Source organism: Lycium barbarum, chromosome 9 (assembly GCF_019175385.1).
Source record: "Lycium barbarum isolate Lr01 chromosome 9, ASM1917538v2, whole genome shotgun sequence".
NCBI classification, from domain to species: domain Eukaryota; kingdom Viridiplantae; phylum Streptophyta; class Magnoliopsida; order Solanales; family Solanaceae; genus Lycium; species Lycium barbarum.
Window position 1 is genome coordinate 14015241 of NC_083345.1, and position 144179 is coordinate 14159419.

General features: G+C 34.5%; 13 protein-coding genes and 3 pseudogenes across 16 annotated transcripts in view; 6 read left to right on the forward strand and 10 right to left on the reverse strand.

Moving 5' to 3' along the window:
• Nucleotides 1–7532: 7532 nt before the first annotated feature.
• LOC132609089 (proteasome subunit beta type-2-B) lies at nucleotides 7533–13447 on the forward strand. Its single transcript, XM_060322928.1, has 3 exons — nucleotides 7533–7790; nucleotides 7879–8002; nucleotides 12916–13447. The coding sequence occupies exons 1-3, from the start codon at nucleotides 7633–7635 to the stop codon at nucleotides 13246–13248; spliced, it is 615 nt and encodes a 204-aa protein (XP_060178911.1). The 5' UTR covers nucleotides 7533–7632; the 3' UTR covers nucleotides 13249–13447.
• A 922-nt stretch (nucleotides 13448–14369) lies between these two features.
• LOC132611669 (non-specific lipid transfer protein GPI-anchored 25) lies at nucleotides 14370–19239 on the reverse strand. Its single transcript, XM_060326063.1, has 4 exons — nucleotides 18361–19239; nucleotides 15282–15317; nucleotides 15093–15188; nucleotides 14370–14821 (listed from the first exon to the last, which is right to left on the reverse strand). Exons 1-4 carry the CDS (start codon nucleotides 18734–18736, stop codon nucleotides 14616–14618), a joined length of 714 nt encoding a protein of 237 aa, XP_060182046.1. The 5' UTR covers nucleotides 18737–19239; the 3' UTR covers nucleotides 14370–14615.
• Nucleotides 19240–21814: 2575 nt separating this feature from the next.
• Nucleotides 21815–23629, reverse strand: LOC132610341 (non-specific lipid transfer protein GPI-anchored 21-like). The gene is made up of 4 exons (XM_060324641.1): nucleotides 23208–23629; nucleotides 22649–22675; nucleotides 22470–22544; nucleotides 21815–22348 (listed from the first exon to the last, which is right to left on the reverse strand). Exons 1-4 carry the CDS (start codon nucleotides 23548–23550, stop codon nucleotides 22089–22091), a joined length of 705 nt encoding a protein of 234 aa, XP_060180624.1. The 5' UTR covers nucleotides 23551–23629; the 3' UTR covers nucleotides 21815–22088.
• A 2866-nt stretch (nucleotides 23630–26495) lies between these two features.
• On the reverse strand, nucleotides 26496–28751 carry LOC132610385 (non-specific lipid transfer protein GPI-anchored 20-like). The gene is made up of 4 exons (XM_060324685.1): nucleotides 28288–28751; nucleotides 27315–27344; nucleotides 27143–27217; nucleotides 26496–26899 (listed from the first exon to the last, which is right to left on the reverse strand). Exons 1-4 carry the CDS (start codon nucleotides 28625–28627, stop codon nucleotides 26685–26687), a joined length of 660 nt encoding a protein of 219 aa, XP_060180668.1. The 5' UTR covers nucleotides 28628–28751; the 3' UTR covers nucleotides 26496–26684.
• A 5210-nt stretch (nucleotides 28752–33961) lies between these two features.
• LOC132610741 (non-specific lipid transfer protein GPI-anchored 5-like) lies at nucleotides 33962–36096 on the forward strand. Of its 2 annotated transcripts, none has more exons than XM_060325096.1 (3): nucleotides 33962–34378; nucleotides 35041–35124; nucleotides 35767–36096. In XM_060325096.1, the coding sequence occupies exons 1-3, from the start codon at nucleotides 34054–34056 to the stop codon at nucleotides 35877–35879; spliced, it is 522 nt and encodes a 173-aa protein (XP_060181079.1). In that variant the 5' UTR covers nucleotides 33962–34053; the 3' UTR covers nucleotides 35880–36096. The 2 variants fall into 2 exon arrangements, with proteins under 2 accessions (XP_060181079.1, XP_060181080.1); XM_060325097.1 differs by having other exon boundaries at nucleotides 35068–35124.
• A 14216-nt stretch (nucleotides 36097–50312) lies between these two features.
• LOC132609989 (non-specific lipid transfer protein GPI-anchored 5-like) lies at nucleotides 50313–52046 on the forward strand. Its single transcript, XM_060324222.1, has 3 exons — nucleotides 50313–50726; nucleotides 51499–51558; nucleotides 51679–52046. Exons 1-3 carry the CDS (start codon nucleotides 50402–50404, stop codon nucleotides 51807–51809), a joined length of 516 nt encoding a protein of 171 aa, XP_060180205.1. The 5' UTR covers nucleotides 50313–50401; the 3' UTR covers nucleotides 51810–52046.
• Nucleotides 52047–52123: 77 nt separating this feature from the next.
• On the reverse strand, nucleotides 52124–62667 carry LOC132611670 (uncharacterized). Its single transcript, XM_060326064.1, has 3 exons — nucleotides 62509–62667; nucleotides 52743–53280; nucleotides 52124–52197 (listed from the first exon to the last, which is right to left on the reverse strand). The coding sequence occupies exons 1-3, from the start codon at nucleotides 62665–62667 to the stop codon at nucleotides 52124–52126; spliced, it is 771 nt and encodes a 256-aa protein (XP_060182047.1).
• Nucleotides 62668–65346: 2679 nt separating this feature from the next.
• LOC132611013 (uncharacterized) lies at nucleotides 65347–66520 on the reverse strand (annotated as a pseudogene).
• A 1064-nt stretch (nucleotides 66521–67584) lies between these two features.
• LOC132611012 (non-specific lipid transfer protein GPI-anchored 5-like) lies at nucleotides 67585–69317 on the forward strand. The gene is made up of 3 exons (XM_060325424.1): nucleotides 67585–67999; nucleotides 68772–68831; nucleotides 68950–69317. The coding sequence occupies exons 1-3, from the start codon at nucleotides 67675–67677 to the stop codon at nucleotides 69078–69080; spliced, it is 516 nt and encodes a 171-aa protein (XP_060181407.1). The 5' UTR covers nucleotides 67585–67674; the 3' UTR covers nucleotides 69081–69317.
• Nucleotides 69318–73273: 3956 nt separating this feature from the next.
• LOC132611671 (uncharacterized) lies at nucleotides 73274–76528 on the reverse strand. Its single transcript, XM_060326065.1, has 4 exons — nucleotides 76081–76528; nucleotides 74321–75447; nucleotides 73547–74176; nucleotides 73274–73489 (listed from the first exon to the last, which is right to left on the reverse strand). Exons 1-4 carry the CDS (start codon nucleotides 76526–76528, stop codon nucleotides 73274–73276), a joined length of 2421 nt encoding a protein of 806 aa, XP_060182048.1.
• Nucleotides 76529–85976: 9448 nt separating this feature from the next.
• LOC132611673 (uncharacterized) lies at nucleotides 85977–96548 on the reverse strand (annotated as a pseudogene).
• Nucleotides 96549–99217: 2669 nt separating this feature from the next.
• LOC132610179 (uncharacterized) lies at nucleotides 99218–101169 on the reverse strand. Its single transcript, XM_060324465.1, has 2 exons — nucleotides 101088–101169; nucleotides 99218–99726 (listed from the first exon to the last, which is right to left on the reverse strand). Exons 1-2 carry the CDS (start codon nucleotides 101167–101169, stop codon nucleotides 99218–99220), a joined length of 591 nt encoding a protein of 196 aa, XP_060180448.1.
• A 2687-nt stretch (nucleotides 101170–103856) lies between these two features.
• Nucleotides 103857–104869, reverse strand: LOC132610586 (uncharacterized). The gene has a single exon (XM_060324906.1). It carries the CDS (start codon nucleotides 104414–104416, stop codon nucleotides 104018–104020), a length of 399 nt encoding a protein of 132 aa, XP_060180889.1. The 5' UTR covers nucleotides 104417–104869; the 3' UTR covers nucleotides 103857–104017.
• A 143-nt stretch (nucleotides 104870–105012) lies between these two features.
• Nucleotides 105013–106473, reverse strand: LOC132610584 (uncharacterized). Its single transcript, XM_060324905.1, has one exon. The coding sequence runs from the start codon at nucleotides 106021–106023 to the stop codon at nucleotides 105373–105375; it is 651 nt and encodes a 216-aa protein (XP_060180888.1). The 5' UTR covers nucleotides 106024–106473; the 3' UTR covers nucleotides 105013–105372.
• A 105-nt stretch (nucleotides 106474–106578) lies between these two features.
• Nucleotides 106579–108136, forward strand: LOC132610585 (uncharacterized; annotated as a pseudogene).
• A 33880-nt stretch (nucleotides 108137–142016) lies between these two features.
• The window catches only part of LOC132610114 (FCS-Like Zinc finger 8), a 2865-nt gene continuing 702 nt past the window's right edge, over nucleotides 142017–144179 (forward strand). The window contains exons 1-3 of one of the 3 annotated variants that reach the window (XM_060324382.1): nucleotides 142017–142824; nucleotides 142912–143344; nucleotides 143453–143723. In XM_060324382.1, coding sequence (XP_060180365.1) covers nucleotides 142942–143344; nucleotides 143453–143723 — 674 coding nt within the window. In that variant the 5' untranslated portion in view covers nucleotides 142017–142824; nucleotides 142912–142941. Of the gene's footprint in view, nucleotides 142825–142911; nucleotides 143724–144179 lie in introns of all 3 variants that reach the window. The other 2 variants (XR_009571022.1, XM_060324381.1) reach the window with 2 other exon arrangements.

Genomic DNA, 144179 nt, shown 5'->3' on the forward strand with positions numbered 1-144179 from the left:
CCCCGTAGAGTGGCTTCCAACTTTGCTTTGCCCAAAGACATTTCTTATGACTTGATTGGTTTTCAAAACACTTCCTATAACCCTCATATTGGTTCCATTATATTATCATCTTATGAGTCAAACCTTCGCCCGAAGCTACGAGGTGTTACAATATCTCTCCCTTGGGATCATTCGTCCTCGAATGATGGGTCATGGTTAAGAATATGGCTGGACATGGCTTGACTACATGAACGTCAAGAAAACATGACATGAAACATGGAGACTGAACTAACATGACATGGTTACATGGAAACGTGAATACTGAGACATGATCATGGGCACTGGATAGCTGACAGGAACGTGGAACATGAGACATAACATGACATGAGGCATGGAAACTGACATGGCATAGTTTCATGAAAACATCAGTGCCCAAACATGAGACATGAATAGCGAATACATGAACTTGAACGTGAAACGTGAGGCATGAATACATAAGGGACATTATAACTCTTCTCCAAAATGTCATTAAGCCATCATTAATTCGATACTCGTAATTCTTGCCCGACACACAACATTTACCTTGCTTTCCTTAACAACTTTCGTCTCCTACCTCAAATGTCTTTGAAATCTCATTTAGAATCATTAAATATTACTTCTTACTCGTCAACATGTCGTATACGTCATACCCTTAGTGGGTCTATTCGCGGTACGCTAACGGGGAAATTTCCAAGCTGTAACATTCTCCCCCCCCCCCCCTTTTGGAAAATTCATCCTCGAATGTTAAACACTCGGGATTCTACAAAAATTTCGCCAGAGTTTCCCCTGTAATATGGCACTACCAACCTGTCACAACAACCCATAATATCATTGCCTCACAGGGATACATCACAATAGCACTATAAATTGGTCACACACGACCAAAAGCATGAAAAAAAAAACTTACATACCTCAAAATCTTGGTGCTTCATCATAAATCTCTTCTGCGGCTGAAACAAGTGCGGGTACATGGATTTCATATCCTCCTCGGCTTCCCATGTAGCTTCCTCAACTTTCTGACTCCTCCACAGGACTTTCACTGAGGCTACTTTCTTAGTTCTCAACTTGCGAACTTGACGGTCAAGAATGGCTACGGGGATCTCCTCATAGGTCAAATTATCCTTAACTGTTATAGTCTCAATAGGAACAACCAACGACGGGGTCTCCTACACACTTCCTCAACATGGATACATGAAACACGGGGTGTACAACAGCTAAATCTCGTGGCAACTCAAGTTCATAAGCTACTAGAACGATCCTTCGCAGAATTCTATAAGGTCCAATATATCTGGGGCTGAGTTTGCCTTTCTTGCCAAATCTCATGACACCCTTCATGGGTGAGACTTTAAGGAACACCCAATCATCTACTGAAAATTTTAAGTCCCTTCGCCTCACATCTGTGTAAGACTTCTGGTGACTCTGAGCCGTTTTCAAACGCTCATGTATTAACTTAACTTTATCCATAGCCTGGTAAACCAAATCTGATCTTAACAACTCTGCTTCACCAACTTCGAACCAACCAATTGGTGATCTACACCTTTTCTCAAAAAGGGTTTCAAACAGTGTCATCCCAATACTAGCATGGTAATTTTTTAATTTTTTTTGTAAGTAAACTCAATAAGAGGCAGGTGGTCATCCCAATTACCATTGAAATCAAGGACACATGGTTACTGAACTGAATGAATACATGACTACTAAACTGAATGTCTATTGAACTGATTGAAGACTGGGCTGACTGAATACTGAGCTAACTGAATACTGGATTAGCTGAATACTGAGCTGGCTGAATACTGGATTAACTGAATACTGAGCTGACTGAATACTGGATTAACTGAATACTGAGCTGACTGAATACTGAACTGGCATGAATACGCGAGTACTGGACTGATATCTGAGTACTAAGCTGACATAAATATCTGAGTATTGAACTAACATGAATATTATAACATGAGATCTGAATAGCGTATCTGTCTGACCATTTGTCTGAGGATGAAAAGTTGTGTTAAGGTTCACCTTGGTACCCAATCCTTTCTGAAAGGATTTTCAGAAGTTCGCTGTGAACTGAGCACCATAATCTGAAATAATAGACACTAGGGTCCCATACAATATGGAAATTTCATTAACATATGACTTGGCATAATCTTCTTGTTCAATCTGTGGTCTTAACTGGCAAGAAGTGCGTTGACTTCGTAAATCTATCCACAATCACCCGAATTAAATCATGCCTCCTAGCTGAACGAGGTAGACCTAGAATGGTGAGCTTCTGACATAATTAGCTCTCTGAGTCCATCTACATATGGAACGCATAATCTGCCTCGGTATCTCAAGGTACCATTATCTCCCCCTTGTTCAAAAGCTAAGGCTTTCTATTCGTGAATCCCCTCTTTCATCTACACCAAGTAGGAATCACCAAACTGCTTCTCTCTAACTTCAATGACTAAGGAGGAATAAGCCATGTTCTGGATAACAACTCCACTTACTCCGGAGCCTGAAAGTTGAATTCCTAGCTTGGATAAGCGGTGAACTTCTTTCACCATAGTTCTTTTGTCTGTCTAAATCATGAGCCATACTTCCCATACTTGTTTTTTTTTTTTTCTGAGATACTTCCTAAAATACTCATAGTACTGTTGTGCGCTAAGTCCATGACTAGCACCCTAAAGATTAAATAGTCTCATGCAATGGCACTACCTTTGTGACACATAACTGGGTATGATCTTATGGATTTTCTGTGATCGCCTAATCGATAGTAATTGAACTTGACACGATCCGTTCGACGATCATTCTACTCACTTCGGGTTTCCTCTAAGATGAAGCATATTCCTTATGGAGACTATCTCATTATGCCAACTTAACTGAACTGAGGTTCTTCATATCTCATACTAACCCTTCGGGTCTTCAATTATCTCACTGGACTTACTGGCGATTTATGTATCTCCCCTTTAGACCAAGGCTAACGTCTTATACTTACAAATTCTTCTTTTTTTGATGGGATCCAATTAACATTCCTTACCTTCTGCAATTCCTTTGTACTCTACAACACTGACTTTTTTTTTTACTCACATCTGAGCAATTTCTCATGGGGAAAAACTAAATTTACTTACATGAACGGTTGCTACTGTATTCATAACTGGCATACTCCATCTTAATGACTTTACTCTGCTCACATTGTAAATCTTAGGTCAACCCCTTTTTGACAACTCTTAAAGGCTATTCTTCTGTAGTTTGCTCTCTTACGGCTTAGCTGATTTCTTCTTCCACTAATCACTCTACTCTGAACTTAACTTAAGCCCTTGGTTTCTAACACACATTCGGATGTATCCGAACTGTCACCTACTCAAGGTGTTCATCTGAATAGGAAATCAAATCATATTTCTCAAAGTCAGCCGTACTCGTAACTTAGTCAAATCTTATCATTACTGTTGACAAGGCTTTTCCAGACATATTACGAACTTATATCTCATTCTCTTTCTATTTCTAGGAAAATTTTGGCAGAGTTTCCTCTGTATTTCTTACTATCCCAAAACCTGCATGCAGGAAATACCAACAATGCCTCACAAGGCCAGCATATATACATATATATCATATCATATCATAGCCACACAGGGCTCCCAATTTCAACAACAGTATAAAAATGATGAACTTACCTCATATGTCCAAATCAAACTGTACCTGTTACACTTTCCTGTTTATTTTCCTTTTCAATCTTTAACTGCAGATGGAGTGGGTCCTGATGACCTCCGGTAGAAAACTGTCTGCCACCACTTCCTTGAGATCCTCCATGATTTACCTTTTTCCTGTTGACTTAGCTCCTTTTCTAATTTCTCTGATATCATCTCCCTGTTGTATTCCATTCTCCTTTCTCAAGAACATCATTATCATTCAACATACCATTCATTCCACTACACCCCTTCTCGGGTAACTTACATTGTATTCCACTTTCAATAGCACTTTAAGTCTCATTCGTTACCAGTAAGTACTGCACAATTGTACCCCCTATGGGTAAACATCCTTACTTGGACCTTGAATTACCTGTTCATCTCCTACGCATTCGAAACATACGTAATTCGAGAGGAAGAGAAGTTACTTATTGCTCTAAGCTTCATGGCACGATCTAGAGTAGAAAGAAGTGAGACAAATCCTGAATGTCTTGGTGGTCAACTGTTTATATGTGTGGGGCCCTCACATATATAAAAGTGACCCCACTGGACACGGTTTCATAGACTCCCTAAAGATCCTTGAACCTAGGCTCTGATACCAAGCTTTGTCACGCCCCGAACCATGGCCTGGACGTACACGACACTCGGTGCCTGACTGCATGTGACCGAGCGAACCACATGGCTTGCTAAATCATCATGATACATAACATAAGCGGAATATAACGTGAATGCATGATGAGCCTTTATAAAACATGGTAAGTCATAATACTTAATAGAATACTTGTTTAAACATGAGTGAGCCAAAATGGCTATACGACTCCAAATGTCTGACATGACATAACTAACTTGTCTAGTCTATGAAACCTCTATCATGAGCCTGACTGGAAAGCATACTTACTGGGACAAGGCCCCCAGCATACCTTTAGATGCAAAACTAAATAAGGAAATATAATGTCTAAACCCCGAATGAGATGGGGCTCACCAATAAGCTGGCACGTGCAAATCCTAATGATCAGAAGTGTCGTCCTGTAAATCCGTACCTGCATCGTGAAATGCAGGCCCCCGGGCAATAAAAGGGGACGTCAGCACATTGAATGTACTGGTATGTAAAGCAACCGAAAGAAACAACATGGGACATGGAATAACATGATAAGAACCGAAACTGAAAACCTGGACATGATCATGAGCATGAGTACATATATATATATATATATATATATATATATATATATATATATATATATATATAACATAAGTAAAAACATGATAAGTAGGGAGAGCATTTCATAAACCGACATGTGATATCACCACGTGGGTACGTGGAGTCTGGTACCTCGCCGGACCAGCAGAGCCTCTATACCTTGCCAGGGTATAAGGTGGTAACGTACCTGATGGATCCATTCACTGTAAAATTAAGGTATCGTCCTAACTGGGCGGAGCGATCCTTGTCCTATGGTGGCTACATAGTTTCAGGCTATCTGAGCCTTCTCGGTAATTCGTGCAACTCCCAAAACATGAACATAATATAGTTGGCTAAGAAGCCCATGACTTTCGTGAATTAACTTGTACTTGTCTTGTAATCATGATTTCACGAAATAACTTGTAAACATGGTTTCATGAAATAGCTTGTAAACATGTTCTTGATTTATGAGTAATACAATAGTTCATAATCATATATTTGTAATTGACTTGAAAACATGCTTGTAACTTGCAAAATAAAATCATACAGTTTCATATGAACATAATGAGAACACACGAGGAAGAATTCATGATTCATGGATTAAGCTAGGATTCCTAATATCCGTAATGGAAGATTAGGAATACAATAACGAACATAGATACAAAATTCATGTACATACATACATAATTACGGGCTACCAATATGTTGGGTTTAATGCCCTAGGATTTGAACTCCATAGATTCTACGAAACGGATCATGGGGAAGAACGTAGAGATTCCCACATGTGGATGGAAGTTCTACATACCTTAACTTCCTGCTTTTGAGCGTATCACAATGTCCTTCAATCCCTTCAACTTTAATCTATAGCAATACAGGTCATAGGGACTCTATATTAGCAACAATATCCATGCTTTGTTCATCTAAGCATTTTATCAAACACTTGGTGGGCATGAAGCTCCACAACCTTCATTAATGGTGTTTTCTTCACCCAATCCCCACTCTATTACTTCTAGCTGATTCTACAATCTCAAATAGGTGTAATTAACATCATTCTTCATCACCCACATGAATACAACAATCCCAAGTCAACAATCCAAAACTCTAGCATAGTTCATATAATTCTCTTTATCAAACCCATTTACTATTCTCCCAAGAACTCATCAATTCACAACTATAAATGATTAGAGAGTAGAAACATTACCTTTTTGAAGTCCAATCCTCTTGAATTCGGATTCTAGGGTTTCCACATCCAACAAAAATGTTCCAATCCTAACTCTATGGATTAAAAGAGTTTACTCAAGTTAGAAAGGGATTAGGGACTTAAATTCAATCTAGAATCATGATAAAAACTTACCTTGGAAGATCTTGAGGTTTGGGACTTGTTCTCTATGAGTTTAGAGAGAATTTTCGTGAATAGGGTGTTGGGGAAATAAACCCCAAATCCCAAATATAACAAAAAAACGCGTAAACCCGACATTTGACCCGAAATCGACCTGTTTCGCGATGGGTCCGCGATTCGGGTGCATCGCGCATCAGTCTGCAGCTAAAATCTCAGAGTTGCGCGATCGGTCTGCGAAGCGGGACCATCGCGCGATCTCTCACGCGCCCGCACGCGCCCCGAGAAGCGGCGGGTGTCGGTTCTGCACAGTGTTTGGTAAAATGGGCATAACTTCTTGTACACAGCTCTGTTCAAGACCCATAATATATCGTTGGAAAGATATTTCAAAGGTATACAACTTTCATCAAGGAAATTTTCCCAAATTCCAAATTAATAGAGGGGTTATGGTCGTTGGAAGTAAGACTTTCTATAAACTCACTTGCAAACATGCCCCGTAGAGTGGCTTCCAACTTTGCTTTGCCCAAAGACATTTCTTATGACTTGATTGGTTTTCAAAACACTTCCTATAACCCTCATATTGGTTTCATTATATTATCATCTTATGAGTCAAACCTTCGCCCGAAGCTACGAGGTGTTACACTTAGTTGCTTGATCATCTAAGATATTATCTCAAAAAATATAAGGTCATCTAGTACTAATAATAACAAGATACGTGGACGGAAGTGCAATTAACTTAAAATGTGAATTAAAAAAAAAAGAGAAAAAAAAAAAAGCAGACTCAACTTGTTCTCCAAGACGCCCTCAAAGCTCATAAACTCAGATCAATAAAGATCTCAAAAATTTGACTCTCGAAATTTGATCAAAGAAAGATTTGGTTGACTCTCGAAATTTCAAGTGTACCACATTAATTAAGACACAGGGAATAGGTTAAATTATGCTCCCTCCGAATAAAAAAGAGTGTCCACTTAGTCATTTGCACACTCTTTAAGAAAATACTAACTCCTAAACAAAAAAAAGATAATTTGACTAAACTGCCCCTAATTAAATATTTATTGAGAATTGATCACATAACCCTTAATAGAGACAAATACAAAGTTAATTCTTTTTTTATTTGATAAGCGGACACTCTTTTTAACCGAAGAAAAAAAACACCCAGTGGACACTCTTCTTTTTTAATCCAGAGCGATTAGTAGAAATAAATTAAAGTGGGTGCAGTAGACTTCCAAACAAGAAAAATATAAGTTAGTATTTTGATACTAATAACAAAATACCTGGAGTAAACTGCAATTAAGTTAAAAGAAAACAACGGACTCTAACTTGTTGTCCAAGACGGCCCTTCAAAGCTCTCATATTTCTAAACCAAATCAGTAAACCGAAATCTCTCTCTAAGAAGAAGGAGAAGAAGAAGATCTATTGGAACTTTCTAGAAGAAGAAGAAGATGGAGTGTGTGTTTGGAATGGTGGGCAATGGTTTCGCTTTGGTAGTGGCAGACTCATCAGCGGTACACAGTATACTTGTTCACAAATCCAATGAAGACAAAATCATGCTTCTTGATTCTCACAAACTTATGGGCGCTAGTGGTGAACCTGGTGACAGGTTCGATCTCCCCCAACTTATATTATTTATGTTCAGTTTTTTTTTTTTTAAAAAATTAATTTTTGGGTGAATTGATTGATTTATACAGAGCTCAGTTTACGGAGTATGTGCAGAAAAATGTGGCGTTGTATCAGTTTCGTAATGGTATCCCGTTGACTACTGCTGCCGCCGCTAATTTTACAAGAGGGGAACTTGCTACAGCGTTGCGTAAGGTAATTCTAGGGTTTTCTTATCTATGATTTGGGACTTTTTTTGGGGGTGCTGGTGTAAAATTTTAGGGTTTTGAAGTCAAAATTAGGGTTTGGCATTTCTATCAATTAATAATGAGATAATGGTCAATTACACACCCAAGTATCACTTTTTCATGAGTTTCACACCCCACTAATATACATGTCCTGATTCGTAGAGTATTGAAATCAGTAATTTGAACAGATGCAAAAATAATTAAGCATCTTGATCTAGTTTTCCAGTATTAAGTTTGTATGGATTAAGAATAAGAGTATCTAGTTTGTATGTATTGATCTCGTTGTAGTATTATTCTGGTGGTCTCTTGCTCTTAGATTTATGTTATTATCCACGATTCTTGTACTCCAATTATTGTATGAGTTTGGGGTAGTTATGATATTGTCCCCTTGTACTTCAATTATTGTGTGTCTTGGTTTTTCTTCTGGTTCCGCTTTCTATTCAGAACACATTCATTCAACCCAATCAATAATCGAATTGCAAGTCTTATCCCTTTTTTTCTTAACTTTTCCGGCGATTTACTATTGGTAAGTTAACTTTTGCTATTTGCTTTTTAACTGCTTTGCTTTATTTACTTAACAAAATTAGCCCTTTCTGTTGCTCGTTACACAACTGGCAATAACTTATCTCATTTTGTATTTTGAATAAGCACACCATCATTTCATTAATGCTAAGTTAATTACAGTTTTTTTTTTAATTTATTTTTTATTTCGTCAGTGTTAAGGATCGAAATTTCCTTATAAATATGTCATTTTTGCAATTTTAAATTTCATTTGACATTTTTTTTTTTTTTTAATTTCATTGGTGAGGACTTTTATGTAATTTAGAATTGGCAGTGCACATTGCAGAATTCTGAATTTTTGGATATGTGTTTTATGGCTGTTAAGGAGGGAATATTTTAAGATTCAGTATAAATTACTCCCTCCGTTTCAATTTGTTTGTCTGGTTTTGACTTGGCACAACGTTTAAGAAAGGAGGAGACTTTTGAATCTTTTGGTGTTAGCTAAATATATGTAGAGCCTGTTTGGATGGGCTTAAAAAAAGCAGATTTTTCAGCTTATAAGCCAAAAACCCCAACTTATTTTTTTGGGCTTATTTTAAACACAAAATGGTTTATAAGCTGGCCAGCCAAAGACTCAAAAAAGCTAAAAACAGCTTATAAGCTGTTTTCAGCAACTTATAAGCTAAGCCAAACGGGCTCATAGAATAAACCAAAATGCCCTTTAATTTTGTTGTCTTAAACATAACATGTGGAAAGTAGAGACATTCTTTTCGAAACAGACTAAAAGGGAAAGTAAGACAAACAAATTAAATGGAGGGAGTAACTTGTTTTGAGCTGTCCATCACAAGACTGCATTTTATTGGGCCTTGATATTAGCAATGTGACACGTAGGCGGAGTTCTTTTAGGAGGGAATGAGTAAGGATATGTTAAAAATGATGTAATAGCTTGATTCTTTGCTTAATAGGTAGAGGACACGAGTCGGAGGAGTGGATTAATTACCTGATTAGTCATTTGTTCTGTGTCTCCTTGTGAATGAAGTAACATGTAGTTCATTGCTCAGAGTGGTGATTTAATTTGAGACTTTTAGCTTTTGGATGACATAACTTTTCTGAAGTATGTGCATTTATCTCAAGCTCAGGCCCTCAGCGCCGCACACATTCTCCTGAACTCCTGAAAAAGGGAAAAGAACAGAGGAAAAAATTATTCTTTTTTCATCTTTGTAGGAAAAATTATGGCTCAAGTAGGGGAAATAGAAAATAAGAGTTTCTGCTTTGAGGATTGTTATCTACATGGGAAGTTATCTGACATTAAATACATGCAAATTAAAAGTGGTTAAAAGCAGTGTACCTTAAATTCTTAAATATTGACTAGACTATGCCACAACATGTTCTCTTTATAAAAAAACGCAAGCTGGATATGTTGAATGACACGATAACCTAGGGTAAAAACGGGACTCCTGGATGTTTACATGTTTAGCTTAGGTCTACTGGTTACTACTAACTACTAAGCATTTATTGTGGCCTGAATTTTCTTTCATGCTTTGTGTTCTCCACATTGCAACCTGTGGTAATGTGTTGATTGCAATGCATTTTGAGCATTATCAGTTAAACTAGTAGTCTTAGCTTGCTAAGCCATAATGGTTTTGGAAGAACTTTGATAATTTCTGTTCCAGTTGAAGTTGAGATCTGATTGTTACTGGCTTGGTTGCACATAATTTCTAATCCTAATGTTATATAATCTGTATCTTTGTGCTCTTACTTATTTTTAATTAATTTGTGTTCTTCTTTTGGATGTCAGCAGCACCTTCTTAGTGCTGTTCTGACAACAATAATTATTACCATTTCAAAAAAAAAAAAAAAATTGTGTACTTGGGGAGCTTCTCCTTGTTAAGCTCTGTAATCTAAATTAAGAGAAAAACTGGGCTGCAAAGCTTTTTGGTGGAGTTTTCCTTTATGGTATTGCAGTAATTTGTTGTCATTCTGGTGTTCACGAGCTATAAATGACTTAGGTACCTCAAATTTTGCCAAAGATGATGTTTTCTCTTAGTTATAGATGTATCTTACTAAAGGGAGAAAATGATAAAATGAACCTTTAAATGAAGAGAAGTCGTATGCACTGTATGTATTCTTATCCCGTTCAACAAACAGGGTATCTGAGTGCCCGAGGTGTGAAGGTATCATTGAATCAGGATTGTAGCAGCTCTTCTGATAGGGACATGAGCAAGACCCCCAGACATGCTTTTCTTTTCTTAACCATTATAAAAATACACAGAATCCCTTGCCTGAAAACATGAATACAACCTTGGGACAATGATTTGTGATGAAGTGGTTTGGAGAAATTCTCTTTTCTTGTATAAATTTTGCAGTTCTACAGAAAATTGTTAGTAGAACATTGTGGATGCCTTTTATACTGCTTTAAATTGCTTGTTCTTGTCGCTAGTACTATTTGATTGCTTCTTTTACTAGTTAAATCCATAGGGACTTAGATAGATTGTAGCGAAATTGCAGGTCTTCTCAGAGAACTTCCGTATATATGGTTTTAGGTTTAGGTCGTTCTCTTTTTGCACCTTCATCATTGTAACTCAACCTACATACTGGTGCTGTAGGTTCACATAAAACATGATCAAACTATTTCATGACCATTATCATTTTATCCTCTGTATGTGTCACTTCAACCCTTTGCTGGATGTGGATCATTTTTAATCTTGTCTAAATTTTCCTAATCTTGTAATTCTCAATTTTTTTGTCTAATCTTGTATGAAGCACATCCATCTTAGATTATTTCTTTGGGGATTTGTTAAGGGCCCGCATTCACTTTCATTTAACGTTGCTACTCTACATTCTATATAAGTTGCCTTTTTGCTTTGGTATGTATCAATGATGCTAATGGATAGTGAGATGATGGAGTGAGATGAATGCTAACGAATTACCTTTCTGGCCTCGATATATTCTTGGTAATCTCATAGTTATGAAGTATGAAGAAAAGAACAGTGACGTGCTTCAATACCATGTTACTCCAAAACCACCTTGCTCCTGTTATGACAAGTATAAATAGGCCTAGGATCACCTGTATTCAGGAGGACATCTGTGAACCTACATTTCTCAGCAAATTATGCACCACTATCATGTAGATATCCATATGAACATCTTAAACTTTATCCTGCTTAAAGCCTGGGGGAGAACAAAATAAAGATTCACGCACCCCTAAATGCTTCAGCATGATGCCATTATGTAGAGTTCCATTTACGGAATGAACGGAACACTTCAAGAGAAGAAAAGAGAAGAACTGTTTAAGTGCATTAGCACCCCGTATTTGTTTAACTTCTAGTTAAAAATGCTAGAATGCTTAAGCTAAGATATACATGTTGTTTGAAAATAAAAAATATATAATTACTTAATGGGTAACATAAAGACTTTGAGATTAGGTTGACTTGAGAAGAGGATTAGAGAAGAGAGCTTGCTTGAACATACATGTTAGTCCAAAAAAGAGAAAGGAAATAATGTTGTATTTGGAAATATTTTTTTGTATATCTCCTTCCATCTCACTTATGAGACACCGTGTTGATTAGGTATAGAGATCTTATATACAGAATAGCGAAGTCTGATAGGGGAAAAATCAAACAATACTTTAAGGGAGAATAGTGGTAGCAAAGACAGTTTGAGCAACTCTACCACCGAGGAACCTGGTTCCCCAGGACGTCGAAAGAACTAATCATATTTGAATAGGCAGAGAAACTTTGCATATTCTGAAACAGCAAGAAGAGTACATTTACTAGAAGGAACTTTTGGCACAAATAGAGATTGCTTTCTGATTTGATTTTACACGGTAAGAGTATTGAATTTAGAGTGTCATACAAATGATATAACTTAGTCTTTTGGTTACAAAGTATAGAAGCAAAATAAAGCCGGACCTGGGCAGCAGTTTTGCTGTAGATAAAGAAAATGTGCAAGATTCTCATAATTTGTTTTTACAGAATGATACTCAACAAACTATAATGAACGGGCAAAACATTAAAGCCAATATATCCATTTATTGCTACATTCTTTAGTTGCTATTGTCTGGTAATAATTTGATTTATATAGCTGTAGGGTCTACTTGAGTTGGTGCATTATTGATCTTTCCTAATTCCTATGATTTCTTTATAAGCACGATGAGTTTTATGACAATGGGAACCAAGGTGTCACTCTTCTGTTTAACCATAACATGTGAAGCTCTTTTAAACAAAATATTATGGAGAGGAGGATGTTGGGGAAAGAAAACTTCCCGTCTGTTTTTATCTTTGAAAAGTTATAATCTTTCAAGGGTTAGTTTTCAAATTTTTGATGTGCCACTTTGGTTTTCGCATACACATTGGTTAACTGCAATGTTTGTTTTTGTAGAATCCATACATGGTGAACATTATCCTGGCTGGATATGACAAGGAGATAGGCCCATCTCTATATTACATTGATTATATCGCTACTCTTCACAAGGTGGATAAGGCAGCATTCGGTTATGGCTCCTATTTCTCTCTCGCCATGATGGATAGGCACTACCGGAAGGACATGACAGTTGAAGAAGCCATTGATCTGGCAGATAAGTGCATCATGGAGATCCGATCTAGGCTGGTTGTTGCCCCACCAAACTTCGTGATTAAAATTGTCGACAAGGATGGAGCAAGGGAGTATGCTTGGCGCGAGTCTGTCAAAGATGCCCCTGTTTCCAACTCCTGAAGCTGCTTTTGCGTGTTATGTTTACTCTTTAAGCATATGAATCTTATGTGATGGGAAAAAAACTTCAGTCGTTATAACTGCCGAAAAATCTGATGCTAAGTGTTCGTTGTTTGATTGATACTCCAGTTGTAGTGTTAAGGAATCTAGTTTTAATTATTTTCAAGTTTCAGGTAAATGGAGAGCTGGTGGTGTTAGACTTTTTTATGCTTCAACAATCACTTATTTTATGCTGGCAAGTGTTTCTTCAGTCATTTGTAAGACGTAGGGGTATTACAGGGATCACTAATAAGCTTCAGACTAAAATAGAGTTGGTTTGATGAGACTGTTGGTTAAAACGACTCGATTAAGCATGTGGATTTTGTTGGAGCACAAGTTTCAAGTGAATTAATATTGGGGTGGGGGTGAAAGAGAGAGTTGGGAGGTGGGGATGCTGGAAGCTGTTTTGCATGGATTGAGTAACAAAACAGTAATAATTTAGATTAGGAATAAAAAGCTATCTGTGAATGAATGTTTTGGCTAACTAATTGATTAGTAACACGAGATTATAAATAGTCCCAGAGAAATGACCTTATCATCTTACTTTATTTTGTGAAAAAGAAAACGTTTTTGCTCCACAAGAAAAGTATGTTGGATGTGTTGAATGCGTACAGCAAAATTGAAGCTTCTTATGGATCATTTGGAGCTAATCAGATCTTTTTTTTTTACCCCCCACGATGTCCTTACTAGATTAGCATTCTAAATGTGTTGATGGGTGACTTCACTTGACCCTCTCAAACTTTGGAGCGCGCATGGTATATTTTCTACAACTCTAAAAGACACATTCTTGATTGGGAAAAGAAGAACGTTCTAGACCCAACACCAAGTTGAGTGAAGGACCAAAAAGTTCCGGGAGAATTAATGGAATAAAACCTTCATTGAAAGGGCTAAGTGATAAAAATGTTTGTCATTTATTGAAAATATCTGCCATGTTGAACCTCAGATCCAACATATAAGATTATTACCAGCATTACACACCAGAATGATGCTTTGCATTTTGAATTTCCTAATCTCCAGAATGACTTGTTAAAATTGAAATGTAATGCTGACTGATTTTCTGGAAAGGGTAATAATAGAAGTGGGCTTGGTCTACTTGCTGCTATAAATGACTCCCCAATTACTCAAATTGCACCTGGCATCGCTTTTCAATCATAGGCTAAGAAGATTATGTGTACATCAGATACTGAAGCAGTGCATGTCAAACCAGTACAGGAATTTAACAAAGAATTCTTTTGCCAGTAGTTTTACATCTATCCACAGAACTCTGATTTTGACTTAATAGCTTCCAGTGGAACTGTCTGTTTGTGAAGCCATGAAAGATACAGTATTACCTAAGTTGCGTGCTTGCAAGAGAGAAGTAGGAAAATAGACATTGCAGAAAAAACCCATAGACGATAATTGCACATCATTCCTATGGCTGATGAACAGGTACAGGGTGGTGAGGCCTGAGCAGCAGGGAAAGGATTATCAACATCAACATCGGAGGGTGGTGAAGGGTGATCACGATGACCTGCAATAAAGTGATAATTCAATTTTTCTGGTACAAAATCAATCTCCCCCCTTCAAAATTTGTTCCCCTGTTTTATTCCTGCCCTTCCTTTTTCGTCCATAGAAGCTAGTAGTACCTAAGCTTCTAAGAACTGCAGTTTGTGAATTTTGCTTATCAACTTATAAATGTTATTCAGAGGTGCAGTAGTGCTCCTAAATGGGTAGCAATGTATTCATGAAAATGGAAGGGAATAGTTGGAATGTCAAAGTTATAAGCTTGAAGAAACAGAGAAGAGATAAGATCAATTGTAGTAACTTGCCTGGGGGTGGATTGCGTGGTGGGGTAGGTCTACGTTTACGACTTGGGCTAGGGCCAGGGCTAGGACTCCTCGGACCTGAACTTGAATCCCTGTGATCTGCTAGAAAATTTTACACAATGAAGCGATCAGGAGATTGTGAATGAGTAGTATCACCAGTTTGATTATGGCAAAAGATCAAAGGAGAATTACCTGTTACCGTTCGAAAAGGAGGCAGCATAGTTGGTCCTGAGTCACGGAAAAGAAAATAATTAACATCGACAAATATTTTGTATTCTGAATGAAATGGCTAATCTTTGAATGTTCTTCAAAAATCTTCTGTGAAGTGAACTATAGGACATATTTACATCGAACAGGTGTAAAATGTGTGTGTGTGTGTTACAGACCTCTTGCAAGTATATCAATTCATATATGTATCCCTAAAGGATTCCAGATAACATGAATGGTGAATCAAACTCAAGTATCAAATTAGCAAATCAAATGGGCAAAAGAGAAAAAGGTTATGGTATATATTGGTGCTTGGGGTAGTGCTCAGTTTGGAACTGTCATGTATTACTGCTACTGCATGGACTTAAGTCACAAATGGCTAAGTTGCAATTGATTTAAGTTAATGCAACTTTGGGATCATGATCTACTAAGTGGATTTGACATACTTACAACTGATGCATGCATTACAAGAAGTTTATAAGATGTGCTTTTTACATAAAGTTTATTGTTTAACCCTTAGTAAATTAATGTGGATTATTACATGTAAGATCTGTCTTCAAAATTAGGGGATTCAATAAGAATTCATCTTACTTCCTACTTTCACATCCGTAATAATGTAACTACTAGAAATATCTTTCACATCCATAAGAACTTTAAGCAAGTAATAGTACTATATGTTCTAGATATAGTGTTATTTATAAATACAGGATAATTGATAGTAGCAACAACATTTACGCATATACATGTAGAACAGTAGAAGTTCTTCCTTTGTGTTCACTAGATGACAAGCTATATGTGGCGGATTACTCAGAACCACAAATGGATGCATTAGCTAAATGAGATTTTCAACGTACAGTGAAATAACAAGTACTATAAATTTGTAGGGATCTAGTAGCTCAGTTGGTTGGCTCTCTGAACTTTCACCTCGTTGGTGAGGGTTTGAATCCCCACATTGAAATCCCCTTCCCCATTTCCCCTTCCCCTACCCCCTATGTAATATTTTTTTTTTTAAAAAAGTACTATAAATTTGTACAGTATTAACAAAACGTGGGTAGAAATTCATATTTGGAAAGATTCAACTAAATGCTTATAGAGGTAAACGGCACATTCAGAAACTCTACCGAGAACCAATTTATACCAAAAGCACAATTTGTTTTGCCATTTTTGTCTATCGAGATTTGACTAACTTTTAGAGCTAAATTGAATCATTTTTATTTAGAATTCAGATATTTAGAAACTAGAAGATCACCTAGGATAGAATTCTCCTCATCAAATTGATTTAACATTTATTTTTCGGTCAAACAAAATGATTTAACATAAAATATACATTTTTAACGTATCGATTAAATCACAATTAACTCGAGTAACATTATGAAACAGAGCAACTAATCAAACTATAGACTCGAGTAACAACATTTACTTTCAAGTTTGATGCTAATATCAGTCCATAACGATAAAATTTCAATTCATCTAGTAGTAGATTCATTCAGTTAGAGATACGATTATAGCATGTGTATACACCTGAAAATGAACTAAAAATCAAATGAAGCACGAAATCAATCAGATCGAAGCCACACCTTTCAGAGCTAATTATAACGTAAGCTGGAATTCTCTTCATATCAAAATGATTAATCAAATATACATTTTTAAAATATCGATTAAATCACAATTCCCCTGAATATGTGAAACGGAAGTATCAAACTGCATTTTGAAACAGAGCAACTATTTCAAATTATAGATTCGATTAAGAACATTTACTTTCAAGTATAACGTTACTATCAGTACATAAACGAGAGTTTCTAATGCAATTAGAAGGTTCGTGCAGTAACAGAAAGATTAGATAGTATGTATACACCTGAAAATGAAACAAAAAAAAAAAAAATGAAGGGGTAAACAAGCTCCAATTGGATCCAAATCTGAACAGATAGATTCAAATTATAGACTCGAGTAACAACATTTACTTTAAGTATATATAAATATAATGTTACTATCAGTTCAGAACAATAAACTTGTAATACATATAGTAGACTCATTCATTCAGAGATATGAATATAGCACGCATATACACCTGAAAATGAACTAGTAAATGATTAATCATTTATACATTTTTAAAATATCGATCAAATCACAATTAGCCTGAATATGTGAAACGAAAGTACATACATCGAACACTTTGAAACAGAGCAACTAAATCAAATTATACACTTGAGTAACAACATTTACTTTCAAGTATATAACGATAAAATTTCAATTAATATAGTAGACTCATAACTCATTCAGTCAGATATACTAATATAGCATACACCTGATTCCTGAAAATGAACTAGATATCAAAGGTACGTAGGTAAACAAGAGTGAAATCGGATCGAAAAGTGCCAGAGCTAAACTGAAATTATTTTTTTGTAGAAACTACATGATTAAGTAAGATAGAATTCTCCTCATATCAAAATGATTAAACATTACATAATCATTCTTAAGATATCGATTAAATCACAATTAGCCTGCATATCTGAAACCGAGTTATCACACACTTATTAAATCAGAGCAACTAATTCAAATCATAGACTCGATTAACAACATTTACTTTCAAGTACTAGTATAATGTTACTATCAGTCCATAACGATAAACTTTCAATTCATATATAGTAGATTCATTCAGTCAGAGATACAAAATATAGCATGTGTATACACCTGAAAATGAACTCAAAATCAAATATAGGTAAATTAAACAAGCTCGAAATCGGATCGAAGCCACACCTGAACAGAGAGATTCTCCTCTCTGTCGAGATTTGAGCTAAATTGAATCAGTTTTATTTAGGATTCAGATATTTAGAAATGGCAGTATCAAAATGACTAAACATTAAATAAGTATACATGTTTTAACGTATCGATTAAATCACAATTGGCCTGAGTATCACACACTTTTCAAAGCAGAGCAACTAATTCAAATCATAGACTCGAGTAACAACATTTACTTTCAAGTATAGCATAATGTTACTATCAGTCCATAACTAAAAAAATTCAATACATTTTGACACAGAATATGAGTAATGGGAATCCAAACCTGAACAGAGAGAGTCGAGAGAAAATTTCTCCTGGCCTTGTTTCTCCTTAACAGGACAAACAGAAGTTAGCGACAACAGCTTGGGGATATTAATAGGAAATCCAAGAATCTGAGGGTTATGAACAAGGTAACAAAGACAAATCGCAGTATTATCATCAAAAGCCTTCGCGAAGTTATCGCAACACTGAATGGGAGGCGTATCGGAGATATTGTTAGGCGACTCAGAAATGTAAGGAAGACATGGAGAAAACGCTACAAGTTCGTCTGCACAGCCGGTTGATGAAGACGACGGTAGTTGTTCTGGTTGTGCTTGAAGTGTGCCGGCGGTGAGTAGGAGAAGAAGGGACATAAAGAGGAGTACGTGTAGGTCAGCCATTGGTCTAGAGAGAGACGGTTATGTTTTGTTTGTTGATTGAGAGAGATTGTTGTTGCAACAGCTTAGTGGGAACTGAGACTGGGAGTTGTTTTGTGCATGGAACAAAGTAGCGATTGGCGGCAAAGGGAGATTTTTTCATTTCCAGATATGCCCTCTAAAGTGTTGCCAATTTACAGGAATGGTGTAGCTCCTTTTTTTTCTCCCGATTTATGGTCAGGCCAGTTTTTTTTTTTTTTTTTTTTTCTATTTATTTCCCTACATTCCAAATGTTTTCGCTCAGATTTGATTTTGAAAAGTTGAATTGTACCGTGTTGAATTCTCCCACAATACAATATATGGACTTGATCATCCTCCCCTCGTGAGCTAGCTTTTGGAGTTGAGATAGATCCAAGAATCATTTATTAACTAACAAAAAAACAAAACAAAAAACATTTTTAGACTTCTTTTTCTCCCATTTTTGGGCTCAACTTTTCACAATTCATTCTCTAGTGATAATGGCCCGGTTCAACTGGTTATGCAATTTGTTCCATCAATTTTTTTTGACGTATTTCTATTTATTTTATTTTGTAATATAACCAACTTTACAAACAATATATTTGAGAAAGATCCATGTAACATATGTAAACAGTCCTTTGAACAGATGATTCCTGACAATTGAAGGCCGTTGTGTTACAAAATATCAATATTCAGAAGAAACGAAGCTAGTTTTCAATTTTGAATATCTGGATCAAAGAGAAGAATCCAATTGGATTCTGTTCTAGTTACTGATATAAGAGCGTCAGAGCAATAATTGCAACTTATAAGATATTAATATTGACTTTGATTCAATGGGTTTGAGGTGGATTAGGATTCTATAGACCATGTGTATGGGATACCAACGATTAAGAGTTCTTGCTTTAAAAAAAAAAAAGTACGTAGTAACTGAGAGTGGAATTTATCCAGGTAGTGCTACATTGAGGGATGAACGGTAGAGTTCGGAGCCAAAATGACTTATTTTTGCAGTCATTAGACCAAAATAGACTGTCTTTTTTTTTTTTATACCACAATGGGTATATCGTTGGTTATCCAACGAAATACCCACACAATGCACTGTTCATAGTCGGAATTTTTTGTTGCATTTCGCTACACTTGTAGCGAAATGCAACAAATATTTTTTTTTTGTTTTGCATTTCGTGAGTTAATCAACGAAATGCAACAAAACTTTTTTTTTTTTTTTGTATTTCGTGAATTAATCAACGAAATATGTTTTTTTTTTTTTGCATTTCGTGTATTTTTTTTAATCTGGTTCATATAAAAACGAAATTGGAATATATATATATATATATATATATATATATATATATATATATATATATATATATATATATATATATATTTGTTTTGCATTTCGTTGGTATATCTACGAAATAGTAATTTTTTTTTGTATTTCGTTTATTAAAAAACGAAATATGAAAATATTTTTTTTTGTATTTTTGTATTTCGTTTATATAAAAAAAATAGGAAAATAATTTATTTTCATTTCGTTTATATAAAAACGAAATAGGAATACATATATATATATATTTCATATACCAATGAAATAGGATAAATATATATATTTTTGTTTTGTATTTCATTTATATAAAAACGAAATAGGAAAATAATTATTTTTTTTCGTTTATATACCAACGAAATAGGAATATATATATATATATATATATATATATATATATATATATATATATATATTATTTCTTTTATTTTATTTGAAATATGATTTTTTTTTTAGTTCATTCATATCAAAACGAAATTGGAATATATATATATATATATATATATATATATATATATATATATATATATATATATATATATATATATATATATATATATATATATATATATATATATTTTGTTTTTCTATAACGCAGTAAAACAGTACCAAAATATTTTTTTTCTATAACGCAGTAAAATACCGCGTTATAGAAATAGTACCAAAAAAAAAATTGGCCAACTTTATTTTTTGCAACACTTAGTGTTTTTCTCCATACTTTGACCAATCATTAGTCGCGTGTCAAGACTCCGAAACGTCAATATTTTATATAGAACCTAATATTTTTTTTTCTGCGTACAATAATGTAGGCGCAATACATCAAGGATACGTAGACGTTCGGATCGTCATTTTAGGTGTTGAAAAGGTGGCCGAAGTAAGTTTTGTTTGAAAAAACTTAGTGTTTGACTGTAAGGTTATTTTAGTCAACTTTATATGTCGAGAAAATTAGTCAGCTTTATTTTCAAAAATTGAAACCGCATAAGTGAAATTGACATTCACAGCTACATTACCCCGAGATTTTTACGTTGAAATCTATTGCGTATCATCATCTTATAAGTACACAAAACTGAAAATTTCAGGCCAATTTGGGGGAAAATTGAAATTGAATGGGATAAAAGGTGTTTTTTCAAAAATCGGCTCGGCCAAACCGCCTCATGGCGTTTTGTTTGCGTAGATCTCGAAAAAATACGCAGGTTCAAAAAAAAAAAACGCGTAAAACGGACGTCCGAGCGCAAAGTTATGACCATCTAAAGTTTGACGACTTTACAACTAGTTTTTCTCCCTATATTTTTTAGAATTATATTTATATTCAAAATAAAGTTATGTCTTGACTTTACAACTATTTTTTTTTCGTTTATTAAACAACGAAATAAGATTTTTTTTTTTATTTCGTTCATCTAAAAACGAAATATGAAAATAATTTTTTTTGTATTTTTGTATTTCGTTTATATAAAAAAATAGGAAAATAATTTTATTTTCATTTCGTTTATATAAAAACGAAATAGGAATACACACACACACACACATATATATATATATATATATATATATATATATATATATATATATATATATATATATATATATATATATATATATATATATATACCAATGAAATAGGATAAATATATTTTTTTTTGTATTTCATTTATATAAAAACGAAATTGGAAAATATTATTTTTTAAACGAAATACAAAAAAAAAATATAAACGAAAATAATATATATATAAAAACGTATTTATATAAATGAAAAAAAATGAAAACGAAATTTGTAGGAAACACCAATTGATCAGTAATCAAATTCTATTGGTAACAGGGGAGGGAAGTTTTACAGCTTCTTTCTCAAAAAAAGAAGGAAGAATTGAAAAATATAAATATCAAAACCCCAAAAAAAAATCATTATATTGCAGTACAACTTGATTACAAGACACAACAAATAATATTTCCAACCTGTCCTCCAATGTATACACACACCAAAAAAAATGTTCATAAACTACTAGTACATCTCAAAATGCCAAAAGGGAGTGAGGGGGAATCAACTCAGTACAACTTCAAGGCAATTGCTCCACAGGCTGCTAGAACAACAAATACTGAAAGTCTCCTTGAATCCGTGGCAGAGGAAGGAGTCAAATCAGGCCTGAATCCTGAACTTGTATCAGGATTTCCAGAGCCGCCATCTGATAAAGATGGCGGTGAAAATCCATTGTATGGATTTCCTAAGCCGCCGCCATTTGGTGGAGATGGTGTTGTATCACCCACTGGTCCCGAAGGAGGATCAAATGGTTCAGGAACATCATCACCTGCCATTAATTTACATGAACCAAATTAACAACTCCTATCATACTTAAGCCAAATTAGACATTTAGACCTTATAGAATTCATCAAGTTTAATAAAATTCGCGAGAAATGTTGAAATTTTACCTTCAGGGCTAGGAGCTGCAGGTGATCTAGGATTCGGAAATCTTGGAGATCCTGATGGTACTAAGGCAGCTGGACCTGTCACATGTAACATTTTTTTTTAAGGAAATGATTTTATTTTTTTCCCGTCTACCATCTGGAAAAATATGTGTAAGATTGGATAAATTGAGTTGTTTTGGTACCTGGAGCTGGAAGAGGGGTAGAAGAAGCTGCCATTTTGAAAATGGAAAACAGAATTAGTCACCAAATCAATAGCTCAACATTCAATTACTAGCTGGGGCAAAGATAAAGATCAGACATATGCCAGAAATTCAACTCTGCCAACTAACAATAAAACCACAACTTTAAGCTTTAATATACATCTTAGTTCAACAACAAGCAAATTTGGCTACCAAATGACACTTATACCCTCGTAAGTCGTAACACCTAAAGAAATGTACGCTCCACATAAAATTCTCGTGTAGTGGTAAAGGGGGTGCAAAAGTTGTTTTTATTCACAAGTTTGAATGCCAACAATGACATTCTACGGATTATTATTTTTGAATCCCCTTATATAAATAACTGACTTAGCCACTAGCGCTGGAGCTAAAACTCAAGGTAAAGGGTGTTATTGTCATTTTAATTGCTAAATCAGCCATAGAGTAAGCTAAGATGGTAAGACTGAAACAAAAAGTATAGAACTTTGGATGAGAAAAGAATGAAGAGAACCAAAAAAAAGATGTTGGGAAAATGCTTGATTACCTTTGCATTCAACGGGAACACCACCATTGTTACAAGCTTTGGGTAGGGAAATTACGACATTTCTGTTTGGTACTTTAAAAGGAACATTTCCAGTAACAATAAGGCATAGGCAATCTTTGCCACTCGCCGTAAGTTCCTTGAGAGATTGACAACAAGCTGATGTTGGTGAACCTGAACCCCCACTGCTAATGAAGTTTATACAAGGGTTAAAGCTACGTAACACTGCGGCGCTACATGCTGTATTAATTTGCCCCCTAACTTGGATGCTGAAAAACATCAAAACAATGGCCAAAGATGGTACAACAAATCGTCGAAAATCCTTCAAGAATTTGTACCCTTCCATTTGAGGTTTACTTTTTCCTTTTTTTTTTTAATGAGATTTTAAAGAATGGTAAAACAATGTGAAAGGGAATTGTGTAAGAACTTGATGTTGGTTGTGAGAGAATGATACAAGAAGTGTATTTTATAGATGTAAAATTTAGGTTTCAGAAGAAAATGGAGGGAAGAAAATACGAAAGTCCAAAGTGTTTTTGAAGCTCAACTACCTTAACTAACTACAAATCAAACAGAGTATTTAGGTGACCTTGCAAGTTCTTTTTTCTTTGTATGGGTTCTGACTTTGGAAATCCTTAGAAGGTAACTAGTGTTTTAAATAAGACAAAATATATTCATTGACTTCCTTATTATAACTAAAGAAATGCATGATTTCGTTTGTGATTACATGATGAATATGTACAGATGTACTCATTTAAGAAAGGGAGAGACCGAGATGGAAAGAATGTTCTTATTTTTTTTATTGGGCATAATATATTTTGGAGACATGGGATAGATTTGTTCAAACAATTAAACTTGAAATGCATACAATTAGTAAGCATTCAAGTTGTATTCTTATTTAAAATACTTTACTTATTAAACATAACTAAGTTCAAGATTCTATCTTATAGAGCAGCACGTTTGGTCAAACTTCTAAAATCAACTTATTTTGAAAAGTACTTTTTTCAAAAATGTTTATAAAAAAAAAATATTTTTGGTGAAAAGCTGATTGTGTTTGGCAAATTAATTTAAAAAACACTTTTGAATAGCAATTCGTGTTTGGTCAAACTTTTTAAAAGTGCTTCTAAGTGTATTTTTCTCAAAAATGTTTTTCAAAAAAGTGTTTTTGGGCATAAGCTAGTTTTTTAGTTTCTGTAAAACTGGTTCTGCTACTCCCCAGAAACACTTATTTTCTCCCAAAATCTTGGACAAACACCTCAATTTTTAAAAATAAGCACTTATTGAAAAAAAAAAAAAAAATTGTAGAAAAATAAGCTTGGCCAAACAGGCTATTAGAGTTATTAGGTGATCGTTATTTAGAATCCAATAAAAAAAGTTCATCAATTTCGCCCGAAAAAGGAAGAGATTTTATGTTATATATATATTAATATAAAATAATATAAAATACTTCATACTATCATAGACTTTTAACTTGAAATAATAAATTAATTACATATATAACTTTTATCAAGTTAACTATAGATGCTTATCGAGTTATTAGAGATAAGTGATATGATTGTGTAAACAACCTTTTACGCGTTGAGTGCATACTAAACTTGAACTCAAAAGGAAACAGGAAGAGTAATTGGTAATAACCAATAAATCATTAAATAATGCTAGGAATGTCTTGACCATATTGGTGGTATCAAAATAGACCAATATTGCGAGATATAGTTAGGTGTCGTTTACCCGATACCCAATTCTTGACCTAGAAGAACTTTGATTACTTGTAACCTTTTTTTCTTCTTTTATTTTTGAACTTGTTTATCTATCTCTGGGTTCTAAAACGTGTTACGTATATCTATTTTGTTTACGTTTAATAATTACCTTCTCACAATAAAGGGATAAAATTGAAGAAGAAGAAGAATTACAGAATTAATAGAAGACCGTTTTGAAGAACAATTAGATTGAAGTATTACAAGAGTAACGTGTTACAAAGGATGTCACACAATTCAGTCTTGGATCTATCTTAATCTAGACCAGTGTTGTTGATGTATTTCTAATTCTTCAAAGTTCTGAATGGCCCTTCACATTTTGATATTTTCACTTTTCTGAACATTTTTAGTATCAAATAATTCATTCGGGCAGACATTATGATGTAAAATTAGTGAAAACAATTCAATGACCGAAAGCTCAATGTAATTTACGGTTATTTAAATTTCTCTTTTAGCCAAGGATTCAAGGATCAAAACATTATGAGTTATACAATTAAGAGACGGGTGGTGAGAGAGATGGAAAAAAAAAATTGAATCGAGTCAGCCGGAAGTTCTTAAGAAGCTAATATAGTCAACAAAATACTCAATATAGTCAAGTTTTTAAGATTAAGTTAAAACTTTTCTTTTTTCGCCTCTTTTTATCATTTGCTTTATGTATATCAATTTTTTGATTATTACAAATGTTCTTTTTAGTTATAGGACTATTTTCACATGAGATTGGAAAATTTAACATAAGAAATTGATGAATATATGTTGTGAACCATGCAGACTCCATAAGGGCCTATGGGCTAGAAGTGGTAACTAAGACTAATCCAGCTGAGAATATTGGGCCGAGTATAATATTGGAGAGTTTTATTTGGAATTCAGGTTCAATTAGCAAGCAACAACTGTTAAAAATGACGACGGGTTAGAAAGAACGGTTATGTGAATTGTGATTATGCTTAGGCAAAGACTGTGCTTCTCATCCCCAATTCTCTGAGTCTATGTTCCTCATCCCCTCCTCGTTATCCTTCATTGTTTCCTTAATTCCCAGTAATTGTTGTTCTTTCAGTGTAATTTCATTCTAGTAATTATAATATACATCAGTGTTTGTGTTGAAAATTGGTTTGTTACAATATAACTCAGAAAATCTTTGTAGGATCATTTTCTTCTTTTAAATTTAACAAGAGATCATTTCCTCTTTGTTTCCTTGTATTTAACCACCAAATTCTTCAAATAAATTTTGCAAAGTTTTGAATGACTTGTAATTGTTTATTTAATGCAAAATTATGATTGTGTGCTAGCCCTTTTGAATTTTCCTCTTTTCCTAAATATTTTAGCAAATACAAGATCCAAATGCACATGAATATTGGGTACCACTGTATTTGCAAAGAAGCCTATTAATGGTAGTACTTAACAAGCTCCTTCTCAGCTGAATGAATTTAACTTTCAGCGTCATTTCCCAATTGAGAACTTAATAAGCACCGAATTAAATTTACAGAAGATTCATAAAGAAAAATTTAATGAATACATAACATAGATTCGTTAAATCAAATAGAAGTACTGATATAATACTAATATAATAAGTACACTATGTTCTTATGTTTCTAGACAACATCTACGTCGTCACTAATGAATAATTCTGGTAATTTCGTTACAAAATATGAAAATAAATGCTATAACCTCATCCCCCACATAAATAAAGGAATATATTTTAATTAATAGATTTGTAGTCATATATCAAATTCTACTAATACAAGCTCAAAACAATTGCTCCAAAAGCAGCCAATAATGATGAAATTCCATAACCAAGAGTAGGTGCAGCTGATGGTGTAACCGGAGTTCGACTGCCAGAATTTGTCGCCGGAGTTGAAGAATCCACCGGCGGAGATGGTGGAGTTAGACTTGGAATTTCATCACCCGGTGGCGATGAATTCAATGGCGATGGCGGGGAAACAATGGAATCTGAGAAAAATTTGTACTTGAGTTAAATCATATTGTATTAAACTTAGAAGTTAGTGATACCTTCGGATTTCAAGAATCAAACAAAAAAAAATTACTTCAATTTATTTGTATGTCCTTTAAATATTTTAAATTGTTAATTATTGTGATTTATATGTATCAAATAAATTGAGAGAGAATAATAAAAATAATTATATAGTCTAAATTTTGTATATGCTGTAAATATGTACAAAATTGTGTAAGCACCTTTAGGATTACGAGGAGGGCTAGTAGGAGCAGCTGTTGGTGAAGCACTTGGAGATCCAGCATCACTACGTGGACCTAATTATATAGGAAAAAAATAAGTACAGTATTAATTAACAAGCATTTATATTTCAATAATATATAAAGTGTGCAATTGGAAAACATAAAAAAGTACCTGGCGCAACAACCGTAGGTGGACTGGGGGCTGCAAGTAAAAGAAAATAACCAAGCGTGATGTAACCAATTTCTTTATAGGAAAAAAAATTAAAATGGCAAGAAGCTAATACTATCAAAAGCAAATAAATGCACCAAAAATAAATAAAAACAACGAATTCGTGGCGTAATCCATTTTGCCTAATGGATAAACGACGAATACCGAAAGGGAGCTAGGAAGTAGACCACCTACTTCTTGCCAAGATGCAAATATTTCAAAATATACTTTTTTATAAATTAGAAGTCATAACTCATAACCCAGAATAAAGTTAATTAATCGACTTGAGTTTAACTTCTATAAACAGATCAGTATAAATGAATTTTTGCATTTAATTTTTTTTTCTGTTCCAAATAGAATGAGATGTATATTTCAAAATAATTTAACTTTAAATTTATTACTCTTAGATAATTTATATCCACACAATCGATAATCCTTTTTAGATCACAAATTTCAAAAACCTTTCTTTCTATCTTTGTTTCTTTTTTAAGTTTAGTCAAAATTCATCACATAAAATTAAGGTTGAAGGAACATTAATTTGTACTTACAAATTTCAATTGTTTTAGATTATGAGTGTATATAGTTAAATGATACTTCCTCCGGTCCATAATAAGTGTTCTTTTGGCTTTTTCATTTTGGACCAAATAAGTGTCATTTTTACAAAATCAAGAAGGAATTAATTGTATTTTTTCAAATTTGTCCCTTATTTACGTATCCCTAAGCTAGAAGTCTTTTAATTAACTCCAAATTTGTAACTAAGTCAAAATACTTATTTTTTTTTAGGAATTACTAGCATTTTTCTTAAGGAGTATGCCAAAGGCTAAAATGACACTTATTATGGATCGGCTAAAATGACACTTATTATGGATCGGCTAAAATGACACTTATTATGAATCATAGGGATACAAATTTTAGTCTCCAAGAAGTAGAATTGTACCTTTGCATTTAAGGGGAACACCAGGCATGTTACAAGCACTAGGAAGAGACATAGCTATGTTGGGATTCATCGGCATTTGGAAGGGAATGCCTCCCGTTACAATAAGGCAGAGGCAATTGGTGCTGTTGGTCATCATAGTTCTCAGTGCATTGCAGCAATCTTCAGTTGGTGAAGTCCCATTGCTGCTGCTATTCGTCAAGAAATTCACACAAGGTGTAAAACTAGTTATCATTGATCCTGTACATGGCGTACTGATTATTTGCCCTTCAACAGTCCGATAAGACGCGATCAACAACCATGAAAGAACCAAAATTGGTGAAGTTAAGTGCTTAAAAGCCATTTCGTTTCTACTTTCAATTGATAGGTCAAAAGTTTGAGTCACACTAACTATAATTGAGAAATTTTTAGGATAAGATTGGTTTTTGGAAATTGTACATGTAAGTTGTGATCAGTAATGGTTAAGTAGAGAGAATGAATGGGGAATTTATAAAGGAGAATTTCTGAGAAGATAATGAAGAAAATTAATTATAGTAGTTGAAATAAGATTAGCAGGTGTTTGAAGTTCAACAACCTTAACAAACTTTTATACAAACACTCCAATAGTTTTGCTGCTTTTGTCTCCGTGGCTTTGCTTGCCGCGGCACATAATTGTTAGTACTAACACGTAAGTTTGAAGTTAGAAGAGACCCAAAGAACTTTTCTGATCATTAGTTATCCTCGAGTAGAAAACGGAGATATCTATCTCAATGGCATTGTGGTGTCGAACTACATAGAAGAAGGTCTATATTTAGCCTTGCAAAACAACAAACATAATACTTTTTCTCTTAATTACCAAACCAAAATACAATTATACAAATAGTGCAAATAAACAAATGAATATATATAAAGTGTGGGTGGGCGGAGCCACCTTAGGCCAGCGGTGTCACTCAACAAGGCTAGCTATTGGTCAAATTTTATACTAAATATACATTATGCAAAAATGAAAAATAACGTATAGATATAAATTGACAGTAGCAATGTATGATGTGCAATTTCTAGTCCAATCTATTGAACACACTATACGTTTAATCACGATCAGGGGTTTGAGCCTCCGCTTAGATATATATGTCTTAAATTTTTTGCCCTCATATGTTAAAAGTTGATTTGAACCTCAATCTTCTTATAACAAACTAAACCAATATGCCAAAACTCCTTTGTCTTAAAATGAAAAAAGGCTTACTTAAAAGTATCTCTAACGAGATTATCATGCATACATTTTTTTAAGAAAATTATTGAAAGGACTTGTAACAATATTTTAATTGTGCTTCATAGTTCAGTCTGTCTCTTTTAATATAATACCATTACGATGAATGTTCAGTTGTTTACATCTTTATATGTTAACACCAATTACTAAAAATTCTGCGTACTACCGCTGTGTATCAAATGGGTCTAGCTAAAAAATTATTTTTACTTCCCATCAAATAAAGAAAATGCCTTTATAGAAGCAAGTAAATGCCAGAAAGCATAAAAGCTAATCTTGTTTAGTTGATAGATCGATATAATTGAAATGGATGAAATTAATTAGTATTACAATCGTTTTCTTGTGATGGGTCAATTAGTCATTCCAGCCAAGGGACTTCTGTCTCTGGTGAGGCTCTCAATAAGCCAAGTGTCAAATAATACAGGTAATGTCTACTACTAACAAAGTGATTGAGCAAATCACCATGCTGAAGCAGAGAACGCTTACAAGTTACAACTCAATTTACCACTCTAAACTTCTTCCCTTCTTTTCCTAATTAATATCTTTCCAGTTGTGGAAATGTCTATCATTCCAGTGAGTTGGAAATGTCCTGCTATTTGAGTGTACAAACTCAATGTTGATGGCTATTGCCTATTGCAAAGGTAAATTATCTCCATCCAGTATATTGATTATGTCAAATTGAAATCTGGTCTTATCTGTAAGCAGAGGTCAGGCTTTAGCCCCACTCTCTACCTCCTTTTGACTTATCAATATACTCCCCTCAGTCCCCTGGATGGACCTATTAAAAAAGGTAACACAGGTAATTGTACAATATATTTAGTAATCACAGGCCATTGTGTGCGAGAAATTTATCATGTATTTGGTATCCGGTTATATATTTGGGAAAAAGGTCAAAAATACCCTTCTACTTTGGGAAAAGAGCTAAAAATATACTTCATTACAAATTTTGGTTAAAAATACCCCTCCTGTCGTTAATGTTTTCAAATATACCCATGTCTTAACGGAAATTCCCAAAATAACTTGATTTCATTTTTAAACCAGCTCCATTTAAACCCGACCCAACTAAATAAAAAACCCATATGAGTTACCTGCTCCTATGGGGCTATGCCTAGTGGCTCCAGATGTAGAACTCAAGAACAAGTTAGTCGCATATGGGTTTTTTGTGTAGTTGGGTCGAGTTTAAATGAACTGGTTTAAAAATGAAATCGAGTTATTTTCAAGGATTTGGGAATTTCCGTTAAGATAGGGGTGTATTTGAAAACTTTAATGACGAAAGGGGTAATTTTTACTCAAATTTATAACGGAGGATATTTTTAGCCCTTCCCAAAATAGAAGGGCATTTTTTAGCCTTTTCCCTATATAATTTTCAACAATATCTTTTTTGATAAAACCATATTTTAATGTTTTGTTGCCTTGAACTAAATAACTTTTCTGAAAGAAAATATTGCACACCAAAAAGAAACGACTTGCATTATCGATGGTAAGTCATTTCCACTGTATGTCTTAAATTTCACTCTAGGTCATTTACTTGTGTTTCAACTAAATGTAAACATTATTTTCCACATTTAACATTCAATGTTATCACTAATAAGAGTATAACACCATCTGCACTCTGTTAAAATTGGACTTGGACTTACCACTGATCAATAAGCCCAATTACAGAAGCAGTCACTTGAAGCCCAATTGAAGCAGCTGGTCCAATACACACTCCCCGATAGTTGATAAAGCCCAGATTAGTGTATGACCAGGGGCAATTCGCAGAATTGCCCTTCTTTTGGGGTGGTCTTTAAATTTTGCCCGTCATATTTGAAATCTTTAAATTTTGCCCTACGGCTAAAATTCATGGGTTTCAGATTCGAACCCCCACTTAGTCAAAAAAATTTAAAAAAATCGCAAGGCAGAGTTTAAATTTCGCTATACCCCCATCGGCATACACTTGTTAAGGAATTACCAAAGTTATGCTGGACCCGGCATACTTATGCCTTATGGCTAGACTTGACATAAGTATGTCGGGTCAGACATAACTTTGGTAATTCCTTCACAAGTTTATGCCAGGTCCGGCATACTTATGGGCAAACTTTTAATTAAGCCTTAACTAAAAGTTTTTTCCTAGTTATGCCTTATGAGACAGACTTTTAGTTAAGGCATAACTAAAAGTATGCCCCATAAGACATAACTTTTCCTTAAGACATAGACTTTGTCTTATAAGGCAAATTTTTAGTAATGCCTTAAGGAAAAATTCCGCCTTTTGGGGCATACTTTTAATTATGCCTTAAGGGGCATACTTTTAGTTGTGCCTTAACTAAAAGTCTGCCCCATAAGGCATAACTAGGAAAAGACTTTTAGTTAAGGCTTAACTAAAAGTTTGCCCATTAAAAGTTTGTCCATAAGTATGCTGGACCCGGCATAAACTTGTTAAGGAATAACCAAATTTATGTCGGACCCGGCATACTTATGCCAAGTTTGCCCATAAGGCATGAGTATGCCGGGTCCGGCATAACTTTGGTAATTCCTTAACAAATGTATGTCGGGTCCGGCATACACGCGACCCAAACCTTGCCTTGCAATTTTTTTTAAAAAAATTTATGTTTGAGCGGGGTTCGAACCCAGAACCTCATGATTTCTGCGTGAACGCTCAAGGTTGCAAAGCGAAGGGCAAAAATTAAAGATCAACAATATGAGGGGCAAAATTTAAAGACCACCCCAAAAGAAGGGCAATCCGCGCAAAAAAAATGTATGACCAGTTGCTAGATCAACAATGAGCAGCCTATGATTCACACAATGTGGATTTGAAAGTTGAAACTGGTGAGAATAAAACTAGATAATGGTGTCAGTATTTTGCACCTCCAGCAGTACTCTGAGCCTTCCCTAAAACCGACTCATGCTGCCATGAAAATTTGGAAAACGGAGGACGAGAAAAAACTGAAAAGAGTGGATCGGAAGGGATTAAGTTTATCAAATTGAAGCCTAAAATCAAGTGATTGTTATGTTTTGTAAACTATAGTTATGTTAGGTAATAATTTGAAAGTATTGCTAAAAGAGATAATTAAGTGGCTTAATTAGTTAGATCACGTAATTTTTCCTAAAGTTTATATTAATATGTTATGTTTGAGGGGTTCATTACTTTTTAAAAATATGTTGAATATTAGTACATGTTCCGTCATCCGATTATTATTATTATTGTGAAATTACTTAAAACGTATAAATTTCAAATTCTGAATCCACATCTGTTCTTAAAATGTTTCATCATTGTTTCACCTAAAACAATGAAATCTCGCATGGGAAAGGAAGAAAAAAGGATTCGTTTAAAATAGAAAGAAAGAAAAAAGGAAATGAACGAATGCTTTGCAATAAGTAGGACAAGAGCCCACTTGATATTTTTCTCCTTTTTCTTTCTTAATTACCTTTTAGAATGGTAAAAACACTTTTGTATTATCACAATATAAGATTTAAACTCGGAATCAATAAATAAATTTTCAAAATATTTAATAAGGGAGGACGAACAACAGTTTACCAAGTGCTTATGGCGGCTTCCACTTGCCCTCTAACGAAGAGCATCGATTATGAAATAGTAAGTTTTCTTTCATAAGAACAATGAATAAATTAATCTTCTTAGCAGATCATAGCTTGGATGAATGACGAATTTTCTTAGACCTTGTGTATTTTATATTCATTTTATTGACTCAATTATACAACACTAGTTGATTAGTCCCCAAATGTGCATATATACTAATTTCTTGGAGTTAGGTTATCAGCTTACAGCTATAGGATGCCTATGCATACAGGCAACTTTCCCTCTTGCCAAAGTTTTAGGTAATACATTGTAGCCGACTATAGTCGTATAAATTTCACGGCATGCATGCGTACATTTTATTTTCTAATACTATAGTTGAATAAATTAATCTCCGACTTGATTAGTCTTAGTGACACGTTATGGATAATGACGTGTTCACAAAAATTCCAAAATCTTACCTCATAACTCTTACATTATTTTACCAATGTAATCCCTTATGTGATTTGTCACTTTCAACCCTAAATCCCTTCTAAAGGGGGAAAAAAACCTTGAGGGCATGTTTGGTACGGAGAAAATGTTTTCATGTTTGGTTTGTCATTAGATAGAAAAATAAGCTCTTTAAACATAAGGAAAATGACTTTTTACGGAAAATAAAGAGTCATAAGTGGCATTCCATAGTAACTGTCCACTCTTCACCCCTAATTAATACCTCCATCCCACCCCATTACTATATTGGATACAATTTTCCATTTAATTTTACTTACCGAACAATAGACAATTAATAAGAAGATCACTTATTTTTAAGAAAAATATTCTTCTTCATACCAAACACGCCCTAAGACAAATAATTAGTCACTCAAATCAGACACTATAAATCCCCCACTGCATGCCCATAACATTACTCACAAAGCTAAGGCACACACAAGCCATCTTCTTCCTTTGGAGAAATCATCATCTTCCTTAGGAGGATTGTGTGTGCTAAAAAAGATAAATACAATTATTTTCTCCAAGAATGGCTTCAAAAGGAATTATAATATGCATGGCCTTACTTCCAATAATGACCATGATTTCAGTACAAGTGGTCATGGCTCAATCTGATTGCACAAGTACACTTATGACTATGGCTTCATGCCTTAGCTTTGTCACCGGAAGCGCGACAAAGCCGTCGGCCTCTTGCTGCTCCGCCCTCTCTGGGGTGTTGCAGTCTAAGCCACGGTGCCTTTGTGTCATTGTGAATGGCGGTGGTTCATCATTAGGCGTTCAAATTAATCAAACTCAAGCACTTGCGTTGCCTAGTGCATGCAACTTGCAAACTCCTCCTGTTAGTAAATGTAATGGTAAGTACTCATGATCTATAGCTAATTAAACGTCTGTTTTTCATATGGATTTAGGTTACTATATTTATGACAGTATAAAGATCTTTTACATGATCAGTGTAGTTTGGGTGATTATAACAAGTCAGTTATATTTTTTTAATGTTACTAATTAAAGTTAATCATAGAAATTTACCTGTAATTAGAGGTGCAACTACCTTTGTCCAAGAGGAGTCAATTGACATATTACTTTTCTAGAAAGTTACATTTATTTGTATTTACTATAAGTTGAATTACCTTAGTATTTCGTGTGTTCACTTTGTTATATTTTGAATTCCCATTATGAAAATCTTGATCTTGACACGCTATCTATAATTACTTTATAAGTGAAATTGATTATCAGATTATGTACATATTTTTAGAACTTAAAAACAATTTTCATATGTGCAAAATTTGTTGTACATGAAATGTACTAGAAATCATTTGAAGAAGTTGAAATGATTTTGAGACATGTAACGCACAGTAGTAATTAATGTCCTGTGGATATTGTGTCTCATATAAGAGTTTCTTTTACAAATTCACAAGCTGGTTACAAACAATTAGCTACATTTTATTGTATGTTGGTGTTTGAATGTTTTTTAACTTTGACATATGTTTAAATTCTGCTATTAATTAATATTTCATAGCTGGTAATGCACCGATAATGTCTCCAGCGGGTGCACCTACGGAAGGAACTCCAGATTCTTCGACTGGCCCTGTAGCTGTGACAGGTAACTCCCTCAATACTAGCACGCATATATATATATATATATATATTACCTATAACCCTTTTTAATCCTACTTGATTATCTATTTTACGACTTCATTAAATGTAAAATTCTATAATTTCCATAACATGCTCGTCCGACAACATGTTAATGTTAATATAGATACTTTACTAAAACAATATACAACTATATGGTTTGGTTTAAGTAACATACGTATATAAACTGAACCAGTAGCCAAAAAGTAATTTGTGCTATGTCATGATCATCGATCTTTTTGGACTAAAACACTAGCTAGTAATAATTATTACTCCTAGCAAATATTTGAACAATCAATCTACTGTACCTCAATTCCAAATTAATTGGTCTATGTTGTGAGACTAATTTGTATCCTAAAATATTTATCGTTAATAGACTATTTATTTATATCATTTATTAAGCTACTGTAATTCTCCTTATCAATTTATCTCGACTATGAGCATACATACTTTGCATATAGGCGAGATCTCATTAACAAATATATGAACTATATATCAAGAGGAAAAGGATGAAAATGATCGGTTAGATAATTCATTATTTATAACTATTATATGTATCTAAAAATAATATGTTCATTTTTCATATTATTTTCGTCGACTGATTGAGCAGGCTCAAAGGCGACAGGAAGCAGCAGTACATCTAATGGAAGCTCTTTGAAGGTTCCAATTCAAGTTGTTGTTGCCATCCTTCTTTTCATGGCTTCCTATGTTTTCATGATTTGAAGTTTATGAGTTTTATGTGGACGCTATGGAGTATCTTAGACTAAATAAAGTAGCACTATGATGTTACATGTTATGTTGGGGAGTGATTTATTTGTAATTGGCTTAAGTTTGTTGTGTGTCTGTTACTTGTTGAATTTGTTTCGCTAATATTGTACCAGTATTTATGATTCAGTAAGTTTAATTATAAGTGTGTTTTTTAATTATAAGTGTTTTTCAATATGAAGAAACTTGTTTCAATTTTGCCCTGTTTTAATTTAAGCGCAGACTTTTTGTATATTCTGTGCATGCATATGAAGTACAAATAATTATTACCATATTGATTTGTAAACCATGGAACTAGGGTGTACAAAGTAAACCGACAAATCGCACCAAACCGATAAACCGAGTCAAATCGAAAAAAAAAACCCGACTACTAGTGGTTTGGTTTGACTTGGTTTGGTGTTGAAAAGAAAAACCCGATCATAATTGGTTTGGTTTGGTTTGGTTTTAGTTAAAAAAAGTCAAACCGAACCAAACCAACCCCGACATTACATGTATTCAATTTTAAAAATATTTTATACATAAAAATATTTATTTGTAATGTAATTTATAAATATTTCTTAAATTTTTTCGTAGTTTTTTTTATCTATTATCATATTATTCAAGCTTGAAGTTAGAATTTTGAATGTGAATAAGTTTTATATCCTATGGATGTTAGTAACTCATATAAAGTCCAAACAAAAACCAACTCAACACTAATACTAACAAAAGAAATTCAATTTACCACTAGGAATGACAATAATGTTGAATATCTATTCTTTAGTTTTGCATAATTGGTTTAGAGAGTGAAAATACATAACTTAAGTTTTTTCTCTTGTCATGTAATTAATACTTATTAGCTGTACTTGTTTTAGCATGACTTAGTATTTTTAGATTATGGTCATTTTCTTTATGGCTTATTAATTAGCAATATTTATTTTAACCGATTTTATTATCTTTTGTTGAATATTTTAATACAATGTCATCACTCTTCTCACATTTTGTGTTATTTTCTTATGAAACACCTTAATTATATAGTTATATCTTACTAGGACTAAAGAAATATTTGAAGTAAAAATTATATGTTTTGTATCAAGACTATTCCCAAAAAAAAAACCGAATAACCCGAGAAAATCCGAGGTTGAAAAACTCGAATTTTATTGGTTTGGTTTGGTGTATAAATTTAAAAACCCGACACAATTGGTTTGGTTCGGTGTTTAAAAAATCAGAACCAACCCGCTCCATATACACTCCTACGTGGAACTTATCATAAGAAATATTTTGCCGTGTATTTAGAGCAATTTCAAAGACATAAAATGATCTGATTATGAAACTATAAGTGGCGCATGATTGACCATGTGACCTGATTTGTTTCCCAGCCTTTTCTACTATACTGCTACTGACTTTTATTGATTTTATTTTAAACTACTAATAAACTTTCAAGAAAAAATTACAAATTCTATCGAAAGATAGGAGTAATTGATAAAAATGATGGCAAGGAAGAAATCTTTTTACGACTTTGAGGAACTTCCCTCAAATTAATGTAACGTCAAGAGACTAGCCTCACAAAGAAAATACAGTTTTGCTTAAGAGAATTCCATCCAGGTAAACCTGTTAACCGGTTCGGGTTAACCGGTTTTAACCGGTAACCGGACCGGCTAAACCGGAACCGGTTAAACCGGTTCCGGTTAACCGTGTAATAGTTTACCGGTCCGGTTTCGATATTTTGGAAATCGGAACCGGTTAAACCGGTAAAACCGGAACCGGACCGGTTTAACCGGTGAAAATTAAAAAAAAAAAAAAAAAAAAAAAAAAAAAGGAAAGAGCCGTTGGGCCGCAATGTCCGTTAATGGACCGTTGGCAACGGTCCATTTTTTAATTTTTGGCCCCCAATTTTTTTTTTTTTAACACTTTAACCCATCCCCACCCCTATATAAACCCTTCTTCATTTTCATTTTAATTCACATCAATTCACTCTTCTTCATCTTTCTCTCAAATCTCAATCTCTCAATTATAGTTACTTTGCAATAATTAGCCACAAAGTCTTATTATAGTTTCAACTTTCAATTATTAATTTTGCAATTATAATATTGTTGGTGGAGTTGGTGATTTTGCAATAATCCGAAGTAGCTTTGGTGGATTTGCAATTCTAGCCGCCTTCACTTTGTTGGAAATTAATCCGGCAATTTGGTACCTTCGTTCCAACTCTATCTTTATTTTTCGCAATTTATTTTTCGCAATTTAATTCTAGCAATTTAATTTATTGTAATTTATTTTCTTGTGATTTATTTGATTGTGATTTAAATTAATTCTATTTAATAATGTCAAAGAGATTAAGACGTGGTGCCGGTAGTAGTAGTCGTATTGTTAGGGGTGCGCTTAATGAGGAAACATTTGTGGAAGAAACACCTAATTTAGGTATTGATGTTGGTGGAAATAATCCACTTTTAGGTCATGAGGCAATGCAACAACATTTTACCGACACTTTTGATGAAGACTTAGATGATGATGATGAAACACAACCCCCCGAAAATCCAATAGGAGATACATGTCCTGCACAATCACATACACAAGACAAACTGCCTAGAACTCGTAAGCCAACAACTAAAGTTTGGAAATTTATGACTAAGAATAGGGAAAACCAATCAGCTACATGTAACATATGTAGACAAGTATTTAGTTTTAAGTAAGGAACTGGTAAGGATGGTGGAACGGGTACACTAAATGCTCATATGAGAACCAAACATATGGATATTTGGGGAGAGCAAACAGGTTCAAATGTGGGGGGGATTCAAATGACGATAGACCCACGAACCGGTAGAAATTTTAAGTATGACAAGAAAAAAGAACGCATAGAAATAGCTAAAATGGTAGCTTATGATTGTTTACCATTTTCCTTTTCCTCGGGTTTGGGGTTTGTTACTTACATTCAACGTTGTTATAATCTGTTATTTGAGGGTATTCTTAGAAGTACTTGTAGAGCCGATGTTATAGATTTGTTTAAAAAATATAGATTTTATTTGCGCCATGTATTTAATTCTTTAAATTGTAATGTTTGTCTTACCGCTGATTTGGGTCTTAGTATTAACCATTTAGATTTTTTTGCTATTACATGTCATTGGGTTGATGACAACTGGATTATGCAAAAAAGAATTATAGCTTTTTTATATGACGAAGGAAAAGGTCGTCACGATGGAAAATTTTTAGCCGATTCAATGTCTACTATTATGAGATTTTTTAACATTTGTAGAAAAACACTTTGTATTGCTTTAGATAATGCTTCTAATAATACAAAGGCGATAGGTCTTATAAAAAGAGAACTAAACCCTCCGCTAAGAAATATTTTTCATGTAAGATGTAGTTTTCACATTTTAAATTTAATTGTTAAAGATGGTCTTGCGCATTTTGATGATTCTGTTCAAAAAGTTAGAGATGCGGTTGCGTTTCTTTTTTGTAATGCTAATAGGGGAAGAATTAGAGATTTTAAGAATGCTTGTGTGGAAAATAACCTTAGACCTAAGAAAATTCAAGTAGAAATTAAGACTAAGTGGAACTACACTTACATTATGCTACAACAAGCATATGAGTATAGGATTCCCATACAACAAGTTCACAACAAATATAATACTGATAGTGATGATTGGTTAAATTATGCGCATTGGGAAGATGTTAAAGAATGTGTTGACCTCTTAGAAATTTTTTATCCAAGAATGAATAAAATATATGGCTCATTGAGTTTTCTTCTATTTACTTGTGTTCATATTTTTACTTTTATTAAGTTAGGAATATACCTAAAATATACTAAGAATATACTTATAGTATATATATATAAGTTATATAGTATACTTAAACATATATAAGTATATATAGTATATAAGTATATATAGTATATATAGTATATAAGTATATATATTAAGTATATATAGTATATAAATATATATAGTATATATATTAAGTATATATAGTATATAGTATATAAGTATATAAGTATATATAGTATATATAGTATATAAGTATATATAGTATATAAGTAAGTATATATAGTATATAGTACATATATATAGTATATATACTTATATACAATATATAGTATATAAATATATATAGTATATATATATTAAGTATATATAGTATATAGTACATATATATATAAGTATATATAGTATATAAGTATATATAGTATATAAATATATAAGTATATATAGTATATAAGTAAGTATATATAGTATATATACTTATATACAATATAAATATATAAGTATATATAGTATATAAGTAAGTATATATAGTATAGTATATAGTATATAAGTATATATTGTATATATAGTATATAAGTATATACTTATAGTATATACTTATATATATTAAGTATATATAGTATATAGTATATAAGTATATATAGTATATATATTAAGTTATACATATATATAAGTATATATAGTATATAAGTATATATAGTATATAAATATATATAAGTATATATAGTATATATATTAAGTTATACATATATATAAGTATATATAGTATATAAGTATATATAGTATATAAATATATATAGTATATATATTAAGTATATATAGTATATTAAGTTATACATATATATGTATACGAAAAGCACTATTCTGTATTGCTGACTTGCTATTAGCCTGTTAGTCAGTAAATATTTAAACTTTAATTATAAAGTTGTCTAACATATATAAATATACCTACAATATACTAATAAATACTATAATATATATATATATATATATATATATATATAATACAAAAAAAAAAGTTTTAACTACTTAAAACCGGACCGGTTCCGGTTTGGAGTTTCAAACCGGTTCTGGTTTTTTAACCGGAACCGGCCGGTTCCCTAACCAGTTACCGGTCCGGTTCCGGTTGGAATCGGTTGCCAGGCATACATCCAGGGCCATCAAATGGACTTGGCCCATGAGCATGCCAATCCAATCGGATTAGCAAAATAAGTTCGAATTTGAAGGACAAAAAAAGACTAGTATATTTGAGGGATAAAACGTGCAATTACTTCAATTATAGCCACTTTGACCCTCTCCCAAAATCCTCTTTCTCGTAAGTTTACTTGTCTCAACAATTAAATAGTTTTAATGAATAGAAAACTCATAACACAACTGTAGGACAAATTTAAGTTCTTTACACATTTTAATCAATATTTTAGAGTATAAAATATGAAATTTTTACTCATTGTAGCTTCTTTTAAGATCTAATTATTAATATTAACTATCCTTTTATTTAATTATATTTAATAGCTAATTAACTTTTCTAAATTACAAATATATTTGAGGGATAAAACGTGCAATTACTTCAATTATAGCCACTTTGACCCTCTCCCAAAATCCTCTTTCTCGTAAGTTTACTTGTCTCAACAATTAAATAGTTTTAATGAATAGAAAACTCATAACACAACTGTAGGACAAATTTAAGTTCTTTACACATTTTAATCAATATTTTAGAGTATAAAATATGAAATTTTTACTCATTGTAGCTTCTTTTAAGACCTAATTATTAATATTAACTATCCTTTTATTTAATTATATTTAGTAGCTAATTAACTTTTCTAAATTACAAATGGTAGTTATATTAAAAAATACATACCCAAACACATATATCTTTCTTTTTTCTCAATCACTACCCATTTCAGATTTTTCATTTCTCAAAACCCTAAAAAATCTCTCTCCCCTTCTCTCAACCACCACCACCATGGCAGCACCGCCCCCCTCTCTCTTCTCCCTCTCCCTCTGTGCTCACCCCTCTCTCTCTCCGCCGCCCCTCTCTCTCTTCTCCGTCTCCCTTACGATTTCTATTTAACATTAATGTGACAATATATGAGACGAAATTATGCAGTTCCTCATGCCCTAATGAAAACACGTTGGAACCTGCTCTTAGGAAACCAAAGTAAAATAATATTATAAAAAACACAACAAAAAAGAAAAAGCTTTCACATAGGCAGTCAGCTCCAATGTAGTATATTTAAGGGATTCTATTGCACATTATGTTCTGAAAGAAAAAGACAATCTTTGTTGGGGTGTAAATATTAACACCCCTCTCTCTCTCTTTTCAGTCTGAAGATCGGACCGTGTGCATTGTTGGTGACGGCGATGATGGACTAATTTTGAGATGGCGGCGGAGAAGATGACGTAGAGGTGGAGAGATTAGGGTTTTTGTTGGTGATGGAAAGATTAGGGTTTTTTGGTGGTGGTGATGTCTCAGATTTGGGTTTTTGATGGTGGTGGTGTCTCAGATTAGGATTTTGGTGGTGTTGGAGAGATTAGGATTTTTTGGTGGTGGTAGTGTCTCAGATCTGGCCATGTGTATTTGTTAAAAGCCAAATACAAATACATTCAAAAATCTACATCTCACAAATACACTGTTTTTTAATGTATTTGTCTTTGTATTTTTTAGTGCATTTTTTAGTGTATTTTGTTAATAGCCAAACACATTATTTTTTTGAATGTATTTGTCATATATTTGAATTTTTTGGTCTTGTATCTGAATGTATATGTTGAAATCCATTCAAATACACGAAAATTTGAATATATTTGACTTCATAGTAGTTGGAATGTACACAATGTATTTGAAATACATAAAAAAAAGCCACTGAAATACATAAAAAAAAATCAGTAAAATACATAAAAAAAATCACTGAAATACATAAAAAAAATAAAGACACGGAAATACATTATGGCAAAAAAAAAATCACTGAAATACATAAAAAAAAAATCACTAAAATACATCAAAAAAATATATATTAATATCTAATTAATAGCTCCACCATTAAAGGCTAAAATCAAGGATCATGCTTTTTTTTTTTTTTAACCTTATTCTCATGTATTTGTTGGCAACAAATACACGTAAAAACATACACTATTTTGTTAAAATGTAGCTACAAATGATAATATTTAAAAGGATAGCTATAAATGATAGGAAGCTGCAATAAGGTAGTCATTTGAGTAAGTTTGCGATAAAATATTGACAGCATCTACGCGAAGACACTACTTTAATTAACCAAGTAAAAAAATGTTAAGACACAACGCTGTGGACGAGAAATGATCTTTGCTTGAAATAAGTCAGACTAATAGGCAAATGCCATTAATTTCTCTTTATCCAATTCCAACACGTCATCAATATAGATAACTGGATACATGTTCTTTGAAGTTTTAATCACCCAAGGTAATCTCATCCTCTGGGGGAGAACGCATCAACTTTTGACGGGTAACAACTACTCCTTCTGTCCCAATTTATGTGATAAGTTTATTTTTCAAGATTCAAACTGTATAAAATTTTGATTAATATTTTAAAATGTATTTTTTTATCATATTGATATGATAAAAGTGGTAACTTATAGTACTTTTCATGTAATTTTCAAATATATAACTTTTAATTTTAAAATATTGAGTTAATCTAATACAACTTAGTTTCAAAGTTTAGTCAAATCAACTCTAGAAAAGCGAAAAGTATCACATAAATTGGGTGAAAATTAATTTCACCCCCCAACTTTGCTTTAAAAATCAAACACCCCCCTCAACTATGAACAATAAACATTCTCCCCCCTTTATCCTATGCGATGTCTATTTTACCCTTGACATTTTCAATCCTTCATCTATGTAATACCTTTTTCTATTATATAAAATTTATTCTTTTAACCTAGGTATGTATAGTTTTTTTATTTAAATTCATATTATAAGTAGAATAATTCTTTTATAAATTTATCACAAAATCTAATGTTACTTTTTATGCTTGATATTTTAGTATTACGTGGATTGAGTATATTATGTATGTACATGCATGTCTCTCTCTCTATCTCTCTCTCTCTCTCTATATATATTACCTTCTCTCTTATTTTTACATATATATGTATATTTAAGTTTCACTTCTCTCTTATTCTCTATTGTCAGTATAGAAACGAGCTTTGGTTGTCATTAATGGAATATTTTAAATTATAATTTAAAATTCATTTATAATATATATATATATATATATATATATATATATATATATATATATAGATAGATAGATAGATAGATAGATAGATAATCTTGTAGGAATTTGTTATGGAATATACCTCTATTTTATTAATTATTTTGTATTACCTGCATTAAAATATATTTATAAAGTTATTATTACCTGTTATTTTTACTTGTATAAGTAGATATCAGAGTTTTGATCATTATTTAAAAAAAAAATATTTATTCTCATTCATTTCGTTATCGAACGGCATTAAGTTATATACTTAACTAGTATTTCTCACTTTTCCTTTTCCATCTCGAAAATAATATTTATTTTTTAGAGAAAATTTGTTACACAGATTAAAGAGATTTTAAAAAATCATAATTTAAAGAAGTAAAAGAAAAAAAGACAAGTTGATAATGTAAGGTTAAATTAGGAATTTTAAAAAGTCTATTAGGATAAAGAGGGAGAATGACTATTGGTCAAAGCTAAGAGGAGAGTTTGATTTTTAAAGCAAAATTGGGGAGAGAAAATGATTTTCACCCCGCATAAATTAGGGTGAGGGGAGTATAATTTTAATTTTAGAAGAGACGTCCACGCTCCACGAGCTAGTATACGCCCGTACAGCATTGGGTTGGACTAGAATCTTAATTAAGAAGTCCATTCAAATGAAGGTCGGGCTAGGTTGGGCTGCTGCCAATGTGGACTGGGCTAGGTTGTGTTGGGCCAGCCAATTTGATCTCAATTGATGACAAACAAGGGTCTAAAGTCTATATTTTTTCTACTTCTAAAAAATCTTGTACATATATCACGTTTCCATACAAACCTTGTATGTATGTGAAATAATAAAAGAAGAATTGTAAACATCGTATATCTATTATGTACCTGATGATGGGGTTGAAAAATGAAGAGTGCACAGTTGCAAAGTAAAACCTGAAATGAAGATAGACAAATAAGAATTAGTTAGCAAACACAATTCAAGAAAATGCCACTATATTAGAGCAAAGCAAAACCGAAAAGAGATTACAGTGCGCAGACGAAGTAAAGAAATGGTTACTGATCCATTATATATATAGGAATTACCTATCCAAATTTATAACGGAAGAGAGTTGAAGATTCATTATCATTGAATTCTTTTATTTTTATTGCATCATTCAATTCAATGATTAAATAACTGCAAATAATAATTAATACGTTTTGGATACTTGGAATTGTAGTGTTGTTGGAACGTGGGATTAAGTCATTAAAGAGGCTTAACAATTGAATAGAACAAGATAAAAGAGACAATCCTTCATGGCTTGAATAAAACAACTGACATCGTACAAAATTAACGGATTAGTTTTCAACAGCCGGTTAAAAATAATAATATGATGAGTGAGGGTTTTTGCGGGAAAGCAAACATATAAATTATTATAATAAATTGAATTATACATTGAATTTTAAAGAGCACAATAATGACAGATAATGGAAAAAGTCTTTGATACATGAATCTTGTCATTTAATTGATTTATTTCCCATTTAATTGATTCATTTATCATTTTCTTGGTTGGTAAATTTACTATTTGATGTTAAAATAGTATAGGAATAGTGTTTAGATGAGGGTTAAAAATGTCCTTTAACTTTTGATGGACATTTTGATAATTTAACTTTTCAATTTAGGGTCTTCCACTTTTAGTATAGCTAGTCTGTGTTGCATGTTTGTCCCCTACTATTATTTGAACTTTGTGCAGGATCATTTTTATGGTATTTATCTCATATATTTTTGTAAATATGATAGACCCTTTATTAGTTAATGTGTTTATACATAGAGCTTACTTTTGCATAAAAAAAATAAAAAATGAGAAGAATGATTTCAAATAGAATCTTCTAGACTAAAATATATTCTACTAAATTTATGTTTCTCTATACAAACGCAACCGTGTCAGCTAATTCTTTTATTTAATCTTCAGTACTTTGTTCGCAAAATATAGGAAATCTTTAAATATGTAAAACTAATTAACATAACATAAATAGCACCTAATTATATGTGATATATGGATGAATTCCTGCTCAAAATTTAAGAAAAGCATATAAATATCTTTAACGAAATTAATAGAGACACGACAAAGAAATACATATCTCCACAACACCTGCAAACATAGCTAAAAATTATACATTTATCTTCTCCTCAAGCGTTCAAAGATAGGATGGCTTATTCTAATTAATAAAAACATCCTGAGAAAGAGAAATGAATACATTCTAATTAAATTCAACTTGAACTCAGTAATTAAACATTTATCTTTACTTCGCCAAGCCCTCACAATATGCAGGTAGTTACTTAAGCTGACAGTTCCCAAATAAAAGAATAATACCAATTCAAATAAGAGAACGATAAAAGAATGATAATAAAATATAGAATGAGATGGAAGGTACATAGACAACACATAAACATCCACCTCAGTTCCTTTTATCAGTTCCATTTTTTCCTTTTGTTTTACCATCTCATTGATCCTTGCAAATGGCAGCAGTTAACAATTGTAAGAGAGTTACTGTATAAGATAATAGGAGAAGCAAACAGAAGTAGCATCTAAATAAATAAAAGAGATCATCAGATAATGAGATATAATCAACTATTCAAAACCTTTTAGTGTCAATATGCTGGAGTGACATTTTTTTTTTAACTTTTGCAATTGACGTTGAACCATTTCTGCAGACAAATAGGCCATACGTAGAACAAAATGCTAACTGGATACCACATGAATTTTCCTATTTAGCTTTCATGCTTGTGATGTATACGAGGATAGGTGTAATAATTTTACACATTAATATTTTGGAGGTTATGAACATGAGAGGTAGGAGAGGAATAAATACTATTAAGACGAGACATTATGAAGTAAATGAAAATGATTGAGTTATGGAGGTGTGATTTTTAATTTTATATCTCAAGTAATCACATTTACAGGATAGATAAAAATTACTCTATGTAAAAAGAATTTGCAATATTTATGTGATGGATTTGCCTAATGAGTAAGGTTTCAATAAATGTCAGAATTAATAATTTGTTGATCGTGCTTTATGAGCAGATATCAAGCATTATATGACACCATATTAATGTAAACCTGTGGATTGTGACTGTTCAAATTTACTTCTTCAAGAGTAACTATAATAGCGTATAACTTTATGAAGGAGTTGAAAGAGTGCAGTGAATTCACATAATTCTCTACTCCTTTCGTCTCATATTACTTGATCACTTTTCGTTTTACACGTCCTTTAAAAATTCATAAATAAAAGTGTATTTTTAATACGTTGCCCTTATCTCTCTCCAATTGATAACACTATAATCATTATTGGTTACTTAAAAAACAATTAATGTTAAGGGCAAAGTAGAAAAAACTTAATCAATTCTATCTTGATTTTGTAAATGGACAAATATTTTAGTACATATATTTATAGTACGACAACTAATATGGACAAAGGGAGTATCATTTACTTACTTCATTATAGTAGCTTTCAGTAATTGTCTTTTCATTTACCAAGTTAATTGTAGTATTAAATTTTATGTTTACTGATCATTTATTAAAGAAGATAGATTTACCTTTTGATACAAAAATATTTTAGAAGTAGAGTTCAAGAAAGAAATCAAAAAAGGGATAAATATTAAATGTTAATTTTTAATGGTGAGTAATTTTACTTTTAGATAAGGGGTAATTTGGTTGTTTAACTTTTAAAGGTTATTTTAGTAAACTGACTTTATACTAAGGGCTTCCCAATTTTATTATACTAGTTTCTATAAACGTGTTCCGCACGATATTCCCTGGCAACCTCAATCACCGCATAAAGTATTAGATAGTTTTTCTAATTGCATGCATTTATTTTATGAGGTACAAAAATGTAATTGGTATCAGATCGTATCCACTTTATTTTGAAAAGATGTTCTTGGTATATATATTTTTTTTTTCCTTTTTTCCTCATATGAGAAACATGTTACGACTAAGATAATCCACTATTACCGATTGAATAATCATATATTTATTTATTGTCATTTACAAATATAGAGGTGTTGAATATCGCTACTAAAAAAAATCAAATTATAAGAATATTTTTCAATTTTAAGAATATTTAGTTTTTTATTTTTATAAAATTTAACTTGATTACAAAAGTAAGATTTAATATTTAACATAAAAAAAAACAAGTCCTCTCATCGCTGTAATTTTTTCTTACTTCACAGTAGTTTTTATGATGAAATACTCATACGAAGAAACAATTTCAATTATTTGATTTTCGTTCAACATAAAATTTTATATACACCGACTTACAAAAGATAATCAATCATTTTATAATAGATAATCTTGTTTTTTCTCATCCTCCTATTTTATTTAAGCATATCCGTATGGATTCCCGCAGTAATATCCTAACCAATAATCATTTAACTTTGAGTTTATTACACAAAAGTCACTTTTCTATTTTTTTGTTACATAAAAGTCATCAAACATAAAGTTTATTACCCAAAAAAAAAACTTTTCTATTTTTTGTTACATAAAAATCCTTAACTAAATTTTATCACACAAAAACCTTTTTTCATTTTTTTTTCCATAAAAGTCATCCAATTTTGGCCAAGTTAACTAAAAAGTAAATCTAATGTGAATTCTTATACTTTGAACTGAAAATATGACGTGACTCTAAGATAGATAGTTAGTAATGGACCAATTACAAAGACCTTCACCCATGTTTCTCTTCTTAACACTAATCTCCCTTGTGATTTATGAAATTATATTTTTCTCCTTATTATTTTGATTTCTTTATAGAAATTCGAAGTCATGGAACATATATCAAGCTCGTAGATTTTGTGTTGTCATTGAATTTATCTGAGGCTCTAACAACAAATATTATGCTAACTAAAGAAAGGTATTTATAAAACTCACTATATAATATGAGTATATTTATAAAATTTCACTAAATTGAATTCGAAGACAAAATTCACTAAACAAAGAATTAGGCTAATTCGTGTTTTTTCCTGATTTTTTTTAACCTAAATTTTACTTCTAATTCTGTAACTAACTATTTTGATCTCTCCTTTGGATTCAGTACAATTGTTATTACCAGGTAATCCTATACGTGCCAAACTAAACTATGATGTATACAAATTAGTTTAGTTATACAAGAAGTCATTCCTACTTGAATTGAGAGTCCTAAAAAAGGTTTCCTTTGCTGATATGAATCTTTACATCACGTTATAGTGTTGTTATGGTTGAATTCAAAGTCCTAATAAGTCCTTACATGATAATTATATCCAACATAGAATAGAATTATATATTTGAAGGAATTGTTTTGGAGGGTATAAAAACAGTTTAATATTTAAAGGATATTTTGGTCAAACAACATTTATATTCATATTTTTAAAATAATACTAGTACCTATGTTCGTGCTTCGCACGAATATATCTTGCTTCATATGCTACAAAATGCATAAATAAAATCTGAACATTCAACTGCTTCTATATTCTAAATATAATTGATAATTTGACGCAAAGACCTCTAAAGTTGATAATAAGTTTATACCACGCAATAAGATTGTGTAATCATCATGAGCTTTACGGGTCTCATTGTTATCAAACTAATACGAATTTCAATGCCGTAATCCCGCATAAATGTAAACAATACTTCCACAAAAGCCAAAATTATTATTAGAATCCCCAAGCATTAGCACCCCAAAAACTACGTAAAGTTGAAAAAAATATAATAATTAAAAGAAATAATACCTTACAAAAATTTACCGAATTTTGTTATCTTCTTTTTGAAGCAGTACTAAAGCTAAGTTTACTATGGAGAATGGGAACAAGGAGTTTTTATTTTTGTTTTTTATAATAGAAGTGATTGACTCCCATATCCAATTAAATTAGGATACCGTTCAAATTGAAAAAGAAAAGGAGATACTCAAATGTAAAACGTGAGTTAATTTCCTAGTTGAGTTGATAACCCTTAGGTTCTGTAGTCGTAATAGGATATGTTTACATTCTGTTAGGTAGTGCAATTAGAAATAGGATTAGATATCTACGTTCCGTAGGTAGTTAATTCAATAAGAAATAGGATTAGAGCTTATTAAGGTTATAAAAGTCGTTCAATATTTGAAGGATATTTTGGTCAACTAACATTTATATTCATGCTTTTAAAATAATATAGATAAATAAAGATATATGATATGCAACCTTCTATATAAGTTCTTGCAAGTTTTCAAATGGGAACACTTAAGCCTTAGGCTTTTCTGTTTGTGACTAGTCAAATAATGGGACAATTGGTTGGCATTAGTTGGTCACCCACACAACTAAATACTTTGTCAAATCTACCTAATTCCCATGTAAATTGTGACAAAAGTACGAAATAATGTCATTCTCTGAATTTACGTTACTACTTGTTTATCGGTCACCAATTTTTAAAACATCTTCTTTGACTCTCCCTACTCCATTTTCCTATATAAACAAACACAACTTTTCTTCTTGTAACAACACATTTTGTAATCAAACTTACTTCAATCAGGAAAAAAAATCCACTTCATATCTAATGGCAATTCAAAGGAGCAGAATGGGTATTTTCGCGATTGTGTCTACGATGTTCTTGGCAGGAGTTGTTGCACAATCGAGCAATGACTGCACGAATGTGTTGATCAGTATGTCACCTTGCTTGAACTATATTACTGGAAATTCCTCTACTCCATCTTCAGGTTGTTGCACTCAACTAGGCACTGTGGTTAAGAACAATCCAAAATGTTTGTGCCAGGTCCTCAATGGTGGTGGCTCTAATTTGGGGCTAACTATTAACCAGACTCAGGCTTTGGCTCTTCCTACTGTTTGTAAAGTTCAGACTCCACCTCTTAGCCAATGCAATGGTAAGTAGCAAAATTCATTCCAAAACTAAAGAATATTACTCATTTATGAATTTATAATACTATTAAGAAATGGACTTTGTGCCTAAACCCTAAAGCTAGTTCATAAGGTAAGAATTTTCTTTAAACCAATAACCCCATCCATAGCCGATGCGCGACTCTTACATAGAGTTTTCACATCACTTTAGAGACAGATCTTAGAAAGTCTGTGGATCCAAATTGAACCAGTCTATTATATATCAACTGATCAGTCAACTCAACTGCACCCATACATTATTAGGATATGTATTCATTTTGTCTACAAAATTGGTTTTTTGGGTATAGTACTGGGGTCTAATCACACCTACCGCAGAAAGCTAGATCCATCCAGAGTCCGGGGCTGAGCTACAGCTTCACCTACAAGTTTGGGAGAACCCAGTAGCTTTGACTCAAACTCTGTATTTACGTTTAAAAATCACCTGATTTGTATAAATAATTTATCAAGAACCATGTGAGCTGCATTTTCTAAAATTTAGAACTCATAAACTCAAAATCCTAACTCCACTTCTATCTGGAGTCACCTCCGTACAATTTGTAAGTGGAAAATACTTACCTGCAATAGGTGTGTGTTTACACCAAATCAAGAAATTTAACCTCAACAGTCACACACTATAATGAGATCACACATTATTTGACCATGAGACGACAGGCAGACATGTTACATTTATCGGTTTGATAGATAAACATCAAGTGCGAATAAGTTTTTTGATTCTCTAACATCTGTTACTTGGAACAGCTGGTTCACCAAATAGCTCTCCTACCGGAACAGCAGATTCTCCAACTACAGATGCTTCAGGTAAATTACTTTGGTTTTTTTTTTTTTTCCTTCCTCAAATTCTACTACTAGTACTTTTCAAGAACATCAAATTCAGGTTTTACAAAATTCGAGCTTTAACACAATACCAATGTGTAACAGGACGTGGATCTAACGCAGTACCATCATCACAAGATGGTTCAAATGATGCAGATTCAATTAAGATGGCAGCTCCGCTTTTCTTCTTCATTCTCTTCATTGCTTCATATGCTTTAACATTCAACATGGCCTGAGATTTTTGGCTACAACTTTCATTGAATATGGAATTGCTATGTTGATAGATTCAGATTTACAGCTTCTTATTTTATCTGTTACTGGCTCTTTTTTGTTTTAGTTCATATGATCTGCAGTCATTTTCATGATGGGGATTATTAGTTATTGTACTTGTCATTCTTTAGTTACATTATTGTTCTTGAATTGTGTCCACACATAATACATTTTTGTATTGGATTCGGTACGTATTAGTTGGATATTTCAATTTGGCTGACTGTACCTAACCTCAGAGCATAAGCATGCTTGCAAGTTAATTAACCAAAAAAACAAAATTTTAATAAAAGAAAAATAAAGATGCATGTTTCAACTGATCCACCCCTCTACCTTCTCCTTTAAATAGGTTTTTGTCTGCAACATGTTTCGAATCCGTGACGTGTGTCTAAAGAACAAGACTTATTCCATATTCTTGATCAAACACAACACGACAACAACATACCAAGTAAAATTCCACAAATGGAATATGAGGAAGATAAGATGTATGCAGGTCTTCCCCTACCTTTGTGGGGTAGAGAGGTTGTTTCCCATATACCCTTAGCTCGAAAGAAAAGAAAAGAATTTTAAAAAAAGTATCAAGTAAAATATGAGTCATATCTTGATCAAACACAACCATAAACACATTGACAAGAGAATCAATCCTTTTATGCTATATTCCTTGAATTGTATAAAATATGAGTCATATCTTGATCAAACACAACCATAAACACATTGACAAGAGAATCAATCCTTTTATACTATATTCCTTGAATTAATACAAACTAGGTAGTTGACTATAAAAAAAAAAAAAATTTTAAAAAAAATCTGACCTATTACATAAAGTAGGTAACTAAGGATTTTTTTTTGTATAATGTCTCCACGAAAAATTATCCTTTTTGGATGGTTTTCTTGTTTTTCACAGCTGCTCTTTCCACGACTACAAATATCTGGTGCTAAATTGTGTAATTGAGGATCAGTGGATAAAAGACTAAGCATAACCATATCTCTTGGTTTCCCATTAAGAAGATAATACTTCCTAAAAACACCTTCCTTTGTAAAACCGACCTTCTCCAACACCCTTTGTGATGCTGGATTTTTAACATCCACCACAGCTTCAAGCCTGGCCAAGTGTGTCCAGTCTACCAAGATGGTGGCTGCTGCCATCTTCACCGCCTTAGTGGCGATCCCTTTGCCCCAATACTTTGATGCTAATTTGTATCCAATTTTGGCCCTGCACCTATTACTTCCGCCTTTAATGATACCTCGCCGAAAATCTGATCCACCAAAGGCGGATACAGTAATAGAACCAATTGGCTTGCCATTTAAGCAAATTGATCCGTACCATGGATGTGGCATGACAACATCAGCAATGTATCTCGTCGCGTCTTTTTTGGATAGGAAAGTGTCGCAAGAACAGAATTTACTAATGTTGTCGTCTGTGATAAATAGTGTAAATATGTAGTAAAAGAATATTTTGTAAATCTTCTATTTTAGGTTAGTATAGTTTGTATCCTAATAGGACATTGTAACTATGGTATATTTACCAACTCAATCAATGAGAATAATCACGGAATTAATCTCTTTCATGGTATCAGATACTAGGGTTTCTTTTCCTTCTCTTCCGTTGCCCTAATTCTCCGACGTCCTCTACCCATTTTTCCGACGTCTTCTTCTTCTTCTTCTTCTTCTTCTTCTTCTTCTTCTTCTTCTTCTTCGATTTCTGTCCATTTTTCTTGCCTTCCATCAATGGCAGACACCAAGTTCCATCCTGCTTTGGCTGTCTCCAACATCAAGAATCACATCCCAATCATTCTTGAGATGGAAACGGATCATTATTCGGCCTGGGCCGAATTATTCAAACTTCATGCCTGGTCTCACCGTGTCCTTTCCCACATTCTGCCAACCGGAAAGGAGAAGGCTCCTACCACCGACGACGAAAAGGAGTTGTGGTCCACTTTGGATGCCACGGTACTTCAATGGGTATATGCAACCATCTCCACGGACTTATTGCATACAATCATCGAAGAAGACCTATCGGCAAAGGAGGCCTGGGATCGCCTCTGTAATCTTTTTCAAGACAACAAAAACTCCTGTGTCCTTGCTTTGGAACATGATTTCTCTCATGTCAAGATGCGGGATTTTCCAAACGCTTCGGCGTATTGCCAACGTCTCAAGACCTTGGCCGATCAACTTAAGAGTGTGGGGGCTCCGGTGACCGACAACCGCCTCGTTCTCCAACTGGTGGCTGGACTCCCAGAGGCATACAAGAATTTGGGTACCTACATCCGCCAAAGTAAGCCTCTTCCACCATTCTCCGAAGCTCGGTCAAGTTTGTGCCTTGAGGAAAAGGCGTTGGCTGAAATGCACGATGACTCTCCCGCGGCTATGGTGGCTAATTCCAAACGTGATTTTGATGACTCTTCTCATCTGGAAAATTCTGGTCGTTCTCACCATCATCGGGGCAAAAATAACAACAAAAACCGCGGCTCTAGCGGCGGGAATAATAACGGCGGTGGCCGTGGTTCGGGCGGCGGCAGTGGCAGCCGACGCCGTGGAGGACGCCCCTCAGGTGACCAGCAGCAGTGGCAACAACCCTCATCACCGTGGCAGTGGGGTTGGATGCCTCAGTGGGCTCCCCCTTGCCCGTATCCTACCACGCAGTGGGCTCGGCCACAGCAGCAGTGGCAGCCGCCATCTTCTTTGTCTGGCCCGAGGTCGCTGGCCCAGCCTGGCTATTTTGGGCTCGCGATCACAGCAGCAGGCATATGCAGCTGCGGGCCCCCCGATGCAATGGACTCCGACCGATATTGAATCGGCTATGCACACGATGACGTTGAACCAACCCGATTCGAATTGGTATATGGATATCGGCGCCACGTCCCATATGACATCCACAAAAGGTACTCTCTCGTCTTATTTTAATTTGAGCAATCGTAATACTGGCATTGTTGTTAGTAATGGTAAGTCAATTCCAATTCGAGGTTGTGGTCATGCTAAATTGCCTCCCCCGAACCCTCCTTTATTGTTAAACAATGTTCTTCATGCGCCAAAACTCATAAAGAATTTGATATCGGTTCGTAAATTTACTAGTGATAACTATGTGAGTGTTGAATTTGATCCTTATGGGTTTTCTGTGAAGGATTTCCGGACGGGGATGGCTCTCATGAGATGTAATAGTAGGGGTGCTCTCTGTCACACCCAGTTCCGCTAGGGTGTGATGGGCACCCGGCCTCACATCCGAAGCCGAGCGAACCCACATACCTTTGGGACACACATAATCTTGGTAGATTTTTTAAATCAAATAAAAATAAAATATATAATAAACTCTCAAAATATGCTTGTCCGATGCTTTCCAAATCAAACAGAATCTATGGTCGTATAGAATTTAACACATAATACAGAATGACATATCGGCTGATGAAGCCGCATACACAACTGACATACTATACCCACGACTCTGTCTGCAAAGTCTCTAACAAATAATCAGAAAACATAGCATACACACTCTGACTCGGCAGCACTCCAGGAGTAAAAGGAGCTTGCCAATTCTGCTGGAACATCCTCTATAATAACTTCGCATCATCTGGGTGTACCTGCGCGGCATGAAAACGCAGCCCCCGAAGAAAGGGGGTCAGTACGGAATATGTACTGAGTATGTAAAGCATAAGGCGCAATAAACAGAATCATAATCTGAACAGAGGATACAGAAAATAAGTATAGTAACCGGAGTATCAAAAATGCTTACTCATAAAACATAGGTAATGCATGTCAGAACATATGCCATATCCGGCCCCATTATGGGACACGGTGAACAGAACGTGGTCGCCACCCCGACACTGGCGCCACAACACAGCATACTCCAGAGTAGGGAATAGCTCCGTAACATATCATATCATATCAGAATGTGCACATATCAAACATATCAGATGGCCATATCATATCATATCATCATATATCAGAATGTGTGTACATGGCACATCATACTCCACAACCCATGTACATGTATACCTGCCCCCTCACATCGAGGCATGGCGAACAATGCAGTGGAATACGCGTGATAACATATCCTGGCCCGGGCTCAGTGAAGGAAACGTTGAGGCATCCACGAATGGAGTAGTGAGAAACTAATGCAAAATAAAATATAGCACATTTACGGAGACTCAGTAGCATAATTCAGATGACAAACCATATGACAGAAGCGGAGCAGTAATCATAGTGTATGCATTTCGGATATCCCAATAGCATATGTCAAAATAAGCTTTTTGTAATCATTTTCATGTTTCAAAATACATTATGGGGCTTATCAAAATAATTCAAGTCATATATTTCCAGAGACTCAATAAGACCTATCGGATGACAAATCGAAATAATGAAATCGGACAGAATCATAGTGAGTGTATTTCGGATGTCATAATGGATTACGGAGAAATAACCTTTCTACGATCGTTTCCATGTTCCAAAATAGTTTATAAGACTTAAGGGAGCATTAAAACAATTGTCCTTAGTAGTTAAAAGGATAGTTAAAACGTTTCATTTTATATTACTCAAAAATAAGACAATAGTACAATAAGAGACAAAGCGGGAATAGTGGGCCCACCTCGGGTCAACTGAAGCAATGGGCGCAAATTACGTATATTAAGTCTATAGAGTCACCCATGGAAGTCCTAGGGAAATTCCTTAACTTTTTAGGCAATTTATGAAAACTTGCACAATTCTTTCAACAAAACGTACATATAGGATTCAATCCTATTGAATGAAAAAGGGACATTTTCAAACGCGGGTTTCTATGAACAGAATACTCCCCGAGGCTCGAATCAAAGCCTATCATACCTAGGACATGCCAAGAGAAGAATAGGTAAAGCTTTACATACCTTATCCGCCTTTTACGCTTGTCCAAATTCAAATCCCGTTTCGCCCAAAATCTACAATTGGTCACATTTACCAAATATTAATCATAAGGCTTTAAGAATTCAACCTTAACCAATACTTGTCTACAGAAATTTGGGCAGCACCTCCCCTGTATATACAACATCCCCGAGATTTAACTCGGCTCAAATTAGCAACAACCATACCAACAACAATACTAACAACATCAACAATCGACTAGAAACGCATTCTAACATAAATAGTCTTCTTTTCCAAATAATGCAACAACTTCCAATCCAACTTTGCACCTTCCAACCAACATCAATGTTTTCATATTAATTACTAATCAAAATCATTCCAATTCAATTTGGAAGCATTTCATATCATTTTACAAAATATTCCCAAAATATACAAAAATTTCACCAAAACCATAATTCACCCGAAAATTCTCCAACTTCCCTAGAAACAATTTTTAATGCATTTCTTGCTTCCAAATTCATGAACTATCCCAACAACACACATTCTAACAACATTATTCTCACATTTAAAGAAACGACACTAACATCATATTGGCTTCCAAATCAGCCCATAACAATTCCAACAACAATTTAAGTTATAAAATTCTCATTTCCATCACAAAATACATATCTACAACAATCAAATTACTATATAAAAAGTGTCCCATCCTTCCTACACACAACATATACACACGGCCCATATGCATATACACACCACCATACAAACTTCCATTTCTCATCATAGATTCCATTACAACAATAATCAAAATACTAGATAAAATTAGCTCATCATACCCCACCAAAACAGCCCCCTATACGGCTACCACATCAACACCGACAAACGAATTTATATCGCTATTTCTTCCGTTCTAATCCGTTAAATCTTTAAATAAACTTGTTAGCAATGAAAAAGAACCTTATCCATACCTTAAGAATTCAGCCACCAAGTTATCACCCTCCTCCTTGGTTGATTTTTAGCTCAAATTGAAGACAACGCAGCGTACAACACTTTTCCCTTCATGGGCTTCGGGATTCGGGGCTCGGATTTTGGTCAAAGTTGATTTTTCTTCTCTCCAAAGCTCCTCTCTCTCTCTCTCTTTCCAGAAGTTTCTGGTATTTTTGGGTATGAAAAATGAGGATAAAGGGCTGAAATCTCGCTTAAATAACATGGGTCATGGGCCTAACCCGGTTGGGCCCGAGTTGGGCCTAGCCCACTGACCTTTCAACCTTAAAACGTCCATATCTCCTTGTACCGACGTCATCTGGGAACCCACGACCTATGGTTGGAAAGCTAATTCAAATATCTACAACTTCTATTTCTTGGTATTTTTCCAAATTCCAAACTTATAATACCATTTTTGCCCCCCAAAGTCAGGTCACCCGAAAACGTTTTCTTAAAAATATTTGTTTGGAGGACTTCCACTTTGATTTGGCCCAAGGGTCCTTCATGAGTTGTGTTTAACTTTACATATGTGATTCATATAACTTGTCACATGTTCCAAAAATAAAATCTTGACGTGTGGGCCCCACCTCAGCTTACAAAAAATTCGACGTTAAAAAATATGGGATATAACTCTCTCTATCCATTGTCCACCTTCAAATTTTCCACCAATTCACCGTCGACTTTTGCTGCCTTGTCTTCTACCCGTTGGCATGATCGATTGGGCCACCCAGGAGCTTCTATTTTGGATTTTCTTAGGCGTAATAAAAGCATTGAATGTAATAGTTCTAGTTCATCTAGTATTTGTCATTCTTGCGTTCTTGGTAAACATGTTAAGTTGTCATTTGCTAGTTCTATTTCCGAAACTTTGTTTCCATTTGACATTATTCATAGTGATTTATGGACTTCTCCAATTTTGAGTTCTATGGGCCATCGTTATTATGTTCTGTTTTTGAATGATTTTACCAACTATTTGTGGACTTTCCCTTTGGCTAGAAAATCTGATGTTTACTCAAAATTCATGGATTTTAAGACCCATATTCTTACTCAATTTGAACGTCCTATCAAGAATGTCCAATGTGATAATGGGAGGGAATATACTAATAGTCAATTCGGAAAATTTTGTGCATCCAATGGGATGTCTTTCCGTCTTTCGTGTCCTCATACATCCTCTCAAAATGGGAAAGCAGAAAGAAAAATTCGTTCACTAAATAATGTCATCCGGACTCTTCTTGCTCATGCCTCCATTCCTCCGTCTTTTTGGCATCATGCATTGCAAATGACGACGTATCTCATTAATATTTTACCAAGTAAGCTATTGGGTCACAAATCACCTTTAGAGGTCCTTTACCAACGGAAACCATCTTATTCTCATCTCCGAGTCTTTGGGTGTTTATGTTATCCCCTTTTTCCGTCTACTACTATTCACAAGTTGCACCCTCGGTCAACTCCATGTGTCTTTTTGGGATATCCACCAAACCATCGTGGCTACAAATGTTTTGATTTATCCTCAAATAAAATCATTATTTGTCGTCACGTTTTATTTGATGAGACTCAATTTCCGTTTTCCAAAATCCATACTCCGGCTCCCACCTCTTATGACTTCCTTGATGATGGCCTCTCTCCTTACTTGATCCATCATATAGCTGCCAGCCCTCCACCGCTGCCCTGTCCCCCTCCGTCGCTGCCCGTGACTCAGGACCACGCCGACCCCTCCCCACCTGGGCAGCAGCCTCCATCGTCCTCTACGCAGGACCAGTCCGCCCCTCTCCCCCACCAGCTTCCCACCACCCCGCAAAACTCGACCATTTCTCCACCTGTCCAGCCTAATACCCACACACGCATGGTCACTCGTAGTCAGCGCAGGATTTTCAAACCCAAGCACCCATTTAATCTACATGCGGCGGTTACCAAGTCCCCCATACCTCGTAAACCGTTGGATGCGCTACGTGACCCGAATTGGAAATTGGCCATGGATGATGAATATGATGCTCTTATTAAAAATAAGACGTGGGATTTGGTACCCCGTCCACCTAATGTGAATGTTATTCGGTCTATGTGGATTTTTACTCATAAAGAAAAGTCTAATGGTGATTTTGAGAGGCATAAAGCCCGTCTTGTAGGTGATGGCAAAACACAGCAGGTTGGCATTGATTGTGGTGAGACTTTCAGTCCGGTCGTAAAGCCAGCAACGATCTGCACTATCTTAAGTCTAGCTCTATCTAAACATTGGCCCATTCATCAGTTGGATGTCAAAAATGCATTTCTTCATGGCGAGCTCAAGGAGACGGTTTATATGCATCAGCCTATGGGTTTTAGAGACCCATCTCGTCCCGATTATGTGTGTTTGTTGCGCAGGTCCTTATATGGGCTTAAACAGGCACCGAGAGCTTGGTATAAAAGATTTGCTGACTTTGTTTCTTCCATTGGTTTTGCTAATAGCAGGTCTGACCACTCCTTGTTCATCTATCGCAAAGGGCACCACTTGGATTACATTTTACTATATGTAGATGATATTATTCTTACTGCTTCTTCAGATGCTTTCCGCTGTTCTATTATGGGCCTTCTTGGCTCAGAATTTGCTATGAAGGACTTAGGTCCTTTGAACTATTTTCTTGGCATTGCGGTGACCCGTCATAAGGGTGGTATGTTTCTATCACAACGAAGTTATGCTACGGACATTATTGAACGTGCAGGAATGTCCTCGTGTAAGCCTTCTTCCACTCCGGTTGACACTAAACCAAAGGTCAGTGCCTCTTCTGGCGATCTGTGTGACGATCCCACTCATTTCTGGAGCCTTGCAGGTGCTCTTCAGTATCTTACCTTCACCAGACCGGATATTTCTTATGCCGTACAGCAGATTTGTCTTCATATGCATGCTCCACGAGATACGCAGATGCTTGCTCTTAAGCGGATTATTTGGTATATTCAGGGTACTCTTGATCATGGTTTGCATCTCTACTCATCTTCAGTTACTGATTTGGTTTCATACACTGATGCTGATTGGGGGGGATGTCCAGACACCAGACGCTCGACGTCGGGTTATTGCGTGTTTTTGGGAGATAATTTGATATCCTGGTCATCTAAGCGCCAACCTACTCTTTCCCGCTCTAGTGCGGAAGCAGAATATAGGGGGGTTGCTAATGTTGTCTCTGAATCATGCTGGATACGTAACCTCCTCTTGGAACTACATTGTCCGATCCCTAAGGCTACTTTAGTTTATTGTGATAATGTCAGTGCCATTTACCTATCAGGAAATCCAGTCCAACATCAGCGCACCAAGCACATTGAGATGGATATACATTTTGTTCGTGAAAAGGTGGCGCGCGGCCACGTCCGTGTCCTTCATGTTCCGTCTCAATATCAGCTCGCCGATATTTTCACTAAAGGACTGCCACAGGTCTTATTTGAAGATTTTCGGGACAGTCTCAGCGTTCGTAAACCTCCCGTTTCGACTGCGGTGGTGTGATAAATAGTGTAAATATGTAGTAAAAGAATATTTTGTAAATCTTCTATTTTAGGTTAGTATAGTTTGTATCCTAATAGGACATTGTAACTATGGTATATTTACTAAGTCAATCAATGAGAATAATCACGGAATTAATCTCTTTCAGTCTGCATACTATTCTATAAGATCATCAACATTGCTGAGAGGCGGATTTGGGATTTGAAGGTGTCGGATGCCATAATTTTCTTCAATGTACATTTTGTCAGGAACGTGTTGGGTCGGTCCATCTCTTTTTAGTTTATTCGGGTCAACTTAATAAACCTTTTTTTATTTGCAAATATGAAATTTACATCTCAAAAATCAAGAAACGAACATAATTAACATCTTAAACAAAGAATCGCACCCATTAATAACAAGGTAAAATCAACATTTGCACCAAGGGACTGGCATCTTTTACGTATATTAAAAAATAAACTTGCACAAATAAAATAACAACTTCAATAAGAAATTACACCAATCAAAATAAGAAAAATAATAGAAAAACTCTTCAATAGGTAATTACACCCCATAAGTAAATGTAGAATTAGATAAACTACCAGTTCTAAAAAACATATCATAAGTTTCATGTTTTTTCTAAGTAATGCTTGTGAAATTTTCATTACAATTTAAGTAGTAAAGTGATTTAAATTGTATTTAACAATTATAGAATAACACAATTTTTTATAATAAACTCCCTCCGTCGATTTTTATTTGTCAGTTATACTAAAAATATATGTCCACTTTTACTTGTAAGTTGTATAGTTTGAAAAACCAAGACATAATTTACCATTTTATACCTATTTTACCCTTATTATTAAGTACTTCAATTCATTTCTCATTTTATTTATTGCTTATTAAGAGTGTCCCAAGTCAAATATAGACAAGTAAACATGGACGGAGGGAGTAATAAACAAAAAAAATTATAAAAAATAAAAATAAATTGAATTTTGATCTCAATCCAATATTCCCATTGAGATCCAAGTTTCGATTTAAATACTCACAGATTTGAGATTAAGAAAACTACTTAATTTAAGGGATTTTGAGGTTTCTATTTGTGTGTTCTCGCTAGAGATCACAGATAAAATAATAGAATAGAGGAAAGTCAATATAAATAATAAAAAGATAAATAGAAAATTGGGAGAGCCGAAAAGGGAAATACTGGTATAAAGAAACTAAAAAGCACAAGAAAAACAGGAATTGAAAATATTCAAGATAGATTCAAACTTGTGTCTACCAGCCATGAGACCTTTATCTAATTTGCGACTAGGAGTGACAGGATCAAATATTTAACCTAATTTAAGCACATTGCAACATAGATATATAAAAAAAATTATCAATCTAGAGGGTGTCATACCACCCCATCCTAAAGGGTGGATCCGCCCCTGGCTGAAGTGTAATAGACGAAGACTTATGTCTGAATAATCATATGCAGCTGCAGCATCTTCTTTGTCACTCAACTTCAACTTCTCCTCAACATTCATTGGCAATTCTTGATTAATATGAGTAAGATCAGTACCGGATGAATCAGATTCCATTGTCTCAAGATGAAATTTTTACTAAAGCAGTAGACACTATTTATAGTAGTGCAAAACTTACTTTTTAGCTAAAAACTAAAAAATCTATTGAAGCAAAAATATTTCCTTAGAATCGCATTAATTTCTTGATGCTCTCTACAATTCTCCGCTACTCTCTACTATATTGAAATAGGTATTAGCACACCTGATTATAATAGTGCAAAACCAAATTTAGCTAGGAACTGGAAAACCGTTTCCTATAGTATTATTTTGATTATAAATCATATTTCGACATGAATTAAATAAATATCAAATTCTAATCAAATTTGGTTCTCTATTCCAACTTTAAACTATTCTTCCAACATTTGTATTAATATAATCTTGACCACAAATCTTATTTACACATGAATTAAAGTAACTAATAAATATCTAATCCTAAACAATTTTTTTTTTTATCACACAGGGGATAGGAGAGGGGAAAATGGGGAGGAAATTACAATGTAGGGATTCGAACCCTCGTCAACAAGATGAAATTTCTAGTAGCCAACCCTACAAACAACAACAACAAACAATTTTAGTTTCATACTCCAATTTTGAATCGATTTTCCAACAAGCTGGCCCTCCATATTAATTCAAAACATGAAGAATAAAGAATTTTCCAGGAAATTACTTCGGCATAGTAATCCGAGTCAACTATGTAATTTACTTTTTTTATGCCTTTTCACCAAGGAACGAACTATCACCGTTCGTGTACGGACAACCAAAGTGAACACAAACTTTTCTTGGAGAATCCATCATAAAGTAGGAGTACTGAATTAATTACATATATTCAAATAATTCCATGATGTTTGAAATTTTTTAAACAGAACCCAAAAAGTTTATTAAATAGTTAATTCATTGTTTGAAATCTAATAATGTAGAAAAGCTTTACACAGCCCCCCTTCAAAATCTGAAAACACAATTAGGAGGGTATTCTTAAATTGAGAGCCATTTTTCCTTTCCTTCTTTTAAGCGGAAGCGGAGGTAGAAGCCCACATACGCGTTCGATGGAACCACTAACTTCTGCTCAAAATAATGTATTTGTAGTTTTCCGAGGAAATTGCACGGTTTGTCCTTCAAATGGGTTGGTCTTTAATTTTGGGCAATTTGCACGATTGTCCTTAATATGGACTTGGTCTTTAATTTTTGTCTCTCAAGTCACTGGTCTTTAATTTTTCCCCTTCACGTAAAAAGATAGCTGAAAATATCCCGAAATTTTTGGTTCGAACTCAGCAGAGTTGAAAATAATAATAATTTCGCAAGCCTATTCGGGTGAAGTTACATAGACCTATCCCGGAGACAGCAGACTTTGTCTTGTAAGGAATTGCCTTATAAGGCAAACTTTTAGTTATGCCTTAAGGCAAAGTCTGCCGTCTCCAGCAGACTTTTAGTTATGCTTTAAAACAAAGTCGGCAAATTTTTTTGCAAAAGTCTTATCTTGCGATTTTTTATTTTTTTTTACTGAGCGAGAATTTAAACCCAGAAACTTGAGATATTTTCGGCCACCTTTTTAAGCGAATGGAAAAAATTAAAGACCAGCAATTTGAGGGGCAAATTAAAGACCACCCCAAAAGAAGGGCAATCCGCGCAAAAAAAAAAGGTTTAATTTTTTCCCTTCAAAATCGAACTTTTTCATAGTTGGGCATGATATGATATCAAAGGGCACTTCCCCTTCAAGACCTTTCACTCGAGGCCAAGCCAAGGAACTCCAAGCCTTGAAAGCAATGATCATGCAAAGAGAGACCTTGGAGACCCTTGAAGAACAACATACAAAGGTCTAAAACGTGTGGAGTGAGGAGTTACGGCCCGTCATTCCAATTGACGGACCGTAAAACGTTTGACGGACGTGAAAGGTGACCGTGATTCAGCTGGTGAAATCACAGATTCTGTTCAATGAGTTCCAGAGCCTTCTCCGGACCGCAATGAGTTCCAGAGCCTTCTACGGACCGTAAATCTGTTTGATGGTCCATAGAAAGTATTACGGTCCGAAACGCAGATTTTGGCTATCATTGCAAGTTCTGTTCAAGGTCAGTTTTGGTTCTAGTGTGTAATAAAGCCTCCAACACTATATATATAATGGCTCTCAAGGCTTAGTATAGCTTAGCTTGAATATTGATTATAAACATATATTTGCATGATAGTTTGTTTCGTTGAGAGCCTAGTTTTAAGCATAGTTGTAGATTGTGGTTTCATTGTTGTTGAATGAACCTTTATCCTTGATTTCATTTAGAGTTACTCACTTATGGATTCATTTGGGTTAATTCTTAATTTCAAATAGTATAGGTGCCTTTAGTTGGGTTCGATTGGGAGGATTTGGTAGTCAATCCAAGTTTATCCATAAATCCATTACTAATCGTGTCTTGCTTTTATGCTTTAATTTCTTGCAATTTATTTCATGTTGAATTCCTAGAGTTTCCCTTTAGGAATCCCATCAAGGCATAAGTTTTTAGTGGTGCAGGTCATAACTTGTGGGATATTATAATGCGAAAATATAAACTTGTGCCCCGCGAAAAAGTTATTTGCTACGGGCAAGTGCAAATGACCCTAGTTTTCCACATTTTCACGTTGACATTTACAAAAGATTGGTGGTTCATACTTCTCCACAGGATCAAATGCTGATATGGTCCAAAACTCACTCATTTAAGATTTACAAACCAATAACAGAGTCAACAAAGGAGATCATAGCTAGAACTAGAAATGGAGTCCTCAAGAATCTCAGGCCATTTAAACATTCTTATGCTGATGAAACCAATTATTAAAGATTTTCTATTTCCTACATAAAGTAAGTGACTTGTGGATCACTAGATAAAAGACTAAACATAACAATGTCTTTTGGTTCCCCATTAAGAAGATAGTACTTCCTCAAAACACCTTCTTTCCTAAAACCAGCCTTTTCCAACACCCTCTGTGAACCTGGATTATCAACAGCCACCACAGCTTCAAGTCTCTCTAAGTGGGGCCACTCCGCAAATAAGGCAGCTGCCACCATCTTCACTGCCTTGGTGGCGATCCCTTTGCCCCAATACTTTGATGCTAACTCGTATCCAATTCCCCCCTGCACCTATTACTTCCATGAAATGGTGACACAGAAACAGAACCAATTGGTTTGCCATTTAAGCAAATTGCTCGAAACCATGGATGTGGTATAACAATATCAGTAATGCATCTCATCGCGTCTTCTTTGGATGTTGTGAAAGTGTAGCACGAACAGAACTTATTAACATTTTCATCTGCAAACCATTCCATGAAATCATCAACATCGTTGAGGTCCAATAAACGGAGACTTGTGTTTGAATAACCATCTGCAGCAGCATGTTCATGGTCACTCAGCTTCAACCTGTCCTCAAATTTCATTGGCAACTCTTCATTAAGATGTGTAAGATCACTAGATGAATCAGATTCCATAGCCTCAAAGTGAAAATTTTACTGAAGCAAAAAATATCCAAGTAATTTTTTTTGGTTTTATAGGATACAAATTACATATAGTTTTAGAGATGTACTGAAACATGACCAAGCTGACCCTATATATAATCCAACATGAAGAATAAACAATTCACCAGGAAAATACTTTGGTGGTCTAGTACACGGAGTCAACAAGGTCTTTTTATACAATTTTTCTTGGAGAATTCATCATAAACACTACTTATAAACTAATTAGGATGTTGCTTTCAGTTCAATATCTTTTACATTCCAATAATACCATGATGTTTGAAATGATTGAAAATTTGAAATTTTGTAAATACTAGCTTAAAAGTTCTTTAAATAGTAGCTCAATGTATAAAATCCATATCTAGGAAATCTTCAAAGAGTTCCATTAAAATTCTGAAGGCAACATTGGGAGATCGGATCACCTTGTCGCAACCCCTTTGCTGCATCAAATGGTTCATTATTATCTACATTTTTATTTAAGGTATGAAATATTATCTACTTAATATTAAGCTAGACTACTCTCCTTTAATATATATATATATATATATATATATATATAGATTATCATATTAACAACTCTAATACTATGTGTTGATAATATCGTATGAGTATATTAGGTGAGTTCATTATTATTATTAGCAACTACTACTACTACTATGTGTTGATAATATCGTATGAGTATATTCGTGAGTTCATTATTATTATTATTAGTAGTAGTAGATTATTAAGTTTGGTAATATTTTGAACTACAATTAATAACTTCTTCTATAATTAATGCAAATAGAATTTGGTGTCAAGTGGCATGTTCATATTACGCCACTTTACTTAATATTAAGCTAGATACTCTTATATATATATATATATATATATATATATATATATATATATATATATATATATATATATATATATATATATATATATATATATATATATATATTATTAGCAACTACTACTACTATATGTTGATAATATCGTATGAGTATATTCGTGACTTCATTATTATTATTATTAATAATAATAATAATAATAATAATAATTAGTAGTAGTAGTAGATTATTAAATTAGGTAATATTTTGAACTACAATTAATAACTTCTTCTATAATTAATGCAAATAGAATTTGTTGCAAAGTGACATGTTCATATTACGCTACTTGACTTAATATTAAGCTAGACTACTCTCCTTATATATATATATATCAACCTTGTATATAAGTTCTTCTAAGTTTTCCAATGTGAACACTTTACCCATAAGCTTTTCTGTTTGTGACTAGTCAAATAATGGGACAATTGGTTGGCATTAGTCGGTCACCCACGCAACTAACTACTTTGTCAAATCTACCTAATTCGTATGTAAATTATGACCAAAGTACGAAATAATGTCATTCTCTGAATTTACGTTACTACTTGTTTATCGGTCACCAATTTTTAAAACATCTTCTTTGACTCTCCCTACTCCGTTTTCCTATATAAACAAGCACAACTTTTCTTCTTCTAACGACACATTTTGTAATCAAACTTACTTCAATCAGAAAAAAAAAAAATCCACTTCATATCTAATGGCAATTCAAAGAAGCAGAATGGGTATTTTGGCGATTGTGTGCACGATGTTCTTGGCAGGAGTTGTTGCACAATCGAGCAATGACTGCACGAATGTGTTGATCAGTATGTCACCTTGCTTGAACTATATTACTGGAAATTCCTCTACTCCATCTTCAGGTTGTTGCACTCAACTAGGCACTGTGGTTAAGAACAATCCAAAATGTTTGTGCCAGGTCCTCAATGGTGGTGGCTCTAATTTGGGGCTAACTATTAACCAGACTCAGGCTTTGGCTCTTCCTACTGTTTGTAAAGTTCAGACTCCACCTCTTAGCCAATGCAATGGTAAGTAGCAAAATTCATTCCAAAACTAAAGAATATTACTCATTTATGAATTTATAATACTATTAAGAAATGGACTTTGTGCCTAACCTCTAAAGCTAGTTCATGAGGTAAGAATTTTCTTTAAACCAATAACCCCATCCATAGCCGATGCGCGACTCTTACATAGAGTTTTCACATCACTTTAGAGATAGATCTTAGAAAGTCTGTGGATCCAAATTGAACCAGTCTATTATATATCAACTGATCAGTCAACTCAACTGCACCCATACATTATTAGGATATGTATTCATTTTGTCTACAAAATTGGTTTTTTGGGTATAGTACTGGGGTCTAATCACACCTACCGCAGAAAGCTAGATCCATCCAGAGTCCGGGGCGGAGCTACAGCTTCACCTACAAGTTTGGGAGAACCCAGTAGCTTTGACTCAAACTCTGTATTTACGTTTAAAAATCACTTGATATGTATAAATAATTTATCAAGAACCCTGTGAGCTGCATTTTCTAAAATTTAGAACTCATAAACTCAAAATCCTAACTCCGCTTCTGTCTGGAGTCACCTCCGTACAATTTGTAAGTGGAAAATACTTACCTGCAATAGGTGTGTGTTTACACCAAATCAAGAAATTTAACCTCAACAATCACACACTATAATGAGATCACACATTATTTGACCATGAGACGACAGGCAGACATGTTACATTTATCGGTTTGATAGATAAACATCAAGTGCGAATAAGTTTTTTGATTCTCTAACATCTGTTACTTGGAACAGCTGGTTCACCAAATAGCTCTCCTACCGGAACAGCAGATTCTCCAACTACAGATGCTTCAGGTAAATTACTTTGCTTTTTTTTTTTTCCTTCCTCAAATTCTACTACTAGTACTTTTCAAGAACATCAAATTCAGGTTTTACAAAATTCGAGCTTTAACACAATACCAATGTGTAACAGGACGTGGATCTAACGCAGTACCATCATCACAAGATGGTTCAAATGATGCAGATTCAATTAAGATGGCAGCTCCACTTTTCTTCTTCATTCTCTTCATTGCTTCATATGCTTTAACATTCAACATGGCCTGAGATTTTTGGCCACAACTTTCATTGAATATGGAATTGCTATGTTGATAGATTCAGATTTACAGCTTCTTATTTTATCTGTTACTGGCTCTTTTTTGTTTTAGTTCATATGATCTGCAGTCATTTTCATGATGGGGATTATTAGTTATTGTACTTGTCATTCTTTAGTTACATTATTGTTCTTGAATTGTGTCCACACATAATACATTTTTGTATTGGATTCGGTACGTATTAGTTGGATATTTCAATTTGGCTGACTGTACCTAACCTCAGAGCATAAGCATGCTTGCAAGTTAATTAACCAAAAAAACAAAATTTTAATAAAAGAAAAATAAAGATGCATGTTTCAACTGATCCACCCCTCTACCTTCTCCTTTAAATAGGTTTTTGTCTGCAACATGTTTCGAATCCGTGACGTGTGTCTAAAGAACAAGACTTATTCCAGATGTACGCAGGTCTTCCCCTACCTTTGTGGGGTAGAGAGGTTGTTTCCCATATACCTGTAGACAATAAAATTCGCGTCGAGAAAATAATAATCAAGACAGGAAAATATCGCAACAATCTTTGTATTTGATTTCAGAATATGAGTGTTACAATCTCTATTATTCCTCTGATTCGTCTTTTCAACAATAATTTCAAGGGCTTTTGAGCTTATTCTTGAACTTGATGGATTTGATCTTGACTTGTACTTGAATTCAAGGGCTTTTGAGCTTGATCTTGAATCTGGTGGTCTTGATCTTGAACTTGTACTTGGATTCAAGGGCTTGAAGCTTGATCTTGAATCTTCGTCTGGATCTCTAGAACTTCTAGAGAAATACTTGAATGCTTTTAGCTTGTAGAGAAATCTGCAGCGTTTGATCCGCGAGCTCTCTCTTGCTTCTTGTTAGAATTTCTGTCCTTTTTCTGAATTATGAGACCCCTATTTATAGTTGTAGGATGGAGGAGTTGTGATAAGGACAGGCTTCTTTCGACCAATCAGATTTAAGCTGACATGTCAATATTTGATTGGCCGGAACATGTCATTTGTACACGTGCCGTATCTTCATTGACCTTTGATTTGACTAGGCATGCTGCATCATTTTGACACATGGCATGATCCTATTGGCTCCTTCGTTTGACTTGGCGTGCCACGTCATTTGACATGTGACATCAATTTGGGCCTCTTGAATAAGATGACATCTTGGGCTTGACAAAGTGGACTCATCATTTGTAGCCCAATGAATTTGGACCATTACTTAAATCCATATTTATTGGACTTTAAATAATTAACCCAATTATATTAATCCGTAATCTTTATTTGGACTAATATATCTTGAATTTACTATAATCCGAATTTCTTACGGATTTAAATTCAATAAAATTTCGTTATCTACAAATGCCCCTACTTCAAGACTTGTCAGAGTATAAAATCATTAAATTTTTTGGAGACTAGTTTTGAAGTATCTGTGGAGTATTAAATTGACAACTTCGAATACCCCTGTGTGAACAATTGTATCTGAGTTTAATTGCATGCATTTCCCCTTTTTGTCCTTTTGCAAATAATTTTCCAGTGAATTGCATGCATTTCAACTTTTTGTACTTTAATTGCATGCATTTTATTTTTGGGCCTATACTCACGTAAGGCTTCTTCACCAAGCAAAAAAAAAAAAAAATTTAAAAGGCATGCAATTTAGGTGGGTCCCACGTGTTCCTTTTTGACTCAAATCCATTTTTTTTTCTTTCCCACATTTGCATTGGATAGGGATTTAGTCATTCACACCTTCTGAGACTCTATATCTGAATTGTCCTTGGATTAAGAGTATTCACGTCATTCCCCATCTATAAATAGGAGCACTTTTCTCCATTATTTTGACATTCAGCATTCTTGATTCACGGTGGGTATAATTTCTCCTTTTTTTTTTTTTTTGGTCCAAACGACAATGATGAGTTCTTGTTCAAGAGAATGACCCATGCATGAAGACGATAGTTTTGAGGCACAAAGGGGTGGATACTAGTCCCCACCTTAAGAACGGTAAGGTAATCTTATGGTGCAAAGGGATGGTTACTCGTCCCCGCCCTAAGAACGGTAAGGTAATCTTACGGCGCAAAGTGATGGTTTCTCGTCCCCGCCCTAAGAACGGTAAGGTAATCTTACGGCGCAAAGGGATGGTTACTCGTCCCCGCCCTAAGAACGGTAAGGTAATCTTGCGGCGCAAAGGGATGGTTTCTCGTCCCCGCTTTAAGAATTTAGGGAGTTCATTTGTCAAGGTCTTTGTACCTATGAATATACGTCCAAGTCTGCTACTAATAACTTCTCTCGTCCTTTGCAACTTGAAGAGATGGTTTACTTCAGACACTACACTTCCCCATCCACCAAACTAAAGTATCTCGTAGTTGAGACTGAAGATGGCGCGGACCAAACTAGATTCTTGATTCATACCATACTAGCTGGCGATATGCGAGTCTGTGGCCTTCTTTGAGGAATTCGCTTCATATGGCAAATTGGATATCGGAGAAAACCCAAAATTCTAATCGATCATCCAAGATGTGGTCACTCCAAGCACCAAACCATCATCATGCCAATATTGTGTCCGCGCTACCATGCTTAGATCGTCGTATAATCCCATATAGATCATCCCAGATAAATCCAAGAATTTGGCTCTACATGCTGAAACGCAAATATTTCTCAGATTCAGCAGTCTCGCCAAAATTCATATCTCGACGTAGGGGCGTTGAAATGATGAGCCGAAAAATTCCTAAGAAACTAGACTCATAAATCTAGCATGTATCCAAAAATAAATGTCAACAAACATATAGATCATCTCAGATAAATCCAAGAATTTGGCTCTACATGCTGAAACGCCAATATTTTTCAGATTCGAGCAGTCTCGCCAAAAGATTCATATCTCGACGTAGGGGCGTTGAAATGATGAGCCGCAAAATTCCTAAGAAACTAGACTCATAAATATAGCATGTGTCCAAAAATTAATGTCTACAAACATATATATCATCCCAGATAAATCCAAGAATTTGGCTCTACATGCTGAAACGCCAATATTTCTCAGATTCGAGCAGTCTCGCCAAAAAATTCATATCTCGACGTAGGAGCGTTGAAATCACGAGACGCAAAATTCCCAAGAAACTACACTCATAAATCTAGCATGTTTCCAAAAATCAGAGCCAACAACAATATGAATAGTTCCAGATAAATTCAAGAAGTTGACAATACATGCTAAAACGTCAATAGTTTCAGATTTGCACAGTTTCGTCAAGAAAATTCATATCTCGATGTAGGAACATCAAAATCATGAGCCGCCAAATTCTCAGGAAACTAGACTCACTAATATAATATGTATCCAAAAATAAAAGTTGGAAACCCTCTGGATCATCCCAGATAAATTCGGGAAATCTACCTTAGATTTTTTATTCCAACTTGAAGACTTGACGGATTTGAAGGATTGAATTTGAAGGCTTGCTGGATTCTAAGACTTCAACTTGCAGATATGATGAATTTAAAACTTTAGCTTGAAGACTAACATATTGGAAGGCTTCGCCGTGCAGTTGCGATGGCTTTGGACTCCAACTCAAAGAGTTGCCAGATTTGAGGCCTTCAATTTGGAGACCAATGATTTTGCAGACTTTAACTCCTTGATTTAACCACTTGCTAAGAGATTACAGTCATTCCATTGGAGAAACCCATTTGTCATGGAGATTTGTCTTCGTTGGACTACTGATATTTAGTGAAAGTCCAAATTGAAACAAAAGGATACTTGTCTGTACGATCTCCATGCGCCTGGTCAGGTGAACTTCATTTTGAACAACGCATAGGGGGATGCGTTTTTTTTTTTTGACTCATGCGACTGAACTTAGAATAAAACTCTAAGCGCCTACGTACCTCGGTGAAGAGGATCAAGTCATACCGTAGTTCAGAAAAATGAGTTTTTTCTTTCTTTTTTTTTTTTTTTTTTTACTCGTGCGACTGAACTTAGAATAAAACTCTAAGTGCCTACGTACCTCGGTGAAGAGGATCAAGTCATACCGTAGTTCAGAAAAATGAGTTTTTTTTTTTTTTTTTTGTGTCCTAACTTTTGCCTAGGCTGCCCTTTGCGGGATTTTCAACCTAGCGGACATTTTCTTGGGCCGTGCACAGTTTATACTCTTGCGGGCCAGGAGTTGCATGCAGTTTATGCTCGTGCCTTAAGGAGCGTCATCTCGCTTCAAGGATAGTACTTTTTCAAGAACTTTGCGTTGATAGGACCGATCCTCAAGCCATCCGCATCAACAAGCTTGTAAGCACCACTTGAATATGCTTCTTGTACGACATATGGTCCATCCCATTTTGAGGTGAATTTGCCCCCAGACTTATGGGAAACTATAATGGGTCTTTTTACCGCAAGGACTTGATCTCCCACTTGGAAGGACCTCAAGCGAACCTTTTTGTTGAAGGCACGAGATAGACGGGCTTGATAACATTCAAGATTTTGTTGAGCCTCCAGCCTTTTCTCATCAAGTGCTTCTAACTCTGCAAGACGCAATCGAGCATTTTCCTCTTCGGTGAGTCCTTCTTGAATAGCAAGTCGTAAAGAAGGTATTTGGCGCTCAAGTGGTAGGACTGCTTCAACTCCATAAGCAAGCGAGTACGGGGTTGCTTGCGTTGGTGTGCGGTAAGTTGTCCTATATGCCCACAAGGCTTCTTCCATTCGTTCATGCCAATCCTTTTTGGACTTGGAGACAACCTTCTTCAATAAGTTACACAAAGTTTTATTGAACGCTTCGGCTAGACCGTTGGCGGCAGCATGATACATAGAAGATTTACGCTGCTTGAAGCCGAAGAGATCACAAATCTTGTTCATCAATTTGTTACCAAATGGCTTGCCATTGTCCGTTATTATGTAACGAGGAATGCCGAAGCGATAGATGATGTTTACTCGGATGAAGTTCGCAACATTCTCCTTCTTTACTTCTTTAAGAGCGACAGCTTCGGCCCATTTTGAGAAGTAATCAGTTGCAGCCAAGATGTATAAGTGTCCACCAGAAGATTTCGGCAACGGACCAACGACATCCAACCCCCAAGCGTCAAATGGCCAAGATGCGACGGTCGGGTGTAATGCTTCAGGCAGCTGATGTATAAAATTCGCATGAAACTGACAAGCCTTGCATCTTCGAGCATAGTCCAAGCAATCTTTCACCATCATTGGCCAATAATATCCCATCCTTTTTATGTGGAAGTGGAGCTTTGGTCCAGATTGATGTGATCCACGTACTCCTGAATGTGCTTCTTGCAAAGCTTGGACTGCTTCATCCTCCCCCAAACATCGCAAGAGTATCCCCACAAAAGATCTTTTATATAAGGTATCCTTGTAGTAAAGGAATCGAGGTGCACGACGACGAATCTCAGTTCTTCTTCTTGAGTCTTCTGGCAGTGTCCCATAACTTAAGTAGTCAATGATGGGTTGTCGCCCGTCTTCCTTTGTGGCTTCAGAAACAGCTACGAGATGCTCAAGCTCACTTTCCGCGCCTTCATCCTCATTTGATGGAGGTACTACCCATTTTTGACAGATAGTCGCTTGTGTTTGATCTGGCAGAGTAAGCGCTGAAGCTAGAGCAGCTAAAGCATCGGCTTTCTTATTTTCCCTCCTAGGAACATGCTGAAGAGTCACATCACCAAGCCATCCTATCAATTTCTGAGCATAACCATGATAGGGGAGTAATTCAGGCTTCTTGACTTCGTAGCTTCCCAAGAGTTGATTGATCACCAATTGAGAGTCACCAAAGACTTGCAACTGCAACTGCTTCATGTCGACGGCCATTTCAAGTCCAAGTATTAGTGCTTGATATTCAGCGACATTGTTGGAGCAATGTTGTGTCAAAGTGAAGGAGTATGGTAGAACTTCTCCCTGTGGAGTAACAAACACCACACCAGCACCAGCTCCATCACGTTGTGCAGCACCATCAAAGTACATTTTCCACGGAGATTGAATTTCAACGACCATTGCATCTTCGTCGGGAAGTTCATCAGTTAGCTCCCAGTCATCAGGTATCGGGTGATCTGCTAGGAAGTCTGCCAATGCCTGTCCTTTTACAGCCTTTTGAGGGATGTATGTAATCTCAAATTGTTGAAACTGGAGGTACCATCTTGCTAGTCGATCACTGAGGACCGGTTTTAACATCACAAACTTGATGGGATTTGCTCTGGAAATGAGGTTAACACTATGAGCTTGAAAGTAGTGCTTCAGCTTTTGAATCGAGAAGACTAGCGCCAAACACAACTTTTCAATTGGCGTGTAATTCAGCTCATTAGGCGTCATCATTCTGCTCAAGTAGTAAAGAGAATTTTCTTTCCCTTCGCTATTCTCTTGGGCCAACAACGCTCCAACTGACCTTTCTTGTGCTGAAATGTACAGTATCAATGGTTTTCCAGGTACAGGGGCTACTAGAACTGGAGGCTTCATTAAATATGACTTGATATTCTCGAAGGCATTAGTACATGCTTCGTCCCACTTGAAAGGGGCGCCCTTCTTCATGAGACGACTGAATGGTTGTCACCTCCCAGCTAAATTCGAAATGAATCTCCTAATATAAGCTAGCTTCCCTTGCAAACTTTTTAACTCATGAATATGTCGAGGCTCGGGCATTTTCAAAATCGCATCAACTTTGGCTTGATCAATTTCGATTCCTCGATGTCGAACAATGAAACCAAGGAATTTTCCAGAAGTAACTCCAAAGGCAAATTTCAATGGATTCATTCGAAGTTGATATCTCCGAAGTTGCTCGAACATCATTCTCAGGTCTTGCAAGTGGTCGCTCCTCTTTCTTGATTTTACCACCAAGTCATCCACATAACATTCAACATTTTTGTGGAGAAAATAATCAAAGATATTATGCATAGCCCTTTGATATGTGGCCCCAGCATTTTTTAAACCAAAAGGCATCACTTTGTAACAATAAATACCCTTGGGTGTACGAAATGCAGTAAGCTCTTCATCTTTTGGTGCCATGCGAATTTGGTTATAGCCGGATGAACCATCCATGAAAGACATTGCCTCGTAACCAGTGGTAGCATCAATCATCAATTCTGGGATGGGAAGCGGGAAATCATCTTTAGGGCATGCGTTGTTAAGATCCCTGAAGTCAACACAAACTCGAATTTGGCCAGTCTTCTTTTTTACGGGAACGATACTCGAAATCCATGTAGGATATTTAACTTCACGAATAAAGCCAGCTTCAATGAGTTTGTTGACTTCATTTTCGATTGAAGGAACCAAATCTGGTCTGAAACGCCTTTGGGCCTGCTTAACAGGACGGGCACCATTCTTGACCGCCAGATGATGGACTGCTACTTTGGGATCTAATCCAGGCATCTCTTTATAACTCCAAGCAAAAACATCCCTATATTCTTTGAGTATTTCCATGTAAGTGTCTTCCTCATCACCTGTTAGAAAAGCACTTAGGTAGGTGGTGTCATACCCCATTTTAACCGGAGTCAAATTAGAAGTACGACATATTGGTGATTCCTGTTTTTTTGTTTGTTTTATTTAAGGAGTCGCCACCTAATTATTTATGGTGAATTAGGACACCTAAAGTTTATTATTTATCTAAAGTTGATTTTAAAGTCTACGAAACCAAAAGATCTGAGTAAGGGTTCAATTAGTCTAAAGAGAAGGTATTAGGCATCCTTTAAGACCCATTAACAATGGTTAACCGACCGGACTTGCGATTAGTTAGGCTAAGTGTAAATATAGTATCTTTAAATATTTAAGAAAATATCCTGAAAGTATTGCTAAAGTTATAGATAGAAGTAGAATGTTGTTTAAAGTAAAACTTGTAGAAAAGTAGTGATTGAATAAAAAAGAGTTTAGTTATAAATAAACCAAAAGAAACGGACTGGGTAATGTTTATATGTATTCGGAATATGAATTGCGCCAACTAGCAAGTTAAAATGTATTTGTAAAGTTATTGCAAGATTAATATTAATGTTTTAAGATAAAAAAAAAGTAGATCTTGATTCTTTTAGCTCGATGTGGTCGTGCTAATTTGAAAAACCAATCATTCAAATAAATGTTATGGATACTATAAATAGTTTGAAACATAAATAGAAGTGAATATAAGTTTGAAACATAAATAGAAGTGAATATAGTTTGTGGAATTAACTACCCTTTACTAAACTAAAACCCTTAATGTCACTAAAGTTTACTTAAATTAACAAATAAAAGGTTAGTCATACAATACACATTAAATGCACACAAGAATAAAAATAGAGGGGTAGATATGATGTAAATGGGCTCAGCCCATTTTGGACCGCTGTGATCTGTTTGCAGTTGGGCTTCGGCCCAATAACAATTTATGTATGTTGCTGTTGAATTCTGATCCTGTCTATTGGGCTTTAGCCCAAATTTTGTTTTCTATTTTGTGTTGTGGACAGAGGCTGAACAGGAAGGAGGTCATGTTGGGCCTTTAGCCCAACACCAAATGCGGAGGAATGACGAGTCCGAGAGACTCGTATGCGATGTTCATGCACAAAAGAAAGAAGAGATTAGTATACGATCAATAAACAAAGTCAAACATGTAAGATATAACTCCAAGCAAATTGGTGGATTATGTATACGCTCTGTATATTTGGCATATCTTATGTATATTTATACATAGTCAATCAAAGGGGGGATGAGAAAGAAAGTATTGTGGAGCTTCAGATGCATACGGTCCAATCCTTAGAAGAAAAAAAAAACAATTATTAAGCTCAAAAACCATGGCGGTGAACAACCAACAATGCAGCCCCAAATAACAAAAATGACAGCCAAGAATATAACACTTTGAACCATCACCTAACTATGACAGAAAACAAATTTCAAACATAGTAACAGGTGGTGCAACTCAGCAGCAGCAAGCTTTTAAAGAGTGACGCCATTTGACCTCATAACTAACCAAAACTTAGTTTAAAAATGCCGCAACCGACAGCTAAGCATAGCAGCCAAAGTGCAACAAAACAGAAACAGATAAGGGTCGAATTAGCATAGCCAGGAAAAAGAAAGAAGAAACAGGGATGACTTAAGCAAGAAGAGATGCTTTGGAAGCCATGTGATCATACAGAAGAAGTCAACAGTGCATAATAAGCATAGAGTCAAGTATGCAATGGTTCCATTGAGACAACATGACAGTTGAATAAGCAAGTATGTGAAGAGGAGCCATGCTTTTATAAAGGAAAAGGTACACCCAGCCATGGTTTACTAGGTCACTATCTATGCTGGTTGGAGTTGTTTTCCATGACACATTGGAAATAGTTCAAGCTTATGCAAGTTCACATTGGTTAACAGTTAAGGTGGGTCAGGGTCAGATCAGTTTGCATCTCATTTACCCTCAACTGAGAGTGTCAGCTTAGTCTAATGGGATTATCAATTAACCAACAGTGTCTAAATTAGCCCCCTTTTTAATCCAAAACTTTAGGGTGTCAACATTTTCTGAAAAAGACCAAACCATTTGATATTAAACTACATATTCTGAATTAATCTATTCAAAATCAATACGCAATCACAGAATCAGACAATGACTGAAGCAAAAGAAATAAATGAAAGGGAAAGGATTGGACAGCATTGTCTCATTTAGAACACAGAGCATATTCTAGAGATCATAAACAAAGGGAAATGATTTCAACTAGTATACTAACCAATGCCAAAGCCTTAAGTTTTGAATAAGACATCTGAGAGAGAGTATGCATTTAGTATGTTCATGTGGCATCAATCACATCCAGACTTAAACAGACAACTATATCAGTGTAAGCTAGCAAAATTGCAAGATTTTGGTTCAATACTAATCATGTAAAACCCAAGACAGTCAATTATGACAATATGAACTAGTATGAATCTCAAACCAACCTTTTAACATTGATCAGATTTCACTTTAACAAACAGTCATGACAATGTAAACTAGAGGAAACTACAACTAACTAGACGAGCTACTATTGTCTAGCATTAATCGAATTTGACTTAAACCACAAAGCGATGACAAGGTAAACTAGCCTTAGTCTCAAACTAACCATTCACCATTAATCTTATCAGTTTAAACAAACAGCCACGACCTTGCAGACCAAATAAAATCAACAACCAATATTGATATGTCGTATAATCATTTCGTCACATCTAAACCCAGGTAGATTACATTCATAACAGTATACATTATCTCGAACAAATAGAGCAAAAATGGATAATGTCGATCTGCTTTAATTATATACATAATATACCTAAGATATACACACCATGGTGTGTATATCAAATGTATATCAAATGTATACGTTCTTCTTACCTTGATAACCCACTGTATATCCTATGTATATTCGAATTTTAAATAAGTTCTAAGTCCTGTAAATTCAATCTAATCATCCAAACTACAACAGACATCTTTCGAATTCCATCTTTTAACGATTAATATCTTATCCTAACAGCTCCCAAACATCAAACAAACGATACAACAACAAAGAAAATATATAACTACTAAATATGGCAGAATAAATTAAATTCTTAACCAAAGCAGAAATTAAAGACTACAGGCGATAAATGTGTCGAAGTTTACCTTTTTTGCGCGCAGTGAAGTGGGTGTCGGCGACGTCGAATCTACTCTCTCGTTATGAATAGATTAGGACTCGACACAACTAAGCTCCAAAACCGTTGTCGCGGCTAAAGTCCACCCAAACAGAACAAAATGTTTAAACGACCTTAGAGTTTCGAGTGGTAATCAAAAAATGGGAAATTGTAAGAATGTGCTAAGGAAAAATGTTCAAGACCAGATTTTAAAAAAAGAAAAGACTAAAAATATTCGTGTATGACTAATAATTCCCCAATCGGTGTTAAATCTCCCCCTTTTTCTCGATCTGTTCTCTTGTTGATTTACCTCCCTTCCCCCTAAAATGGTTCCATTCGAGTTATATTTATAGGGTTTGATTTGTATTGACGAAAAAGAGAGGAGCCAGGGGAGCGTGTGTGGGGGTGAGGAAGCGCGGAAAGGGAAAAGGAGAGAAAAAGGAAAGAGGAAAAGGAGGGGATGAGAATGAGGGATCAGCGGCGGAGGAAAGGGAAAAGGAGAGAAAAAAGGAAAGAGGAAAAGAAGAGAGGGAGAGATGAAGGGGGCGGAAAAAATGTTAAAATTTTGTCCTGAAATTGGGGGGAGACAGAGAGAGTAGGGAGGACATTAGGCGTGGGGGACAAGAAGAAATGGAAGGGAGCATGAGTGAAAAGGTAGTCAAAAAGGAAGAAGCATGTGGAGCCTATTAAAGAAAAAGGGAAAAGAAATCAGGGGAGATGTGTGGCGTGGTGAAATGAAGAAAGAGGAATGCTGCAAAGTTTTCTTTCTTTTTTATTTTCTATTTTTGTTTTTCTTTTGGGGTAGATAGCTATTATCAAGAATTTACCCCTTGTAAAAATAATATTTTGATCAAATAAAAATTATAATACGTTGTTTTAAAATACGAGCTTCAAAATGAGTCCAACATTGATATACTTCCGAGCAATTGCTTATGAGATGAAAATTGTTGATTCTTCCTCCTCTATTTAATTATTCTTGGGTTTCTAATTTAATAACTAGTACAATATATACTATGTGAAGACAATTAATAATTAATATGTAGAAAATAAGGATTTAACAAAGTGTTGTCTTGTAATTAATTTAACGATTCTAAACCCGAAAAAAATGAAACGATGACGAATATTTAAAAATTGGTGATAAAGTAATGCTCGTGATGTTGATAGTAAAGTAGTGAAAATTAGTAATAGTGAAAATAAAGTGTTCAGCTCGTCAATAAATTTAGAAGCCCGAGTAAAAAATAAAGGAGGGACAAAATTGGGTGTCAACAGGTGGGCCATGGGTCTTCATCAGTACCAAGATTAACTTCTTTCAAAGAGTCTACTGTGGTCTTCACCCCTTCTTCAAGTTCTGGAGGAGCATCTCTGGCATCTTCATCCTCTCGAGGATCGCCATCATTGAAAGATATGTGGTAACACGAGGAGATATCCTCCAACTTCTCGGCAACCTCTATCTGAAATGAAGTATCTTGATCACTTTGTGCAGTAATATGATATGAAGAATCTACACTCTCCTCATCTTCGTCACGCTCCTTGGTATACACTACAGTGTGAGACTTTGCTTTTAGCACCTTTCCACATGAAATCACAAGCTTTGTTTGTTGTCTCATTCTAGAAGGAATCAAACTCTGTATATCCCTCTGGGTTCCAGGCAAAGCAAGCGCTTTCACGCTTTGATAATCTCTGTGGAACTTGTTCTTCCTTTTCTTCTTCAGTTTTAACGGCCCTAATCTCTCAAATACAGAAGCTTTTGTGGCCAACTTTCCAAGACGATCAAACACTGAAGGCCTTTTGTTGGAAGCAACAGACTCATCTTCCACAGTGACATAGTTGATACTTGCCCTTCTTATGGATATGCGAACTGGCGGAGGTTGTTTGTATCCCAAAACTTCACGTGATTGCATCATGATAGCTCCTGATGGAAGTTTCCCTAACTTTGATGGCTCGTTAGGGTTGTACCCAGCCTTGACAAATAACTTGTAAGCATTTGGATCAAAGCCTTCATTTGTACGTTTTGTAAGGAGTGCCATATTTTGTGGCGGATTCTGAGCCACAAAGTCTCCAAGTAACTTTGAGGATAAATTTATCGCATCAATTCGTCTGATGGGAAGAGTTAGCCCTCCTAGCGTATTTTCTTGAGCTTCAGATGGTTGACCTTCCTTTTTCTTCAACTTTAGGACATAGCAGAGCACGGGAGTTGTCTTCTTCTTTTTCAAAGACACGGTGTTCCCTTTATTGGGACTGGAGTGCGACACCTCAGCACCAACTTCAACTTTTCCAATAGTCTCATCAGCTCTTTCAGTTGCAATCTTATCACTCTTGGTCGTTGCGATGTCATCGACTTTTACTTCTCTCACCATGTAGTTCTTCAAGTAGAACTTCGCATCGACGAAGTGTGACTCTGCTTCAGTAAATGGCTTATCATCAGCAACTATCTTCTTTTCGACCCTGCCTTCGAGATACTTCAAACACTGATAGTAGGAGGATGGGACAACTTTGTTCTCGTGTATCCATGGCCTGCCAAGCAACATATTATACGAAGTCTTCGCGTCGATGACATGCATGCATGCACTTGATCACAAATCTTCGATGGTGATATCTACTTTGACAGCACCTATGGCTCGTTGCCCCCCTTGATTGAACCCTCGTATCATCAAGCGGTTTTCAGAAAGTTCTTCAGTTGTGATGCCAAGTTCCTTCATTGTACGAATAGGAAGAATGTTAACTCCGGATCCATCATCTATCAATATTCTGTTTATCCTCTTCTCGAGGGCATAACCCACCTTATACAATGGACGATTATGTAGTGTTTCACCAAGTAGAAGATCGTCATCTGTGAATGTGATTCTTATATCACATGTGTGTACCTCTTTCAAAGAAGATTCAACAGGCTTTTCAGATGTTGACAGAGACAATGTTGATAGGTTTTCATCATTTGCTTCCTCTTTATCAGTATTGAAGCATGATGCCTCAATGTTGTCTCGAGCAATCTTATTGTGGAACCAGCTTGGTAGGAATTCCCCCAAAGTCACAGGGCGTCGTGGTTCTTGGTGGTAGTTCTCCTCCACTTTTGCTTTCCTCGGACGCTCAACTGATTTCTGCTTCCTTGGTCTTCTAACCATCTTTTTCCTTGTTGGTTGTTTAGATGATTCTTTTCGTGGACTTGTTTTACAGCGTCTCCGCCTAGTCACCAGAATCCAACCTTCATCATTGGCTTCATCAACTTGGGTTCTGTCTTCCTCCAATGGTCCTCCCTCGTGTTCTTCAAAGCTGTATATCTGGACCGGATCAAAAGAGCCAAAGGTGATAGAGACTTGATTCGAACTTTCCTTCTCATCATCAAGCAGAATCTTGTTTTCATTAGCCAACTGCATAACTTTGTCTTTTAAGACAAAGCACTTCTCAAGAGGGTGACCCACAAGTCGATGATACTTGCAATAGTTCGGGTCGTTTGTTCTTCCAGCTTCATTGGGCCGCTTCATCTCCGGTAACTCAATGAGCTTCAACTCAAGTAGTTCATAAAAAATTTCAGGGACATCAGAATCCAGGAAGGGGTATTCTCTTTCTTGCTTCTCCTTCAAGGTAGACTTTCGGCTTTTGTTGTCTTGGAAGGAAGTTGCTTTCATACTTTGCTTCTTGCTCACCTTCGTAGTAAACTTTATAGGCGCGACGTTGACGTTCATGGATTCTTTATTATCACTCTTGGGGACAAACTTGCTCCATTTCTTGGGTTCCTGCTTGTCCTTTCCTTTGCGAGGGTCGTAGACAGGCATTACTTCATTCCCAGTGGAAGACATGCTCAACTCCATGTCATGAGCACGAGTAGCTAGTTCTTCAAAAGATTTTGTCTTAATTCCTTGCAATATGTAGTGAAGCCCCCAATGCATTCCTTGGATACACATCTCTATCGCAGAAGCTTCGCTGAGCCTATCTTTGCAGTTTAGACTCGCATTTCTCCATCGGTTGATGAAGTCAATAATTGGTTCGCCCTTCCTCTGGCGAGTGCTTGTAAGCTCGACCATGGTCACGGTACGCCTTGTGCTATAAAAGCGATTGAGTAACTCCTGCTCTAGTTGCTCCCAACTATCGATAGAATTAGGCTCGAGATCAGTGTACCAGTCAAAGGCATTCCCCTTGAGAGAGCGGACGAACTGCTTGACAAGATAGTCTCCATAAGTCCCAGAGTTGTTACATGTTTCAACAAAATGTGCAACATGTTGTTTTGGATTTCCCTTGCCTTCAAAAAGTTGAAATTTGGGAGGTTGATAACCGGCGGGCATCTTGAAGCTATCAATTCTTGTAGTGTACGGCTTTCCGTAAGTAAACGAAGACTTGGCAGCAACTTCGTACTTATCCTTGATAGTCCCTTCGATGAACTCCTTTAGTCGGTCAAGCGGAATCATCCCTTCAGAAGAAACAGGAATTTCCTTGGTAGGTGGTACTTGCTTTGCACGTGGTTCAGTCTCTTGTACTTCTGGACCCTTCCCAGGTGCGTGGCTGGATTCTCCTTCCATCAATCCATCCATCTTGTCCATCAACTTCCCAATCCGGGCGTCTTGATTTTGCACATGCTTGGCCAAGCCATCAATCACCTTTGGAAAATTTGCTAGTGTCTCCTCCATTGACGAAGCGTTGGTTACCATTACTTGCATGATTGTTGGGGATGTTGGAGAATAGCATGGATTATCACATAAGTTGATCTTTGAGTGGCCTACTTCATTTGGTGTGAGTGGAGAGGATCCGTCACTTGAAGTATCATCGTCTTCCTTCATAGCAGAGTTCTTGGATCCAGAGAGATCAAGTAGAGCTAGAGTCTTCTTAATCTTTTCAGCAATGCTGCTTCCTTCCTCCGATGCATCAGTAGAGGATCTCGCTCCTTTTGGAGATAAAGATCCAAAAACAGGAGTTGTTACGGATGAGACTTGGAGTACTTGTTGTCCCAACATGCTTGCTTTGCTCCTCGTAACTGGTCCAATGCTACCAAAGGTAATGTCGAAGATGCTTTCCACATCAGCAGAGAACTTGGAGCTAGCAACCTTGGAGGAAACTGATTTGGAGTTGATCTTCTCTGAAGTCATCTCGATGTTGTTAAACTTTGATGATTGAAAAGTTGAGATGAGAGGTAGAGATTGTCCCACTGGGCGTGCCAGAATTTGAAGACAATAAAATTCGCGTCGAGAAAATAATAATCAAGACAGGAAAATATCGCAACAATCTTTGTATTTGATTTCAGAATATGAGTGTTACAATCTCTATTATTCCTCTGATTCGTCTTTTCAACAATAATTTCAAGGGCTTTTGAGCTTATTCTTGAACTTGATGGATTTGATCTTGACTTGTACTTGAATTCAAGGGCTTTTGAGCTTGATCTTGAATCTGGTGTCTTGATCTTGAACTTGTACTTGGATTCAAGGGCTTGAAGCTTGATCTTGAATCTTCGTCTGGATCTCTAGAACTTCTAGAGAAATACTTGAATGCTTGAATGCTTTTAGCTTGTAGAGAAATCTGCAGCGTTTGATCCGCGAGCTCTCTCTTACTTCTTGTTAGAATTTCTGTCATTTTTCTGAATTATGAGACCCCTATTTATAGTTGTAGGATGGAGGAGGTGTGATAAGGACAGGCTTCTTTCGACCAATCAGATTTAAGCTGACATGTCGATATTTGATTGGCCGGAACATGTCATTTGTACACGTGGCGTATCTTCATTGGCCTTTGATTTGACTAGGCATGCTGCATCATTTTGACACATGGCATGATCCTATTGGCTCCTTCGTTTGACTTGGCGTGCCACGTCATTTGACATGTGGCATCAATTTGGGCCTCTTGAATAAGATGACATCTTGGGCTTGACAAAGTGGACTCTTCATTTGTAGCCCAATTAAATGGACTAGCCCAATGAATTTGGACCATTACTTAAATCCATATTTATTGGACTTTAAATAATTAACCCAATTATATTAATCCGTAATCTTTATTTGGACTAATATATCTTGAATTTAATATAATCCAAATTTCTTACGGATTTAAATTCAATAAAATTTCGTTATCTACAATACCCTTAGCTCGAAAGAAAAGAAAAGAATTTAAAAAAAAGTATCAAGTAAAACATGAGTCATATCTTGATCAAACACAACCATAAACACATTGACAAGAGAATCAATCCTTTTATGCTATATTCCTTGAATTGTATAAAATATGAGTCATATCTTGATCAAACACAACCATAAACACATTGACAAGAGAATCAATCCTTTTATACTATATTCCTTGAATTAATACAAACTAGGTAGTTGACTATAAAAAAAAAAAGAATTTAAAAAACAAAATCTGACCTATTACATAAAGTAGGTAACTAAGGATTTTTTTTTTGTATAATGTCTCCACGAAAAATTATCCTTTTTGGATGGTTTTCTTGTTTTTCACAGCTGCTCTTTCCACGACTACAAATATCTGGTGCTAAATTGTGTAATTGAGGATCAGTGGATAAAAGACTAAGCATAACCATATCTCTTGGTTTCCCATTAAGAAGATAATACTTCCTAAAAACACCTTCCTTTGTAAAACCTACCTTCTCCAACACCCTTTGTGATGCTGGATTTTCAACATCCACCACAGCTTCAAGCCTGGCCAAGTGTGTCCAGTCTACCAAGATGGTGGCTGCTGCCATTTTCACCGCCTTAGTGGCGATCCCTTTGCCCCAATACTTTGATGCTAATTTGTATCCAATTTCGGCCCTGCACCTATTACTTCCGCCTTTAATCATACCTCACCGAAAATCTGATCCACCAAAGGCGGATACAGTAATAGAACCAATTGGCTTGCCATTTAAGCAAAATGCTCCGTACCATGGATGTGGCATGACAACATCAACAATGTATCTCGTCGCGTCTTTTTTGGATAGGAAGTGTCGCAAGAACAAAATTTACTAATGTTTTCGTCTGTGATAAATAGTGTAAATATGTAGTAAAAGAATATTTTGTAAATCTTCTATTTTAGGTTAGTATAGTTTGTATCCTAATAGGACACTGTAACTATGGTATATTTACCAACTCAATCAATGAGAATAATCACGGAATTAATCTCTTTCATGGTATCAGATACTAGGGTTTCTTTTCCTTCTCTTCCGTTGCCCTAATTCTCCGACGTCCTCTACCCATTTTTTTGACGTCTTCTTCTTCGATTTCCGTCCATTTTTCTTGCCTTCCATCAATGGCAGACACCAAGTTCCATCCTGTTTTGGCTGTCCCCAACATCAAGAATCACATCCCAATCATTCTTGAGATGGAAACGGATCATTATTCGGCCTGGGCCAAATTATTCAAACTTCATGCCTGGTCTCACCGTGTCCTTTCCCACATTCTGCCAACCGGAAAGGAGAAGGCTCCTACCACCGACGACGAAAAGGAGTTGTGGTCCACTTTGGATGCCACGGTACTTCAATGGGTATATGCAACCATCTCCACGGACTTATTGCATACAATAATCGAAAAAGACCTATCGGCAAAGGAGGCCTGGGATCGCCTCCGTAATCTTTTTCAAGACAACAAAAACTCTTGTGTCGTTGCTTTGGAACATGATTTCTCTCATGTCAAGATGCGGGATTTTCCAAACGCTTCGGCGTATTGCCAACGTCTCAAGACCTTGGCCGATCAACTTAAGAGTGTGGGGGCTCCGGTGACCGACAACCGCCTCGTTCTCCAACTGGTGGCTGGACTCCCAGAGGCATACAAGAATTTGGATACCTACATCCGCCAAAGTAAGCCTCTTCCACCATTCTCCGAAGCTCGGTCAAGTTTGTGCCTTGAGGAAAAGGCGTTGGCTGAAATGCACGATGACTCGCCCGCGGCTATGGTGGCTAATTCCAAACGTGATTTTGATGACTCTTCTCATCTGGAAAATTCTGGTCGTTCTCACCATCATCGGGGCAAAAATAACAACAAAAACCGTGGCTCTAGCGGCGGGAATAATAACGACGGTGGCCGTGGTTCGGGCGGCGGCAGTAGCAGCCGACGCCGTGGAGGACGCCCCTCAGGTGACCAGCAGCAGTGGCAACAACCCTCATCACCGTGGCAGTGGGGTTGGATGCCTCAGTGGGCTCCCCTTGCCCGTATCCTACCACACAGTGGGCTCGGCCACAGCAGCAGTGGCAGCCGCCATCTTCTTCGTCTGGCCCGAGGTCGCTGGCCCAACCTGGCATTTTGGGCTCGCGACCACAGCAGCAGGCATATGCAGCCGCGGGCCCCCCGACGCAATGGACTCCGACGGATATTGAATCGGCTATGCACACGATGACGTTGAACCAACCCGATTCGAATTGGTATATGGATACCGGCGCCACGTCTCATATGACATCCACAAAAGGTACTCTCTCGTCTTATTTTAATTTGAGCAATCGTAATACTGGCATTGTTGTTGGTAATGGTAATTCAATTCCAATTCGAGGTTGTGGTCATGCTAAATTGTCTCCCCCGAACCCTCCTTTATTGTTAAACAATTTTCTTCATGCGCCAAAACTCATAAAGAATTTGATATCGGTTCGTAAATTTACTACTGATAACTATGTGAGTATTGAATTTGATCCTTATGGGTTTTCTGTGAAGGATTTCCGGACGGGGATGACTCTCATGAGATGTAATAGTAGGGGTGCTCTCTATCCATTGTCCACCTTCAAATTTTCCACCAATTCACCGTCGACTTTTGCTGCCTTGTCTTCTACCCGTTGGCATGATCGTTTGGGCCACCCGGGAGCTTCTATTTTGGATTTTCTTAGGCGTAATAAAAGCATTGAATGTAATAGTTTTAGTTCATCTAGTATTTGTCATTCTTGCGTTCTTGGTAAACATGTTAAGTTTCCATTTGCTAGTTCTATTTCCGAAACTTTGTTTCCATTTGACATTATTCATAGTGATTTGTGGACTTCTCCAATTTTGAGTTCTATGGGCCATCGTTATTATGTTCTGTTTTTGGATGATTTTACCAACTATTTGTGGACTTTCCCTTTGGCTAGAAAATCTGATGTTTACTCAAAATTCATGGATTTTAAGACCCATATTCTTACTCAATTTGAACGTCCTATCAAGAATGTCCAATGTGATAATGGGAGGGAATATACTAATAGTCAATTCGGAAAATTTTGTGCATCCAATGGGATGTCTTTCCGTCTTCGTGTCCTCATACATCCTCTCAAAATGGGAAAGCAGAAAGAAAAATTCGTTCACTAAATAATGTCATCCGGACTCTTTTTGCTCATGCCTCCATTCCTCCGTCTTTTTGGCATCATGCATTACAAATGGCGACGTATCTCATTAATATTTTACCAAGTAAGCTATTGGGTCACAAATCACCTTTAGAGGTCCTTTACCAACGGAAACCATCTTATTCTCATCTCTGAGTCTTTGGGTGTTTATGTTATCCCCTTTTTTCCGTCTACTACTATTCACAAATTGCACCCTCGGTCAACTCCATGTGTCTTTTTGGGATATCCACCAAACCATCGTGGCTACAAATGTTTTGATTTATCCTCAAATAAAATCATTATTTGTCGTCACGTTTTATTTGATGAGACTCAATTTCCGTTTTCCAAAATCCATACTCCGGCTCCCATCTCTTATGACTTCCTTGATGATGGCCTCTCTCCTTACTTGATCCATCATATAGCCGCCAGCCCTCCACCGCTGCCCTGTCCCCCTCCGTCGCTGCCCGTGACTCAGGACCACACCGACCCCTCCCCACCTGGGCAGCAGCCTCCATCGTCCTCTACGCAGGACCAGTCCGCCCCTCTCCCCTACCAGCTTCCCACCACCCCGCAAAACTCGACCATTTCTCCACCTGTCCAGCCCAATGCCCACACACGCATGGTCACTCGTAGTCAACACGGGATTTTCAAACCCCAAGCACCCATTTAATCTACATGTGGCGGTTACCAAGTCCCCCATACCTCGTAAACCGTTGGATGCGCTACGTGACCCGAATTGGAAATTGGCCATGGATGATGAATATGATGCTCTTATTAAAAATAAGACGTGGGATTTGGTACCCCGTCCACCTAATGTGAATGTTATTCGGTCTATGTGGATTTTTACTCATAAAGAAAAGTCTAATGGTGATTTTGAGAGGCATAAAGCCCGTCTTGTAGGTGATGACAAAACACAACAGGTTGGCATTGATTGTGGTGAGACTTTCAGTCCGGTCGTGAAGCCAGCAACGATTCGCACTGTCTTAAGTCTAGCTCTATCTAAACATTGGCCCATTCATCAGTTGGATGTCAAAAATGCATTTCTTCATGGCGAGCTCAAGGAGACGGTTTATATGCATCAGCCTATGGGTTTTAGAGACCCATCTCGTCCCGATTATGTGTGTTTGTTGCGCTAGTCCTTATATGGGCTTAAACAGGCACCGAGAGCTTGGTATAAAAGATTTGCTGACTTTGTTTCTTCCATTGGTTTTGCTAATAGCAGGTCTGACCACTCCTTGTTCATCTATCGCAAAGGGCACCACTTGGCTTACATTTTACTATATGTGGATGATATTATTCTTACTGCTTCTTCAGATGCTCTCCGCTGTTCTATTATGGGCCTTCTTGGCTCAGAATTTGCTATGAAGGACTTAGGTCCTTTGAACTATTTTCTTGGCATTGCGGTGACCCATCACAAGGGTGGCATGTTTCTATCACAACGAAGTTATGCTACGGACATTATTGAACGTGCAGGAATGTCCTCGTGTAAGCCTTCTTCCACTCCGGTTGACACTAAACCGAAGGTCAGTGCCTCTTCTGGCGATCTGTGTGACGATCCCACTCATTTCCGGAGCCTTGCAGGTGCTCTTCAGTATCTTACCTTCACCAGACCGGTTATTTCTTATGCCGTACAGCAGATTTGTCTTCATATGCATGCTCCACGAGATACGCATGTTGACACCCAATTTTGTCCCTCTCCTATTTAAGTTACCCGGGTTTCTAAATTTACTGACGAGCTAAATACTTTATTTTCACAACTATTATTTTCGCTACTTTTATTTTTTAACATTATAAGTATTACTCTATCACAAATTTTAAACGGCTAGTCATCGTTTCGTTTTTTTCGGGTTTGGACTCGTTAAATTTATTACAAGACCACATTTTGCAAAATCTTTATTCTTCTACATATTAATTATTTATTGTCTTTACATAATATATATTATACCAGTTATTAAATTAGAATCCCAAAATATTTAAATAGTGGAGGAACGGTCAACAATTTTCAGCCAATTAATGGCTTAAAATACAAATACAATATTATTTTCCTACCCAAATAAACAACCCACATTTTAATACCCAACCCACATTTATATCAGCCCATATTTAAATTAATAGGCCGGCCCAAACGAATTATTGGCCAGCCCATTACCCGACCCGGTCCAGCCCATCCATTTCCCCTCCCCTTTCTACCCTAATCCCTTTTTCTTTCCCATTTTTTTTCCTTTCAGCCGACACCCCCACCCTCTTCAGCTCTCTCTCTTTCTCTTCTTCATCTCCTCGCCGCCGCTACCCCACTCCCCCGCTCCTCTCCACTCACCACAACACGCTCCTCTCCACTCACCCGACATCACTCCCCCGCTCCTCTCCACTCACCACAACACGTTGTTCCCCACTTCTTCTCTCATACGCTCCTCTCTCTCTCTTCACTTGAACACAAACGAAACCCTATAAATGTGATCCGAAGTTGAACGGGATTTTGGGGGGACAAAAATTGCTTTTGGGTCCGTAGCATGACCTGAGATTTCACACTACTTTGATTTGTTTCTTGAACATTTTTTCATAGAAGAATTTATGGGTTTGGAGTTCGGTTCAGCCGCCTTGAAATTTCTACATTTTTATCACTATATCTCGGATATATGCATCTGAAATGTTGATAGGTTTACAAAAGATAACTGGGTTTCAACAAAATTCAATTTTCAGTTGCGACTTCCATTAACTCTACGTTTAGTTTACATTTCCTTTTTTTTTCTTTTGTTGAGTTCGAGTTCATCGTGTTCGAGCGAAGATCCGAGATTCATACCCCTGTTCACTGCACCAACAAAAGGTCAGTGTATTTCTCGTTTACTTTGAATTTAAAGTTTCTGATGTGTTCATGTTCTATTATGTGTTTGGGGTTGTTGGATTTTCTTCGAATTTTTATGTGTTAGGTATCCTGAAATTCTGAATGTTCGTTTTCTAATTATCGATGATGTTTTAATATAAGTTATAAACTTGCACGGGGTAGATTGATTTATGCAGTTGATGTTGTTTAGATTATGGTGTCAACCTAGTGTCTTTGACTAAAATATGATTAGGCTTTTTGAAGTTTTTTTGTATAGGTCCAGGTTATAAATTAGTTGGTTAATTCGACCTTGCTGTGATACACCTTAGTTTTGGTCCCAATTTACCCATCTGTGTTTGCATGCAAGGGTTGGGTTTAAGTTGACAAAAAAAAAAATCAGATTTAGACTAACGACGATTGTCTTGCGATAGGTTAGTATGTGTCAGTGGTTGTGTATGTGAGTATAAAATCTAAATGCCCTCATGTGGTTTATTTGCGATTAGATTAATTCATAATGGTCATTCATTTAATCCGAATCAGTAATCTTGGTCTGTGACTTAGGTGGGTGGTTTAGTTCGTATAACAGTTAAGCACGTATCAATGGGTTGGTTTAATTTGGTTTATTTGACCGCGTGGATCATTCTGAGATTATCATTATATATTCCATGCGTTATAGTCTATTATGTTAAGCGTCGCCATTTGTTAGTTTAGCCTGTCGAGTTTAAATATATCTCCAAGCATTATGTAATCGATTCGTGTTGAACATGTATTCTAGATTAGTTGGTTATTCTGTAACAGAGTTAAGATATGGATGATTTCTGATCTGTTTTTGTGAAGGATATGCTGGTTTGGTGTGGCTTAGTATTTGTTTGAGTATTGATTCTGTTTTGGATCATATTTGAATCAAATTTGTAGTTTGAGTGATTTTCCTCTTGTTTGGAACCTCAGAATTACATATTGAAATTCAGGATCAGCCCGATATGCTCACTGATTGCTATAATGTTTAAGACTATAAAAAATGAGAAGGTGGGAACATCCTGTCTAGTCTCTACTTTGCTATTTTATTTGGATCTTATCCATCTCAAAAAGAATACGAAAGTTTTGGTTTTCAAAAGTTTATTCGGATACGCACATCTTGTTTAACTAATATGAGTTTAGTTTAGGAGCATGTATTAGATGTTAGTTGCATACATTTGACAATTTTCGATGCTTTGAAGTCCCTGCCGCCATTTTAGTTGTTTGGATTTTTGCTCATTCGGATATGCATGTATGAGATTGACTCAAAATGCCTCATAGACATTTAAAATGATTAATGCCATAGTTATGAGTGTTTCATATGCTTTGTGTCGTCTAATACTATCATTGACATGCTAATATACACTTGTCCACTGTTTCACCTAGATGTTTTAGCTGCCTTCATCCTTTAAGGTTTCTTTAAGAGCTGTTTTTGTAGACTTAAGGCAATTGTGTTCTGACCTCTATGAAAAGTCACTGATTCTGATGAAACCAGAAACATGAGCTTCTCTTTATAAAACCATGACGAGAGCGTAACTTGGAAATGGTTGTAATTTTACAAAGTGAATAGGAATGTAATTTCAAGCATGTTTGTTTGTTGATTGAGTAGTTATAACTCTTGCAGTCCATGTGCGTCAACTATCAAGTGTTGATTTAAAGCTACACTTCCCAAACCTCCCTGATTGACCGAAGGAGTAAAAATACTAACTCTAAACTTACGTAATATTAAGTAGGTTGCACTATGACCAAGAATCTGCATAACCTTTTTTTTTCATGATCATGGAAACTATTAAGTGATAACTGATGCAACTCCATGTGATTTATCACTATGCTGGTATTTGTTAGTACAGGGGTCCTTAGGACTTGTATTCAGTTCCCTTTAGTGTCCTTTAAAATGCTCCTATTTTTTGTGATTGCTTCTAGTCTAAACTGCTTCAGTCTGAGTTCGCAAGAACACTCACTGATCCAGTTTTAATCCATCCTCTATTAGAAGTTGATAAACCTATTTTTTATACTAAGATAAAAATGCATTTCAAATCATGTAGTTCTCTCTGTTTGACTAAATGTTATTCCCAAACTGCCCATGAGCATGTAACCATGTTTATATCTGTGAGTCTCCTGACATTTGCCTGCCTGTTTTCTTCTATGTTATTTTGTCCTGCTACCTGCTTGTTGTGCATGAATTTATGCAGTCGGCTGGCATATCCTTAAAAGCTTTAAGATTCTAAATCTTTCAAACTTTTGTGCTAAATTAGGGTTGGATCTGTTTCCATATTCATCTATCCTTTGTTTGTCCAAATGATGGAATTAAAATGAATTAAAATAGGGATGTTATCATGCTTATATGCTAGAAGAGTCAGAACACTCCTCATCCCTGTTTGAAACTTAGCCATATCATGCATGCCTTTTTTCTTCTTTTCCTGTTTTAGCTTAGCGATGTCCTACAATTTATGGTATTTGATCCGGTGTTCCTTTTGTTTGAATAGTTTGTACCATTTCAATGAAAAGAGGGTCTGATTTCGCCACCTCTGCTGTAGCAGGCCTAACATTTTTTTAATTTAACTTCCTTTGTTTTGTGAAATATCTGCTTTACTCATTATTCATTCCCCCAGATTCTGCCAGTGGCTTTTTCCAGTTCGACCAAATCATCATTGCATTGTGAATGTTGGAGCACGTATATACAATATAACGAATTAGTCCCTGTGTTTGAATCTGTTAGCCCGAATGTTGCTGAGTGTTGGGTACTTTGAGTTAATTTTCGTCATTAAGTCAATTGTACATTTTTTCCAAACTGAGTTGCACCTGAAACTAAACTCAACTGCGTTCCTGGGATAATTTTTGGCCACATTGCTACTTTCTTTAAAGTTTCAACTTCGTTATTTGGATTGATTCTTAGTTGTTGTTTGAACGCAATAACTGGTGTATTCTTGAAAGGAATAACTGCTGCCCTTTTGAACTGAGCTCTGTCGCATTCGGACTTGAGTTTTTGCTACATTTTTAGCTAAGTTTTCTGCTCTGTTTACTGACGCCCTCTTGGAAAATCGTTGAGCCTTTAAAATCCCTTCTGATAAGGATGCTCTCATGATGTCATTGTTATCTTGCTGCTACATCTGCCATGCTTGCTTACCTTCTTTCCTTGTTTTCTTGTTTAGAAATATATTAGCCATAGGCAGTCCCCGTTTTAGCTGAAATCTATTGGCCTGTTTTGAATTTAATTATATATGTTTAATCTTATTTGTGGGTTATGTACTAATCTCTTTTCCTTCATTTTTTTTTTCTATGCATGACATCTCGCATACGAGTCCAAGCGACTCGTCGTCTTCTCCCACATTTGGCGTTGGGCCAAAAGCCCAACACAACTCCTCTCGAGTCAGCCCTATATAGCAGTAGCCAATTCGCAGCCAAACAAGAAAATAAAATCTGGGCCGAAGCCCAACAGACAGAAACAACCCTCAGCAATATACGAAGAAAATTTGTTGGGCCGAAGCCCAATAATGATCAGGGTCGTAGCAGCCTTAATAAATGGGCTTGACACATTCACTCCTTACTCTCTTCCTTATTTTTTTGTTGTGTATTTTTATTTGCTTTGTATGACTAACATCTTATTTTATTTTATCAACTTAGATAAATTCTAGTATATTAAGGGTTGTAGCTTAATAATGGGTAGTTAATTCCACAAATTTATATTCACTTCTCAGTTATGTTCTAAACTATTAATGGTATCTATAACATTTATTCGAGTAATGGATTTTCAAATAGCATGACTATATATTTCAAGTCAAAGGAATCTTACTTTATTTTACTATCTTAAAATTCTCAAAACGTCACTAATATGTAAATATTAATCCAAGTATTCTTTATAAACATTTTTAAAGACGTATTCAACTATGCATACCTTTAGCCGAATTAGTTAAATAAGTTAATAAAAAATAAAACTCACCTCTTTGCATCCTATTTATAAAATAAGTCTAGATTTTTCTACACCATTGTATTCATATAACATCATTTTTTATCTAAAGATCATATTTGACGAATCATCTTTTAAAAGGCCATCAATCATAAGCAGATGGTTATTCAGACACAAGTCTCCGTTTATTGGACCTCAACGATGTTGATGATTTCATGGAATGGTTTGCAGATGAAAATGTTAATAAGTTCTGTTCGTGCTACAATTTCACAACATCCAAAGAAGACGCGATGAGATGCATTACTGATATTGTTATACCACATCCATGGTTTCGAGCAATTTGCTTAAATGGCAAACCAATTGGTTCTGTTTCTGTGTCACCATTTCATGGAAGTAATAGGTGCAGGGGGGAATTGGATACGAGTTAGCATCAAAGTATTGGGGCAAAGGGATCGCCACCAAGGCAGTGAAGATGGTGGCAGCTGCCTTATTTGCGGAGTGGCCCCACTTAGAGAGACTTGAAGATGATTCGTCTAAATAGTACTTTTCAAGAACATCAAATTCAGGTTTTACAAAATTCGAGCTTTAACACAATACCAATGTGTAACAGGACGTGGATCTAACGCAGTACCATCATCACAAGATGGTTCAAATGATGCAGATTCAATTAAGATGGCAGCTCCACTTTTCTTCTTCATTCTCTTCATTGCTTCATATGCTTCAACATTCAACATGGCCTGAGATTTTTGGCTACAACTTTCATTGAATATGGAATTGCTCTGTTGATAGATTCAGATTTACAGCTTCTTATTTTATCTATTACTGGCTCTTTTTTGTTTTAGTTCATATGATCTGCAGTCATTTTCATGATGGGGATTAGTAGTTATTGTACTTGTCATTCTTTAGTTACATTATTGTTCTTGAATTGTGTCCACACATAATACATTTTTGTATTGGATTCGGTACGTATTAGTTGGATATTTCAATTTGGCTGACTGATCTATAAGTTACCTAATCTCAGAGCATAAGCATGCTTGCAAGTTAATTAACCAAAAAAACAAAATTTTAATAAAAGAAAATAAAGACGCGTGTTTCAACTGATCCACCGCTCTACCTTCTCCTTTAAATAGGTTTTTGTCTGCAATATGTTTCGAATCCATGACGTGTGCCTAAAGAACAAGACTTATTCCATATTCTTGATCAAACACAACAACGATAATAACATGGCCAGTAAAATTCGACTAATGGGGTCTGAGGAGGATAAGATGTACGCAGGTCTTCCCCCTACCTTTGTGGGGTAGAGAGGTTGTTTCCCATAGACCCTTAGCTTGAAAGAAAAGAAAAGAATTTAAAGAAAAGTATCAAGTAAAATATGAGTCATATCTTGATCAAACACAACCATAAATGTTAGGTCCAAGGTTTCACCTATTAATTTTGATGATAACAAACCAATATAATTATTAATAAAAGAACATTTACTTGTGGTAAATTTATTTTTGATACAGGTTTATTTGATTAAGAAGGATTTGGTGAGTATCTAATCAAATATGGAAGAAAAAGATTTCCCAAATCAAGCTACAAGAATCATGGAAAGGATATTTACTATAGTGAAGATTTATTACAATATTAATTTTATGGAAGAAAAATATCTCTATCGCTACACTACAATCTAGAGGTTGGAAAATCTATGAAATCAAGAAAAAAGAGGTTGAGACTATTTGCTGGAAATTCTCCTACGAAGACATTTACAAAGAAAGAATATTTCCACTACAACCTATTTTGGGAAGCATAACGTAGCAAGAGTTATGAAAATATGAGGTGCTGAGTAATATATTTTACGGCTAAATGTGAAGGAAGGAAAGCACACAAAGATGCAGCAGTAACTAAATATATAAAGTCCAAATTCAAGAAGACGAATGTGATTATATTCTAATCAAGGTCCACCGTGAATGAAGAGTATCTTGAAATTCTCTTGGATTGTCTAAATAAAAGTTCATACTTGTACAAGCCAGAAAAAAAAAAGAGTGCAGAGAAATTAGTGGGAGAATATTATATTTTGAAAAGAAAAAAAAAGATATTCTACGGAATGGAAATATATTCAAATTTGAGATTTGAATATATTATGGAAAGGAAGGTATTGGATTTACACTACAAAATTATGGAAACATGAGATGCTGGAGAATATACTTTTGGTGCTCAAAGGAAAGAAAATATTCAAGGCTGTTATTGAATCCAAGGCTGGACGATATAATAGACAAGTATATTTTTAAATATGACTAAAAGATACTTCATCAAGAAATTAAAGGGAAGTGCAAGAATGGTCAAAGACTCGTAAAAGGAAAAGTGCTACGTGAGATGTGATCTAGTATTAAGGAAAGATAGATATTATAATAAAGGAGCATAATTGTCAAAGTTGTACTTATGGAAAGATTACCTACCAAGATGCAAGGAAAAGGTAATTTTGGATAATGCTAACAATTATGGAAGAGGATCTGCTAAGAAGGAAATACAATTAAAAGCCTTGATTCAAAGAAGACAAAATAGAACGAAAAAGATCTTTCTATTCTACAGGAACAGATTATACATGGAATGAGAATTCATTCTCCATCAAGGGGAGCATTCAAAGGAACGTTGGAGAAGAAGTCAACAACAAAGAAAATTCTTTTCCAAAATCAGAAGACAGTTCAACGACTAGAATATTCACAGATCGAGTATAAAAAGAGAAGACACTACAATAGTTGTAGCACGCAGCCACTTATACTTTCGTCTCAACCTTCTCAAGTTCTTTGCTCTACTTTCATAAGCATTGTAATCCTGAGTGACTTACTGTGTAAACAAAAAAGAGAGGAGAGATATAGTATAGTTGGTGAGGCTTTGTATTGAGAGGTTGTGTCATTGTTCGTTTCTTTGGTGAGCGAGTGAAAACCAACCTTGTAAACGTTGGTGGTGAACGAGGAAAACCACAAAGGATGTACTCAACTCAAACTACAAAGAGCTTAAAGAGATAACCTCTTTGCAACCCAAGGGGACTGGATTAGGATACCACATTGGTTCCGAACCAGTATAAAAATTCCTGGTGTCATTTATTTTATTGCTCTCATATTATATTTTGCACCCTTACTATTTATTGTGGTTTATACTTGTGCAAATCGAAGGACTGATAATTTTGTGCAGACTGTCTCGCTATCAGTCGACTGACACCAAACAGTAGTCGACTAAATTTTTTTAATAGGCTTACAATTCAACCCCCCCCCCCCCCCCTACTTTCAATAAACACATTGACAAGAGAATCAATCCTTTTATACTATATTCCTTGAATTAATACAAACTAGGTAGTTGACTATAAACAAAAAAGAATTAAAAAAAAAAAATCTGACCTATTACATAAAGTAGGTAACTAAGGATTTTTTTTATTTTTTTTGTATAATGTCTCCACGAAAAATTATCCTTTTTGGATGGTTATCTTGTTTTTCACAGCTGCTCTTTCCACGACTACGAATATCTGGTGCCAAATTGTGTAATTGAGGATCAGTGGATTAAAGACTAAACATAACCATATCTCTTTCCACGACTACGAATATCTGGTGCCAAATTGTGTAATTGAGGATCAGTGGATTAAAGACTAAACATAACCATATCTCTTGGTTTCCCATTAAGAGGATAATACTTCCTCAAAACACCTTCCTTTGTAAAACCTACCTTCTCCAACACCCTTCGTGATGCTGGATTTTCAACATCCACCACAGCTTCAAGCCTCTCCAAGTGAGGCCACTCTACAAAGATGGCGGACGCCGCCATCTTCACCGCCTTCGTGGCTATCCCTTTGCCCCAATACTTTGATGCTAACACATATCCAAGTTCACCCCTGCACTTATCAGTTCCATGAAATGGTGATATAGAAATAGAACCAACTGGCTTGCCATTTAGGCAAATTGCTCTGAACCATGGATGTGGTATGGCAACATCAATAACATAATTCATGGCATCTTCTTTGGATTTAAAAGTGTCCCAAGAACAGAACTTGCTAACGTTGTCATCTCCAAACCATTCCATAAAATCATCGACATCTGTCAGGTCCAATAACCTGAGACTTATTATGTCTGGTTGATCATCTTCTTTGTTCTCTTCAATTTTCTTTGGCAATTCTTCATTAAGGTGAGTAAGATCAGAGGATGAATCAGATTCCATTAAGGTGAGTAAGATCTGGGATTTGACGGTGACGGCTGCCATAATTTTCTTCAATGTACATTTTGTTAGGAACGTGTTGGGTCGGTCCATCTCTTTTTAGTTTATTCGGGTCAACTTAATAAACTTTTTTTATTTGCAAATATGAAAATTACATCTCAAAAATCAAGAAATAAACATAATTAACATCTTAAACAGAAAATCACACCCATTAATAACAAGGTAAAATCAACATTTGCATCAAGGGACTTGCATCTTTTATGTATATTAAAAAATAAACTTGCACAAATAAAATAACAACTTCAATAAGGAATTACACCAATCAAAATAAGAAAAATAATAGAAAAACTCTTCAATAGGTAATTACACCCCATAAGTAAATGTAGAATTAGATAAACTACTAGTTCTCAAAAACATATCATAAGTTTCATGTTTTTTCTAAGCAATGCTTGTTTAAATTTCATTACAATTTAAGTAGTAAAGTGATTTAAATTGTATTTAACATTATTAGAATAACATAATTTTTTATAATAAACTCCCTCCGTCGATTTTTATTTGTCAATTATACTAAAAATATATGTCCACTTTTACTTGTAAATTGTATAGTTTGAAAAACCAAGACATAATTTACCATTTTATACCTATTTTACCCTTATTATTAAGTACTCCAATTCATTTCTCATTTTATTTATTGCTTATTAAGAGTGTCTCAAGTCAAATATAGACAAGTAAACATGGACGGAGGGAGTAATAAACAAAAAACAATTATAAAAAATAAAAATAAATTGAATTTTGATCTCAATCCAATATTCCCATTGAGATCCAAGTTTTTCGATTTAAATACTCACAGATTTGAGATTAAGAAAACTACTTAATTTAAGGGATTTTGAGGTTTCTATTTGTGTGTTCTCGCTAGAGATTACAGATAAAATAATAGAAGAGAGGAAAGTCAATATAAATAATAAAAAGATAAATAAAAATTAGAAAAGCCGAAAAGGGAATTACTAGTACAAAGGAACTAAAAAGCACAAGAAAAATAGGAGTTGAAAATATTCAAGATAGATTCAAACTTGTGTCTCTACCAGCCATGACACATTTGTCTAATTTGAGACTAGAGGTGACAGAATCAAATATTTAACTTAATTTAAACACATTGCAACATAGATATATAAAAAAATTATCAATCTATAGGGTGTCATGCCACCCCATCCTAAAGGGTGAATCCGCCCCTGGCCGAAGTGCAATAGACGAAGACTTATGTCTGAATAATCATATGCAGCAGCAGCATCTTCTTTGTCACTCAACTTCAACTTCTCCTCAACATTCATTGGCAATTCTTCATTAATATAAGTAAGATCAATACAGGATGAATCAGACTCCATTGTCTTAAGATGAAATTTTTACTAAAGCAGTAGACTATTTATAGTAGTGCAAAACTTACTTTTTAGCTAAAAACTAAAAAATCTATTGAAGCAAAAATATTTCTTTAGAATCGCAAAAATTTCTTGATGCTCTCTACAATTCTCCGCTACTCTCTACTATATTGAAATAGGTATTAGCACACCTGATTATAATAGTGCAAAACTTAGCTAGGAACTGGAAAACAGTTTCCTATAGTATTATTTTGATTATAAATCATATTTCGTCATGAATTAAATAAATATCAAATTCTAATCAAATTTGGTTCTCTACTCCAACTTTAAACTATTCTTCCAACATCTGTTCCTATATAATCTTGACCACAAATCTTATTTACACATGAATTAAAGTAACTAATAAATATCTAATCCTAAACAATTTTGATTTTTTTTTATTACACAGGAGATAGGGAAAGGAAAAATGGAGAGAAAATTACAATGTAGGGATTCGAACCCTCACCAACAAGATAAAATTTCAGGTAGTCAACCCTACAAACAATTTTGGTTTCATACTCCAATTTTGAATCGATTTTCCAACAAGCTGGCCCTCCATATTAATTCAAAACATGAAGAATAAAGAATCTTCCAGGAAATTACTTCGGCATAGTAATCCGAGTCAACTATGTAATTTACTTTTTTTATGCCTTTTCACCAAGGAACGAACTATCACCGTTCGTGTACGGACAACCAAAGTGAACACAAACTTTTCTTGGAGAATCCATCATAAAGTAGGAGTACTGAATTAATTACATATATTCAAATAATTCCATGATGTTTGAAATTTTTTAAACAGAACCCTCAAAGTTTATTAAATAGTTAATTCATTGTTTGAAATCTAATAATGTAGAAAAGCTTTACACAGCCCCCTTCAAAATCTGAAAACACAATTAGGAGGGTATTCTTAATTTGAGAGCCATTTTTCCTTTCCTTCTTTTAAGCGGAAGCGGAGGTAGAAGCCCACATACGCGTTCGATGGAACCACTAACTTTTGCTCAAAATAATGTATTTGTAGTTTTCCGAGGAAATTGCGCGGTTTGTCCTTCAAATGGGTTGGTCTTTACTTTTGGGCAATTTGCACGATTGTCCTTAATATGGACTGATCTTTAATTTTTGTCTCTCAAGTCGTTGGTCTTTAATTTTTTCCCTTCGCGTAAAAAGGTAGCTAAAAATACCCTGAGGTTCTGGGTTCAAAACCCAGCAGAGTCGAAAATAATAATAATTTCGCAAGCCTATTCGGGTGAAGTTACATAGACCTATCCCGGAGACAGTAGACTTTGTCTTGTAAGGCAAACTTTTAGTTATACCTCTGCCGTCTCCGGCAGACTTTGCCTTATGAGACTTCATCAGATGATTGTACAAGAAGTAACTAGATAGATTAGAGAGAAAAAAAAAACCAAATGATAAAAAATGATAAATAAATAAATAAAGGAATTTTGGATTGGGTCAGGAATCCAAGTTTGGGGCGGTATGCATAAAAGAACTTCCTATGTTATACTATTCAAATTTGAACCCAGAAACTTGAGGTATTTTCAGCCATCTTTTTAAGCGAATGGAAAAAAATTAAAGACCAGCAATTTGAGGGGCAAATTAAAGACCACCCCAAAAGAAGGGCAATCCGCGCAAAAAAAAAATGTTTAATTTTTTTCCCTTCAAAATCGAACTTTAATTTTTTCCCTTCAAAATCGAACTTTTTCATAGTTGGGCATGATATGATATCAAAGAGCACTTCCCCTTCAAGACCTTTCACTCGAGGCCAAGCCAAGGAACTCCAAGCCTTGAAAGCAATGATCATGCAAAGAGAGACCTTGAAGACCCTTGAAGAACAACATACAAAGGTCTAAAACGTGTGGAGTGAGGAGTTACGGCCCGTCATTCCAATTGACGGACCGTAAAACGTTTGTTTGACGGACCGTGAAAGGTGACCTGATTCAGCTGGTGAAATCACAAATTCTGTTCAATGAGTTCCAGAGCCTTCTACGGATCGTAAATCTGTTTGATGGTCCATAGAAAGTATTACGGTCCGAAACGCAGATTTTGGCTATCATTGCAAGTTCTGTTCAAGGTCAGTTTTGGTTCTAGTGTGTAATAAAGCCTTCAACACTATATATATAATGGTTCTCAAGGCTTAGTATAGCTTAGCTTGAATATTGATGATAAACATTTATTTGCATGATAGTTTGCTTTGTTGAGAGCCTAGTTTTAAGCATAGTTGTAGATTGTGGTTTCATTGTTGTTGAATGAACCTTTATCCTTGATTTCATTTAGAGTTACTCACTTATGGATTCATTTGGGTTAATTCTTAATTTCAAATAGTATAGGTGTCTTTAGTTGGGTTCGATTGGGAGGATTTGGTAGTCAATCCAAGTTTATCCATAAATTCATTACTAATCGTGTCTTGCTTTTATGCTTTAATTTCTTGCAATTTATTTCATGTTGAATTCCTAGAGTTTCCCTTTAGGAATCCCATCAAGGCATAAGTTTTTAGTGGTGCAGGTCATAACTTGTGGGATATTATAATGCGAAAATATAAACTTGTGCCCCGCGAAAAAGTTATTTGCTACGAGGGGCAAGTGCAAATGACCCTAGTTTTCCACATTTTCACGTTGACATTTACAGAAGATTGGTGGTTCATACTTCTCCACAGGATCAAATGCTGATATGGTCCAAAACTCACTCATTTAAGATTTTACAAACCAATAACAGAGTCAACAAAGGAGATCATAGCTAGAACTAGAAATGGAGTCCTCAAGAATCTCAGGCCATTTAAACATTCTTATGCTGATGAAACCAATTATTAAAGATTTTCTACTTCCTACATAAAGTAAGTGACTTGTGGATCACTAGATAAAAGACTAAACATAACAATGTCTTTTGGTTCCCCATTAAGAAGATAGTACTTCCTCAAAACACCTTCTTTCCTAAAACCAGCCTTTTCCAACACCCTCTGTGAACCTGGATTATCAACAGCCACCACAGCTTCAAGTCTCTCTAAGTGGGGCCACTCCTCAAATATGGCAGCTGCCACCATCTTCACTGCCTTGGTGGCGATCCCTTTGTCCCAATACTTTGATGCTAACTCGTATCCAATTTCCCCCCTGCACCTATTACTTCCATGAAATGGTGACACAGAAACAGAACCAATTGGCTTGCCATTTAAGCAAATTGCTCGAAACCATGGATGTGGTATAACAATATCAGCAATGCATCTCATCGCGTCTTCTTTGGATGTTGTGAAAGTGTAGCACGAACAGAACTTATTAACATTTTAAAAGATGTACTGAAACATGACCAAGCTGACCCTATATATAATCCAACATGAAGAATAAACAATTCACCAGGAAAATACTTTGGTGGTCTAGTACACGGAGTCAACAAGGTCTTTTTATACAATTTTTCTCGGAGAATTCATCATAAAGACTGCTTATAAACTAATTAGGATGTTGCTTTCAGTTCAATATCTTTTACATTACAATAATACCATGATGTTTGAAATGATTGAAAATTTGAAATTTTGTAAATACTAGCTTAAAAGTTCTTTAAATAGTAGCTCAATGTATAAAATCCATATCTAGGAAATCTTCAAAGAGTTCCATTAAAATTCTGAAGGCAACATTGGGAGGTCATTTATTTGTGAGCCATTTTCTTTTATTTCCCTTCTTTTAAGTGAAAATCTATCTAGAGTACTTTACAGTCAGCATCTTCATCATCTAGATGATTAGATGAGCTGAAAGACTGTGTGAACACTGAATGATACTAGAAAGCTAAGAAGCACAAGGACAAAGTAGCAATTTGCTTTGAACTTAAATGCAAGAAAAGCATTGATAGTGGACAATTGAATTTTCTCCAGCAAAATTTTTGATTTACATAAATTGTTGTATTCCTTTGATATAAGGGAAACTAATAGTAGTATCCTTCAGCGAAGCCGCAAAGGTGGCTGAAAATTTTGCTTTAGGTGGCCAGTTCAAATCACTAATGTGGCATCAAAAACTCACTCTACTACTATAACTTACAAATCCGATAACAGAGGAGATCATAGAAAGAACCACTTCTAAAATTGGACTCTCAAGAATACTTCTCAGGCTATTCAAATTATTTTCTGATTCTGATGACTTCTTTGTGGGACTGAAAAGTACAATTTAATTAAAGATTTATTAACTTACTAGTTACTTACATAAAGTAGGTAACTTGTTGATCAGTGGATAAAAGGCTAAACATAACAATATCTTTTGGTTTCCCTTTCAGAAGATAATACTTCCTCAATACACCTTCCTTTGTAAAACCAGACTTTTCCAACACCCTTTGTGATCCTGGATTATCAACATCCACCACAGCTTCGAGCCTCTCCAAGTGAGGCCACTCTACAAAGATGGCGGACGCCGCCATCTTCACCGCCTTCGTGGCTATCCCTTTGCCCCAATACTTTGATGCTAACACATATCCAAGTTCACCCCTGCACTTATCAGTTCCATGAAATGGTGATATAGAAATAGAACCAACTGGCTTGCCATTTAGGCAAATTGCTCTGAACCATGGATGTGGTATGGCAACATCAATAACATAATTCATGGCATCTTCTTTGGATTTAAAAGTGTCCCAAGAACAGAACCTGCTAACGTTGTCATCTCCAAACCATTCCATAAAATCATCGACATCTGTCAGGTCCAATAACCTGAGACTTATTATGTCTGGTTGATCATCTTCTTTGTCCAATAACCTGAGACTTATTATGTCTGGTTGATCATCTTCTTTGTTCTCTTCAATTTTCTTTGGCAATTCTTCATTAAGGTGAGTAAGATCAGAGGATGAATCAGATTCCATTGCTCAAAATGATTTTTTTTTTCTGAAGCAAAAAGGAACCAAGTTTTCTTGTTTCTGGAGGTTATAAGATTGTATAGTTCTAGATCAGTGACACACGGCCTATTTATATTATTTCTCTTGGAATTAGTTTGACCATCGAATATGGAGGACTCAGCTAATTAAGAATCCTCATGGAAATTACTTTGGCCTAGAAACCGCATAAAATATTGTTTAAATTGGAATGAGATTATTTCACCTTTAATCAGAGAGGTCTAAGGGAAATCAAAAAATTCCTGACAGGAACATTTTCTCTATAATAAGCTCTACACGGTAAGAATTTAGATTAATTAGGCTAGTAAATTTCGAATAGCCTATAATTAAAATTACAAAAATAAAATAAAATCGTGTGAAAGGAGTCATCTAGGTATTTACCTTTTCTATTACTTGGGAATGGAACTATCACCGGTCATCAGCCGACGACAAAAGAGAACTTCACTTTCATCTATAGCCGCCCCACTTGACTACTTTCCAACTTTTCTTGGAAAGTCCATCATTAAGTACTAAAAAATATACTTTCTTCGTCCCATATTTTAATTGTTTACTTTTAAAAAAAAAAAAAGTCAAAATAAATAAATTTTGATTAATATTTTGAGATATATTTTTTCATCATATTATATGAAAAAAATTGCATTTTTTAATACTTTTCGTGTAGTTTTTAAATATCTAAAATATAATTTTAAAATATTGAATTGATCTAATCCAATTTAGTTTTAAAAATTAATCAAATTGACTCTTAAAAAACGAAACAGGACAACTAATATGCGACAGAGGGAGTATTACTGTAGGATGTTATTTCAGTTCAGCGTCTAATACATTCCAAAACATTTTCATGGACCATGACGCTTGAAATTGTTTAAAGATTACCTGAAAATTTGTCTTGTCTAAGAGCTTTTTCTCTCTCAGTTTTCCTTCTTTAAAGTGGTACTGGAAGTAACACAGAACTTCACATTACCATGTAGCAGAAAGTATAACAAAAAGTGCACACACCGACTTTCATTACCAAGTTAAACGAAGAGTTCTCTCCTTTTAGCTTGTAAGAAAATTTAAAAAGAAAAACAATATTTTGTTATATCTAGTCATATTCTACTCTAAAGCAATATTTTATTAAACCCATCCATACTCTGGTTCAGGTCCCTATAGCCCATCCAGGTATGTTTGTAATTTTCCAGATTTTCACATGTGACATTTATTACCGAAGAGTGCCTTCAGATATGGTCCAAAACTTCACTCACTACGACTTCCAAATCCAATAACAGAGTCAATTACAAAGAAGAACATAGCTAAAACCAGTTCAAGAAATGGACTACTCAAGAATCTCTCTCAGGCCATTCAAGATTTCTGATGCTGATGACTTATTAAAATGAGCTAGCGACGAAAAAGTAACATACTATCTAAGATGGAACACACTCACTTCCATTGAAGCAGCATCAAAATATATCCAAGAAGTTGCTATTCCTCATCCATGGCGTCGATCCATTTGCTTGGATGACCGTTCAATCGGTTACATATCAGTTAGGCCAGAATCAGGGAGTGAATGTCACAGAGCTCATATTGGCTATGCCATTGGTTCTGATTATTGGGGACAAGGAATTGTTACTGTGGCACTAAAGATGGCTATACAAATTGTGTTCAAAGATTTTTCCAATTTGGTGAGGCTAGAAGCATTGGTGGAACCTATAAATAGAGGATCTCAAAGGGTACTAGAAAAGGTTGGTTTCAAGAAAGAAGGTTTTCTAAGGAAGTATGGTTTTAACAAAGGTGAGATTAGAGATATGTTCATCTATAGCTTCTTATCAACTGATCAAATTCTGTGAAAACTATAGCCTAAAAAGGGTTGCTTCTCATAGTTAATCTTGAAAATTACTATGATCATTTGTACCACCATTTGAGGCTCCTTGTCTTAAAATTTTCAGCCACTCAGAATACTGTCGCTTGTATATTTCAATTGGTGAATCCACGAGGGAAAACATGAATTTTTTAACAGAAAAAGCCACATGCTTTGGCGCTTAGCCCAGACTGAGTATTTGTGTTAAAGATCTATTTAGTATGTATAAATATAAATAATTTATCAAAATTCAGTAAGCTGTCCTTTCTAAAATTCAAAACTTATAAACTCAAATCATGTTTCGCATTTGGCTATATCTAAGTGACAGAGTTAAGATGAAAAGATGAATAATTTAAGTGCGAGTTTAAGTGCTATGAACAGACAATAAATAGATTTTCCAGAGTAGTAGGTTAAATTGACGGAGAACAATAGATAATCCTTCACTAGAAAGTATGATATGAATAATACTTTATTAACATGACAGAGAACAATAGATAATCCTTCACTAGAAGTATGATATGAATAATACTTTATTAATATTGTTAGTGTATATAACTTAATTTCTTTTATGGACTAACTGGAAACTGAAGTAATTAGGGTATAGCTAGCATTAGAGCTACGGGTTCGACAGAACTCAGTATCTCTAGCTCAACCTCATATTTGTATTAACAATTTTTGTTTAATATATAAATAATTCCATCAGTATGATGATTCTGCACTCTAAGAATAAGCAGATGGTAAAAAGTCAGATAATAATTGTTTTGGTTTCTTTGATATAAAATATATTGATCACAAAATCAGAGTCATTTTCTTTGTTCTTTTTCATTTTTCTACCTGTCCCTCCATTTAACCTTTTTAATCTTTAAGCAAAACCCCTTTTCTCTTTACTTCAACCCTTATGTCACTCTCCCCCATTTTTCCCTTTTGATCTGTTTTCTAAATAAATAAAATACTTTAATTAGTGGATACAACAAAGTTACCAATTATTGGAACAAGTATGAAAACTTAAAGTCTAAGCAATTAATACCTTGTCTAAAAATCCATTTGCAAAAATTAGAACACTTTCTAAGCTCATATGTGATTGTTAGACGATACAACATTGTGTTCTAAGTTTTGAACTAAATTTGTCAAAACCCTCTATCTTTTCACACAAAATTCTTTAAAGTGATACTTCTCTACTAAGCACAGATGTAAAAATAAATATAGCAACAATTTCTTAATTTGGTGCTCACGTTTAATAATTTATCACATAAATTTGGTGTAGCTGCAATATCAAGGAAAGGTACATCTAGGACCATAAATGTTCAAACTTAAACCTCGCTAAATACTTGAACTAAACTTCATTGTCCACATGTCACCCGTTTTCTCTAGGTAAGAACTTTAATCCAAAGTTTTCCCAATTCCAAAAGCCAGATAAAGAAAGGCATGTGTTTATTTAGTTTATCTAAAATCCAATAAGCAAAAAGGAATGGGATTCAGAACTCATAAACTAAATTTTTTTGCTCCACTTTAGAAATAACTAAGCTAGAAGGAAAAGAAAAAAGAAAAAAAAAACTAAGCCAGAGGAGCATCTGTATAGAAGTGGCAAAATTAATCCACAAAAATATAATCCGCCCAACCTGTGACCCACTCATTTATTAGTTCAGCTTATTTCAGCTCATCTAAAACTTGGGCTGCGGTCTCAGGGAATGGCTCTATATTTGCGATATTTTAAAGATTGGTCATTTTTGGGAATGTAAGCCTCTACGGTGCAAAAACGATTGGCATTATATTCTGTTGTCCACTCATTGAAATCTTCCTCATCTGACTTTTCCGTTGGCCTCAGGGTGATTTCAGTGGATTCTCCATCTATTTCTATTGCCGCTTTCCAAGATTTCTCTGCAAAAAAATGAAAAACAAGATTTAGCATGAATATTGAATGTATTTTTGGTAACAACGGTAAATATTACCATTCAAACGAAAAATCCAAATAACAAATATCAGACCTAACAAAAGAGTACCTAAAACCAACACAGATACCTTCTAGGAAGAGTTCTGCATGATTAAGGTCTCCTGCAGCCAGTTACCAGTCAACATTTGAACAAGATTAATGTTCAAATTAAATGTTACACCTAGTATTTCCATATTCAAAAAGATATTTAATCATGTTCTATACATCAGTCTAGTTTAACTGTCTGGTGTCCGTAACTAAGTTATTGGACTAATACCGATTCGTAAACACAATAAGCAGAGGGGGATTCAAGATTTGAACATTATGTGTTTGAGTTCGAGATTCTACCTTAACCTATTTAATTTACTGAGTTCGAAATCTATTATTTATACTTGTTTAACTGATTTTTAGTAGTACGTATATGCTGTATATAAGGTCCGAGCTAAAAGCTAATGAGTTCTAATGAATTCACAAATTATAAACTAGATCCGCCCCTCTGCCAGTAAGGGATGGGCTACCTACTGAAAGGTTCTCTATTCCCAAAACTCGAACTATACTTCGAGCGCCGAACTCACAGAAATGACTACCCAGAGACCAGAACCCATCAACAACAAATGAGGAAATGATACCTATTTATAATTTGAATAGAAAAAAATAATTCTACAAAGTTATACTATGTCATGTTTGCAGATCCCTTTTTTTTTTTTTTTACGGATATCTTGTGCAACTAAAATAACACTTGTAAAGGACTAGAAAACAAAATCTTTCGTTGAAATTCCTAGGTGAAAATATAGGACATTATCATAGAATTTCACCGGCGAATTTTTTGAAACTCAATGACAATTGCTATTTCTCTTTCGGAAACAACCACCCTATCTTCCGAGATAGGGGTAAAGTCTGTGCATACTTTATCCTCTTCAGACCCCACATTGTGGGAGTTCATTGGGTATGTTGTTGTTGCAATGACAATTGCTATTTCCCAAAGAACCAAAAAACGACCGGTGAATGCTATGTCTACTCAAACTTCATGACTTCCATAAACCAAATACTGTAATTGGATTACGCAAAATGGGCCTAGAACCATTTCAATATTTCCAATATGGGCAGGAGAAATTTGATCCATAACCTAATTGATTAACTAAGCTAAGCTAACCTACACTTACAGATTGGGCCATAAGCGAGAGTAACAATGTACATTCATACCAGAAAAGGAAGTATTACAAACTAAACTTAGATCCATCTCAGGACCAAAAATGTGGATTAAATTATGGCAAACTTACTCAAATGACTATCTTATTGTAGCTTCCTACCATTTGTAGCTACTTTTTTAAATATTACCATTTGTAACTACATTTTGGCAAAATAGTGTATGGTTTCGCGTGTATTTGTTGCCAACAAATACATGAGAACACGGTAAAAAAAAAAGGATCCTTGATTTTAGCCTTTAACGGTGGAGCTATTAAATTAGATATTAATATTTATTTTTTTGATGTATTTTAGTGATTTTTTTTTTTGCTTTGATGTATTTCAATGATTTTTTTTTTTATGTATTTCAGTGATTTTTTTTTTATGTACTTTACTGATTTTTTTATTTTTGATGTATTTCAGTGGATTTTTTGGATGTATTTCTTTGACGTATTTCAAATACGTTGTGTACATTCCAACTACATATAAAGCCAAAATATATTCAAATTTAGGTGTATTTGAATAGATTTGAACAAATACATTCAGACACAAAGACAAAAAAATTCAAATACACGACAAATACATTCAAAAACAGTGTGTCTGGCTATTAACAAAATACACTAAAAAATACACTCAAAAAATACAAAGACAAATACATTCAAAACAGTGTATTTGTGAGAAGTAGATTTTTTAATGTATTTGTATTTGACTTTTAACAAATACACGTGGCCATATTTGAGACACTACCACCACCAAAAACCCTAATCTCTCCACCACCACCAAAATCCTAATTTGAGACACCACCACCATCAAAAAAACCCTAATCTTTCCACCACCAACAAAACCCTAATCTCTCCACCTCTACGTCATCTTCTCCGCCGCCATCTCAAAATCAGTGTCATCGCCGCCGCCACCAACAATACACATGGCCAGATCTGTGCCATCACCTCACCGGATAGAGTGAAAAGAGAGAGAGAGAGGAGTGAGCACAGAGGGAGAGGGAGAAGAGAGAGAGGGGCGGCACGGCCATGGTGGTGGTGGTTGAGAGAAGAGGAGAGAGATTTTTTAGGGTTTTGAGAAATGAAAAATCTGAAATGGGTAGTGATTGGGAAAAAAAGAAAGATATATGTGTTTGGGTATGTATTTTTGACATAGCTACCACTTGTAATTTAAAAAAATTAATTAGCTACTAAATATAATTAAATAAAATGGTAGTTAATATTAATAATTAGGTCTTAAAAGAGGCTACAATGAGTAAAAATTTCTTAAATTATTGGAGATTCTTATTGATGCCATACTTTATAACCCAGATTTCATGATTTACCATATCACAACTACCGAATACAGTAATTATAGGTGAAAAAGGATAATGTAGCAGCTGTTATTTTAGATGAAGTCTTGGCTCAACAGTAAGAGTTGTTGGAGTTTACGAGTTCTAACTATGAAAAAAATATCTTATAAAAAATACAAAATTTAGACTGCATGCTCGATGTAGTCTGGATCGTCTTCAGATGTCGCACATAGATCTAAGTGACCGGCTGATAAGAAATTAATATTGGATCTAATTTAATTTTAAAATCTAGCTCATAAAGTGAGAATCGCTAAAGACCAATTCACTGAATACTCATGTGGAAAATCCCAACACTTCTCATATCCCTAGACCTACTACTAACTAGAGATACAGAAGAAATCCAACCTAAAAAAAAATCAAAAAATTGGATCGATATCATGATAAAAAGTATTTTTTCCGCCTTAACTTATGTGATATAGTTTAATTCGACACGAAATTTAAGAAATAAAAAAAATTGTATTTTAAAACAAGTCAAAGATATTTGTGTGCTATTAAATCATCTCGTTAAGCGTAAAAGATAAAGTTTTAATTAAATTGTTGTCAAATAAGGAAATGTATCCTTCTTTTTTTAACGGACTACAAAAAAGGTGTATCACATAAATTGGGACAGAGAGAGAATAGAGATGGCTCTCACTGGCCATTTGCAGCTTCATCTTTGAATCTGAAACAGTACAATAATGGCTATTTTTCCAAATACATGAATTGAAAAGTGACTATTTGTGAATTTTAAATAAATATTGTGTCTAACTCAACCCAACTATAAGGTGAAAATTGCACAATATCATATAAAGAGATAAAATCACACATTAAGGAGCTGTTTGGACATGATTTTATCTCATGAGATAAAATTATGTTTGGACATGCAATTTGAATTTCTTAAGTTGCAGTTTTTTTATAAACATAAAAATCCCACAAGTTGTGAAAACCATCAAAATTTTCCCCAACTCTTATACAATTTTATCAAATGAGTAAATCATAGTTCATAATAAAATTAATACGCTACTACAAGGCCTTTCTAAAAAATACAACATCAATTTATGAAACTTTAGTTCAATAAAAAAGGAAAATTTAACATGAATAGTTATGTAACTACTCTTTAATATAATCCTCCCACATGGTACGAACAATATATCTACCAACTTATGATTGGTAAATATATCTACCAACTTTTAGGTCTTTTTTTATAAAATATAAACGTATGAGTCAAATTTTACATTTATATTTTTTGAAATCATAATTTCAAATCCCCAAATCATACATTTTTGGATGATTTGGAATTTCATCTCATGCGATAAAATCACATATCTAAACGTTAATTTCATCTCATAAGATGAAATTGCATGTTGAAACGCTTACTACGAATCAATGTGGGAAATTCTGACACGGGGTTGCCCTTTCTTCATTGTATTTTCTCTCAATTTTTCTTTTGTAAAGAAAAAGGTCTAAAAAAATTTAGAGGTGGGGGCAAAAATCTGGGTCAACATCAACATGGGCCAAGGAATTGGGTGGGCATCACATCAAGCTCTTTTAATATCCATTAATAATGATAAAAACACAGAAATGAAGTAACAAAAGAAAAGTTTTTGAGAGGAAAGACAGGCAAATAATAATTGGTCACTCGACAAAACTTTTAACTTGGAATGAGACCTAACTTTGCCCTTTGTAATGTATGATGCGTCTTCTATTTGCATGTTTTATTACCGTCTATGCCTCATATTATATTTTTGCTAAGTCAAATTTTGCTGGGTGAAAGTGAACGCTATTTCGGGACAAATCCACAGTAATAAATATAGAACTGAGCCAGTAATAAATCAACAATGATGATATACAAGTCAATTACTACTTGATGAGAATGACTACTTTAATGTCGGGGAGAAGATGCTGTTAGACCCAGGAAACAAAATACAAGTTTCTCAGTAATACCCTTAATTACCCATCCATATTCGGATTTAACGTATATATAGGAAGTAAAAAAATTTTTACACTACTATAATTGATATGAGTCGTTGGGTTCGAAGTAAGGATATTTCAGAATTATATCAAGATTATAACCTGAATAATTAATTCCACCTCTTATATGAGACAAGCTATACGAAAATTTTGGTACAAAAACAATACTGAATTTAGCTAATATCTTCAACTAAATATGAGATAAAGTTAATTTAAAATTTATATGGGGAAAACTCACCTAATCCCTTCAACTAAACAATCTTATTATAGCACTAACCTATTTTGCTTTCCAGAAAACTAATCACACTTTTTTTGACGCTCTAATTATTTTAGATGACACGATAGTGTAAAAATTATTTCACCTACATATTTATTTATCTTGAATTCTCCACTCATTTATTGAAGTTTTAGGTTGATTATTTACTTTTGACGAAATAAAAGTAATTCGACATTATGAGTGGCTACAGAAAAGAAAAATATCTTGGGGCCACAATTTCTAAAGAATTTTAGGGGAGAAAATTAAGTGTAGCGGACACTATGTCCACACAAAAAGCACCGTCACCTTTGGCTAAACTACACTTTGATGCATGGTTCATGCAAAAAATGAAAAAATATTTAAACTAAATCAAGATCATAAACGTCATGATCAAACGGCATACCTATCTCAGTCATGTCAATCAAGCGATGCAGAATTATTCCAAACGGGATGGATATACCGAAATCCTCTCCTTCTAGATCTAATAATTAAGTTTCTATATCTAATAATTAAGTAGTAGTAATAAATAGAATTGATAATTTTAACGAAGAGTTGTTGAGGTATGACAAGAACCTAACCTTAATATAACTCCAATTTTAAGTCTCCTAATTTTACTTAAAGTCAAAGAGCAAAGTGATTTCAAGTCTAATTAGGAATACATTAAGTTAATTTCCTAAACTTTCCGGTAGGGATATTCAAATGAGACCGAAAACTGATCCGACCAGGTAAACAGAGTCAAACCGACTTAATAAATCAAAAACCGGCTTGGTTTGACTTGATTTGGTTTTACATTTTGAAAAAACGATAACATTTGGTCTGGTTTGGTGTTAAACAAAAAAAAAATCGAACCAAACCGACAGATACATACATATTTAAAATATTTTTTATATATATCTTCTTCAAAATTTTGGTTCATTCCAAGTCCAGTACAAATTCAAATAATTAGAAAGAAAAGTGTAGCCCATTTAAGTTTAAGGTAAAATAAAAAGAAATTTGCTAAAGGTAAAATAGAAATTTCCCCTTATTCAGTTTTACGATTCCCTCATTTACATGTCATCTGAATTACTATTAATAAGCTAGCATTTTATCCGTAATAAATTAAAGGAAAGAAAATGACAACTAAAATTTCAAAGATTTGGTAGATGACTTTGTCTTTCTGTTTATCATTTTCCGTTTTAACTTTTGTGCTTTCTTCTCAATGTTGCATAACCATGATGAGTCTAGATAATAAAAATTCTGAAGGGGCTGCGTAATATCAAAAGGCTATATGTAGGGAGGTAACTAGAATCATGAAAAGTAGATGTTATGTTTTTGTAATTCCTATACCCATAGCCATAGGCCTATACCTAAATAAATTTAATGAATTAATTAAGAAGATTCTTAGATTTGAATGGGTCACGGTCAAAGCCGTATTTAGTTACCATTTGATTCAAAGGTTCTTTGTTAATACATTCTTAAAATCCGAAAAAAACTGCAAAAACTGAAACAAACCGATAAAACCGACAAAATCGAAATCGATAGAATTTATACTATAATGGTTTGGTTTGATTTACACTACAAAAAAATGGGTAATTTACGGAGGCTGAAAGTTGCAATTCGCGGAGGTTTTTACTTCCTCTAGCAAATAGCGGAGGCTAAAACCTTCGCGAATTGCAACTTTCAGCCTCCACAAATTACCCTTCTTTTTTTGTAGTAAATTTGAATATTAGAAAAAACCGACTTAATTGATTTAGTTTTAACCAAAAACCGAGTCAAACCGGACCATGAACACCTCTACTTTCCAATACGCCTAATTAGCAGTGTTTTAAAAGGCGGGGGCTTAAGGCGGGGCGTTTTACATACGCCTCGACGAGGCGTAAGCCTCGAGGCACGTGGCGTAAGCCCCATGGGTATTTAATTTTTAGTATTTCTTAAAATAATATAATTACAATAAATATTTTTAAATAGGTAAAATTATATAAAAAATAAAAGAAAACTGTAAATAAATGAAATATATATATATATATATATATATATATATATATATATATATATATATATATATATGTATGTATGTATGTATATGTGTGTGTGTGAGAGCGCGCGCGCGCTTGATCCTCACAAAAAAATGATCAAAGCAATCCATTATACACCGCTTATAACTTGTAATTATATATAACATAATTTTACAAGTATAAACAATACAATAAAATAAAAGCTATTATGAAATGCAAAACAATTCTAACATTTTAACTTTCAAACACGAAAAAAAACACATTTTCTTAAAACACTATTACTATCATACTATTCATTTAATCTCCCTATAAACAAATAATCAATAAAATTTATCAATATTACAATTAAAACATAACTTCTTCATGAACAAAAAATAAAATTATATGATAATTCTAATACATAGGACTTATGATCAATGACAAGTGAAAATGTACAATTCCGCTATGTGTTTTTTTTTTTTTAAATTAAGTGATATTCACCCTCACGACGTTCTCAAATAGTAAATATCCAATACTACAACTTGTTATATGAGTTACACCCAATCTTCTATTTCTATAGATGAAAAACTATTAAGTAGCAGTATTTTGTTAAACAATTATGAGGGTGAATGATTTTAATTAAGGAATTTAAAATATAATTTGTGTAAGAACTGTTAGGCGAGCCCTGGGCGTTAGGCGTGTTTTGGGCGTACGGTTGGGCGCTTAGGGCGTAAGCCTTATAGGAACTAAGCCCCGCACGTTAGCCCCAAGGCGTTTTGTCACTGCCCTGCCCCGAGGCGAGCCTCGGGGCGAGTCCTGACACTGCCTTTTAAAACAATGCTAATTAGTCGGTTGTGTTAATTTACAAGAGATTACAAAGAAAATTAAAGCAGCGAGGGTCGAAAAAAAAAAAGAGGCGTTTGTGGCAAGTCATATATTGACCAAAGTGAAGAACATCTCTAATTAGAAGCAACAAAACATCCAAAAAATAATTCACATTTTCTTTATGCAAAAATAAAAAGAAAAGATTTTGGCAATATATTACTAATTCCTTTTGGAAAATTGGTACACATAATATTTTAGGCAAATTTCATAAATAAAAAATAAGAGAAAAATAAAAAGTTACCTAAGACAACACAAGTTCATAGAGAAGTTTTATGACGAGTGAGACACAAATATTACATGGTGTGTGAGGGGATTTTTTAAATTGGAATTATTATGTGGGACCCACCCACCATGACATGTCAGCATTCCTCTTTTTACCCCCATCCACTTCTCTTCTTCGTCTTTTGTTTCTCTTTCCTCGCCATTCTCTTTCCCTTTTTTGTTTTTTTCCTCTCCTTATTTTCTGTTTTTCATCAACTTTGAAACCAATTTTATTAGATGCAGACCACATCTATATACTGCAATTTCACTGTCCAGTTTTTGAGTTTTTCAATTCCTTCAAATTTCATATTTTTCAGCCACCTCAATATTTTTTTCCTTTCAAATAACAGAAGTACCGGCGCAATTCTGTACAAACACCACCGGAGGATCCCACCATCTTTCCCTTCAGGATTATTTATGCTAATAGCCTCTAGTTATCTACTTGGGCTGGGCACATTTATTTTCATTTGCCATAGCTGAACCATTTGTCAAAAATTATCAATCTTATATATTGGTCACAATAGTCAATCCAAAATTCACTACATGAAGTCTAGAACTAATTAGATCGACTAACCAAAATCTCCCAAAACCATTCTCAAAACTAAACCCTTGAAATAAAAGAATCTAAATCGTGTTATAAAAATGATAAATAACACTTACTGTATTTTATTAAGTAAAATAGAGAAACAAGACATTTTAAAAGGAATGAAAAAAAGAATTTAATGGTGGGTTATTGGCATACGGAAGAAGATAATGAAGGAAGGAAAGTAGGCAGTGAAAAAAACACAGTGGGTCTTTGATAGATTGGAAAGTGGAACCCGTACTAGTCCATTTGTCAATTAAACAACGCCTCACACAAGTATGAGTTGGCATGCCTCACACGTGGTAAAATTTTCCCAAGTTCATTGTACGCTTTTGGGCTCAATGCATTCGGCAGAGAACAATACGTGTCATGAACTTACACTGTGACAATTTAAAGTCCCAAAACTATGTATATTATGACAACTAAGGTTTTCAAATATTACTCTTTTTTTTTTTTTGAGGATATAAATTTTTCACTATGACAATTAGGGGTCATTTGCAGTGGCGGATTCAGAATTTTCATTGAGAGTGTCCGAAAAATAAAAATATAGTGACTGAAATTTGAACTTGGCACTTCAAGGTGAATTTTGAACGCCCTAAACTACTAAATCAACCTCTTCTCTTGTGTGCAGAGTATTCAAAATCTATATATATACATAAAAAAATATCTTATATATACGGTGGAATATTTTGCCGAGGGTATTCAAGTGAACACCCTTGGCGGACCCTTGATCCGTCTGTGCATTTGGTTGGGGAACAAGTTATCCCAAGATTAATTATTCAGGGATAATTCCTCCCACCCACGAGAATAAAAATAACACTACAATCCCAGGATAATTAATTTCGAGATTAAGTAGTTATACTGCGATGTTATCCCAACCAAACGTGAGATAAACTCATCTCAAGTTTAATCTCGAAATTATTCTTTATCTCTCATACCAAACGAGCCCTTAAAAAAGTCCCAAAACTATATTATGACTCTTATGTATTTCCAAAAAAAAAAAAAACAGAGTTTTTCTTTCTATTTCTCATTTGTTGATAAATAATTATAATAGGATGAGTACAAACAGCTAGAAAGCCTTGTCATTTTCTAACTAATGATTGTACTTTGAAGGAAGTAATTGTGAATATAACCTTGTCTGCCAGAGACAACCCCTTTTTAAGTTTTTTGACCCACTCTTTTACGCTTTCTCATCTCTATCTCTCATTTTTCATCATTTGTAATCGTTCTTGGATACAAGTGGAGGGTTGCCAAATTAATGAAAGTACAGTTTCATTTTCTTGATTTTATATTATTTTTAAATTTCTCTGACTGGGGTTAGTTTGTAGTACTTGTTTGTAAATGGAGATAAAACAAAATAACTTGAAGACAAGTTTTTACCAAAGGTTGGCTTTATAATAATATTTGGAAGAATATGAACATTTAACATAAAAGTTTTTTCTCCCTATTGTCATAATACTCCAATTCTAATTACTTTGAGTCAAAAGTTAATTTACGGTTCGGCCGGGTTTTTCTTCTTCTCACAACAGTATATGTTTTATTATTTCATTCATAAATCTTTTTCTTATTTGTAATGACCTTACTATTAATTCCATCAAGTAAAGTAAAGTGTTGCTGTGGAGGTTCGAAACCAGATCTCGATTAAAGAAACAGGAGTAACTAATTTTAATCGAACGGCTAGAATAAAAGAATGATTAACGAGTTTGGAGGGTCACGATTTTACCATGTCATCAAGAAGCTTGGTATAACGGACAGTGACAGGAGAGAGAAGGCTATTATTGAACAGGTCATTTTCCTCCTTTTTAGCTTCTCTTTCTCTTTCTCTTTCTAAATCTAAATTTCTTCTTTTTTCTTCTTCGTTACACAACATTGGTGACTATAGTGGATTCTCCAATTACTTTAGTATTATCTTATTAAGCATTTGATTTCCTTGTATTTGAATTCCGTTTCAATTATATAAAACTGAAAATTGCCCCAAAATCCTTTCATTTTCGCATTATTATTTGTAATTAGCTTAGATCCATATTTGGCTTATCACATTATTTTAAAATAGCGTTACGCTCTAGACAAATAGAAGTATAATTTTAAGATGTAGGTTCTAGCCTTCTTCGGGATCGAAAATTTCTTTTTCTTTGAGACAATAGTTAGAGGTCGTTTAGTTAGTGAATATATTAGTCCGGAATTCTGGATTATAGAAGGGTATAAATAGTGAAGGGATAATTTAGTGAATATATATTTATTGATAAATGTTTGGTTTATTGGACTAAAAATAAGATATAAGAGTATAATATGAAACATATATTTGAAACTATCCTAGAATAAGTTAAAGAAATTATTTTATTTTCAATTTTGGTCTTAGATTTTTTGAAGGACTTTGGGAGAAGACCTATGGGAAAGTCATTTTGATGTTTGATCTTGAAATTAGTAATTTCGGATTTGTTATCCCGCAATGAAGGGTATAAAAATAGTACCACAAAACCAGGTCTAATTAATCTCGAGTTTTGCGAATCCCGAATAAAACATTAAACCACACACGAGACAACAAAATTATGTGCCTATAATTGTTATCCCTTACACCATAAACCAAACGGTCCTTAAAGTACATAACACCTTTATAAACTTCTTTGAATGCTCTTATATATTCCCTCCATCCCAATTTATGTGACTATATTGGTCAAAATACATATTTGACAGCCGAAAGTATAAAGATATGACACATGAGAGTCAAAGCACAGCTAGATCCAGCTCAACAGGTATGGTACATGTCAAGGTATATGGTCATGTCAGGGTTAAGATTCGGATTTTCCCCAAACCGATGGGGGAAGCTTGAATCACTTCAGAATTATATGACAGGAAGGTCACTCACTACCTTCAAGATATGCTTTAGCTCGCAACCGATTTGGGGAAATTTAGGGTTCACTTAAAGAGAAAAGGACCAAAATCATACATAATGTTTGGGTTTGGATCAAAATCATACATATTCTTTCACATGGTGCACTAATAGTACATTATGTTTGCATAAGTGGTGCACTTTTAGTCACAATCCCAAATAAATTTAACGGAAAAGAACAAAAATGCCCCTGAACTTTTAGAAAAGGTATAAAAATACCCTTTATTCATCTATTTTGCTAAAACTACCCCTCAATTCAACTTTTTGAGAATTTATTCCCCTTGACTAACGGACAACACTAATTTTTTTTTTTTTTAAAAAAATTAAATTGCACATGACATTTTATTACTGAAAAATTGATTTATTCTTTTAAAAAGAAATCTGAAAAATCGTTATTTGTAGAATAAGGAAAAATAATTTTTCAACATCCATTTCTTTAAAAAAACAAATGTAGTAAGCCTTTTATATATATATATATATATATATATATATATATATATATATATATATATATATATATAAAACATAATTGGATTTTCATTAAAACATGTGGAATTTTTTTAAGTTTGGAAAAAAAAATTTAACGGGTGGAAACCCCATTTATTTTTTAGAAAATTCAATTTTTAAATCTGAAAAACTGATTGTTTTTTTAAGTAAAATGTGCAAAACTAATACTCCATAATTTTCTTCTAGATTTAAAAAAAGATAGTTTTCTGGTTTTTTTTTAAACACAGTTTTTCCATAAAAAATTTAATTTTTTCAGATTTTTATAAAAATCCAATTTTTCACATTTTGAAAAGAAAAAAATTAGTGTTGTCCGTTAGTCAAGATTTTACTCGTTAAAAAAAAGTTTTCCAAATTTAAAAAAAATCCAAGGTTTCAGATTTCTTTTTAAAAGAATAAATCAATTTTTCAGTAATAAAATGTCATGTGCAATTTAATTTTTTTTTTTAAAAAAAAAATTAGTGTTGTCCGTTAGTCAAGGGGAATAAATGAGCCAAAAAGTTGAATTGAGGGGTAGTTTTAGCAAAATAGATGAATAAAGGGTATTTTTATACCTTTTCTAAAAGTTCAGGGGCATTTTTGTTCTTTTCCGTTAAATTTATTTGGGATTGTGACTAAAAGTGCACCACTTATGCAAACATAATGTACTATTAGTGCACCATGTGAAAGAATATGTATGATTTTGATCCAAACCCAAACATTATGGATGATTTTGGTCCTTTTCTCTTCACTTAAACAGCTATACATCCACATGTGTAATAACTTCATCGAGCGGATCATGATCATTAAGAGGAGCTCATTAAGAGGAGCTGAATATATGCAACTCGTTACTTTAAATTAGACTATAAATATACCCTTCCACTCACTTGTAACCTATCTGATTTTCATAACAAACATTGTATATTAAGCTCATATTTTTCATCACAAGACATTCAAGCTCTTACTTTACAATATGTTGTTTGTTCATTGTTTTAATTATCCTTGTTAGCGAGTCATTCAACATCAAGAAATTAATGTTTGACCTTTATAATCTGCCTGCCCTTTAACTTCAAATCCAAATTCAATTGTTATTCTAACTTACATATTTAAGAGTAACCAATGACATTATTTCCAAAAGAATGACACCTTTCTATATAACGCAATAATTTAACTTTAAACTTTTCTGTTTACCCATAATGAGATAATTTGCAATCATACAATAACATATATATTTATGGCTTATTTTAGCCCATAAATTTAAAATCTATCTTTTATTGTTAAGTTACGTGGACAGTCAAATACTTTAGTATAAATTCGGACAAAGGAAATACTATACAATATTTGAATTATATAATTCTACGGTCCATCTCTCTAGAATCTGGAAAGATTTGAATTAATTGGCTCGTGTTAATGAGGGCATACTAAATACTGATTGGTATCAAGTGTTTATACCTAGCTAAACAAATAAAAGTGAATAACTAGATGGACCCTTAAACTTGGCATGTTTTGTAAGATAGGCATATAAACTTATAAGGTGACCAGATAGACACTTAAACTTACTCAAAGTGTATTTTTCAAGTTTTTCAGTTGTTTTGAAAACAAAAACTATATTTTTCAAACACTCACAATTTTCATGGCCAAACAAGCCCTAAATATATCACAAAATATTTTTTTTTTAAAATGCAAAAATAAGGCAAACGCATATACATGAGACTATAAATGTGCACTTAAACCAATAAATACTCGCTAATCGCAATATTGCAGCTTTCAATTAACTCGGTTTTTTTTTTACACTTGAATAATTAAAAAACAATAACTTTAACCAATAAAAATCCTTAAAAAAAGAAATTTCAAATTAAGAAATTTCTAAGTTCAGTATTTCAAGTGTAAAATAAATTTCAAATTAAGAAAACTGTAAAGCCGAGAAGAAAATCTTTTAAAAAAAGAAATTTCTTAATTTAAAATTTCTTTTTTTAAGGATTTTTATTGGTTAAAGTTATTGTTTTTTAATTATTCAAGTGTAAAAAAAAAACCGAGTTAATTGAAAGCTGCAAAATTGCGATTAGCGAGTATTTATTGGTTTAAGTGCACATTTATAGTCTCATGTATATGCGTTTGCCTTATTTTTGCATTTTAAAAAAAATATTTTGTGATATATTTAGGGCTTGTTTGGCCATGAAAATTGTGAGTGTTTGAAAAATATAGTTTTTGTTTTCAAAACAATTGAAAAAATTGAAAAATACACTTTGAGTAAGTTTAAGTGTCTATCTGGTCACCTTATAAGTTTATATGTCTATCATACAAAACATGTCAAATTTAAGGATCCATCTAGGTATTAAGCCTATATTGTATATGCAAGACATATGTCTTTCATTTATTGGCTTTGATGTAAGTGCGGATAAAATTTTAGCATCAGGGCCTGGTTTACCTTTAAAATCCAGAAACTTATCTTTAACATAAATAAGTACTTGCATAAATCAGGAAAGTAACTGGAGGGATTAAAGTAGTATTATCATCACTTGGGACAGGATAAATTGAAGCCACCAATCTTTGTGTTGAAACACATCTTCTCTTTTTTCAAAGCTAGCCCTAACGATTATGTTGGGTGGACCAATTGATAGGACTTTAGGATTTCCTTGTGTCACCATTTTAATTCATTAAATAGGGGGTTTTCTGAACTCCATTATTTAACCAACAGAGTGGTCCCTCTGTATATGCTGCTAAAACATAAATATAACCTAATTCCAATAAAGATCATTTTCAACTCAAACGTGATTACATGACTGTGAAGCTGAAGACTAGAAGCTACTCAATTGCAGGTTGGACGTCTCTTCCTATTTATGGCAATAGTGTTTAATGAGCTTTTTGAAGTTGGAGATACTAAGTCGGCGTTTGGCCATCAAAACCAAATATTTTTCACATTATTTGAAATTTTGGAGTTAGAATTAAAGATGGAGTTCTGTTTGATTATAGTTTTTGCAAAGAATATTTGGTTGTTTCAATGTATTAAAAGTGAAAATAAGATTTTAGCTATTTTTCAAATTCCACATATAAATTTAATTTGTATTTGAAATTTTGATGACCAAGCGTTAATTTTCAAATAAAATGAATAATTTTTCGAAAAAAGGTAAAAAATTCTCATGGCCAAACGGGCCCTAAAGTTAACTGTTTATTTGTGACAGTCTTGGAATCCAAATTACATTCCTGGTCCAAATGAAGCATATCTCGATAACAAATAACGCATCTAATTTTGATATTGATTTGAATACTGATGCACACCTCCGTTTTAAATTATTTATCGTTTTTGACTATTTACTTGTTTATGTTTTAAGATATAGTTTGTGTTTTACTCTATTTATGTGTCTTTTTCTTATAATTGACTTGTTTGTAATCTTCAAGAACAATTACTAGTAAGGATAAAATGCGCAAAAGATATTAATTTTATGTTGAACTTTTAAACTGACAAATAATTTGAGACAATTATTTTAAGAAACAACGACAAATAAGTTGAGGCGAAGGGAGTAGCACAATTTAGTTTGAAATAAAATATACATAATTAAGATTTACATAAAGATTACTCTCTCGTTGCGTGTGACACACTTTTATTTTTAGTCTGTCCCAACGTAAATGACATGTTTTTCTTTCTGTAAACACTCTTGAGTCATAATTTTCTAAAAAAGGGAATCAAAATATAAAGAAAAACACATGAAAAAATCAAAAGGAATTCAACACATATATTAGTGGTGTACTTAAGATTTTTCACAAACATTGCCAACATTTAATGAAGTAAACAAATTAATAAATCACTATAATAACAAGCGGTGTCACTTATTATATTTGTATCAAATATTTTTATTTTGCTTATTATATATATATACATATCTAATAAGTCCTTTCGACAAAACGGTGGCCCGTAACAGCATTTCACGCAAGGTATATCCACCTAGGGGTGGGCATGGTACGATATGATACAGTATTAGAAACTTCGGTATGGTAATTTCAGTTTTTGATTTTTAAAAATACTATATCATTACCGTATGGTTTGGTATTTTAAAGTTCGGTTTCGATATTTTGCGGTACAGTAAATCGATAACCATAGTATGTTCGATTTCGACTTATATATACTCATATAATAGCGAATTATGACTTCGGCTATTTAAGAAATGTTTCAATAATATCGCGCTAACACCTTACACATGTAAAAATATTCAAAAGAAAGCACAAGCAATCCCCTTTGTAAATCAATTAGACAAAAAGGGCATTTCAATCAAGTTTTATTAGTCAAAATTCCAACATCTAAACAATTAATTTTGTACTAATGCTATATTATATAGTTGTTAGTATTTTAATACTAATATACATGAATTGTATATGTAACTATATACTTCGGTATGGTATTCGGTATTTCGGTATATTTTTTTATAAATATCGAATATCGTACCGAATATCAAATTTTTTAAAAATGCATACCAAATATCGTACCAAATACCATAATACCAAAACCAACGCATAAAGTTTTTTGATTTCGGTATGGTAATCGGTATATACCGTACCATGCCTACCCCTATATCCACCGTTGCATATAGTATAAAAGAAATTAATTATTTACACAGTGTAATTTTTTAACAAAAGAGTATTAATTAACAAATATTGGACAAACGTGGTTTCGCCATTGAACCTCCACATTTTACTCTTAATGTGTGATTTGTTAAGACTCACTTGATAAAAAGTTTATTCTTTTATAAAGAGAGATAAAATAAAAAGATGCATGGAGCTCTCACCATTAATTTAATGGTATAAAAATTATACGTTATAATATATACTTTATTTATATATCAAAAGTCTTTTTAAATTTTTGAAATGTAATACTTTGTCAAACACTTTCACAAATCATAATTTTCTTGTGAACAATTTGAAATATCGTAATGACAATTTGAAATATCGTAATGAAAAACAATCATTTAATACTTCAAGTCATGATCAAAATCACATTTTTAGGACCAGGAGTACCATATGGCACTATGTAGAAATGATTTCGAGCTATGACCTGTTTTAACTACGTATCTTAATTGCTTTGACCACTTATTTCTTTTTGCCATTTGGCATTAACTGCGTATCAGGACGATGGAACCTACGTCCTTGTTCTAATCAAGTTAAAGGAATGTGGTTGACTCATCATTCTAATCTAATTGGGCTGGAGTGATTGACAATATAGAATATGTTCATAAATGAAAAAGGAATATTGAAATATACCCCTCTCTGAAATATTTAAAATAATATCCTTATTTTATGTGGAGATTTTAACAGTCTTTTGATTAACTTTTCCTCCTATTTGTTTGATTAATTCATCAATCAATTGACAAATATTTAATCCCAAAAAAGTTCGACGATATGTCTAAATTTTTTGAATATAGTTAACTAGAAAATTCAAAATTAAATGTGATGACCAGCGTATTTCAAACACTGCCGATTTTTTTTTTCTTTGTAAGAATGAATTACTTAACTTAATGCGTATTATTAATTTGACCAAACAGACATCCCATTTTTTTTCAATAGGGAAGTAAATAATTTATATCTTTATAACATAATAGATGAGTATGATACAATAATGTTCAGCTTGTTAAAAAAGGGTGTACTACATTTTGAAAATTCAAAGAAAATGTTCTACGTAATAAGGACTTGTTACTTACATAGTACTACATGATACGAGATGCCACTTCGTGCGGAGAATCATGAGTTTTGACAACCTTATTTATTATTTTAGTACTATTAATAAATGAGACTGAAGATATTTAAAATAAAATTTGCAAGAGACTTCACCATATCTTCTTTACCTTTCTTTTGTTTATGGGAATATCTTACATAATGAGCATCTCTTAGGGCCTGTTTGGAAAGCCACCTGATAATTGGAATTGGTGTAATTACTAGGGTAGTAATTACACAGTCTGGTAATTACATAGTAGTGTAATTACAACGACCTGTTTGTTTGTCATAACGTAATTACAGCGTAATTACAAGCATGCTGTTTGGTTGCACAAGTGTAATTACACAGTCAGTTTAATTTTAAAATAAAATTTAATTATAAAAATTTTAAAATTAATATTTAAAAATATTGCCTTTATAAATGATAATTATTTATTTAATAACACATTGTTTCTTGAAAATATATTAATTAATAATCATCTATTTGTAATTAATATTGTAACAAAAATAATTGATATATATTTTTCAAATTAATATTTAATTTTAATTAATTATAAAACTTAAAAGAAGACTTTTTTTGTGAGAACGTCATGGATTGGATGTTTGACAAAAAAATAATATTAATAAATATAATGCCATAACATTATTCAAATGTTTGACACAAAAAATCCATCAAATGTAAGTGAAAAATAAACAACATGCAATGTGAAAGCAAATAGCTTAAAATTGAAAATATAACCTAAATTTAAAATCCAAAAGAAAAAGTTCAACATAATACTCTTATGCAAATTCCAACATTACATAAGTAAGTTCCAACGTAACTTAAGTAAATAATTCAAAAGAAAGGAAAAATATAAGTCTATAAACTCATTCACGATGAACTTCTACTTTAATAACGTCACTCGTTATATGTCAAGTTTGTTAATGACTTATTCTTTTCAATATTAAGAGGTGTAGTTTCAAATATTAGAATAATAACACGGTTATGCTAAATGAATAAAAAAAAAAAAATATGAGCAATTACATAGAACCACAAGAAGTAAAGTTTGGGAATGAGAAGAAAGAAAATAAAAAATAAATAATATAAAAATAAAAATACATTTTAAAAAATAAAAATAATTCGAAATTAAATATAAAAAAGTCAAAATAATAGAAATAAAAAATATTAAAAATAAATAAAATAAAATAATAGAAATTAAAAATAAAAAGAAATTGAAGTAAATAAATAAACAAACTAAAAAGTAACCCTGTAATTACAAGGTGTAATTACACCCGATTCTCAGCCCCCCCCCCCCCCCCCCAACTTGAGAATTGGAGAGTGTAATTACACCCAATTCCCACCTAACTGTGTAATTATTTGGTCAAACAAATAGGCCAAACTGTGTAATTACACCCAATTTCAATTACCTGGGTGGCTTTCCAAATAGGCCGTTAATAAAAAATGAATAATACATTTTTGGTCCGTAAGTGATTGATAAATTTTGTTTTTGGTCCTTATGAAATATGACCGAGTATATTTAACTTTTAATTAATTAAAATGTGTTTTTGGTCCCTTTATAAAAAATATGTTATATTTGACTATTTATAGAATTATATTACCATTAAATATGGAGTAATAGTATAAAATTAATACAATATAATATATAGGCAGAATAACTTAGGACCCCCCTGAACTTGTCATCTTTTATTTAGTGCACACCTAAACTATGCGTTGGCTTAATTACCCCCTTGAACTTGGTAATATGATAGTTTCAACCCCCCTAGACGCTGATGTGGCAAAGAGCGTGACCACACTCTCTTTTAGGCTCGTGGAAGGGTCAAAAATCAAAAAATTAGCTTCCAAGTGGAGTATTTTTCAACTATTAATCGCCATATAATCAATATAATGATTTATTTTTTCCAATTGTGTTTCTTTTTGGTTTTTCTTAATATTCATTGCATAGTTTATCCCAATTGCATTTTTTTTCTTTTTAGATATAATGATTATGTATTTCAACTATGTATTTTTTTTTTCTTTTTTTTGGATCCAAATCTAAATAACTTAGTTGAAACTCTATTTATTTTAGCCAAATAAGGTATAGCAAAAGTAATGAAGTTTAGACGGTGTATTTTCTACAAAAAAAAAATTGTGTATTTTTCTTTTCATGCAATTACTGTTTATTTCAACTCTGCATTATTTTTTTCGGGTCAAATTCTTAAAATATTTGGTTGATATTTTCTTTATTTCTCTTTAGATACAATGATTATTTGCTTTAACTGTGTATTTCTTCTTTTCATGGCCAAATATATAAAAATAACTTGATTAGAATATCATTATCTTTAGCCAAATAAAAAAAAAAGTATGGTCAAAATATTATTGTTTCAAATTCTTTTTTTTACAGATTTGGCCCCAAAAAAATGATCTAAATAATTGGTGAACTTGAAAAGGTAAAATATATATATATATATATATATATATATATGTTATCCTTAAAAAATGCCATATGGACAAAAAAATCCATGTGGCAGCGCGTGTGTCACTCGTCCATGGGTTATCAGCGTTCAGAGGGGTCATGCCTATCATATTGTCAAGTTGAGGAGGGTAATTAGGCTAATGCAAAGTTTAGGTATACACCGAATACAAATTGACAAGTTTAGGGGGCTTCCTAGATATTCTGCCTAATATATAAGTAACTAAGTGATGAAACAGTTAGTAATCATGATAGATTTATTTCATAAAGAAAATGATCAAAAGTGCAAATTCAATAAGTTCAAAAGTTTATATACTTAGTTAGATATCGTAGGGAATAAAATCAAAATTTACCAATAATTAAGGGACATACGAGATTATCAAGCTTCATTACAAGTCATTTGCTAAGAATAAAAGATGGCAAGATAAGATGGTATAAAGGATAAAGTGACCTACGTGATTACAAGGGTAATTTTTCTGTTCTTTGGTTGTACAAGAAGCATAATTTTTCTAACTAAAATCATGTCATATGATTATGAATACGAAAAGTTCTTACGCAATAATATTCAATCTTATCTTATATAACCCAACATAGACATAAAGTAACAAGGAATTGATTAAAGCCCTCACAAAATTAAACTTTTTTCAACTTATTGGAAATGCAATAATGTCATGCATTTGATAGTACTAGAAATTTTTAAAATGGAAAAAGAAATAAAGTTGGATGTGACAACAAGAAACTTAGTAGGTAATACAGTATAACACAGTAACTTCAAAATGTAATCCTACAAAATGCAATAACATTACTTCAACATAGTATGGCCTTTATTTTCAACGGTAAAATTTACGTGCACGCAATATTTATTATAACTAAATAATATGTTAAAGAAAAATTATGTTATAATTAATTATAATTTAATCATATGAGTGCATGGAAAGACACATGTTATGTATTTTTCTTAATGAAAATAGAAATACCGACTGTGAATAAATTTTTAAATAACTAGTTTCCAAGTGGTGTCTTATCTTATAATGTATCTAATCTTATCAAGGCTGATGTGGGATACAAACAAGTGATTAAGAGCCCGTTTGCATTGGTTTATAAGTTGGTCAAAAATCAGCTTATAAGTCATTTTTAATTTATTTGGGTGTTTGATAAAATAAAAAGCAATTTAAATTAAATTAAAAAGTGCTTAAAATAAATCAAAATTAAGAAGTTGCTCAATCTCAACTTTTTTTTTGCTTAAAAGCCATTTTGACCAACAACTTTATCCTTTCCAGTTAATTTCAATACTACTCTTACTTTTAAAAACTCTTTAAGTTTTTTTATCCAAACACATAATTACTTATTTATAAAATAACTTTCAGCACTTAAAAGTACTTTAAGCACGCCTTTTTTTTTCCAGCTAATCCAAACGGACTCTAATTTTTGTGGGGCCCTAAAAGCTTGAGCAGGTAACCCTTCAAATGATTATGCCATTGGTGCAATGTTTGACTAGTAATAGTTGAATAACTTTCAGTTGGTCTGACACATACATCATTAAGTTCACTAATTAATTTTGAAATGTAATTTCGACAGTAGTACTATCTTTAAATGCATACGCAATAATAGTAGTAGTAGACTAGTACTAGTTGATAACTTGATATTATTATTGTTATTTGAAAAAAAAAATTACTCCGTCTTTATAATATAAGCATCTATCTTTTTCATGACTCACCAAAAAAGAAAATTGTATTTTAAAAATGCAAAAATCATTAGTTCCTCTTTTCTTTGTTTTCAGCTGTTGAAGAAGTTTCAATCTCAATTTAATTGAAGTCAGCTATATAAAATAACAGGTGATTAATTTTATTTTGAATTTTGCTATATTTAGTCTAATTTTCCCATTGGCGTTATTTTGTTTTTGGCTAGTGAAAATGAAGGGAGTAGATGGATTAGGTATTTTTTTTTTCCGTATCTTATGTGACGTTTAACGAGCCCCAACACGACAAAATTAGTCAACTAGCTAGAGCTCTGCCAGATAATGAAAATGTGTGAAATATTTGTATAGCGGTAAAACCTTTTATTTTTAAGGCAACAAATATTCATTCAATCGCCAAGTCAAAACAGAGTTGCATCAACAAGGGAAACAAATTAGACACGATAAATTCTTTTTATGTTTTTCCTTTAACCTGTTTTTTATACTACATAGTTGTGTCGAGGGTCTATCGGAAACATCTCTACCCCATAAAGGTAGGAAAAAGGTCTGTGTACATCTTATCCTCCACATACATAATCTCTGGAATTACATTGGTATGTTGTTGTTGTAAGGGGTCATTTGTTTTTTTTGATAATAGTCAACTTTCACTAATTACCAAGTAATATTTACAAACCATCAAGGTTAACTCAACATGCTAAACTGAGTGAGATCACCCCAAAGAAACTCTAATCAGTAACTACAAGTAACTATGAATGAGCAGTACTAGTCTAGACTTATAGTTATAAACACTAGGAATGCTATCTTAAAATCTGCAGCTACTCAATTTGGTCTTCATCTCTCGAGGTGCTCTGATGCTGCAGTTTATTGCAATTTTAGCTATCGGGTCCAAATGTGTTGTTTTAAACACCCTTGCATTTCTCCCATTCCACACAACAAACACAAATTCTGCATAGACCATCTTGAGAATAGCAGGCTATAGAGTGTTACATCTTGCATTTTCATATGTCAAGTACGTCGTAAGTTAATTGACGTAAGCTTGAAAATGAGATCATCCTTGAAATTATACAAAGTAAGTTAATTATGCTACCTTGAGAGATTATAAAGTGGTACGCTCGAGCAGAGTTTGGGGCCGGGTGACAGCCACGCCTCTCTGGATTTGGGGCGTGATAAACTTGGTATCAGAGCAGTTATGTCCTAGAGAATCTACAAGCCGTGTCTAGTAGAGTCTTATTTATAAATGTGTTGTGCACCACATCATATAAACATGAAGCTATAGGACATTTAGGAATTGGTTATCCTTCTTTCAGATCTAAATTGTACTATAGAACTGAGTTATAAGAAGTCAGATGTCACTCGTCCCAAATTATATGCATATATATTTTTTAAAACTGAAGGGGAAATGGGGAGGGGATTACAACGTGGGGATTCGAACCCTCACCAACAAGGTGAAATTTCAAGTAGCCAACCAACTGAGCTACTAAGTCCCTACTTTGATTATGTTATATAGATATGCCTGTGACAGGAAAAGCTACAGCTAACCAGAAGGCTAAGATAACTAAGAGGGGAAGTATGAGTAGACTGCCATCGACTGATGTAGATTAATCTGGGAATCGGGGCGAGTCACCTTCTGGAGTATCTCCCACTTGTCCAGTACCTTAGGAGCCTTATAGAGCTCCAACATTTATAGTTCCGCTCTCAACTCAGGATACCAGGAGAGTAATACAATAATTTTCACAGTTAGTAGCCGCTTAGGCTCAGCAACAGACCAGAGTGCCAACTTAAAGGGGACCACTAGAAGAGCCGGGAAGTTCTAGAGTTAGAGAGTTTATCGGGTTGAGTCCCCCAGAGGTCTCAGGGACAAAGCAAGATGAGGATCCTCAGAATTTTATTGATCAGCTGAACAAAATATTTAAAGTCATGCATGCTCAGAGAATTGAGGCAGAAAAATTGACAACTTTTAGGCTGCGAGGTAGAGCGCATATGTGGTTTGAAACATGGGAACGGTCCAAGGGACCGAATGCACCCCCAACTGAGTGGGGAGAGTTTTCGGAGTCCTTCTTAGATCATTACCTTCTATTGAAGATTAGGGAGGCATAGAATTTGGCTATAAGAGTTAAAAGGAAAGAGTTGACAAAAGGAAGTGTTAGTTATAAGTTCGGGAGAGTCCCAACGATCAATTCTAATGAATGGAAGAAGCCTAAAGAGGGGAATTCCTTGAGTTCTGAATTGGTTTACAGAATGATCTCCTAGATGACATGGACTATACTAAAGCGTTTGTATGAGCAAATAAGATATAAGACCAGTAAGCACATAAGTTCAACATTTGAGGACGAATGTTCCAAGGGGGGAAACGATGTTACATCCTGCATTTTCATACGTCAAGTACATCATAAGTCAATCGACGTAAGCTCGAAAATTAGATCATCCTTGAAATTATACAAAGTAAGCTAATCATGTTACCTTGGAGGTTACAAAGCGATACGCTCGGGCTGAGTCTGGCACCGGGTGCCGGCCACGCCTCTCTAGATTTAGGGCGTGACATAGAGTTCTTCCCCTAGTTGCATATAGACTTGTCATGTAGCAATGATCCCAAGTTTGAGTGGTAGGCCACTGAATCTGCAACCATTGCATTAACTTGTTCCACAGATTTTGGGCAAGTATACAATTATGAAATAAATGGTCTCTTGTTTCATTACTCATTTGATAGTTGGAGCGCTTAGGATCCACGTGAATGTCCCATTTTGTTACACCTCGGAAAATTTTCCGTTGGTACGCAAGTAAACGAACTAGTGATGTGTGCGAGGAGTGCGAGTGTATAATGTTTCATGAGCAATTTGCGTATATGGACGAGAATGATTAGAATGAAAAGTCGAGAAATGTGAAAAGTTGAAAGTTGGCAAAACTGCCCAGTGGTCGTAAAGTGCAAAATACGGACCGTATAATGGAATACGGTCCGTAAACTGGCAGTCGTAAAGTGGCATGCAAAAACTTCAACTTTCTGCCAGTCGAGTAAATGGTTAAAAATGACCTGGTGGACGGACCGTAAAGTGATTTACGGCCCGTAAACCATGGTCGTAAATCACCATGCATGCAGCCAAAGTTTCTGGTTCTGCTTAGGGTTAAAGACGACCACGAGGGACGGTCCGTAAACTGGAATACAGACCGTAAACCTCCATGGACGACCACTGTTCACCTCAGCACAGATTTTCAATTCATTAAATATGAGGACCAAGACTTGTTTTAATTCATTACAACATTACACCACTTCTCTCTAAAACCTCTCTCTACATTTATTATACAAGTTTTCAAGTATATTTATGGATCAACAACATAAAACAAGGTGAATCAAGAGTGAGAACATCATCAAAGATCATCTAGGTCAAGAAATCCAAATGGAGAAAAACTAGGGTTTTGCTCAAAGTGGAGTATTATTAACCAAAGCTTGTTCCTACAACTTCTAAGGTAAGATTCATGATTTTTACATGATGTTTAAGGTATTGAGGAGTTGAAATACATGGATTGTAGAAAATATGGTCAAGTAGGTCATGAATGATGAATAGTGACATTTTGAGGAATAGTTTGAATTGAATCATGAATGTTGTTGTGTTGTGACATGAGTGTATTATAAATGGTACTAAGATCATGAACTAGACACTTTAGACGAATGGACGAAGTTGGATGTTATGACCATGAATATGGGTGAATTAGAGGCAAATTAAGGAATCTAAATAATGTGGATAATGTGAATGACTAATGGCCATTGTTATGATATTAATGAAGGTATAGACGCTAGCATTGGAAGGAAGCGTGCAAGTGTAGAATAGTCCGACGAAAAGGTATGTAAGGCTAACCCTTCTTTCATAAGGCATGATTCCTTGGCCAAACTCTTGAACCCTCTATATGAGTATGTTGTATTCAAACGATTAACACTCCGAGCTCATAAGCTCACGATCCTCGATACGTGCTACGATTGTACTACACACCCCATATGACGAGTAAGCATAAGATATAGACGTAGCGAAAATGATGGTGATAGTAATGACGATGATAATAATAATGATGCTAAAGGTGCCTACGGGCTATTATACTTACATGTGCCTATGAAGGGCTATAATGACACCCCGAGCTTATAACGCCGGGTAGGATATATGTATATGAATATGTATAAAGTATGTATACGATTACGAAACGTGCGCACACCTCTGCAGAGGGTACGGATAACGCTGAAGCCTTGGTAGGTCCAGGTATGAGTAACCTTGAGCCTTGGTTGGCCAAGTATGTATGAAACACCGATCCTAAGAGGTCGGGTATGCTATGTAAATGCTATGTGTATGAAATGACTATGTATATAATATGAATATGAATGTGATAAGACTATGTATAAGAATACGAATATGAGTACAAGTATGGTACGAGTACTATTATGGAATACGGATGATGACGTAGATGTACAAATACACATGAAAAATGGAAAGTCCTACGAAAGGCAGGTAAGTACTATGACGATGATATTATTGTCTCCCCTCCTACGCTATTTCATATGTTGTTCATGATGCTTAATTATAGATGTTGCTCATGCTTTACATACTCAGTACATTCTTCGTACTGACGTCCCTTTGTTTGTGGACGCTGCGTCATGCCCGCAGGTGCACAGGGAGACAAACTTGATCCATAGCTGCCTATCGGAGATTACATAGAGAGCTCCATTTCCTTCGGAGCCATATCTTTTGGGTACTCATTCTTTTGTGTATATAATTATGGGCATAGCGGGGTCCTGTCCCGCTAACGTGATATGTTATACTCTTCTTAGAGGCTCGTAGTCACGTGTATATGGTTAGATATGTCCGGCCTTGTCGGCCTATATTTTGTATGTCATTTTGTTTTGTTTTGTTGGCCTCGTCGGCCCCTGTACATTGTTGTGGCACAGATGCCTATGATGATTAAAGATGTTGTTGTCCAAATGGGACTAGTTGACGAATGAATGGAAATGCCTGTATAATTATGTGGCTCACCTAGATGTAAGCCTAGGAGTAAGCTAAGAGGGCGCCCGGGTGGGCTAGCACCGGGTGCTCGTCGCGGCCCCGAGTCGGGTCGTGACACATTTGGTCAATCTATCACAAGTTAGCAACCTGTTATGGACTTGCAACCACAACAAAAATACTGCTTTCTGGTTGAAATGTGGAATAGCAAGTTTCTCCATGTCACTCTAGGTAGTGCACCTATAATTTGGAGGTAAATGTGCTTGATTATACTACTTTTGTCTTTCCTGTTAACCCGTAGATGCATAAGCCCACATCTTGCCCCAATAATTTTCCTCACCATCCAGCTTGCCTGCTTGGGTATGTCAATAAGATCAATTGGTCTCCCTTTTATATAGTAAGTGTGGATCCTCTTGATCCACAACTTGTCCTTTTTGTTTGCCAGGTCCCAGCACACTTTAATTATTGTTGCTTTGTTCCACAATTTCAGATTGGGCAAATTGAAACCACCAGTAGGTTTAGGTAGACAAACCTTATCCCTATAAACTAGATGTTACACCTCGGAAAATTTCATGTCGTCATGTGATAGATAGACTAACGCAGGGTAAGAAGTATATGATGTTTCTACAAGTGAGAAGTAGTACTTAACAGGTCTAATTAAGATTCCAAAGACATCTGAGGCAAGAGAAGAAAGTTTGTTGAAGAATATAAAGTATAAGTCGTTTTGAAAAAGGGTTTGCAAAGTACCGAGCTAATGTTGATTTAATAATGGCTTGAGGAAAAGTTATAACGCTCCTGAGATTGTTAATGAAGTTTCTAAAAAAGTGCTAAGAAGGTTCCATAGGGATTGGAGATCAAACGAAACGACGAGATTAACTTCAGAAAAATGGAGTTATACGACCACTTATACGGTCCGTATAAGGGGTCCGTATAACCTTACAGAAAAAGGGATTTCCCTAATGGTGAAATATGGTCACTTATACGGACCGTATAAGGGTCCGTCTAACTCCCGTCGGGCTGAGTATTTTCTAAGTATAAATATATGTTCCCACTTCTAATTATTCATTATTCCAACTTCACCAATTCTCTAAAGACCTCTAGAAGGTTCTACACATTTCACTAACATAAATTCAAGGAAAATCAAAGATCAAATACGAAAACTAGTAGAATCAAGTGCAAAAATGCTAATGAGGGTTGATGGAAGCTAGAAATTTCTTTGGAAGTGGAGCTAGGGTTTTCTCCAAATGAAGCATTTCCATCCAAAAACCATTCCTTCATAATCAAAGGTGAGTTTTATGATCATTTCATGCTATTAAAAGTTTTGAATGGTTGAGAGACTTAGGTTATGGAAGAAAGTAGAAAATGGGTTACAAATATGAGAATAGTGGTATTCTTTAGTAGTAGTTGGACATGAGTCATGCTTCTTGACATGTTATGAGTATAATCTTGTTATAAATGGTACTAAGAATATTGGAGAAGCATTATGTGAGGAGGAATGTGGTGTTGTATTATGGCTATGGTTATGAATGACTTTGAAAGGGAATTTTGAGAATTGAATAATGACTAACTTAACAAAGATTATTGATTATGGTATTGTAGTGTTGTTATCGATATTTGGGAGTTGTTATATTAAATGGAGGAAGTTGTAGAAACAAAAGAGATGCTACCCAATTTTCATCAGCTTTAGCTTAGCTTCAAGTATGTTTCCGATTATCTAATCTTAGTACGAATTCCCTTGAATGTAGAATTACGAACTTGGAAGGAAGCATTTAGTCGGCAAGTTAGTAAGGCGAAAAGGTATGTAAGACCAGTCCCTTCTTTTTCTAAGGCATGATCCCTATAACATGACTTCTTTTATCTTTCCATAACTCTCTTATATTCCGGAAACTATGAGTCTACGATTATTAGGAGCTTCTCATGAAATAAAGGTAAGAGATGCATTATGAATATGACGATCATGATGAGAGTCTAAGTCTAGAGACTTCAAAGCTTATGATATGGTATTCTTATGAAGCTAATGATTCCTTGATGTTATTCATTGTTGCTAGACTCATCTTATAATGCTAGTTCCTCCAAGCTAAGGCATGGTGATCATGACTAATCCATAATGGAATCGGGGGTTCTCGACTTTACGTCACCCCGATAGAGTTATAGTTTGTACTTGAGTTCTAATGCATGCTTTATGATAAGTCTATGATAATGAGATTACACCGTGCCTATATTACCGGGCAAACACCGCTAAGGTGGGTGACATATACACCATGTCTAGATGGCATGAGAAGAAACCACTAGTGGGCGACATGAAATGGTTATCCCGAACGCGGGCTAATGATGATCACACCGTACCTACATGGTCGGGTAGCTATATACGCATACTTGATATGATATTGCTTATGATGTAAGTTAGCATGCATTATTCCGTCTTAAGTGACATTCAGTTACAGGTTGTTTCCTCACTTGATGTTTCCTTATCTTTTCGATATGTTATTATTGTTCATACCTTACATACTCAGTACATTGTTCGTACTGACGTCCTTTCTTTTTGGACGTTGTGTTCATGCCCACAGGTAGACAGAGAGGTGGCCCAGATTCCTAGGAGCTACTCACCAGATTTACAAGAGCACTCCACTATTCCGGAGGTGCCATTTTTTATACATTATTTTGTATATATATATATATATATATATATATATATATATATATATATATATATATGGGCACGACGGGGTCCTGTCCCGTCGTTATGTCTCAGTACTCTAGTAGAGACTCGTAGATACGGATGCGTGGGTAGTAGTTGTCTCATGGATACATCAGTGTATATTCTTGTATATCATTTTTGCAGCCGTGAGGGCTTATGTATATTTATGTATTGCCTTGGAGATTATATGTGTCTAGGATGCGTATGACGGCTAGTGTGATGAGTGGTGCTCGGTAGTCAGCTCTGGGTACCCGTCATGGCCCCCTAGTCGGGTCGTGACACTAGAGCTCTCTTGGTTATGGTATTGACCCCTGACCATATAAAGCTCCTACAGTAGGCATTTAAAGCCTTCATGACCTTAACAGGTAGAACAAACAATTGTCCCAATAAGACTGCACTCCAAATATTACTGTTTTAACCAAATGCACCCTTCCTGCATATGACAGTTTTTTTTTGCGGTTCAAGCTAATATTTTGGCCACTATTTTCTCAATCGGGGGTTGTCATTGAGTGATATTCAACCTTAATCAGGTGTTGTTTGGTTGCTGGTTAGAAAATGAGTTAATTCATATATCACAATCAGCATAATTACTATTATATTTGGTAGTATTTTTATTGTTATGTATAAAATTCACTACCGAGTATAGCATATAGTTATCAGATTACAACCCGAAGTAACTAATACATGTATAAGTTATGAGGAAATTTATATATTATTTTATGCAAGATAAAAGATGAAATAACTGATATATAAATAATTAAACTTTGCAAAACTAAACATGCATAACTAATTCTTACTCCCTCAGTTCACTTTTACTTGTCCAGTATTCAAAAACTAGACTTTACTTTTCCTTGTCACTTTTAGCATATCAAGAGAAGACAGTTTTATTTTTCCTGATTTACCCATAGTATTAATTACTCACTTCAAATCATTTTTCAAATCCAATAAAAATATACACTAATTAATATGAGCATATTGATAAATTATGCAATTCATTTAGTATTTCTTAAATCGCGTGAAAAGTTCAAAATTAACAAATAAAAGTGAACGGAGGGAGTACATTATTAATACTTGTACATCTCTAACCCGCCCACAAAAGACCTCTAAACTTTTAATGGAGCACCAACTTAAACAATTTCATTGTAGTAAAGTGACAAATTTGCATTTTTAGAGCCTGTTTGAATGGACTAATAAGCTGCTTTTTTTAAGCTAAGTAAAACGGGTCAACTTATTTTTTTGGACTTATTTTAAGCACAAAATAACTTATAAGCTGACCAGTTAAATACTTAAAAAAAATTGAAAATAATTTATAAGCTATTTTTAGCAACTTATAAGCTAAGCCAAACGGGCTGTTATTATAAGCTGTTTTCAGCAACCTATAAGCTTAAGCTAAACGGGCTGTTATTATAAGCTTAAGCTAAACGGGCTCTTATTCTTTTTTACCCTTTCAATTAGAACCAATATAATTTGGTGAAAAAGAGGTGGTGAATTGGATCAATAAAGAGGCCTAATTAACAGGAAGATGGACCCACCAAAAGGTAAAAGACATGAATTTTACGATATTCGAAGTGTTTGTGGGTATTGAGAAGGGTTGTACTGGGCCTACTGATGGTACTGGGTAGTCCGTGAACCATCCACGCCCTGTCTTACTTTTGTTTACAACCCCACTCATTCACTAACTCCCTTGGGATAATAATTGGATTGCCTCATCCTTCTACCCGTTTCCTTACCAATTTTGGACCTTTATTATTTCAATTCTTATTCTCTTTAAGTCTATATATTTAGTAAAACAAATAGTGGTTTGGTTATAAAGATGAAGATTAGTAACAATAATCTCGGAATTCATGGGACCCTTGGAGTAATAATAAAATTATTTTTTTGTGATTTATAAGTTATGGGTTCGAGTCGTGGAAGCCGTCTCTAATGCTCGCATTAGAGTAGATTTTCTACATCACACCTCTTGGAGTGCGACTTTCCTCAGACATTGTTAATGTGAGATGCTTTGTGTATCAGATTGTCTTTTTAACAACCGTCACTAATGCTCACATCATAGTAGGTTTTCCACATCACACCTCTTGGAGTGCGGCTTTCCTCAGACATTGCTAATGCGAGATGCTTTGTGTATCACATTGTCTTTTTAACAATAATCTCGAAATATAATGTAGGATTATTTTATTTTGTATTTGATTACATTTTTTAACTTGAGAATTAAAAAGAACTACTTCTATAATATTAAGGATATAACAACAACAACAACAACAACAACATATCCTCACAAATGGAATTTGGGGATGATAGAATGTACGCTTACCTTACTACTACCTTGAAAGGTAGATAAGCTATTTACTATAGAACTTCATCCAATATTAAGGATATAATTAAAAATAATTATCAATTTTAATCTTAAATTTCTAAAGTAATAATATTTTTATGAAACTTTTTTTTTTTAGCTAAAACAACTGTTAATTTGGAACAGAGGGATTTTGTGAGTTGAATTCCTAACAATTTCATTTTAGTGATATGCTCCTATTAAAAATGACATGAAATGTCGAAAATCAGCACATAGTTTTCGGTACGCTCTCTCTCTATAGAGGTAATTTGTCCGTAAATTTCGTGATTATTCTCGATTTTTTAAACACACTTAAAGTACTAGTAGTACTATATTCTCACAACATAAGAGGAAAAGTGAGCAAGGCTGGTAAAAATTGTACAAATTAATCAGATTGTACAAACTAATCAATAATCTCACAATGTACAATTGTATGTCCCACGACCCACGCCCTTAAAAATTGTCATTACACTGACAACTATTCACTGCTCATGCGCTCATATATATCTTCAAAAAATAGACTCAATGGCCAACATAGATATATTATTACTGATTTCTAGAGGTATATTAGTGAAGAGCAGTTTTAGCAGACTTGCAGTGACTGAGTTTTCAATTCAAAAAAACAAAAAACAAACCTACCATGAATAATAAACTGCCGCATTTTCATCTAACCCACTGATTTTCATGCACACACGTTGATACACCTTTCTATTTTCTTTATTTTTTTTTCTCTCTCTATATTATTCTGTAATTTAACTCCATGGGTTGTTTCAAGAAACTGAAACAGGAGTAAAGTGTGGAAAAAAGAGAGAAAAAAGGGCTAAAAGTGTAGTGGGTTGAGAAAAAGGACAAAAACCCACTACGGGGTAGAGTTAAAAAAGTAGGAATAGGTGCACTAGAAGTGTGAATTAGACTTTATTTTTTTGTTTTTATTTTTATGGGGTACATTTTAATATTTTTTCTTTAACTTTTGATTTGTGTGGGTCTTTGTCTGCATGTAAGGCTTTGTGTCTTTATGATGCAAAGAAATCATTTTTGCTGAAATAAATAGAGTGTTGTAAGGATTCACAAGAAACAGAAAAGAGGGGAAATAAAGCAAAGGGGAGAGAAAGAAAAAAGATGACCAAAGACTTATAAGACCTTTTGTGTGACATTTTTTGTTGCTTTTGTAAATGTTTGGTTTTGATGATGACTATTGAAGTCTCATGTCGGTTCTTAGATATGAAGGATTAATTCTTTCTGAAAAAAAGTTGCTTTTTTCTTCCTTTGTGTGGTTAAAAATTGAATCTTGAGCTTTAGAGTTTGTGTTAATGGTGGATACAAGCTGAAATTAAGGTATGTTATCTTTGTTGAACTTAAAGTTTGAGTCTTTTTTATGATCTTGAAGTGGAAAGTTTGAAACTTTGCTTTGATTTTGTGCAGAAGGAAGATTTTTATGCTGAGCAAGTTATAATGGCAGATTATAATTCTTTACCATCTCAAACAGACAACACTAGAAAAACATGTTCCTCTTTTTTTGGTTCACCAAGGTTGTTCACTAGTAAGGGGTTTCCTGATACTGAGTCTATTATGAGTCCAACTTCAATTCTTGATACTAAACCTTTTTCTGCTTTTAGAAACCCCTTTTGGTCTGATTTAAACTCAAACACTCCAAAATCCCCTAAACCTGAAAGTAGAGTTCATTGCTCAAAAGGGGTTTGTCTTGGCCTTGTTGATGCTTTGATTGATGAAAAAAGTGATTCAAAAGAATTGAATCCAGTGAGCAGAATGGTTGTTTTAGGCTCACAATTGAAAATTCAGATCCCTACATTGCCTCCTCCTTTTAATTCCCCCACTGATTCACCACCTTCACCAGGTGATTTTGGTATCAAGACTAGAAATTCTCAATTAGGTTCTTTATCTCCTGTGAAGAAATCTCCATTTGGTTCTTCCAATTCTAACATGGAAATCCCAAATTCACCAGGGGCTTTTAGTAGTCTATCTGCTGCTGAGATGGAGCTTTCAGAGGAGTATACTTGTGTGATTTCATATGGTCCAAATCCAAGAACTACTCACATATTTGATGATTGCATTGTTGAGAGCTGTTGTGGTGTTGTTAAGTACTCTGAATCAAGAAAAGAAAATGAGTTTATTAATCCCAGTCCTCCAATGAGCTATCCATCTGAGAATTTTCTCAGCTTCTGTCACACTTGCAAGAAAAATCTTGGAATAGGGAAAGACATTTACATGTACAGGTAACCAAAATTTTCTGCTTTAAATTTCAATCTTGCCTAGTAGCTAATAGTTGTGCTCATAATATGATCTGTTTATAAGTTAATCTAGTCATGAAGGTGACAATTCTCCTTTTTCATGAATTACCCTTTTAGTTGTTTGATACTATACTTGTAATTTGGACATACCCTTTGGCAAATTTCTAGTACCATTCAGAGTTTCCTCAAAGGTTCTGTTTTTCTATAAAATACCCTTTAAAAAATGTCATTAGCATTTTGAGACTAAGTCTAATAGTTGCTTAGATGTTAAAGTTTCATGACTTATTCAAAGTGATGATTTCATATGATCTGTTTGTAAGTTTATTAATCTGGTCATGAGAGTGAGATTTTTGCTTTTTTTTTTTTTGTTCTTCATGATTTAATTGTTGTTTGACACTTTTTATCACAGTCTACTCTAGTACTCTTTTCAAGTTTCCAGTA

What these genes read in the sequence shown, in the direction of transcription:
- LOC132609089 (XM_060322928.1), top strand. Translation starts at nt 7,633, where the DNA reads ATGGAGTGTGTGTTTGGAATGGTGGGCAATGGTTTCGCTTTGGTAGTG. An exon ending in AGTGGTGAACCTGGTGACAG is followed by an intron (nt 7,791 to 7,878) that starts GTTCGATCTCCC and finishes TGATTTATACAG; the next exon opens with AGCTCAGTTTACGGAGTATG. An exon ending in TTGCTACAGCGTTGCGTAAG is followed by an intron (nt 8,003 to 12,915) that starts GTAATTCTAGGG and finishes TTGTTTTTGTAG; the next exon opens with AATCCATACATGGTGAACAT.
- LOC132611669 (XM_060326063.1), bottom strand. Translation starts at nt 18,736, where the DNA reads ATGGCTGACCTACACGTACTCCTCTTTATGTCCCTTCTTCTCCTACTC. An exon ending in TCCTTTTCGAACGGTAACAG is followed by an intron (nt 15,189 to 15,281) that starts GTAATTCTCCTT and finishes ATTTTCTAGCAG; the next exon opens with ATCACAGGGATTCAAGTTCA. An exon ending in ACCACGCAATCCACCCCCAG is followed by an intron (nt 14,822 to 15,092) that starts GCAAGTTACTAC and finishes ATTTTGTACCAG; the next exon opens with AAAAATTGAATTATCACTTT.
- LOC132610341 (XM_060324641.1), bottom strand. Translation starts at nt 23,550, where the DNA reads ATGGAAGGGTACAAATTCTTGAAGGATTTTCGACGATTTGTTGTACCA. An exon ending in TACCCCTCTTCCAGCTCCAG is followed by an intron (nt 22,545 to 22,648) that starts GTACCAAAACAA and finishes TACATGTGACAG; the next exon opens with GTCCAGCTGCCTTAGTACCA. An exon ending in TGCAGCTCCTAGCCCTGAAG is followed by an intron (nt 22,349 to 22,469) that starts GTAAAATTTCAA and finishes AATTAATGGCAG; the next exon opens with GTGATGATGTTCCTGAACCA.
- LOC132610385 (XM_060324685.1), bottom strand. Translation starts at nt 28,627, where the DNA reads ATGGCTTTTAAGCACTTAACTTCACCAATTTTGGTTCTTTCATGGTTG. An exon ending in ACCTACGGTTGTTGCGCCAG is followed by an intron (nt 27,218 to 27,314) that starts GTACTTTTTTAT and finishes CTATATAATTAG; the next exon opens with GTCCACGTAGTGATGCTGGA. An exon ending in CCCTCCTCGTAATCCTAAAG is followed by an intron (nt 26,900 to 27,142) that starts GTGCTTACACAA and finishes AATTTTTCTCAG; the next exon opens with ATTCCATTGTTTCCCCGCCA.
- LOC132610741 (XM_060325096.1), top strand. Translation starts at nt 34,054, where the DNA reads ATGGCTTCAAAAGGAATTATAATATGCATGGCCTTACTTCCAATAATG. An exon ending in TCCTGTTAGTAAATGTAATG is followed by an intron (nt 34,379 to 35,040) that starts GTAAGTACTCAT and finishes AATATTTCATAG; the next exon opens with CTGGTAATGCACCGATAATG. An exon ending in TGGCCCTGTAGCTGTGACAG is followed by an intron (nt 35,125 to 35,766) that starts GTAACTCCCTCA and finishes CTGATTGAGCAG; the next exon opens with GCTCAAAGGCGACAGGAAGC.
- LOC132609989 (XM_060324222.1), top strand. Translation starts at nt 50,402, where the DNA reads ATGGCAATTCAAAGGAGCAGAATGGGTATTTTCGCGATTGTGTCTACG. An exon ending in ACCTCTTAGCCAATGCAATG is followed by an intron (nt 50,727 to 51,498) that starts GTAAGTAGCAAA and finishes TACTTGGAACAG; the next exon opens with CTGGTTCACCAAATAGCTCT. An exon ending in TCCAACTACAGATGCTTCAG is followed by an intron (nt 51,559 to 51,678) that starts GTAAATTACTTT and finishes AATGTGTAACAG; the next exon opens with GACGTGGATCTAACGCAGTA.
- LOC132611670 (XM_060326064.1), bottom strand. Translation starts at nt 62,667, where the DNA reads ATGGAATCTGATTCATCCGGTACTGATCTTACTCATATTAATCAAGAA. An exon ending in TACACTTCAGCCAGGGGCGG is followed by an intron (nt 53,281 to 62,508) that starts ATCCACCCTTTA and finishes TTCTTTTACTAC; the next exon opens with ATATTTACACTATTTATCAC. An exon ending in TAGTCGTGGAAAGAGCAGCT is followed by an intron (nt 52,198 to 52,742) that starts GTGAAAAACAAG and finishes AACATGTTGCAG; the next exon opens with ACAAAAACCTATTTAAAGGA.
- LOC132611012 (XM_060325424.1), top strand. Translation starts at nt 67,675, where the DNA reads ATGGCAATTCAAAGAAGCAGAATGGGTATTTTGGCGATTGTGTGCACG. An exon ending in ACCTCTTAGCCAATGCAATG is followed by an intron (nt 68,000 to 68,771) that starts GTAAGTAGCAAA and finishes TACTTGGAACAG; the next exon opens with CTGGTTCACCAAATAGCTCT. An exon ending in TCCAACTACAGATGCTTCAG is followed by an intron (nt 68,832 to 68,949) that starts GTAAATTACTTT and finishes AATGTGTAACAG; the next exon opens with GACGTGGATCTAACGCAGTA.
- LOC132611671 (XM_060326065.1), bottom strand. Translation starts at nt 76,528, where the DNA reads ATGGGGTATGACACCACCTACCTAAGTGCTTTTCTAACAGGTGATGAG. An exon ending in GGCAATGTCTTTCATGGATG is followed by an intron (nt 75,448 to 76,080) that starts GTTCATCCGGCT and finishes TGTACATTTCAG; the next exon opens with CACAAGAAAGGTCAGTTGGA. An exon ending in TTGATGAGAAAAGGCTGGAG is followed by an intron (nt 73,490 to 73,546) that starts GCTCAACAAAAT and finishes TTCAACAAAAAG; the next exon opens with GTTCGCTTGAGGTCCTTCCA.
- LOC132610179 (XM_060324465.1), bottom strand. Translation starts at nt 101,169, where the DNA reads ATGGAGTCTGATTCATCCTGTATTGATCTTACTTATATTAATGAAGAA. An exon ending in TGAGGAGAAGTTGAAGTTGA is followed by an intron (nt 99,727 to 101,087) that starts GTGACAAAGAAG and finishes AGAAAATTGAAG; the next exon opens with AGAACAAAGAAGATGATCAA.
- LOC132610586 (XM_060324906.1), bottom strand. Translation starts at nt 104,416, where the DNA reads ATGAGATGCATTGCTGATATTGTTATACCACATCCATGGTTTCGAGCA.
- LOC132610584 (XM_060324905.1), bottom strand. Translation starts at nt 106,023, where the DNA reads ATGGAATCTGATTCATCCTCTGATCTTACTCACCTTAATGAAGAATTG.